This window comes from Lepisosteus platostomus, chromosome 4 (genome assembly GCF_059453375.1).
Source record: "Lepisosteus platostomus isolate fLepPlt1 chromosome 4, fLepPlt1.hap1, whole genome shotgun sequence".
In the NCBI taxonomy this organism is placed as follows: domain Eukaryota; kingdom Metazoa; phylum Chordata; class Actinopteri; order Semionotiformes; family Lepisosteidae; genus Lepisosteus; species Lepisosteus platostomus.
In genome coordinates this window covers 25,559,079-25,703,257 of record NC_142614.1, presented here as the reverse complement: position 1 = coordinate 25,703,257, position 144,179 = coordinate 25,559,079, and the positions used below count along the sequence as shown (strand labels likewise).

Below are 144,179 nucleotides of genomic sequence, written 5' to 3'. Positions count from 1 at the left end.
TGTCCACCTTGGTAATCAAAACATAACCTGTGCAACATATTAATCGTAAGGTCCAAGAAGAAGTGCCATAAACAGGAGACATAGCAGAACTAACTTTTCAGACAAAGACGTATGAAGGGCAGACTTAGTGTCATGACTGTAATCCCTCCTCATAAGGCCGCTCCAGCTCTTTCCCATTTTAGTTGATTTTGTGCACCTGCCTCCTAACCGGCCCTCCTTTTAAGCCAGACGCTCACTCTTTTCCGGGCTCTGCATTAGAAGACGGATGCCTGGAAGCCCGCCTACTACCAAGTTGCCCTACGTCCGCGACTTGAGGGCATAGGCCTCCTCTCGGCGTCCTGACCCAGCTGAGTCCGGGGCTCAGAGCACCTGGTCCCGTTATTCCCAATTTTATTCCCTCTCCCTGCACCGGATCCTGTTCCGGTTTTTAACTGTGTCTTGTTTTTGTCTTATCTGGATTTCCCGGTTTTGGACTCTTGGACTTCACCCCGGATTTCCCCCATGGACTCCCTCGGACTTGTTTGCCATGGTTATGCCCCCAGAGCACCAGTTCACCGTCGTCACGCCCCCCTGTACGTCAACCAGCCCAGTTCCTAGTCATCTCTTCCCTGTGTCTGTTTCACTCCCTCCTGGATTCTGTCATCTACAGATAGATAGATAAGACTTTATTGATACCGAAGGGAAATTGATGTAAACAGCATTGATCCCTGCCCTGTGTGAGGAGGGATATGGTCCTGATCTAAGCGTCGTAACACTTATGGCAATTTGTTGCAGCATGACAATGTGAGATCATATAGAGCCTGGTGTGACAATTCACATCTCACTGCACTGCACTCTGCACCTCTACCACACTGGTGCACCATTCCAATCCTGGGAGGTCTGAAGATTTCAGGCTGTCCTGCGCCCTTAATCACGTATTAATTAAACCTAATTGGCAACTCTGTCTGTCCCCTGCTCCCACCTCCCGCTCTTCCTGCTTTTGTTCTCCTGCTACTTTACCTTTGCTTACTGCCCTGTCTTTCTCACACCTGAAGAGGGCTCCATGGCCGAAACATTTTTTCTTTCTTCTCTTTCAGCATGGAATAAACCTATTATTTGTTCCATTGCAACCTACGCATGCTGACGCGGTTACCCACCTGTACTAATTAAACAATTATATGCTTGATTGAGCAGGTTTGAAACCTTGTTCTTAAGAAGCTAGATATTTCAGGAGACATACTGTATAAAACCTGCACGAGAGCAGCCCTTGAGGAATCCCCTTCTCTATCATATTGCCCCCTAGAGATACTACAATCTAGACCTTACCCCCGTCTAATTCACATTTTTTGTACCTCCAAAAAGTGATCTACAGAAGGTTCAGCCGTAAGCACGGTTGATATCAACCATCAAAGTTTTATAAAGAAGGCTCCATAGCCGAAATATTGTGTTTCTTTTCTTCTCTTTTCAGCATTGTTTAAACTTTTACTTGTTCCTTTGCAAAATTTTATTAAGACTAATTTTAATGAGGGGGATATACTGATTAGTGATGCAGTTCCATAAATCATTATGGGTCACTTACTACTATTTGTAATGAATTACATTTACATTTCAATGCCCTGCAATGTACAGTACTGTACTTGCATGCCTTCCAGGGTATATCCCACCTTGTGCCTGTTGCTTGCTGTTATAGGTTCCCATGTGACCCTGTAGTGCATAAAATGGGTTTGAAAATGGATTGATGGACATTTTAGCAAAGTGCTCCGATTTCAATATAAAAATAGCAGTTTTATTTTCATTTCCACAAAAAATAAATAGAATTTCATCTTTATACAACCATTTTGGAAAGAGTACAGGAGTCTTTTTCTGACACAAAATTAAATATGAGAAGTTTCAAAACACAAAGACACTTATGTGCTGTGTTGTTGACATATTTGATGGTAATGCAACTGTGAACCACTATTAACCTTTATTTTCAGCTCTGGTCTTTTCTGGTCATGCTTCTGGTTTATTCTCTGAGTTCTGGGATTGTTGAAAGTTTTGGTAATAAAGAGTAACAGTGTTGCAGTGGGTCATGAGATATGCAGCAGATACAGGAGCGTCATTAGTACTGGTGATGTAAGGAAGTGAATAAGAAGCTTCCTGTCTGCAAGTACTCAAAAGATGGATGCAGGTAAATTTGATGAGAGACAAGGAAGTTGATGCTAATTTATTGCACAGCCTTCACTTCCAATGTGGCTTTTATTTAGGGAACTGAACAACTCATTTTGTAGCCTTTCATCAAATATGCACCATGTCTTGTATAAACATAACATATTTTATTCAAGCATCGTACACCAAATATAACAAGCTTGGTACAATAGGTGTACTGTACTTACAGGAGAAAATGCATGTTAGAAATACTAGAGTTCAGTACCAGAAGCAAACAACTCATAGCTGCAGGTCGAACTTTCTGTACATCTGGAGCTAACAGGTCAGACACGTTCAGTTTTCCCTGAGCTTCAAAGGTTTTATGGAAATAGAGTAGACCGCACCAGTCGCTATTTTCAAAACAGTCCCCCTAAGGCAATTTTAAGGGCAATTATCTCACAAATGCAGCTGTACCATTCCCCTTCCGTATTCTCTGCCAAAACAAAGAAGAAACTGATGTCTGCTCGTTTTCCATGACCTGACCTCAGGCTGCCATTTTTTTTTATTTGTGTGTCAGAGAAAGCCGGCAGAAAAAAAGAATGGAAGAATAAAAAAGGAAAAAAAACGAGAAGGGGCTTTGAAAAGACCCTGCAACCCCCACATACTCCACCCCCCAATCCCCACCCCACAACACACTTTGCAGGCTGTGAGGTGATTTGCAGTCATCGCAGAGGGGTGTACAAAGGCAGCCGAACACAGAACAAAGCATTCAAGCAAGAGAGACAGGAAGAAAATTAAGGGCTGTCTCAATGCAAAAAGGCTAGGTCAGTCCTAAAATTCTGCAAGCTGCAAGCTGTAAGAGCTGAAGTGCTGGCTTTATAACAGAACAAGCAAATGCACAGCATACAAGTATACAGTATAATAGGCATGCTATTTGTCTGTTTTAGTTAAGGTATGTTGAGTTTCTAAACATAATGGAATGGAATGGCTTGTAAAATTAAACTTTTTTCTCTTGCTTTCATTGTTATTAAGAGACACATGGTTCAGTGAGAGATGTTTATAGCTGCTTCAGGCTTTCATACAGAATTAAATGAGTTCATTTTTTTTTAAAAACATACTTTTATTGAACATGAAATGCTAACTAACTAGAACAGTCTGCTCAGACAGCTTTATTCCTTTATTTGTAAAAATAAAATACACAAAGGTTGAAAATAAATTATGTAATTCTGGATATCCGAATGGGTATCATTTTTTTATTAGAATGAAAATAGTATTTGTTTAAATAATAATGCATGCCTACTGACCTTTTCTTTTATTCAGTAGACTCGCTGAAATACAGTATACTGTATACTTTTTGAATACACGAAGATTTTGAAGAATGGTGTATATACACTGTATATTAGTGTATATACAGTATTAGTATATATTTTACACTTAATGTATCTTTGCAAAGTCTTAACTCAGAAGAGCAATGTTTTAAAATCTGATTTCTGATCATGTAAAGGAATAATATCTGCTATTGACATTTAGAATATGTACTTATAAATGTCATATATCTTATATAGCACAGTTGAATATCTGCTTTAAAGATTTATACATTTTGAGAAACAAACTGTATTATTTCATATTTCATTAATGTAAACCAAAATCAGTTTTACATGTCAAAGACTTATTCTTTAAGCTTGCACAGTAGAAAAAAACATCTGTAAAAGTTTGTTTAAATTCACTTTAAAATAAAAACAAGCAGTTATTTGAAAGGAAAGTTTTATAACGATGTTCTGGATGTTTTTTTCTGTGTTCTCTCATTGCACCCCAAACCATTGCCCACTTGGTAGGTTATTTGTGAACAGAACAATCTCTCATCATCAGATTTGTATTGTTTCCTTGTCAACCACTGCCATCCACAAATGGCCTACTGGCCTGGAAGGAAGCCAGAGTAAACAAGCAAACCAAAAAAGTTTCTCTGCAAACATCCAGGATTTGTGCACAGCCTAAGTTGTACGATATGCCAGTTGCTCTGAGGAGACCTCTACCCAGTATTGAAGTCTAACATAATTGGTTCCTGATAAATCCTACATAAATCCAATTAAATGAAAGCAAAATGGACTGACCCTAATGAAACAGACTACAGAGTTTTAAAAATATCCACTTTCTAGTGTCAATCACTTTAGTTAGAGCTGTCAAAAAAGCCACATATAGACCCCTTCATCAGCAAATTCTTAAAATGAAATTATTCAATCCTTCATTTTCTATAAATGTACAATCCTCACAAAAAATTACAGTTAACCTGTTAGTACAGTATGAATGTCTGGATGGATTATCTCTTAGGAGAGATAGTAGTAAATGCAACAATAGCAGTAGCAGATTTTATTAGATGTTTTCACCAGAGGAGTTTTTTTATCATTATTCCCAATGAAACCTACTTCTCCAATGACATCTGGCCAGGCAGGAATATGATAACAGATTGTACTGTAGTTCACTTAATTGTCATTAAAGCTCTTTTCTGTGAATTGATTTCTGTACCTCAACACCCCACCAGGTATTGGAAATAACTACACAATTAAAAACTCTACACAGTCTACAAAGATCACAAACATTTAAATATCTTTTACCATCTAAGTCTCTACCATTTCTTATTTACAAACAGCAAAATAGATAGCACGCTTTAGTTTCTCTCTATATTCTTTTTTTAAACCAGATGTCAACTCATGTAATTAGCTTGTAATAGGCAATTGTGATTGGAAATTTTACTCTTTGGTGGAGAGAGAATTGATCAGAGGATCAGAGGTAGGAAATCAGGAGGCTAGGAACATGGTCTAAAATAAGTGAGTCAGAGAAACTGATAGGTTAAAGGAACTGACTTGGTCACTAACAATTTAGGAAAAGTTCGTGTCTCACTCTAATCAGTTCAAAGTCCTTGTGATGATCTGTATTCTGAATAGCCTTGTTGAAATTGATTGGAATTCTATAAAACAAATAGTTGAATAAAAGTTGTTTACTTTTACACAACATCTATGTTTACATGATGCAAACATGCTGCAAAACTATTAAAATGAAAATAAAAATATGACTGTGGGACAGAAGAGAATTTTTGCAAAGCCAAATCCATTGGACTCCATATCTGACCACTAGATCTTTTGCAATCTGCTTTCCTTGGGAAAGTTACAGAAGTTAAGAAAACCTTTTTAAAATATAACCTTTTAACACCAAAATATTTTGTTTTTTAAGTGTTGTTGGCTTATTTGCTACAAAACATAGAGCCAACAAAAACTTCATACAATTTACATCTATTTTTTTGTTTCTCCTTTCAACCTTTCAGTATAAATACATACAGTACACTGGTGGCAAGCTTTGCAGCTGGACAAATAAAGGCTCTTTTGTATTGTGTGGGAACCTGAGTTTTTCAATTATTCATCAACATCCCATAAAATGAAGCCAGGTGTTGCGTTTCAGGCTGAAAGATTTTTTATTTTTGCAATGAAGGCCGTGTATGAGCAACATGTCCGTCTTGTAACAGCAATGTTATTTCTGTTCCATCTTAAATGAAGTATATAAACTCTTTTAAAAAACCCTGGGAATTAGCAGGTGATAACAGCTATTAAAGGTGTGTATTATAGTCTTCTGTCAAAATTAATGTCAAACTGATTTTGATACCATGGTGCTTATTGTTGTTAGCAATGTGCTATTTGTACATTTTTCCAGATTACCAGCAAAAATCTGCCACTTTCAAGAAAGAAAAGTTTCAATCCAGTAACAATATTTTACACTATATTAACATTGCTGTCTGTATGTACATGTATATGACTATTGTGATACCATGTAGGGATGTGCCTTGTGAGGCATGAATTTCCTTCTGGTTTCAATCTTTTGTGAAGCTTCCCCCTGCCTAAGATGGCGGCACTCAGATCACAGGCAATTTGACAGGTCCAACAATCATTGGAGCAGGATCAGTTGAGTATCCTGCAACAGACAAGATAAATAGAGCACAGAGCAGAAAAGAAGATGGTGATGACCAGAAACAGAAGCTTTGGACAAACTTTGCTGGATTGCTCCACCCATTTGCCCTGGAGAAGTTAAATTTATCACCTGGGTGAAGGCTGCCTGTGTTTTCTAGTGTGAGAGTTGGAAAACCACTTCTCCTGTTGCAGCAGCAACAGCATCTTATTCCCCAGTTAGACAGCTGGAAGAGCCCTAATCTGTCATGGTGAAAGGCTTTTTTTTCCCCAAGTGGGGTTCATTATTATTTCCCCCAGTGTTGAGTGTTTCCCGGCTAGAACCTGGAAGGGCTTTTCCTGCCACAGTTGAGGGCTGTTTATTTTTTCCTCAGTTTCTAGCCAGAAGAGCCCTTTTTCTGCCATAATGCAGTGCTGTTTGTTTACTTTTCTCCCCAGTATCCTGCTGGAAGAGCCCCATTTTTCACAGCATAAGGCTGTTTATTTTTTCCATTGATTGGCTGAAAGAAACTGATTTTGGCTACAGTAAATTATTGAATAAAAAGCCTTATTTCTTTCCTTTAAAGAGATGTGTGAGATGTGTCGGTGCTTGAGGACCACCTTGACTTTGTCTCTATTGTGGGCTGCTCCATGCAGCATTGCACTATATAGTCTACAAGTAAATTGCATGATGTGCTTCTACTTAAACAACTTTTTTTAAATCATGGCACTTGTATGATGATTTCCATCCCAAAGGATTGCAGAGATCTTTACAGTACATCTGGGAACCAACCCCCTTCAACCATTCTAAACCAACAGCCCTATTACTATGATAGAGCATATCAGATGGAGAAGTGAAAGAATTGCCTTACTTATGGAGTTAATGTGAAAATGTATGGATATCAGAATGAGCAGGTCTGAAGAGGAAATTAACCAGGACACGTGAGTAAACCTCTTTCCTCATATACACAGTGCCATAGGATTTCTAATGTCTAAGACGTAGGACCTTATTTCAACATCTTATCTGAAGGATCCTCACACAGCATGTTTTTCCCAGTCACAATACTTTGACATTGGTTGACAAATTCTGGTCTTGAAGGAAGAGTTCTACCCTGTAGTACACCAAAACTACTTTACTATACAAGCAAGTCCTAAACTTTCCTTAGGTCTTCTATACTAGTACTGAATAGAGCAAACTTTACGTACTCTGAGATCTAACAAGGTCAGGCTAGATGGTAATGAAGCTGGTACAGAATCCATACTGGAACACTTCCTTTGCATGGATTGAAGGACTCACATTTCATGTGCATACCATGTGCACTTAGGGTTCCACTACAGTGTGCAAACGTTCTTGTTTATAGTTGCTTATTGGTGTGTGTGCTGTGAAGTTTTAGAGTGATTTTTAGAGTGTTAGTAGATAGCATTGTTGCTTTGCAGCACTGGGGGCCTGTGTTCAATTCCCCTTCCCAGGATACTATCTGTGTGGAGTTTGTATGTTCTTCCTGTGCTTGTGTATATGTCTGTGATTGTGTGTGTATGTTCCCTGTAATGTATGTATTCCATCTTGTGCCTATTGCATGCCAGGTTAGGCTCCTGCATTTACAGAAAGTCACCGTGTACTGATTGAGTGATTGGAACAGCCAGTTCAGCTCCTTGAATAAATTCTGCTGTTTTCTAGGAAAGTGTTTTAGGTTGTTCTCACTAAGAAGGTGCTCAAAAACACCTTCAATTCAATTCAGAACCTTGACACATTCTGAGTTGTAGTCAAGTATTTAGTCATGTATTTGAACCAAGACTGCACATTAGAGAATAATAGCTCTTTATGGTAATATTAAGTGGAATTATTTTATTATTTAGAATCATTTGTACTGTCCCTCACCCTTTCCCACAAATTAACAAATACTGCGTTTCCGGCACTCAAAGCAAAAATCAACAGGTAAAGGCTGGTTAGGTTAGAAAGGAAAAACAGAAGAAGTGGCTCGAACTAAATATTTTTCTTGTCATTCGCTGGAGGTTGTTGTTGTTCTTTTTAAACTGGTTATCTGGTTATCAAAGGATGTAGTATTAAACATAAGCTTATGGACAGCGGGTTTCCAGTCTTTCCACAGATTCCCAATGGGATTCACATCAGGAGCAACTCAAGTGTAGTCACTTTCTTATTCTACTCTAGCAGAGTTTTTGCCCAGTGCTGTGGATCACCGTACTGCTGAAAGGTGAATTTCACCATGGTTTTATGTCTGAAGCAGGTTTTCTGTAAGATTTACAGTACCTGTATGTTGCTTTACTTGTGCTCAGATCAATCTGGACAAGCTTCCAAGTCCCAGCCGATGAGAAGTAAAACTATAATATAATGCTACCATCATCACACCTAACAGAAGGGATGGTATTGACTGAGTGATGTGCTATGTTTGATTTGTGTCAGTTGTAAAGCTTTGCTTTTAGACCATAAAGTTCCCACAATAGTATCTATTGCCACATTTACAGTATCACTTGGGCGCTTTATCTCACAAACTCCATGTGGAATATGGTATACACTTCAAAATAAGGAGCTGGCCTACAGTGCGTAGACATCTTACCCGGAAACAGACCTGTTGCTGAGCTATGTTCCTTCTGGTTCTGTCAAATAAAAAAAAAATCACAATCTTGCACGATTTTCACTTGAACAGTGTTAGTTTTTGGGTGTCCTCTGTCTCGCGTATAGACACCACACATGCGGCAGACACTTGGTTATTCCATAATACTTAAATGTATATATACTGTGCACAGTATCAAATTTATTTTTTTCTCTCCTAAATGCCACGGCAGTGAGAAGTGCTACAGTCAGTAGTATAGATCTAGACTTTCACTGGTCATTAAGGTAAAGGTGCTTTATTAAAGTTAATCAAATGAAACAATGGGTACTGATTTTTTTTCAAATAATAAAATGCAGTGCAGTTCAAGAGCATGTTAAATGTCAGCACTTTGAAAAGCTAACTGATTCATATAAATGAACCTCCTGGAATTAAAATAAGGTTTATTAAACAGGCAGAGTTCAAGCAAAGTTGATTTTGTTAAGCAAACTCTGCCAGCAAAGTTAATTTGGATTTGATATATATTGTGGCTGTAATCCCACTAAATTATAGTATAGTGAATATGATCAGAAAATTGTCAGAATCCATGGCAATCCAATGTCAGGATTTTACATACAGTAGCTGTAAAATGTTAGCGTTGCAATTTCTGCTTTAATTGCACTTGTTGTCCTACTGCAGTCTGTCTGCCTTTCCTTGTGCATGCACTTGTGTCCTCAGTTAGACACAAATCATGATATATGTGATATTAACAGTTTGTTTTGTGACTGTGTACATTGATTAAATTAAATGGGTTGATTTGTTGTAGAAACTGTAAGACTTGAATATGTACATGAACTATACCGGTTAGAATTAAGATACTGTACAGTTAAGATGATCTTGAGTTTGTAATATGATGGCTTCCTATGAAAAGTAATATTATTCAGAATTAGACTTTATTTCAATTTTCTTGGTAAATCAGATTTGAAATATAATTGTTATTTTAGTGCAGTACATTTTGTACAATAAACGTATTTTTCTTCTCAAGCTGAAGTACACTTTGATCTCCTTTGTACTTACATCTAATTGAGAAAAAAAAATAATTGGGGTGATATTTCCTTTACATCTGTTAACATGTTGCAATTTTTTCTGGAGAACAGAAAAAGTTCTCAGCCATCTTCCAATAAACCTCAGCAGTAAACTAAAAAATGAAGATCCAAGCTGATGATTCAACACTGGAAAAGGAAGTTATTAAAAGCTGGGGAGGAGACAAGCTCAGTAACCAATATAAAAAACCAACACACAAATTCAAACGTTACCCTCCAAAGCCTGATGTTTATTGCTGGAAAGAGCAACTTGAACAGGCTTTTTCTCCTTTCAGCTTGCCATAGCAATGCAAGCATGCAGCTGAATTTCCTCCCAGACAAATATCAGAGCTGGAGTTTTCCTTCCCTAGAGGGCTTTGTTTATGTTTCAATTTCAATATGGTACACCCAAGAATCTCACATTAAGTCTAGAAAAATAACCTTTCCCACAAAATACAGTTTGTGCAACCCATAAATTTGGACCCATAAAATGTCCGATATTGGTAATCCTTGTGGTATGTCAATTTAAAAAAATGTATGAAATGAACAATGAATGGTGTCATTTCAAAGAGCATGTTGGTCTGTTTTATGCAACAATAGTGCCTCTGCAACAGCTCCTCTGTGCTGCAAGCTGTCTGTAATATTCTAGAGTCACCCTTTCCCCATAAAATGGAAAAGAAATACTCAACAGTTTGAAAACTGAAGTTGAGTATTTTCCAAGACGTAAATTATCACATGGCTTCATGATGTATATAGCCTTCCTAGGGTAACTCGAAAGTGTTGGCACAGCAAACTATGGAAAAGTCCCAATGAAAGTGTGGAAAATTTAATAAATTAACCTTCATAAAATGACTGTCTACTAGACATTAATAGCTCGACCTCTCCTCGGCTTTCTTCCTGATTCCTGGCACATTGATGGGTTATTCCTTAAGAGAACAGAAAGGAGGGATTCCCCAGTCTCTAGAGATGACAATTCTTCTCCCAGACAAAATAATTTGGTTTTGTGAGGAGGGCAAAGAAAAACACAGACATTTGTGTGAGACTATTAAGTACATACGGCTTTGTGACCCTGTAAAGTGCTGTAACATTTCTTATTCTTTTCTTGGCACCCTATGTAACAGAGCAAACATATGCAGGAACATAAAAAGGAGTTTTCCTGAATATTTTCTAACTCCCATGGTGACGGGAGATTTTAATGAGTTTTGTCTTTGTCTTGTGAAACCTAACTTCCATGATCAAATCTGCAGCATGGCGATGTAAAAAGGTTTTAAAAGAGGTCAGAAAATGTTCAACTCTTTATCCATTTTCATGTGTAAAAAACTTCTAAAAACATTTTCTACATGGCAGGAAATAAAATTAGTATGGAGTATTACATTATTTAACGGATGTGATTGTGTTAGAAACGTACAGTGCTTTGCACACGTATTCATCCACTTCCAATGATTTTGTTCAATTACAAGTATACCCATTTTTTAAAGTGAATGTTTTTCATCAAATCTTGAATGCTCCAATTAAAATGTTTGGGAAAAATATAACATCAGCAAGATTGCCAAGTAGAACCAAACCTAAAATAGGTTGATAAGTGTTCCCCATCTGAGTCAAAACTTGCTTGAAGCATTTTTGTTCATTACAGCTGTTTTGTCTTTAAGTCTTTTTTTTCATTAGTTTGTATCAACTGTACATGCAAGGGTGGTGCAATTTTGTTATTTTTGTTACATTTTGGTTTTTTGGGTGCAATTATTTTATGGTGCCACATGTTTCAAGTCCTGCACCTGATAAACTAATTGATTCAAGTCAGGACTTTGACTAGGGCCCACAAGGACATACAATTTCTTATTCTCCACTCCAGTGTAGCTATGGGCTTTACTCCAGTTTTCATTCCTGGTGAAAACTGAATTTGTGTCCCAGTTTTAAGTCCTTAGCAGAGTGAAGCCAGTTTTCCTGTAAGAGTTTCTTGTAGTTTTGGTAGTTTACTCCAACCATTTTGCCTTTAATCCTGACAAGCATCACAGTATCTCCTACTGAGAAGTCGCCACAGAACAGAACAGAACAGAACAGAACAGAACAGAACAGAACAGAACAGAACAGAACAGAACAGAACAGAACAGAACAGAACAGAACAGAACAGAACAGAACAGAACAGAACAGAACAGAACAGAACAGAACAGAACCTGCTACCACTATGCTTCACAATTGGGAGGTGGATGACTTTGTGCCAGATGTAACACTCTACATTTACACCAAAATATTCTGGTTCTGTCTTGTCTGACCCCTAAACATTTTACATATTTGCAGTGTCATTACAATGTTTGATTGATGGCTCACTTTACGATTTCAGATTTTAACTATGTACAAGCCAGCTTTGGACAGAATCAGAGATATTGCAGACTATGGACTATTTTCTCCCATCTCCCACCTTGTGTTTTGGTTGCTTAAACACCGTGAGAAATATTTGCTGCGAATTATCTAACACATATTAGCTCATGTTTGCAATGCCAGACATTCTAAATTCCAGAAATAGCTGAACTTATGAATAAGCTGTGATGAAAATCTAATTTTGTTCACAAGCATTTACTTCAAAAATTCTTATTATTTTCATAACTGCTGAACTTTTAACAGTAACATCGATTCTTGTGCTACTACCAAAATTTAGAATGTCCAGGACTGGAATGGCTGAATTATGATGCCCTACTGCATAAACAAAAACAATGCAGGTCTCAAAAGTGAGTTTTTATTGTGCTAAAATGAATTATTACATTTACCAGTGAGCCTTAAAATAGAAATTGAAGGGGATTAAGGTTGACGTACATCTGTAAGTCACTTCATAACTTTTCAGTTTCTTCCTATGTTTATGAGCAGTATCATGTGAAACTGCGAGCAACAAATGTTATTCATGAAAATGCAAAACCACCGAAAGCTCAAATAGAACCCACATCCTTAGAGGTGTGACACAGCAATGCTAACTTTCACATTATATTGACTTGATTATTATATCCAATATACTTTAAGCTGAAAATATTTCATACGAATATGCATGTATACAGGCTGGAAGGAAACGGTAGCATGATGGTTGTTAGCATTGCTGCTTTGCAACTCTGAGGGTCCTGTTTTTCTAGGCCTGAGAAGCTTCCTGCATAGAGTTTGTATGTTCTCTCTGTGTTCGATTGTGTTTCCTCTGGAGGCTCTGGTTTCTTCCCACAGTCCAAAGGCATACTGGTTGGTTAATTGGCCACTGGGTGATTGTCCCTTGTGTGATTGTGTGCATGTCCATGTTTGCATGAATGCTTCAGTTGACCTCTGGTGCCAGTGCAATGAACAGTGCTCCCTGACCATCAATAATATATTCAGGCTTCTTCCTCTTATATCCATGTCTCTCCTGCTCCTCCATGCCTGGCTCACTGACCTGGCTCTGAGCATGCTACAAATTACTGCAAAGTGGATGAAATAGGGAAGATGTTGTATCTAATGACTACCACTGCTTGGTACAGTTAAGAGGAACTCTTTTTGTTTCTAGGAAAGCCTCCACAAGCCTCCAAGTCAACATGAACTGCTTTACTGAGGCCATTGTGAACCTGCTGCCTGTAGGGAAAATAGTCACCTCCATGCTAACACTTGTAATAAGATTTTGATTTGTATTATTGTATCTTAGCTCTGTTGTATTGTTTTTATTTTCCCTACAAGAGGACATAGAAATATTTTACATGGTCTTACAGCTCTCTTTACTTATTTTGCCTTTTTAAAACAAATAATTTTGTTTAAAAGAGGAAGTCAAAGACCTGTGTAGTTCTGATACTCCACACAACCTTATATGAGTGAAAGCAAGTATTTACAAATAGTGACAATATAATTTAAGTAACTTTAAATGAAAATTTGCACTGCCGGCAAATATACTATAACTGTGGGATACCGCAATTTAACAATAAGATAGCATTCTGCTGTGGGATATTACAATGCTTCTAACTTAAAATGTATGTAATTGTATGATTAATACCTTAAAATGGAAAACTAAAACAATATTTTTTACCTTGTATCAGTTGTATCAAACAACATTTAATAACTTGTATCTCTGGAAGTAGATGAAAACCTGTAGTTCTGCTCTGTCGGTTATAATGTCACACATCCCACTGGAATGAATATGTGGTTGCTGCTTGCCGTTGTTGGTCCTACTTTAAAATAACTGTTTATTTATGGCTAACTCTTTTTAAATAAGGAAAATAAGCACCTGATCATAGTATGTGTTTTCAATGGAAATTTTAGTTCCAGTTAGAGATACATTAGACTTTACAAGATATGTTATGAACAGGCATGATCCCATTGTTAATGTTTCAGGAGATTTTTTCAATCTCCAGGTTAGCTGCTGTTAGATGAATAAAAAGCCCCTGAATGGCTCAAGTGGTAAAGGTGTTTTCTTTATGATCCAGACATTATGAATCAGGAGATGCGTCAGCAGCCAGCTGCCACCAGTATCCCTCATGCAGTGTCGTACATTTGGGATTTGCCAAACTAGCACGAGCTGTCTCCACGCCCAAATTCCCACACTCCAAATTCACAGGTGCTGGCAGACTTGCAGTGATGTCTGAGAAGGATGCACCTTTGCCCCAATCAGGGCCGAAACTTGTTGTTTTAAATATAAATGGCGGGATAGATGGACAGGTCTGTGCCCATCTGCACTTCCTCAGCCTCCACATAACTGCCCTCCTGCAGACTGGGGAGACTCAGCTAGGAGGAGATGAAATGGAAGATTTCTAATACTAATTACTTTCTGAATCGGTCTTCTAGGGCACCAGCTTTTCGAAGCTGAAATGGTTAATTTAATTTAGTCTTTGCAAACAATCAGGATGAAAGTGATCATCATATAGCATGCCTTGTATGCTTTGTTAGGTGTGTTTTGGAAACAAATGCATAGAGTCCACAGGTAAGTTGTAGAATATCAAGAGAGTTGGCAATAAAGGAATAAGACATACATAATGGGTTAAAACACAGTATTCCTCATTAACAGTATTTGCTCCTCTCTTTGCATCCATGATGCTAAAAGGGTTCTTTAATATATATAATATATAATGAATTTATAACATAGCGGCTAGAGGTTTAGCAGAAGATCATCATAGACAGGAAAAACTGGGAGTGTAAAGAGTGTTATCAAATACGAAAATATTTTATGTGAATATTTTTAACCAAAACTAGAATCTAGAAGTCAAAAGTTAAATATCAGCAAAAACTGCAAAGAATAATTCAAATCTAAAATATGACGATTGCTTAAGTATTTACCCTCTTTGCAGTAGCAAACTTACTTTAGATGCACAAATTTAGTTTGACACAATTAGTTGAAGGGCCTCTGTCAATGCGCATTAATTATAATTAGTAATTAATGATTACATCATCTGTAATTCTGCAAAATGGGACATCATTGAAAGAAGGTGAATACTTTTATGAGAAGCATTTATAATCTACACACCTAAAAATGTTTTATTGTTTTTATAATATGGAAGTGGCTATTTTTCCTCTGGACCAAAATATCCAAAACAAGCAGTGCCCCAGTATGGTGACTAGGGACACTACACTACAGTAACAGCCATCCTTCAGAGGTGTAAAACCAAGGTCCTGGTTATCAAATGGGTCTAGCCTGTGCCTTGATAAACTCCAGTTTGCGAATGTTTGCATAATCTGGCCTCTCTTAAGTTTCCTTTTAATTCAAATCAGTGAAACAATGTCTTATTTCTCTACTTGATCTTCTGTGTAAAGGAACTGCTGGAGCAGGACGACCGCCCACTCAGGTGGATGAAGTGGTTGTCCGCCAGTATATAAAGCACTTTGGAATGAAAACCACTACATAAATGCAATTGATTATTAGCAGGTCTTATTTTGTTTTTTTATTTTTTTAGTAAGAACATGATTGAGCAATGAATCTGCAGTACTTTTTGAAAGTATTTCTGTAGCTTAGCTTTAGACTAATTTAATGAAAAACAATACGACTGCTTCTTCTGCTCAGGATAATGGTTGTGATGGTGTTATGGCTGAAGAAATTTGTTGATCTTGGCTGCACAAATCCAGATAAAAGGCTGGATTCCACCCTCTTCCCTCTTGTGTGGGTGGAAAGAGAAAATGAAAATAACAAATTAGATATCCTAAATCCTTGGAAAATATCTTATTGAAGTGGATTCCCTCCTACACGTAAAGTACTTTGGGATCATTTGGGAAGAAAAGTGTAATATTAATGTAATTGATTATTATTTAACATTATTCACTTTGTATGATGTTGGGAAGTGTTTTGTTGTATTTTCTTTTCACGTGTATAGGAAATATCTTCAGAGCTGGAAAACCTTCACTTGTAAGACGTCTTGTTTTGAGCCTTATTTGGCTTCAGGTACTGTATATTGTATGAGCCAATGTTCAACATTTAATTTCCCACAGGTTAAGTTACTGTGCAACTACCCCGCTCTACAAAATATATTCTGCATTATACATTATTGGAGTCAATTATTTTTATAATACAGGAAATTCTGAAATTGTTTATTCTTTTAATACTACATGTATGGGTGGTAGTGTGGCAGTTAAAGCTATTACCTTACAGTTCTTGCGTTCTGGGAGTGATCCTAGACTGGGGCACCTTTCACGTGGGGTTGATACAAGTTCCTTATGTTTCACCTTCCCCATTCCGGATGATATAATGGGAGTCTGCGAGCTGTGTGCGTATTTGTGTGCCCAGGGCACAATCACTCCTTGTGGCCTCTGTTTCCAGGATAAGTTCTAGGTTGCCATCATCCTGATAATGTGCATGACGTTTATGGGTCCACAGGTATTTTATAATTTTTTCCTGAAGAAATGAAAATCTCAATGTAAACTCAATGAATGTGATATTTTTATTGAATTTTCCACAGCATTGTCTACCGGCTGCGTAGAAATAAAAATGGACTTTTTAACAGTTTAGTATTGGGAAGTGAATAAAATGTATTAAGCCTAAGACATCGGACATCGGATTGAAGAGTGCATGACAGGCGTGAAACATCTGTACTGTATATGTGCAGACCTGCCCTTGAAGTCCTGTATACATGTAGATGTTCCATCATAGCTCCTTTTAGTTCAAGTAGGTAGCTGTGTCAGCATGCGTAGGCTGCAAAGGAACAAGTAAAGGTTTATTCCATGCTGAAAAAAAACGCAGTGGAGCCTTCTTCAGGTGTGAGGGAGAGAGGAAAACCGGCAATTAATGAAGCATGGGAAGACAAAAGCTGGGAATGGAAAGGAGGTGGGAGCAGGAGAGAAACAGAGTGGGCACTCAGATGATGTGAAGTCGAGAGAGGTGAAGAAAGGAGTGAAGTGGAAACCTACAAATGAATAGAGAGGGTTAGAAGGATTAGAGCGTTAGAAGGAAATCTAGAAATCATTAGAAATTGAGAGAAGGGGGAAGGTGTGATCCTAGTTTCTGGATAATTTTGGTTTCGGATGTCTTTCTATTTGGTTTCTTGTCTTTCTTTTGTTATATTATATGCAAAGCTGCTTCTGCCATGTGAAAGACGTGGTTTTCTGAGCTCTTGTCAAATTGTCGCAATTGTACAGTAAGTGTATTGATAAACTCGCGTCTTTAGAACTTCCAATTTGAATATTGGAGAAATTTCATTTGAACAAGCTCCAGCCCCACACACAGCGATGTCTTAAAGGAACACTCAGAGAGCAGTAAAGTCAAACCACTTTTGCAGAAGGTGTCTTTAAACCTTATAAACATTTTTCTGCACTTAACGTCTGACTCATTTGTCATGAGATTATGACTCTTAAAAGAAGCACAATCCTTAAATACATTTGGCAAAAAGGCTTTTTGCTGAGGTTTATTTAATTGTTTTGGCTCCAAGGTCAGTTATCTTTAACCTGTGTATTTTAGACATGTTAACCTTTTAAACTAGTGTTTTCACTTGTTTGAATAAAGAAACAATCTTTGAGTAGGAAAAGATTGTCTGTGCCATCTGATTTTTTCATCTCTAATCTTTAATCAAAGACTGATCTATTGATATCTTTTACTTTGGAAAATACAGAAATTTCATTTTACATCCTTGAATAAGGCTCACTTTAAGGAAATAGACATAACCATTAACATTACTTCTTTTTTCTGTATCCAAAGATGGCAGGATTCTATTTCACTGTTTGTTTGAGTACGTTCTGGTCTATTTCTATGCTAGGTAACAGTACATAAAGGAGCCACAATGTACAAGACCTAAAGGATAGCGTGAAGCTCTGAATGAGATGAAATAAGAAAATTGATGGTATAACACAGAAGGGAAAAAATCTGGGTGAGGGGTATATAACTGACTCTATAGGCAACTTGGTCTTCACATCACTAAAGGTCCAGATCACCTGGTAAGATCCAGCTGCTCCATTCATCCAGACCATCTGGAAATGTGCCACGAGTATAGACATAGATCACGAGTTCCAGTACCTCTGACAAATTGTACTGGTGTTTCTGGTGCTTGCTTTTGCTACTTTGAAAAGGTTGAAATCTGAAATATTATATGCAAGTTGAAACATGCTGCTGAAGGTCTTTTCCAGGGCAATAGTCCAAGTGCGAGAGAGTGTAACAAGTTTCTTAACTTTGCTTACAGCACTGTTCTTCCTTGGCCTGGCCTTCATAATCACCAGACTGTGAGCACCCCAAAGAGTACTGTTCAGGAGACTGGCAGCCAGTGGTCACAGTCTGCCATGGTCGCAAGCAGAGCAACGAAGCAGAGAAAGACATGGTTCTAGGAATCCTACCAGTAACTTCTTTTGTTTGTACAAACTGCACACTGTGAATTCAGAAAGCCATTTATTTTGCTTTTTCAAGCAAGGACTTATAAGCCAATAAATAAATATACAGGAGAATACCAAATAATTATCTCCAGCATCTGAGCCCTTTCCCTCAGTTTAGGATGTCTCATTTGATATTTCCATTTTCTCTGTCCACCCACACAAGGGGGAAGAGGGTGGGATCTGGCCTGCTTATCTGGGTACGTGCAGCCAAGATCAACAAATCTCTTCAGCCTGAACACCATCACAGCTATTATCCTGAGTAGAAGCAGTCTTACTTTACTTCAACGAATGGATATAAATCCCAGCACTAGAAATGCCTTAAAAATCATGATTCTGTCATTATTTTATTTAGCAATTATTTCATAATAATTCATTGCATTTATGTAGTGCTTTCCATCCCAAAGTACTTGGTACATGTACAGTAGGAGGGGACCGCCTCACTTCTCCACTGAAATGTAGCACCCACCTGGGTGACAAAAGCCGTTATACACCAGTAGTATGACTGCAAAGCACATCGGGCAGACAAGTGAAAGACTGCCTCACTGACTGAATTAAAGGAATACATTAATGAATTTAGGTGGTATGGTGGCACAGTGGTTAGCATTTCTGCCTCATAGCACTGGCACCTAGGTTCAATTCTGGACCGAGGGTGCTATCTGCATCACAACATACTGGTAGATTAATTGACTTTTGAGAAAATTGGCACAGGCATGACTGTTTGTGTCTGTGTGCCCCTGGTGATGGACTGGTATCCCATCCAGGTTGTACCCTGTCTTGTGTGTGTGTGCCATGCAAAGGACTGCCATCTTGTCCAGGGTGTACCACTCCTTGCACCTGTTGCTTACCGGGAGCCTCAACCCTGAATTGGAAGAAGTGGTTAGAAAATGGATGGATTAGGGAGACCAGATTGAGCAAGACGAAGCCTAATTTAACCAGTACTGCATTATAAACGTTTCCACTGTTGCAAACAGTGCCATGGGATCTTTAATGGCCACATCGTCAGGAAGTCAGCTTAACATCTCCTACAGTGGCCCCAGTCACCCTACAGGAGCTTTGATTTGGATATTTCAGTGGGAAGAGTTTGGGTTTTTTTTTTAAAAAAGAAACAGAGTTGTATTGTAAGTTAGTAAGATGTCCCCGTCCTATATTACAAAACTGAAGAAGTGCCATATCAGTGTTCTGAACTGACACAGCAAAAGCTAACCCCGCTCTTAGAAAAATATTTTTAGGAGAGTGAGTCCTTTAAATAACTGACTGTAATTTTTGTCCAATATTTTTTTCACATTGTCACATATAACTTGCAATTGTGAGGAACCTATATAACACTTGGTTTTAAGATGGCATTCATCATCTTTACCCCCTTTTTTAATCTGTGTGTTATTTTCCTTACCAAAAACATCAATGTGTCAAGGGCAGCATGGGGGCACAGTGGTTAGCATTGTTGCTTGCTAGCGCTGATGCCCTGCATTCAGTTCCAGACCTGGGGTGCTATCTGTGTGGAGTTTTTGTGTTCTCCACGTGTTTGTGTGGATTCCAGCTGAATGCCCCAGTTTCCTCCTACAGTCCAGACATCCTGGTAGGCTAAGTGGCTTCTGGGAAAATTGGCACTGGTGTAAGCGTGTGTTCGTATCCGTGTCTACGTGTACCCTGTGATAGAGTGGCGTACTGTCCAGGGTGTATCCTACCTTGCACCAGTTTAGGCTCCAGCTCCCACTGTACTGACTCTGACCCTGTACTGGATAAGCAGATTAAAAAACGGATAGATGTGTTTCATAGCCTTCTGCCAACTATTTTGTTTAACTTACTGTCACATAACCTCACCTATATCAAACAAGAAAAAAAGCAACTCCATTCTACAGAGGTATAACAGTAGCAACCTTAAGACAGATGTTACATCCGATTCTGTGAAGACACTTGTTTAACACACCCCTGAAGTGTAACCTCTCTGGCTGAAATTGAGAGGTGAGTGGTTCTTACAATTATGTGTCCAATAGATAACAATATTTAAAGTGGTATCTACTAAACCAAAACGTTTACAGGGGGAAATATCTTTAACATTCCTTTTACCCCATCTTACTAGGCAATGGTTACGTTTAGGGTAAGGGATAAAGGTAGGGTTAGTGCTTGTGAGTAAAGGTGTGCTAATATGATACACACTGAAAAAGGCACTATATAAGATACAATCTGATTGGACCCTCTCCACTCCTTCAATGTCTAAGGAAATAAGGGCAAAAATACACTACCAGCTCTACTGGTAGTGTAATGATTGTCTGTTTGGACAAAATTGTGTCTTGTTCTCTTCTTGTTTTAATAAGGTAGCCTAATACTCGGTAGCCTAAACAACCAGAGGGGAACACACTTGAAATTCCCTTTCAGCTTCCACACAACCTCATTTATCAGCCACGAGTCATCCCAGCGAAGTGGAAAGCAAATTAAACTTGCAGACAGTTTTCCAGTTCCACTAGAAACTGCCACACATGTAACTTGGAAGACGTCACAGTCAGTCAGCATGAGCAGAACTGAAAGCCAGGCTTGAGTGCTGACAGAGGAGTCAAGGAGAGGTCTTTCATCCACTTTAGTGCAGCAGACCCACATGGTCTCATCCACCAACCCGTGTTAAAACCTATTTGTCCGGCAGGCAGCACGGATGTCAACACAATCTCATACAGAACTCCCAGCAGGGAGGAATTGTCCTCAATCTGACTCTATGAAGCATCTGAACAAATACTTTTACTGTACTTTACCTCTCCTAACAATCTCTACTTAGAACAGAGTTGTAATAATTAGAAGACATGTGTCCTTATTACACAGCTGGTTTTAAGCAATAGCGTCAGATTTCTGTTTTCATTTTTCCAGTTGCTTATGCACTGTGACCGAAAGCACACACAGAGCGATCTGATCTCAATACAAAATACAGAACTGAACACACATTCTACTTGTTTCAAGTCAAATTGCTATTCAGGTTTACTCACGTTGCAAAACACTTCATACAATCCTCAATGTATAAGCACAATAGTCATTGTAAGAACACTTGGGCCATTACTACTAATACGTGAATCACCTGGTAACACTCAAAGTGACAATGAACTACAACAGTCTTCACCTGAATAAACAGTCAGTCAAATATTTTCACTCAGTTCTCCAACATAAAAAGGTTGCAGAAGTGGTCAGTACAGAAAACAATGGAGAAACAAAGAGCACAAAGAGCAAGAGGTAAGGGAAGACAACAAATTTCAAATGAAATAAGAGCCATTCTAATTGATAATGTAATCAACCATGGAATGAGTATGCAGGAAGCAGGACGGAGAGTGAAGTCCAATCTGAGCCGGTTCACTGTAGCTTGAATAATTCGAACCCTTAGGACTGAGAACAGGTGAGTGGGTAAAAATTGAAAGTAACTTGCAGGATATTTGTCTCTCATAGCAGCAAGATGACAGCATGTTTGAGCATGACTTAGCGTAGTTTGTATGCAGAATTCAGAGAAGACCAGTGGCTGGTGGGCGAAACAGACTGCTCACCCCAAAACAAGAGGCTGAAATAGTGAACATGGTGTTGGCAAATTAATGCCCTATGACTCGAAGAAATCCAATGCCATATACTAGAGGACAGTGGAATGTTTCACAACATAGACCATATATCCATATCCATCATTGATCGCGTGCTGAGAAGGCACAGGATGTCTATGAAGAAAATATATTGTGTGCCATTTGAGACAAACAGTGATCGTGTGAAAGAGATGCGCTACTGTACATATACGTGCAGGTAAGGTATGAATCTCCATACAGTTGTACAGCAGTGTGCACTTGTCTTGCACAAAGGTGTAGGGCAGCAGTGTTACAGTATACAGTACTGTAAGAGAAATGCACAATATCTTCATCAACTGTAGCTACATGATTATGTCTTTATTCAGAGAATCTTGGAGCTTGAAGCAAATGTTCCCCCGATCTACAGTATGTTGATGAGGCAGGATTCAATCTGTCTACAAGGTGACAACGAGGAAGAAACATCACAGGACAGAGAGCAATGGTGGAGGTCCCAGGCCAAATCCTATTCCTTGCTGCACTGCATGACCAATTGATCCAACGCGGGGCCCATGACAACACTTACATGTATTTTGTCATTTCGGACAATGTAAGCTTTCACCGTGCAGTGGTTGTCAGGGAATGGTTCAACCACCCTCAAATCCTGGTTGTCTTCCTTACACTATATTCTCCATTCCTCAGTCCAATTGAGGAATTTTGTTCTGCATGGCGATGGAAGGTTTATGGGCAAGTCAGTCTACTCCAGGCAATGGAAGAGACCTGTGGTGATGTTCGCGCAGATGCTTGCCAAGCATGGATTCATCATGCCAGGAGGTTTTTTCCCTGCTGCTTGGCCAGGGAAAACATCAACTGTGATGTACTGTAGATGAAAGCCTGTGGCCAAATCCTGAAGACAGACAGGACAGTTTCTGAGTACAGCATCTTTTATTGCTTTCATACAGTAGTTGTGTTTGGCAGTTTATGACCCACCAAATGACCCACTTGAATGTTCATTACAGTGAGTTTTTTCCAGATGGTTTTGTTCAATTTATTGCGTTCCTACTGAACATGAATTTCCCATTTTGATCAGAGAATTTACTTTTTTGACACACTGTGGTTTATTGTTGCTTTGTGAGATTACACATATGACATACATGTGTGGCATTCAGACCTGATAGTTTGGTTTCGAGGGCTGTGTATTAAGTTTTTCAGCCATTATGTGTTTTTTCCCTGTGTGTGTTAGATTTTGCAGATGTGGTATTTTGTATTGGAGAATGATGTGTAAGCAATTGAAAAAAACTGTAATGTAAGATAATTGTTAGCATAGTAGGTCTTAACTGGACACCAATGATTGTGCTTTCAATTATTTAAGATTTCGTTATATTGTAAAGATCACAAGGGTCACCGAATTATAGAATTGTTCTTTCAGATTCATACATGTAGCTTCTAAACCACCAAATGAGCAAAATGTGCTGAATGGCGTCCCATTGTTTTTCTTACGCTCTAGTGTATCCCTGCTTAAACCCTTGTTTTAAAAGATCTGGGATCTTTTAAAAACAAATTGTGGGATGTCCACTTAAGATTTTCCAGTGAATCTGTTTTTGCCTTCTCAGCCGAATAAATGCTGAACTTCTTCCATACCAAACAAAAGCAAAAGGTTAAATCTATCCCACAGATGCATATTGACATTTAAAGTTCTAACTGTATTTTTGTAACTTTTCTTAAGATATTTTACCCAACTTTGTAAAATGGAAAAACAACTTCAGATTTTGTTTTATCCACAGTTTTAAAGAAGGTTCTTATATACTGTACTATAAATATGGAAAATACCATACAAATGTTAAATACTGTAGATTAATAGAGCTTGTTACGTGGATTTCTGATTAAAAACAGTACTTTAGCATTCCAGAATCTTTGTACTTTAGTATTCTAGAACCTAAGTACTTAAGTATTCTAGCATTCATAATGACAGCTGCAGACTGACATGTTTAACATTACATACAAAGTCTTAAATGAGTTAACACCTGATGCAAATTGAAATCACTTTATGCTCTGAAAAGAAAAACTCTAAACTTACAAAGCTGTCTGTATTTTTTAAAATTTCATCTTTCTCTGTTCTTTCAGGTATAGTACATGGAAGTGTTCATGACACTTTTTAAATACAAAATTATTCACTATTCTTTTTTACACTTTTAAGTGCTTTTATTTTCTAACAAACAAGAAAGGTCTGTGAGGTGGAACTCCAATAGGTAAGAATGACTCACTGTTTCAAAAAGAGGCCTATATATCACTGTAATGTACAGCAGCAAGAGATGTTTTTCAAGATTTGGTGGGAGAAACTTCTTGAAACATTTCAGTGCTAATATACTAAATCACCAACATTCCAAAGGCACAGCTATATGTTGGAATGCCCATTACTATATTCTAAATGTAACAATGTTATTTTAACAAGGTTTCATTTATCCTGTTATCTTAAAATCGCATGGCAGATGGTAAATCCAGCTTACTAGAGGGTTTATGATTGAAGTTTGTATTAGCTATAATCAGGCACCCAACCGACAACCTCTGCCAGACTATTTCTTCTGAGTCGTTCACCAAAGAGTGGACATAATAAGATTAATTCAGCTGAAAAAATGACAGATTCTACCAACAGGATAAACAAGGAAAAGCAGTAGAGAGTTACAGCTGGCAAGTTCATAAGTTCGAACAGTGTGGCCTTGGACTGAACTATTTAATGGCATCTACTAGCTACAGACTTCAGAGGAAGTTGAGAATTGTAATTATGTGATCTACCATGGCATGTTTTCTTTTAAGAATTATTTTTTTCTGGGGCTTTTCCATATATTAACGTTCATGTAAAGTTTGATAATACTGCCTTTTTTGTGCTGCTTTTTGGTTTGCCTCTTTTTTTATAAGGAAACAAGATTTAAGATGAGCTGGCTGATAATAAAATTGAACTACTGACTTTTATGTCTTATTCTATTCTTAGAAGGCAGCTCTTTTGAAACTGGAAATAATGGCTGAAAGTGATCAATGGTCACAAAACCTCAACACCCAGAGAACTGTGGGAATATAGAACAGGAAAATTGTGCTCCTTGTATACTATTCCCTGTACTGTTCTGACAAAGACTCGGAATGACTGACGCAAGTGTTTTTCTTGGTCTTTTTTGTGGCAAAAGAAAACCATCTTTCAGTACTTGCAACAAAGGTCAAATACTGGATCTTACATGAAACAAAGTATTCATTAATAGATGAGCAAAGAATACAATGTTGCTCAGAAAGGTTATTCTTGCATGGTGTACTGCTTACACTAGCAATGGTGAAAAACAAATTGGAATCTTTGAATGGAAGTGACAAAACTGATTAATATATGGTTTCTCTAAGATCACTCATTTTAAATGCACTCCTACCCAGAACTTTCAAAAATCATATGTAACTAAGCAACAGCTTAGAGGTTTTCTAAACTTTTCATTATACACCTTGTAATTTTCAGCTGTTGTGCTCCATACAGGAAAGGGTCACCTCTGCAGAACATTGCAGTTGCTCTTTCCAGTAGTGGGGTTAGATCCTAATGAAGGAGCAAGTAAAGGTTTATTCCTCTTGTCAGGGACAAGGAAACTGTCAGGGATGAAGATCAAAGATTTCTGGATTCCACTCAAAGCACTTTACAGGTAATGGGGACTCCCCTCCACCACCACCAATATGTAGCACCCACCTGGATGATGAGATGGCAGCCAATGTGTGCCAGTACACTCATCACCCATCAGCTATCAGTGAGGAGGAGAAGAAAGTGATGAAGCCAATTCATAGAATGGGATTATTAAGAGGACAGGCCAGAGGAGGAAATTTGGCCAGGACACTGGAGTTAACACCCGTACACATCACCCTGGGATTTTTAATCAGTATACTTTTTTACAGTAATAGTGTCTCCATCACTGTAGTGGGAGACCACAGGGTGAGCGCTCCCAACTGGTACTACTAAAACTTCTTCTAGCGGCAGCCTTAGCTTTCCCAGTAAGTACAGGCCAGGCTCGCATCTGCTCAGCTTCACTGGTTGCCAGTTGTAAGTTACAGGATAATATAGCTGATGGTTATTCCATATGGTCGTCTGAACAAACAAAACATAATAAATAATTACACAAATTATGTTACACAAATAAAAAGTTTTATTTTGCACATCAAAATATAAAACAAAAGTATCAAATGTAGGGCAAGATCTGTTTGAAATAATAAGTAAAATGATCAAGCAGAATACCTTTCTGTGAAAGCAATTTTGTGTGCTAGTCAATTTGATAGCTTTCAAAGTTACATTAGGTACTATATAATTTTATATATATATATTATAAGCCTTGTGCATGGAAAGTTACATGCTGCATTGTATATGTCACAGACTATATGGACAGAGGAAATTGAGTTCAAACCCTGAAAAAAGTCAAAATAACTGTGTTGGTGTAATTAGAGTTAAACCTTAGCATATTTGTTTGTTTTTTTTAATGACAGTGTTCACATATTTCTTTCCTAAAATAATTGGGAGTGCTTTAGATTTGAAGACTGAGTGTAACTGTCTCCCAGGTACGAATCAGATCCTACGCACAGCTTTAGACAGAGTCCTAACAGCTCAGGCTCATGGAAAGTGAGTGAGGGAACAGGTGCCCTTGTTCAAGGCTGCTGGAACAATGAAACAACGCAATCGATACCATCTGAGGAAAAAAAGTGCTGACCCTTTTACACAGATCACGGAACACGGGTCTCTTATCTCATGTCAGGGAGAAAAACATATCCTCCATTCCCAGGGTTTTATGCTGCAGGGATTTTCATTCTTGATTTTCTAGTGGAAATTTCTTTACTCCTCAAATGTCAAGCTGTTTTCCATGAACAGTGACTTCCTATTGATAACAAATTGTAGAGAGTACAGGAAGGAAGAAATTATTTAAATTTCCTTTATTTTAAAAGCTTCAGTTGGTCCAACATATAGGATACTCTAGAGCAGGGCTTCTCTGTGCGCATAATCAGATTGTATTGGACACAGAATTTCATACCATGACATTTTAAATGTTTTCTGCTTCCTTCTGCTCAATTTTGTCCCGTTTAGTACAACTAGTCTGTAAGCATCTGGCTTCATCCACATTTGCAGACGGACTCTGCAGTGTGGTGGGAAAGGTCTTCAGGCCTGAGCAATGGCACTTAAGTAATGTCAAATTTGATGAACTTGTGATGGTCAAGTGTAACAGAATTGATTGACTGTTGACAATCTTTATGCCTTTCTTTCTGAGGCATCACATACAGTATAACTTTGTTTTATTTTCTTTTTTACTTATTGTACGTGGACCTGCATGTAATGTAAAATCTCATTAATACAAACAATAGATGTCTCATCAATGACTTTTAATTCAATATGATAAAATATGATTCATGGACTAAAGGCGGATTTTCACATGACAAAATAAAAGGAACCAGAATATATCCATGGGTTGAACTGGAAAACTAATTGATCTAATAGAAATGGAATTGCCAACTAAAAGAAGTGAATTGGAGATAAATTGGTAGAATCTATCCCCAAACTGGGTGATGCTATGATCTGTGTCATATCGTCACTGTATTCGGTGCTGACTGAGACGAACAGGAAACACATAAATAGAGTGTCTCCATGGACCACGTGAAGCAGAACTCTGCAACCATTGTTAATCCTCTGAGAGTTTAAACTTGATTTCTTGACAACAGTAGTTTGTTTCTTACTGTTTCTGATTTTTATCACCTGGAAACACCCAGTGATTATTGCATTACTGCATAAACCCCTGAGACTCATATTTGCATAAATGCAATTGCGCTGCACATAGAAACAAGGCATTCACTTTTTCTGTCTTTATCTGTAACTAGTTGGCCAGACACTAACGTTATAGACAGCAGACACTAAAGTTATTGACAACATCCCTTTGTTATTACAAGCACAAATATTGACTGTTTCACCCACTTAAATTGTATGCAAACTCTCATAGGAATGATCCCTTTCTTTCTGGTCCTTTTGTTAAGAGGGCCTATGAAGCCACAGAGGCTGAATAGCAGCAAAATAATAGCAAGTAAGAGAGATGAAGATTCCACACACGCCCATGGTAATGTTCACTTGTCAGGCCATCTGGCAGTGCAAGAACTGGAACAACACAGGGAGATCAGATGCAACAGCTCACAGAGTTAACTCACAGGTGCCAGACAAGACACATCGAGTGCTGTGGTGAGGCAAGCTGAGGATATTCTGGGCTGCTCAAATCCCTCCATCCCTACTAGCATTCAGACAATTGTGCATCACATGAAGGATCTCAGTCACAGTGGGCTAATGCAGAGCCTAGATTCAAAATGCATAGAGCTCAACCCACACTCTGAATGCATGCTTTTACTGGAGCTTCTGAACAGATTATTAACTCATTTTAGAAAGTCGTTAAAACCAAGAGGATTAGCAGAGGGTTGGCCTGGTGAAGCAGCAGTTAGCATTGCTGCCTTACAGCAGTGGGGCCCTGGCTTCAATTCCCAACCTGAGACACTATCTGTGTGGAGTCGGCATGTTCTCCCCACACTACTGTGGGTTTCCTCTCACAGTCCAAAACAAAAATGCTGGTACATTGACTGGTTTCTTTGAGAACTTGCCCTGGTATGAATGTGTGCTTCTCTGTGTGCTCCCAGTGATGGACAGGCGTCCCATCCAGGGGGTACCCTGGATTACAGAATCAGTGCTATAATTACCACTACTCAACTTGCTTTTACTGTATATCTCATGTTTAAAGATTTTCTAAAGTAGTTTTTCACCAAAACACTTCTTTTTGTCTATTGTGCACATACAGTACATAAATACTTGTATTATTCTACCAAAAGTCTACGTATACTGTATATCTATTCCTATTATTAATGTCATTCTCAGCTGTAACTATAGCAAATGAAATTTCTTCTTGGCCAACAGATTTCTTTTCCAATCTTCTTGTCCTCACCAAAATGGTAACCCTGGAATTCAACTCTTATGTTTGACTTTCCCCCGACAAATAACTAGTATAAAGCCAAGCTGGGGTTATCACAACAGTTTACTCCATCCTTGCCTTTTTAAAAAGAAAGGTAAACTGCACTGTATACAGCTGGCTAATCGTTGAGACTACCAGGTTCATGTAAATTTTTATAAATGTAAATGTAGATATAAATACACTTTATTTTATGCAGCATGTTTAAAAGGGGCTTCTCAAAGGGCTTTAAAGAACAAATAAAATTACAGTGAGAGGAGATACTAGATAGGGGTTTGGAATACAGCACACAGGAAAAGTAGGAAAGCAAGGATCAGATATGTACAGTATACTGTATATTCTTTCTAAAAAATAAAGTTTCTGAGTTTAGTTTTTAAAAAACTCAGGGAAGGTGACTCTTTGACATCCTTAGAGATGGAAATCTTGATCTTCGGGGTACAGCAGGAGAAGGCCCTGTCACCCATAGAGTGTAGACGGGCTTGGGGGACAGATAGGAGACCAGAATTAGAAGAGGGAATATTGTGAGCTGGGGAGTAGGATGATAGTACCTCAGACAAGTACTTAGGTGCCAAGCCATGTAGAGCCTTATAGGTGAGCATAAGGATTTTGAAGTTGACATGAAACCTGACAGGAAGCCAGTGCTACATTGGCTTTACATAGTTGAGTGGGGTGTGCCAAAAGGCATGACTCAAGTCTTGTCACAGTTTAAATGAAATAAATTTGGAATTTTATGTCAAAGATTCAATTTGAGAGCAGAGATGGCAACATCAGTGTCAGATTTAGTATGGGTGCAGAATTTTAGTATCATCAGCGTAGAAATGATAATATAGACCATATGATCTTAATTACTGACCAAGTGGGAATTTGTACTATAAACGCTGAAAAGTAAGGGGCCCAGAATTGAGCACCAGACTCAACAAGTCTGATTTTGGACCTAAAACGGCCAAGAAAGACAGTGACCGGGATCGGTAAGGTAAGACTTGAACCATTTAAAAGCAGTGTCAGAAACTCCAAACAACAGTTAACAGTAAAAGCAGCCCTGAGGTCAAGAACAATAGAAATAGAAAGAGAACCAGAATCAGAAGCCATTAGAAGATAATTTGCAAAGAGATGTTTATTTAACTGAATTGCACGTTCCAAAATGTTTTCAAGAAAGGGTAGGTTGGATATAGGGCGAAAATTGTTTAGGTTATTCTAAGTTCTCCTCTTAGCTGACATTCCACTATGTATATTTTCTGTTTTCCCTGTTATTTTTAATAAATATCATTATTGCTTTAAGATTTTTATTGCATTTCATCCTCATTCAGTAATTTTGGTTGAACAGGACTTCATTTACTGGTTCAGGCTTGGATTAAATAAAATGTTTTACTCACTAACAAACTGCAAATTGCAGGTATAACAATTGACAGTGACTTAACATTGGCAGAAGCAGGAAATATATGTAGCATTTTTCAACAGACCATTTAATCGACACTTTAGTGATGACATTTACAAATCCTGAACCATCTATTATATTTTTGTTTAACCTTGGATCATAATTACTTTTCTATAATCTGAATCTCTTCTGTATGATTGACAACACATCATCTTTCCTAAGTAACCCTTTCTTGCTCTTTGCTGACATAATGAAACATATCATTGGTGTCAGTGTACTCATACCCAAGTATTAATTTAAAGGTATTATCTTTTGCAGAGACTAACTTTAACGGTTTTTCTGAGACTCAGAAACTCTTATCAGATGCACATTTCTTTGTACTGCAAGCAGAATCGTGGGCATGTTTCTCGGATTTACGCAAGTTTTAAGGTCTTTACCATAGGTTTTGTTTACCAAGCTCTGTTCTCAAACCTTATTTTCTTGTAGTGGAATAAGAAGGGGAGTGAAACTGTTTTATTCATGACTTTTGTAATGTGGCCATTGGGCACTGTCCTACAGCAGGAGAAATCCAGTCCTGGCTCCTCAGAACTTGGCACACACACCACTGATATTCCAAAAGTGATGATCCACTACAGGGCTCTGTGAGTACATGTGTTAAACGCATTCACTACAGTATTTCTAAGCAAAGTGACTGCAACTATTTGGTGAAGACATGCAAATGTTTTGTTGTAATACAGATACTGTAAACAGCTGCAACCTAAATTAAAGAGAGTAAGCTACAGAAAGCTCAGTTCCCTTGTTGAACTGGATGTCAGATCTAACATATTAATCCACTGACTAATGTTGCTGTACATTATACCTTATGTTGTTCTGTTTATTACAGTTTTTTTATCTGCTGAGATAAAAAAAACAACTAAAGGATTTTGTAAAGATTTGCACAAATTTCAAAATGTAGTTAAACCATAAAGCTTCTGTAAAACCATTTTACTTGGAGACCATATCATCGGCTATATTAACTATTCTCACTATTCTTTAATATTATATCCTCTTCTTCTGTCCCTCATTGGGCATACCGTTTGCAGCTTCCAACATTGCATTTTGTTATACTAGACAGCTGTTTGAACTAAGATTATGACATTAAACCAATTGAAAATAATTTCCAAAGCATTAATATACTGTACTCCAACTTTCTACTAGAGAGGCTTTGAAGAATTTCAAATCACAGTCTTGATCACTGTTTCAAACAAATACATTAATGAATGATTTAGCTTTGAACATTGACAGTTGGTTTTTCACAGCTGCTCAGTAATGTATGTACTATAACTCCCAACTTTCTTCATATCAACCTAGTAGAAACTTTCTGGTTACTATAAATTCAACACTTGCACCCTGTAAACAATAGGAAATTCCGAACCTCACAAACCATCTTTCCAAAAAACAAAATCGGACAAAAAATAATATCTGGACTATAGGAATGATTGTGTGGAACAGATAATCACCAGGTAAGGAGAAGAGAACTCCAGGAGGATGAGTGGTTTTTGTTCAGTTGAGCTCTGTTTCCAATTCAGAGTTATTTAATTAGAGTAATTGCATAACTGTAACTCATCTAACCAGCCCCATTTATTGGTAACCTGGTAACCGTTAATTGTATTAAAATGAAATGATTTGTGAAAAACCCTAAGAAAAATCCTATTCATGTTTAAGAATATTAATTCGATTAATTGCTTAATTGACTTCTGGGGTTGGATCAAAAACCAGAAGAGACAAGACTCTCTGGGAACTGAGTGAGACCTGTGTAGTGCTGCATTGTTTAGTTGTAGAAAACCTTGCAATTCAAAATAAAAACACACAGAGGAATGCAAATGACTAATTATATATCTTTTCTGACAAAAAATGAAAAAACAACACTTGTAGTTCTACTGTCACATACTCATTGTCATCTCTAGGTCTGAGTTCACTCAGTAATTCTTGTATTAGAGTACAATACATAATTTCTAATTGGATAATATATTTATTGAACGTTTTTTCTTTCTTTTTTCCTACCTGGAGATTACTTTTTTCATCCTGTCCTGCATGCATCGTTAAGGAATTGGAGCATAAAAATCATGAATCAAGGCTTTGTTTGGAGCAGAGAAATGTGTTATTGTATTTCCAAATTACTATAAAAGATTAGTTGATGGGTGGTCTAATTAAAAACAATAACAAAACATGTCTTTCATGGAAAAAGTCCTGACAAGCATTATTTCATACCAAAACAAAAACCCTTATGTTATGTAAAAAATCATGGATGTGGTTAATGAATCGGAGAGTAACTTAGTTAACTTTCTTCTTCTTAACATTGTTTGCTCAAGGTTCCAGTAAAGAGCTACAGTAGTTTCTCCTGACCCTACTAATTCTCAACACTATTGTTTAAACACTTTATGTCGGTACTGGATTAGGGCAGAAGTAGTTAATTATTTTCCAGACTAATAACTGAACTCCATTAACAGAACGACATGATGTCTGTCTACGTGCATATGCATCGAGTACAGAACTGAATTTTACATGGAAAAACATTAAACACTATTCATTTTCTTGCTGTGATTTGATCTTAGTTCTGTTAGTGAAACGGAAAGCTTCAAGGTCAGCCGATACAAACATCCGATGCTAAAAGAAATTGGCTCTATTTCTCAAGCGTCCACAATGTCCGCACCTCCTTACAAGAGAAAATGTTTCAATTTTCAACAGTTTGTTACCAGAGGATATGGGTAGACTGCACCTCTAGCATGAAGTACAATTCCTTTGATCTGAATAAAGAGAGGTACAAACAAGGAAAACAAATATTCCTTCCAATTAGGCTTCATACTATTTTAAGGTGTAAGGGATCAAAAACACAAACATAAGGAGAAATGAAAAAAAAATATGTTAATTTAAGCCATTGGCATTTATTTGTCAGATAATACATCTTTTACCTTGCAATTAAAAGAAAAACAACATTTTGTATTTTACAAATTTTTCTAAGTTTAATCAGAATCTATGATTTGTAAGAAGAATCTTTTATACAACAACTATGGATTTTCAAGAAAGCTTTGGAACACTGATGTTATGATTTATTTATTATTTTACCTAAAGATGCTATATACTGAGTGATTAAGTAAGGTACCTATTGAATCACTGGCTCAGTTCAGAAAAGGTACAACAAAATGTCATCCATATTGCAATAACAGGTGCATTTACTGTACATTAATTCCAAAACTAGGTGAATCTCTATCTCTGTAAGTTCCCTCAGTCAGGTACTGAATCTCAAGCAAAGATTCAATCTCAGGGCTAAATTTATATAAAGACACAGATCAGGAGGCGGCTAGCACGCTGGACCGAAAGGAGCCACCAGAGATCACAGCTGTGCTTCACGCCTAGGGTTCACTGGGAGGAGGGTCCTCACTGAAACCAGCGAGGCAAGGAACCCCTCACTTGGGGTCAAGTCGGAGGGCGCAGGACCCGGTGATTCAAGGCACACTCCCTATTGGTGTGTCTCTTCAGAAGCCAGTCCAGGCATGCACTGTCAGCTCAGACTCCCGGGTTCATCACTCTGATGGAAGCACCAGGTGCCCTTTGGACCAATCCAGGGGAGACACCCGCAAGGGTTACAATGTTTGAGCAGAGCTCCAAGCTGGAGCCCCAGAACACAGGAATTCTTAGGGAGCTCAGGCTAATAGCGTCAGAGCGCATTCCTACCGCTTGGTTCCCTAGGAAGGAAGGGGTAGGCTCCACTGGAGCTGGAGATTGGCTTAAAAGGAGAAAAAGAAAAAGAATGGAAAAGCAGCCCAAGAATGAGAGTGAAAAAAGAAGAGAAGAGCCCTGAAGTACTGGACAATGAAGACTACTCGGAAGAGAAGCCAGAAAGGTGGCAGGGATGGGGGCTGTCAGAGAAAATGCCTGTTTTTAGGACAAGGCCCAAGCAGGAATACGGGCTGCTTTGCCTGGGGGAAAAATGCAGCACACACAGAGGCTTGGGGTCATGAACGAAGGATGCTGCCCCTGGAATGAATGTGACAGAGAAGGCAGGGCCAGCGGAGTGGTATCCATGGTTCCAGGATGGGGGCCAGGAGCTTCCGTGCGGAGTGAAGAATCAGCTGGAGTGCCGTGCAGACTGAAGACTTGATGGAAGCAGGCTGATTAGCTGAAGGGACGCACTCAGCAGATTGAAGCAATCCGAAGTGAGCGGTGCAGGCTGCTTCAGTGCAGAAAAGCCCAGGTGTTCCAGACAGCGGACGCTGCCCCCGGAATGAAGTCGGACAATCCATGGAAGATGGGGCCTGGCTGAGTGTAGTCCAGTTTGCAGGGAGGAAGAGCAGCCCGGGAAAGCCTCTGAAGTTTCAGACCGCAGCAACAGAGGAGCATGGGGTGTGTGAGAGCAGTACTGCCGGGTAGTCAGTGACGGAAAGTGTAATAATGTCAAAGCACTGCAACAGAGGTGCCTCAGCATTATATAGGGTTAAGAGGAAATTGAATTATTGGGATCATGATTATTAATTAGAACTAAGTGGCAAGCCCTGGAAAACCAGGAGAATACTCCAGTTTCCCAGGGCAACCGTGGGCCGAGAGATGCCGTAGGACAGCGGTCAGTTCAAGTCACACTGCAAACATATGGCAAATGTTTTTTTGTGGTCAGACAAGACAAAGCTGTAACCTTTTGATCTAAGTGCAAAGCGTTACACCTGATGTACTGTACTTCTCTGCTAATACCATTCCTACTGTCAAGCTTGGTGGTGGCAGCATTACATTGTACTTCAAGTAGGTAGCTGCGTCAGCATGTGTAAGCCGCAAAGGAACAGGTAATGGGTTGATTCTATGCTGAAAAGAAAAGAAAGGAAACACAATGTTTCAGCCGTGGAGCCTTCTTCAGGTGTGAGGGCCTTTTCAGCATGTTCCTTTGCATTACATTATAGTTGTGCTTCTCATCAGAACTTTGAAGCTTATCAAAACTGAGGGAACATACCGGAAGAGTAATGTACTGGCAGCTCTTAATCTGAAACCTTAAAAAAAATAACCTTTCAGGCAGCCAAAATTACACTGGAGTGGTTTAAGAGTACAAAAGTCTTGACTTGAATACAATTGAGAATTTGTTGAAAGATTTGAAAACGTCTTTCCAAATGCAAATATGAGAGAGCTTATCAATATTTGTGGTTTATTTGCAAATTTACTGGTATTTATCTTAACCTTAATGATCCTCAATCTGAGCATTCAGGTTTTGAAGAAAAATATGAAGTTTAAATTTATATGCACCACTTTGTAATTTTCACAAAATAGAACACCATAGAAAAGGTTTGAATACTTTTATCATTTATTCACTATATGTTTTTCTTTTAATAATGTGGTGGTGGATAGTTATGTGCAACAATTCAAAGACTATGATGAACAGTGTTTGCAACACATGAACAAATGCAGTATCTTAGAACATCAAGATATTCTGTTTTAGAACACCTAGATATTCTGACTTAGAACATCTTGGACCTGTGTCTTTATATGCAAGCTGATGACCTTTGAGATCATTCTTCAGTTTCACACTGTGCCTAATAGTACATAGACTGCTTTCTCTCAGATGTGTGAAGAATGACAGTTTCAGTTTTGTTCCATTGTATTTGCAAACAATTGATAAATCTCGTCTACGTTAGTCTTATAATTGAGAATGTGCCAAGTTCTGAAAAAAGGCCAAAGAATTTGACCTTTATTTCTGACAAAGTTTTTCCCTAATTCGTATATATACTATACACATACAGAGTCTGTTTTGTACATTTATATAAACTTTATAAAAAATCTTCAAAAATGTAGAAATCCCTTTGAGGTACAATATGTTTGACTTTTTTATTAGTTTTATTGGTTTTATAAAAGTTCACATTTTTAAATAGTACAGGATTTCCAGGGACATGATAAGTTATCAATAAAAAGGCTTTCTCATGGTAAAATTGAATCTTGTTTTATGTCTGATTATTTGGACATTAGGGGGATTTGTTTTAATAATCTACAAGACAAATATTGTTCATGGAACTACTTTATCCTAATCATGGGGAAATGTTCGCTGCTGGATTCTTCCAAACTCTTCTCTGCACTTCATTAACTTTTCATGATTTATCATAGGTCTGACAGCAAGCACAGCCAAACATAGACCAACAACATCATTTTAAATTTTAAATTAAGATTAACAAGCATAATTTAAGGACATATTCTTCTCATTTATTGTATGGCCTTTTAAACACTATTCTTAGTGAACTGAAAGTCAAATTTGTCAAAATTTAGCAGAAATGGAAAGTTCAAGAAGTCCATCATAGTGTAAGAGATAGATTTATAAACTTCAGAAACTTCAGAAGAGTATTTTGTAATCATTTAAAACATTTTTGGTACATTTCTAAAATACAATTTTAGTTTACATTTTGCTGTACTTCTTACCACAAATTACTTTTTTTATAATTCAGCATCAGTGGCAGTTGTGCTTTGAAGGAATTTTAGCCTGTGATGTAGTTCCCACACACACACAAAAAATACAACCACATTTTAATGTTGGGTGGGTTGTGTTTGCCTATTGACCTTCAAACTTAAAATACCCAACTTCAATTTCAAACTTGAATTTATCTGTGGGCCCATTGTTTTTGCAGAGTTTAAAATGACACCCAGTGTTTTGTACAGTATGTACTCTGTCAAGAAAGATTTTTCACAATATGGATACTACAACTATTATTTCAAACTTAACTTTCCATTGTTTTAGACTAAAACAACAAGAGCTTTTACCCTTTTTTTAATTGATACCATTAATATTTAAACTATATGCAGCAGGATTTCAAAGCTTTCGTGTGTTGTAAAATGTTAAAAACTTAATTGATCCCATGGAGAAATATTTAAGATCTCATTATTCTGAAGACTGAAGCAGCAGATGTTACTCTAAATAAAACATTAGCACCTGATGCTCTTTAGTTTAGCCTTCAGTACATTGCCTTCGGTGTGTACACCACAACAATGAGTACTGTTTAATAAGGTTGAGAACTGTGAAAAGGGAAGAGAGTTTTTAGTGTGGTTGGGGTGAAATGAGCTGTACAGGAGGTAGCTGTGTGAATCCGTGGGTTTGTAATAAACTGTAGTTAATAGAGAAGTTGATGTCTAGAAACGGAAGAGTAGTGGAAACCACTACTCCTACTACTACTACTTCCACTACTCTTCCATTTCTAGACATCAACTTCTCTATCAACTACCCCCGACTGTCCACTTCAGTTTATTACAAACCCACGGGTTTACACAGCTACCTCCTGTACAGCTCATTTCACCCCAACCACACTAAAAACTCTCTTCCCTTTTCACAGTTCCTTAGGTTACGACGATTATGCAGCGACGACATCAACTTCGAGAACCAAGCCCTCGAAATGTACTCATTTTTCATCAACAGAGGATACCCCAGCAGTGTGATTGACAGGGCCCTTGCCCAAGCCAAAAACACCCCCCGGACCATCAACCCGATCAGGAACTCCCACCGTAACAACCACATTCCTTTGGTGCTTCCTTACCACCCTAACAGGACCATTAACCACAACTTTTCCATCCTACAGGATGATCCCTCCATTGGGGCCCTCTTTTCTGATCGCCCTATCATCTCATATCGCTGACCACCTAATCTGCGTAACCTCCTTGTTCACAGCTCCCTTGACTGCCCTCAACAACCATCCACACCAGGCACTTTCCCTTGCAACAGAGCTCGCTGTATCTCCTGCAAGTACACAGCCACCACCACACTCATTCAAGGCCCCTCAGGACAATTCCGGATCACCCAGACAGCATCTTGTACCTCCAGCAACCTTATTTACTGTATCTCTTGCAGTAAATGCCCAGCCATCTACATTGGAGAAACAGGAAGGAGACTCAGAGACCGCTTCAGAGAACACGTCAGGGCTGTGAAGATTAAAGATCTCTCCAAGCCCATTGTTTCTCATTTCACCTCTGACGGCCACGACCACTCTAATCTCTCCGTCTGTGTTCTCAAAGACGGTTTTCCTAACTCATACATCAGAAAAACCACCGAAACTAAAAATATACTGCAGCTAGGATCATGCATTCTCCCTTCCCTTAACGACAGACTACTGTTCTTTTAAATTTTCTCCATTCATTGGAAGTTTCATTTCACACCTCTCTGCACCCATTCTGACTTCACAACTCTTGATTGGCCTCTCTTTCTGTCCCCTGCTCCCGCCTCTCACTCCACCTCCCTCCCAACCTTTGTTCTCCCGCTACTTTACCTTTGCCTACTGCCCTGTCTCTCTCACACCTGAAGAAGGCTCCACAGCCGAAACGTTGTGTTCTCTTTCTTCTTTTTTTCAGCATGGAATAAACCTATTACTTGTTCCTTTGCAGCCTATGCTTGCTGACGCAGCTACCCACCTGAACTAAAGTATAGTAATATATCTAGGATATAGATATACATATTTATGTCTAATATTTCTAGTAAGGAAATAATATATCTAGTAAGGACATAATTATAGTTTTTTTTCTTCAGGGGAAATTTACTAACACCAGAGTTGAAGCTAGGAGTGAAAAGTACATCAAGCATTACAAAGTATTATTCCTCTCCTCTTTGCTGGGCTTTTTTCTTTTTGCTGATAGATGTAAGATTCATATGAAAGGAACAAAGGGATCATTTTGTCGTAAACAGCAGGCCAGGTTTTGGATTCAGCCCCACAGTCGGGTCAGACAGTTGGTTTACAGACAGTGCTTTTGTAGAATGCAAAACCACGCTGTTGTAGAGCAGAAGGCCTTGGCGTTCAGCCAAGGGGAAGGCAAAAGTTATCTCTCCAGTCAAGATGTTTCTTAGCTGTGTTTCACTGGACTCACTCTAAAGAGAAAAATATGCTAAAATCTTCCTGTTTTGAACACTGCAGGAAAAACTGGTCACAACCATCACCTAAGCTGAGCAATCTACTGGCAATGTTCCCTGTGCCTGAGCAAACCTGGGATAAGAGACACTGCATCTTGTCCCTTTCATCAAAGGTTCAGTGGCTGTGGAGAGCAGCTCAATCTAGGAGTCAGTCTTCCCCAACACGGTGAGTAGATGTGGTTGCAGAATCTACAATCAGAGTTAGTAAAAATTTATTTTGTAATTGAAACTGTCAATTGTTATTGGTTGGATATGTACCCACCCGATTAAAAATGGCCAGTTTGTTAAAACATAGCTTTACAACTTTGCCCCCCCCCCGCCCCTTCTCCATGGAGAGACTGAAGACTTGAGGATGTGCTTCTCCAGCACAAGCCGTTAGATGTATTCATCTTTTCAAACACTCTAAACTCAACAGTGGCCTGCAGGCAAGCAGGTACAGGTCTGAGGGAGCTGTCTATCTCACATTAGTGCAAACGTGCAGGCTGTTTCACCAAAAGCTAAGAGGGACAGGGCCCTGCCCTCCCTGACAATGCTTTGCCAACAGTCAGAAACCACTTGGGGAATCCTGATAGTCATTTTAAGTATTTTGGCAACTTGCTTTAACATGCACTGCAATTCGCCAAGGACCATAGAGGTTTGGAGGAGAAAAGGCCTACCTCCATCATCTGTCTCCTTCTACTTCATAACAGACAAATCTGACACCTTCTTAAAACCTCACTGTTTATTTCTGCCCATCCAGTGAAAATTGTGTAGTTCACCTTATGAACTGCTCATCATCATAACTTCACAACCGCTGCCCAAAAAAGGTCAAGCTCTAACAGTATTGTTTCATTGAAGGAATATCTTCTAAAATTCAGTAAAAAACTAGGTCACATATCAATTTGCTCATAAAACACACATAGCAGCAAGAGCTGACTGATGTCAGATACTTCACGGTGTTTGACGATGTTACAAAGCAAACCAACAATGCTCTGCTCATAGCCTTGGATAAAGGCAATTATTAAAGTAGAGTCTGAAGCTGGTAAGGATCAAGTTAATTTGATTGATATTTAAACAGACTGACCAATTCAAAAATAAATTGCAAATTAAAAAGTGTTTTAAATAACATCATAGTACACCCTTCCCTTTGGAAATGACTTATGTTCAGGGACATTATATAATGTGAAGGGACAGCATCATATAATGTGGTGAAATATAACGTATGTCAAACACTACAAAAAGCTTGAATAAATAGCTAAATATCGTAATATATTTGAAAGCTATTATCAGTTCATACTCAGTTTACCTACATAAATTGTAAAATACACATTTTTGTATTTTGTAGTATGTTTATAGATTTACTGTCAGTTCCATATTGCACTACAACTTCACTAAATCAACTGAGAGAACAGCAAACAAAGCAATTCTCTTTCTGTCTGCATCTGATATAACAACTGCATAACAGGTGTCAGTATCTTCTGATCTTTTGCAATGTGACTAATGTGTAATTAATTTCCCTGTGTTTATAGTGCAGCAAAAACAAAACAAGAATGTCAAGAAAATACTTATTTTATTTACAGTAGTATGTAACCTGTCTTCTTTAGCACAAAATAGTAGATGTTTTGCAAACAACACAGGCCATTGCCACCTTATAAAGTTTCATTTGACAGTTTATATGGTCTAAGCAAAACATTTGCCATTCCAGCAGTATCAAACCTGCATTTGTTCAAGCTTCTCAGTGAATGTGATCAAGGTAAATAAAATCAGGTCTTCCCTTGTATTTAATAGTTTAAATAGGAGTTTAAAAATGAACAATTGGAATATTAAATACTAAATACTAAAAAAGTCTAATACTTACGTTTAACATTTCTGTTTTACTTGAAAAAGTCTTGCTTTAAAAGACACAACATGTGTCCAGATACGCACCCTGTAAAAACTGTGCCCTAAATAGCAACAAGAAACAAAATAGCGCTGGAGCAGACAGTACTGCTGGACAGTAATGGAGGACACTTTCCAGAAAAACAGCCATGCAAGTGGAGAGCTGGCACACCTGGTGTGCATCCACTGCTACTGAGCCCATCCAAGATAAAGGACAGTAAAAGGAAGAGGGAAAATGTCAGTATGTTCTACATTTAGGGCCACAGTAAGTCTTCAAAAAAGTTCCTAATTATAACAACCTTATCTTGGAATGGGAATCACTGGATCATGCAGGTTTCCAGATCAATTAGCTACTCTTCCCTGTGAAATCCCAAGCAACACTTCCACATGTTGGGCTCTATGAGACTTAGTCCCTCATGCCCCAACTAATATGACACAAATGATGAAAGAAATGTCCATGATCAAAAATTCCTAAAATACAATCCAAATCTTAATGTAATTTATGAAATCATTTAGGAGATGTGTAATTTAGGTCTGAACTGAAGGGGTTTTAAATCTTGTCCTTTGACTTAAACATTGCATTTCACCTGTTTGATGCTAAGATGGTGTAATTACTGACAACACTCAAACTTTATTTATTTTAAGGTTTAAACATCTGAAACCTTGCCAAGTATGCGGGTAAGCAATGCAGAAGCTGAAGAAAAGCAACTTTGTTTAACTGAAATAGTTCATCGTAAGAGTTTTGTTTGTTTCTTCAGTATTCAAAGAAACCGGAACTGTGGGATCCCCTTGGTTTAGTACTTCTGTATGAAAGGTAAACTCCCATTTTTATTGAGTAACAGTGCAGGAAGTTGAAAGGCCTTACTATGTACTGGAACATCCTTAATTACAGTATACAGTATGAAAAATAGATGAGGCTTGTAATTTATTGTGTAGCTGCATTATGATTTTTTAAATATGGTACTACTATGAGGGTGATTTATTTTGTAAAAAGTGCCACTATAGTGATCATCCAGCTGCAAGAATACACCTTTGTTCTGGAATTTGTGCACACTTGTCCTTTCTCTGCAAGCCGTAGCGTCTTGGAGAAACCATTATGCTCGGCAAGCCAGAGCTTGTTCCCTGGAAAACAGAAGCTGCAAACAGAAGTACAAAGAAACCAGAGCTACCCGACTTCCACAGACCTGCTCAACAATAGGAGGAATCACACTAATGAAGAAATGGGTAAAAGCTGGATTGTACCAGTGTAGACTAGGCAGGATGTGAATATTTGCCCCCAGGAGAAAAGGAATTCAAAGAATAAAATGTGGCAAAATTATTCTTGTCCTTTCATGATAGGGACAAGACACATAACAAAACCTGCAGCAGTTCAATGGCCCAACCAAAGAAAAAAAACTTTCAAGCAGTGGGGTAAATGAATCATATCTCACAAGATATGCTGATAAGCAAGAGGAGCAAAGTCATTTGAAACAGTGGGTTGTAACCATGTGACATTTGGTCATTTAAACCATGTGATCATGAAACCAGGTTATTTGAACTATTTTTTTTCAAATAAGATTGTACTTAAGCAAATATTTAGACAAGCTTTGGTATAAAAACTATGGGGATTTTATTGTAACCCAATAGTAGCATCACTATTGGCTCTGCTGAATTTTACCAAGACCTGTAGAGAGAATGACATGACCTTCACTACCAAATAGACTGTAGTCCATAGCAGTTCAGGCATTCATGTCCCTGGTATTAACTTTTTAATAATTTGAATGTTCCATATAGCACTGAAATTAATTTCTAACTTGTCTGCAGCAATGGTGTTTGTATACAGGCCACAATATCAGAAATCTGTTTTATTGGTTCCTCCAAAGTTATTTTGTTATTGTTTCTGCCTCATTTTTCAGGAATCTTAATTTTCAAATGCAAAAGACAAATGCATACAAGGACACATATTGGACTTGTTCGGATCAACAAGAGCTGGCTTAACTTTGTTAACGTTTGCAACAACAGGTGAATATATTGAGATTTGCTTTCCTAATCCATTTTATTTTCTTCTATGAGTGGCCCTGATCCATTTTTTGAGGACTCAGTTACACTTTGTAGTTCCACCCATTTTAGGTTGTTTAGTTTCAAGTACAAATGGAGAAGTCTCATCAAAACATTGCTCTTGGTAAATCAGTCAGCTTTGACCCACCTGGACATAAACTTGAATGTAAATGAAAGGATATTTGTCTTCAACCAGTACCAGCAATCTAAAATAATGCACTGACAGTCACAAGGTCAATGTTCTTCAGGAAATTTAGTGAAGAAAGTAAAATTTATCCTAGAGCACTGTTTTCTACAATTTATTACAGCTGTTTAAATTCAATATCAGTACATGAAAAATGTAAACCAAGCTACATTATAATTTACTGTGCTGCTGCATTATAGGCTCCCTTGCATAATTAGTCACATCTTGTTTCCCACAAGGTTCTGTTCTTGGTCTTGTTTATTTATTTGGTATGGTATATGTTATCATTGGGTCACATGCTTCATAGGTGTGACAGCTGTTATATGGTGATGATGGCCGAATGTATGTCACTTTATGCATAGTCACGTGTATAAAATATGGACACAACAGAACATTTTGCATCTGAATCTGAAAATGTGTCAAACATTTGTTTGATAAGTAATGATCCTGGAATTTGGATAAGCATTCAAGTCAGGATTCATATGTCAATGAGCACTGCTATTTTCCTTTGGGAACAGCAACCTGTTCTATGCATTTAAAACACTGCAGCTCTACATTTCTCCACGTCTCTTCAACCTTTCAATATTCCTTATTTTTCTTTCCTCCAATAAGAATTACATGACCACAGGACTGTGCTCAAAAACACCCTTTTAAGGTGGGGTAAACATGCTAAGCACTGAACTAGAAGTGGTGGTTCGGTTACTGAGGTTCTCCAGAAGGAGGAGTTAGAGGAAGAGACTGCATAGATCCCACAGCATCAGTTAATTTCTTACCTGATTTCATGCAAAGACATGCCCCTGTCAAACTGGATCTGCGATAACAGCAAACAGGGGCACTCTGATTAGCTAGAGGCAGAGAACCACAGGGCGTGTTAGGGTCGCCTGCTTGGTGTGTGGGCTAAGCAGGCTCAGACAAGAAGCACACTGAATCCAGGCTGAGGCTCTGACTGTGCCCGCCACACAGGCTGAGTGAAGGAGTTTGGGTGGTTGGGCCTGGACCACAGCCCAAACGTATGACTGCCCCGGCGATCCTGACAGGCAGTCAGTTCTTTCTAATCCTTTCTTAAAACTCACTTTTACAGTCATACAGCTTTCTTCAATCCATCCATTTTCTCACTGCTTTACCCAATACAGTACCAGAAACTATCCCGGAGAACAACAGGCACAAGGCAGGGTACACCCTGAACAATATGCCAGTCCATCGGAGGGAAGACACGCACACAATCACACCTGGGCCCATTTTCACTAAAGCCAATTAACCTATCACTGTGTCTGTAGACTGTGGGAGGAAAATGGAGCACCCGGTGGTGCACTCACACTATCATGGATTGAACATGCAAACGTCACGCAGATAGCACCTCAGGAGTTGAACCCAGGGCCCCAGCACTACAAGGCTGACCACTGCATAACCATGCCACCCATATGGAATTTAGTTCAGTGTAATGTAATGTAACAATTGGTATATGTCTGTCAATAGTATTTTATTATTTACTATGTTATTGTACAATGCCTTTAGATGATGTAACATGGAAGACACTCTATGAAATATAGTATTTATAATATTATAGTAAACCGCACACAGACTTTTATCTTCTTGTTTCTCCTTTCATTGCTTTCCTCCATCCCAGATTCCTCCATCGCACCACAGGAAGCATCACCAGTCCTCTGAAAATGTATTGAACTGTACTGTACAACTGAAACAAAGATACAGAATTATTTTGAACTGAAAAGGTTTTCCTTTGGTCCCTGTTGGTCTCTTTGTGCATTTTCTTAGCTAAGTTAATCTCTTAGGTTTACTGGAAAAGTGCATTTGTTTTGCAGCTTTGTCTATAGAATGTATTTTAAAATAAGATCACCTAGAACAGTTCTTGATTTCCAGTAAAAACAACACAATAGGAAGCACAATGCAGTTTAAGGGTCTATGAGTAATTCACAGTTGCTTTGTTTTTACAGAGAGATCTAAAATCCCTGGTGCATTGTTTTTCAATACATGTTTGACAAGATGTATGCTTTATTTAAAGCTTTTACTTCCTAAGTGCCATTCTCCTGAATGTCAAGCATTCACACTGAATTTTGAATTTGAGAACTTTCAGGTCTTAGGCCATGTGAACCTAAATGCATGTTATCTGACAATTACAGTAGCTGTACAACTACTGACCTTTAACCTTCAAAATCATCAAATGATTGATTGACTACATCCACAGCCATCACTCCATCACACTGGTATATGGTGAGCTTAAATTAGCAAGTGTGCTTTTCAGCTCAGCCAGGATCACATCCTTAGCAGATACTGTATGTGCTTGCAGGGTTCTGAAAAGGTTCACAGCTGCACAGTGTTAAACTAATAAGATAAGCAATTTGACATCTGCGGTGATTTGAGTGCATTATTTGTTTTGATTTCAGAACTGTCTTGAGTTCATTTTTCTCCTCTGTAAATCTTCTTAGTGCTTAAGATCTGGACTGCTGCCCAAATAACCATAATGATTAAAAAGCAAATGGAAGAAGATATAGAAGGAGGTGAGGGAGAAGCAGAAAAAATGGAGTCAACATATTTTTAGTGAATTGTTTGGCCTCAGAGAGAGAGAGTGCTGAAAAAACTTGGAAGGGCAGGATTTTTTTGGCAAAGTATGCTATGTTGCACGATGTTATTTTAGCTGTAAAGAAACCTCCTTCTTTAGCAAGCATCTCCCAAGAACTGGGTGGGATTTACTATTACTCATGGAACAATTCATCTACATCTAAAAACAAATTCAGCAATAACATGACTTCTCTTCCCACCAAAGCCTAGCAGTGTTAAAGGCATACACTGAAGGCTTTCCTTATCCAATACAGAAACAGTGTGTGTATGAGAGTTCTGGGTGAAGATGTACAAAGATTGATGTTTAGTTACTACATGATGAGAAAGATATAGCTAGCTAGACGGACAGGTCAAAGCCACACTAATTCTAAATCTACAGCCACAAACTGGCGATTCAAGGGAACTAATGAACTTGTAGAGAACCAAGGGAGCAAGAGGCAAATCGCCAGTGGAACCTTTGTACAGCTCAGAGGAAATCTGTTGACATGGTGATCATCGTGAAGAGCATGTGAAAGCATCCACAAGAACCACCAGTCATTCTACAGCACTGTTAACCAAAAAGTACAAAATCAGAAACCTCTTCTTACATCTCACTTTATCAGCAACAGCAGGCTACAATGAGCAAAACACCCTGATGTAACTGTCTTTTGTCTCAGTCCAGGCTTTCTATGATCCTCAGATAGTTATTATTGGTCAACATGATGGCTACAGCAAAAGCTTCAGTCTAGTAGTGTGTGGCCAGCTGAAGCACTACAAGCTGCAAATCTGCAACGTACAGATGCAGTCTTGTGGAATTCTGTCCTATTCATTTTGTAGAGCCTGGACAAGTGTGGGCTTCTTCACTAGTCTCTGAGACTCAGATGCGACATGTTGTCCCAGTTCATCCTACAAATGTTCAGTAGTGCTCAAGTCTGGAGAATAGGAAATCTACAGTATAAATGTCACACCTGGCTGTTCCAGGAGCAGCATGAAGATGAGCATTGTCCTGCTGGAATGTTGCCATATCAGGATGAGACTGGAGAAAGAGTAGCAGGTGTGGTTTGAAGAATTGAACAATGTAGCCCTTAGTAAGGTTGTCATCAATTACTAAGTGGATTTTTATAACAACTACACATTCTTGCCCAGACCTTCACACTTGGCCTCCCTGTGGTCTGCAATTAGCAATTATTGCTGATTGCAGCAATTATTATATGATCCATCTCATCTCTTCCACATTTGCTCGTGTCCATCAGGGAGATCAACTCCATACCACAAACAATCACTAACGAGTCATGCTGAGGCTGAACCACCTGTGAAACATGTTTAATTTGCGTTAACATATTCGGTATTTTGTATTTTTTGTTTTTACTTGGGTTCTATTTTTACTGTGGTAATTTATTCAGTGTGAGAGAAGTTTCTTTTGATCTGTGACCCAGGGGAAAGTGTGGTGTGGACAGCTGAGGAGAGCATGCAGAGTTGCACAATATCTGTTCTTCTTCTTCTTCTTCTTCTTTTTCTTCTAATCTCTTCTTTATTTTGGTTCCCAATAAAGTTTGATAATCGGAAAGTGAAAGCTCTGTTTTCCTTCATATGAATGCCTAAACCCTAAAGCAACTATTATCCAATGAAGAGATGCACTAGTGAAAATACCTCTAACCTCTGCACCGGCAAGCAAATCAATTGGCTTGTTTGCCCTGTTCTGCTTCCCCTATGAGGTATTTTCCATGTTCAACTGAAGTACACTTCAGAGATCCACAACAATCTTTGGTCAGAAGAAAAATGCTTGAGTAGAACACTGAGTTAATGAATTTAACTAAATTTTGAATTTCTCTCAGGTCCTAAAGCAATCCTGCTTGAGGATTACAACATGTGAGAAAAAAAAAGAACATTTTTGATCGGACTAAAAGAGTCAAAAATCAGAAAAATGCAATTATGTTATTTATGTAGATCTACTGTAGTTCCAAAACCACTACCTGGGTACTTTGAAGCTTTGAAAGGGTTCGTGGCGTAACCACTTTTGAAACTGTTTCAATATTTTGTTATGACTACTATTGCATGAGTGTAACTTGCACCATAGGCTTTTTTGAGGATTTGAGGCCAAATTTTTTATGTGAGGCTGAAAATACAATCATTTTATTTTGAACATTTCATAAGAGTGTTTATTACTTACTGATAGGTTTATGAACAGTATTCTAAGAGATGGACGTTTTTTTGTTTTGCTGAAGCAGACAGTGAGGGGGAAATCAGTCAGAGGTAGACCGGCTTGTCGGATGTTACAGAAACTGTAAAGTGTGTCGCATATTTACATTTCATCGCGATCATTTTTTGAAGAAAGCTAATGTAGCATTAAAGCTAATCATGTTTCTGAACCTCTCTGTTTTCGTCTGGAACTGAACTGCTATTAGCTTCTCAAAGTTAGAAACCAGAACAGCCTAGTTCCCAGCAGGGCTAACCGGCATCACTTGGGCAGTCCAGAGAGAAAGAACAGGGCCCTGCTCAAGGACCAGGGGCTGTAGCTAGATCAGCCAGTTGCACCAGGGAATCCCCGTCTCGCCTCGCTCCTTGGGCCACCATCTTTCAAACCCAGCTGCCTGTCTCACACACTCATCTCTGTATGCTGGGAGTTGGGGGAGGTGGCTATCACCCCACAAAACATCACTGACAAAAGGTTATTAATGGGTTTTAAAAACTATGTTTCATTTTCGAGCCAGTTCCAAACTATCTGAAATTAAGATTAAGGGACATGATTGTTGTTGAACTACCCAGAAGAGTTGCCGAAAGCAATCACTGACGCAATCTACAGCATCTCCATTCATAAATAATAGGCAGCGCTGCTCAGATATGTTGTCCAAACCCTTAAATGTAAACCAGTGAACTAGTATTTATCATGAGTGTGTACACCTATGTTATGTTTTATTTGGATTGCATGGTGACTTTATGCCCTAGAAAATAAAAGCAAGAAGTAACATTTTTACTATAAGGTTTCAATAAAAACTCATATCTTCTTTCTTTTCACTAATGTTCAGTTTTACCCTTTTGCAAATGATTATACAAAAATAACAGCTAGTTAGGTTTTGAAATGCCTGATTTTATAGTAAGCTCGAATTTCATTCGGGACCTGTGGTTTGTGTCTGTAGATAATACATGCCTTTAGGGAAATATTAGGGGTCATCATTCAGACTGGAATGTGTCCATAGAAATGTCTGTTGAGGAAGTGGCATAGAGCCACAGGAGGCAGTTCAGGGTCAAAGGTCAAGGCTGAAGCACATTTACCAGTTTTAGAACTGTCAACATTATAAAGTTTATCACCCTCCCACTGCTATACACTGGAAAATATCTAGTCCATATCATTCAGAAAACATATTTGTTCATTTGATAGGTAGTTCTGTGTTCATCAATGATTTATCGTCAGAGCATGCACAACACAGAATTGTATTTTATTTTCTTTCTTTTTTCATAAAAATACAGGAGCTTTTGTCCTTTTCCAGAAACCAAGAAAAGTGAGAAATTTTGCAACTCAAAATAATATGCATTTTTACAGCAGAATAGAGGAATACCTCAGCAAAATAATGTTGTACTATACAGTAGTTACAGTACAGTAATACAGTATATATAGTATATACTATATACAGTATATTTGAAATTTGTTCTAAAATAGATTTCACACAATTTCTTGTGATATGGTGTGGCCTCCTTTGGCAAATAATAAACAAAAGTACATTTTTTCTGTAGTTGTGTTTTATTAGCATCTTTCCTGTTATTCTTTTTTCATTTTGATATGCTGTTAAGACATTTTTTGACATTTCATTTGGTTTGGGGACATATAATCTTGATGTCCAATCAAATATTTTAATTATTTTTCACCCTGTTGACCTGTTTGTGTCATTCATATTGCTATGTTGAAATCTGAAACTACTTCTGATTGACATGCGAACTCTATGCATTGTTTCTGATGGTGGTATTTATTGGTACTTTGCTGTCCTTCTAAAGGCAGTTCTTTCTCTTGTTAAGAGCTAAATTAAGCCTATAAAATGATGAATGATAGAATTTCCACTATGCTCAATACTCGATATCAGGTTCAGTAAACATTTCAGTGTAAAACTTGGAACAAGGACTAGGAACAGTTCAGTTTTTCACACATCAAAACACAGGATCCTGTCAAACAGCACATCAGTCTAGTCTGTGTCAATCTTCCTTCCTGTGTGAAGCTAGTTTACTATGTTGCTATAAGAAAAGGCATGTACCTTGGCATATGTCCATTGCTGTGTCGCCTGTACTGGTTTAGTTGCACCAATTACTGATTATGAACTATTTCTGTCAAATTATTCTATTGGTCCTTGGTCGTCTGTTTATGTGCTTGGTGTTTCTGTTTTTATAGATATATTACATGTTCTTCCTGAATTCTGGTGGGGTCGTGTGCATGCCTGTTCCCTTCAACTTCCTTTTAAACGAGCTCCTTGGACTTTCTGGTCCCTTTGTATAGAATATTCCTTTTTATATAACTTTGACCTTTGTATAGTACTCGTTGGTCTTTGCCAACTTTGAAACTCAAAAGCATGCTGTTGACAGATTCTTCTTGGCTTGGAAACAAATTTGTTGAGAGCTTGTCAGTATTTAAATGACGACGATCATGATATGCTGTGATTTGCCTACCTTTTCTATAATAATTGTTTATAGAAATAACCCATGTCATTGGGGTTGTTATGTTTGTCAGTGCAACATATAACTTATATTATAAGGCTCTGTTCACTCTGTGCTCAACTCAAACTATCACAATTTGGTTTGTTTACTTTTCTGCAATGTATTGGTGGGCTATTTGTGCTTGCACAGAAACATACCCAATTAAGTTTGAAGGGAAACTGAGCTAGTATTATTGTTTCACTTCCGTGTTTTATGTGGATTGAATTCCTTGTGTTCAACAATATGTGTTGTTTTCATGATTTATCACAACAAAATATAGTTTTATGCATTGACTGAAGTTCTGCACTAATTTTCTAAATGGATTTTGTTGCCTTTTTCTGTACTGTGTCCAAACAAAGTTCCTCTTCTTTCACACTTGAGTTCATAAAGTGAACTGAACTTGACTCATTTCTCAAACAGACTGAATCATCTCCTCAAAATTTCAAAACATAGTTTTCTTTCTTTAAAAAAACTATTAAAACATTAAGTAAGTGACAGGGCTAATTAATCTACTACCTTTATTTTTTCTGGTTATGAAATATCAATAGTTAAATTTTAGGAAGAAGTTGTGTATTTAGTGTTAGTACAAAGAGTTTTGTTCCTTCCAGTACATTTGTTTTACATGCTTTTAAATGTTAAAACCAATAATGGTTAATTTGAGTGTTGCTGCATAATGGCTTCATAATCCATTCATACTGTAACTGCAACACAAGATGTTACAATCACATGCATAATGTTTTATAGATACATATGTAAATTACATAATGTGTGTATAAGCCATCATGACATATATTGAAACTTTTTTTTTTAAGTGGTTGGTATGATGCCATGCAAAAACAAATGTAATGATCTCTTATACATACAGCATGCGTCCCTGTGAAGCATTATACATGTGATTATAACATCCTGTGTAGTTGTTATGAAGGGATTATGAAAAAATTTATTCAACAAAATTCAAATAAAGTGTTACATACAACCCCTGAGTGTTCTAAGACGCATTAGCAAATACGAGAAAAGTCATCCTCACTCACCATGTTCACAAATAGGCTCAATTTGCAGTCATTTTATCATTTGTGAGTAAAGCATGAATGCCTCAGTTTTGAGCAATGTACCATTACAATAACTGATATAAAGTAAATGATTGTGGAAATTGGCTTGGCTTCTTTAAAGAAACCCCAAGCTGAGACCAGTTGACCTTCTCTCATTTGTAACCTTCCTTCTGTTCACCCATGAGTAATTTGCTTAAGAAAAAAGTCATTTGCGTTTTTACTTTGAAAGCAATCCACAAGTGGAATAGGTTGATTCAAGTTTGAAACTAATAAGCAATAGAATATTTTAAACATGCACATAAATAGGAAAACAACCTTTAGCATAATTCATTTTGTGCAAACTATTACCACAGTTACCAAGAGTATCTTTACAATCTGCCATTTCTTCAATGTCTATTTTGCATGTGTGTTTCTCAGATGAATAACAGAAATAACAGAAGAAAACAAATCTAACCCTTCCTATAACAGGGCAATAGATAAAAAAAATCTTCACTAAATAATAGATGAACCATGTTCATAAAGTGTCACAAAGGATCTCTTTTATCTCTCACCCTCTGGAATGCTAAAATCAAACCAATTAAAATCTGCCACTAAACCAGAAATTCAACTGTACATGTACAACTGTACTAAAACAGAAATATACTGTACATTTATATGGATGTACCCATTTTCATTAGTTCTGTAAAATGTAGTTTCTGTAAAAAATAGGTTAGCTAGACAGAACAGAGAATAATTGTAGTATGGGAAGGTTATATACTTTCTTACTGGGAAATTATGACATTTCTGCAACTACATTTTTTTTACTTCCTTTACATGCCACATGTTGTTTACCAGATTATTTCCAGACTGTAAAGTTGATAAGTTAATTATTGAGTGACTCTCACTTAATGTCAATCAAGTACATCAAAAGATGCTCTATGATATGTAGAGATTGTCACACGTGTTGACTAAACTATTTTATGCATCTTTCTAATGCGGCCAACCTTAACCATTTAACAAGTCCAACTGTGTAAATACTCTAAAGGTCATTTCTGGACCGGGCATTGTACTCTGAGGGTTAACACTGCTTTCTGCCATCTGCACTTTTTTTTCTTAGACTGTTTATAGAAACAAAGACCCCACCCTTTGAACCAAGAAAGCTGTTTCCTGTAGAAACAAAGTTGCTGGGGCTGCCCTATTGCTTCCCTTCTGTGTGCTGGAGTAGGTGTGGGGGGGAATTTGGAGCTCTTTTATTTTATTTTTTCTTCATTCCTCAAGTATACTCAGTCTTAGGAGGCTTAATACAGGCTTGAGGTCCAAAATCAATTTGGTGTGGGAAAACCATTGAAGTTTGCTGAATAAAAATTAGCTACTTCTTTTCTTTTGAGCACACAAAGCTTTTCCAGGAAGGTAAGAGGGTACTTAAAACTCCCTACCCAGAATAACTTTCAGAGGGGGTTTTCCTTGTTGACACCCTGTAAGGCTTGCGAGTGACCAGAATGTAAAAGTAAAGATGCCGAAGGTGAAACGTGCATGTTGACACTAGGGTTCAAACGCGTTGCTTTTTAAGGTGCTTTGCAGTATGAAAAGAAACCAGAGAGAACCAAATTCCATGTTTAAGTTGGGCAGGAAACAGCTTAGTGGAAAGATTTCATTGTTTGCTTTCAATGAAAGGAAAAGTCTGACTAGGAGTGTACTCAGATTTAATCTCTCTGTGGATCAAATGGAGTTATTGTATTCATGCAAAGCTTTCTCCAAAGGTGAATTCCTGCCCTTGGTGAGTTCTGTGTGCAGTCTATGTTTTCACATTTATTAAAAAAAAGAGAGAGAAAGGCCGAGAGAACAGTGTAATTAACAATCAATGCTCCAATCATATGGATACTTTGTACAGGGAGGATATTGAAATACCTGTTGAAATATAAGGGATAAGCTAAAAAGAAGGCACTTTGGGAAGTGAAAAAGAGGTCATTAATATCTGTTGTATTCAAACTCCTCTAATTACAGTAGGTCTTCTTTCCAAAGTGCCAGACCATATAATATTCATTAATACTGAAATTAGAAGAATGAATGGAATTTCAACATTATCACAGTACTGAAGACCAGGTTTAATATCTGAACTACCAATTTATGACACTTGATTATAATTTAATTACACACAAATTCCAGGTACATAAATTTAAAGAAGAAACTGGTTGAATGAATATGAATATTTTCGTTTGAGGGTCTTGCACTTTGACCTCTCAGGCCTAGAGATGGCAGTGGTATTTCCCTTCACTCCAGCAGATAAGCCATCTGAAAAACATGGGTTTCCTAGCAAAGCCACTAATTGGTCAGAGAGGGAAGCAGAGTTCAGGAAGGAACATGGAAATTTTTCTGACGTACAAACACAGAGAATTTGCTGATTCAGAATATTTTTTCCTGAATAGCTAGCCGCATTGCACCTAAGCTGAGGTCTCTGCGTATTTAACCACTGCAGCAGTATAACCAGCCCCTCACACCTGCCCCTATAAGCTTAATGCAGATGCTGCCATGATTCCTTTCTCAATTTCACACAGAGCTGAGAGACATCTGAAAATGGTCAATCTTATCTTCTTAATTAAACATGACATATGGTCTGCGCCTTATGAAACAAGCAAAAGACAACTTGCAGAGTCCAGTCATTCAAGCACACAACCGTGAAAAGACTGTGTAACTTCACAGGATATACAGAAACAGCTCACTCTTGAAGCCATAAATGTTAATAATTTTATGTACAAAAAATGTAGTTTGGGGGACTTGATAGCAATTACAACCATGTCCACCAGAGGGTACTGTAAGCATATTGGGCTGTTAATGGTACATATGCTAATTATTAAATATAATGGAAAAAGAATATTGATATTCCTACGACACCTCTGTTGAAAAGCATTGTTATTTAATTGCCAAGCTTATGGCTTGACTAAAATGTGAATTCTTTATTAAAAAGGCCTTTACATGAAATCATCTGCATTGGTGTTTCCATGTGTCCAGATTTTCTAAAGTGTATTATATTGCATAATGTTTAGGAAAATAAATGTTTTCAAAGTCCTTGTAGTACAGTTGTATACTCACAGGAAATCCCTGCAATGTTAGGGTGTGTTTTAAGAACATACGCATGCAAAGGATTATGGGTATAAACGCCAATTAATTATCACAATACTAAGTAAGGTAGACGGAACTGTCTGCCATATGACTCCCCATTCTGCCTTTTTGGAAGCATGAACCAACTTTTCCTTCTTCCTTTTACTCTTCTGATTGACTGTATAAGCACAAAAAGAAGGACTGAGAAGACAAATGAGTTCTCTCTCACATTCTGTTTCTATGATTTGATAAGTGTTAACTATAATTTACAAGTGTAACTCAATATATAACCAACTAGATTGTTATTTGATGGTTTGTAGCAACACTTCATCATCATTAGAGAAACAGAACCATCTAACCAAAGACCTCTTTGGGGGAATCATAGACACTTTTGCATAAAGCTAGCTCATGTGATTTAAGATTCTATGCTATTAAGGTTTTTGCATTTAGAAGCTCAAGTATAAGTGATTCATAAAAATGCAGACAATCACTTGAAGAGTGCTTAAGACATGCGCTATCCACATTGCAGCATCATTGATTTCCAGCTATGACTCTGTCTAGCTGCAAATGACACATCAAAGTCCACTCAACCCCTAAAAATCAATATAACGTGAAGGGTGAGTTATCAGATGACTGTACAACTGAAGTGAGAAAAATAATTTTATTAACATAAATACTGATCTCCAACTCATTTAGGTAGCCTATGCATTACTCTGCTCCAGTGTTGCTTTTTGTATATTTTACAGTTACAGCTACCGAGTCTACAACAGTGTATTATAATTTCAAAATAGTAATTATTAATTTTGCTGTGCTACTCTTCAGTAAGGGGAGTGCTAGTGACTTGCTAGGGTAATGGCTATAGATCTCAGTGAAGTATTGTGGACAGAGCATGTCTGAAACGTATTGGCAGAAAGACCTACAGTATGCTGGAGCATTTATAAATCAGCCAAAACGGAACGACAGAATCTACAAACACCGACAGGAACATACAGTATCATGCTTATCTAATGAGTCGCTTGATTCATCAGGAATAAATTTCAAAGACTCTTGGGAAAGTGAGCACTATTCTTTAAACACGTCAGAGGAAAAAAAACAACTACAAAAGAACCAAGAACAGTTGAACAGTTCAAGACATTTTCTCCTCGGTGCGGTGGTCATTAGTGGCACACCAGCTGGGGGATAATTACACATGCAGCAGGGGGTCAATGGAAACATGGGTGGTCATCTGCTGAGAGTAAGGGGAAACTTCACCCAGCTGACAGAGGAGGCCTAAATGGCACATACTGTACACTGCTGACCAGGTCAGGTGTTTCTGCAAGGCCGTTTCTGGAATCATGAGATTCATTGGCGCGGCAATGGTAAGAATCACTTTAGCTTGTCACTGTGATGATAAAAAGTCAGATGATCTCTCGTAGAGCTCTTAAGACAGGCACTGTTCACATTGCAGCATAGTCCAATTTAAGTGTTTTGCAATATATAACGGCTTCCAATTTACTGAATGATGGGCAAGCTGGTCGTTTGCATGTGACATGCTATATACTTGGCAGTTAAATAGAATGCAGTTCTGCATTTATGATTTTAGTTTCATATTTATAAGAAAGAAAATTACTTATTTTACTTAACTACTTTGTCACACCTCCCTATGTAACACTGGTTGACTTATTTTAACTACATGTTGCATTAAGTGTCCTCACACTGGTTTTAGCTATTATTGTCTTGAAGAACTCCTTTTTGTGGGAGACTACAAATTAGTGCCAGTAACTAAAAGGGTTAATGTTTAGAAGTGCACGCTTTGGACCCTTTGTGGAATATTTCATATGAATAGAGACCCTCATTGCCTTTTTAGCTCATGGATATTATAGTAGTACCATTGTGTTAGCCTTGTCATCTGTTGGTTTCCTGTTACAGACGGCTTTTCTTTCCTCTGTTGTCTGAAATTTAAATGTACCTCCAGGTGATTCGTACATTTTCAAGGTCAGGCTTGTCTTGCCAGGGAAAGAGAGACCAAGAGAAAGATGTTTGTGATAGTCAGCTTAAATCCTTTAATTGTCACTCAGGCTTTCTTATTAATAAAGGAGTCAGCTTCAGGTTATCTCAGTTGCAAAATCCATCTCTGTTACCAACGAGTTTTCATATCTGATTCTTCAGGGAACCTTTATGTTAACTATTTGATTATCAATGAATCCTAGAGTTCACTTTCCATCCAGGACCATAACAACCAGTACTGATACTTTCAGAATTACAATTGTGCATATGATGAACAGTAAGCATAGCAACATCCAGAGAAAAAATCAAAATATTCCAGGACAGGTCAAGTAACAAAACTGAAAACATTCTATTTTTGTGGTGTAGGCTTACCTGTATGTATTACACACACTTTCTGGAATGAGATGCATACCCTGATCTTTTTTAAAATAGAAAAAATATCAAAATGTTAAGTGACAACTTGTATATTAGAATATGGTTAATATTATTAAAGATTAAATTGCTCTGCATCTTTAGGCATATACTGTTGTACCTTCCATGTATCTGGAATGAAGGCATAAAACATTCATATGATTTGAAAAAGGAAAAGTAAGATTGCATTTTAAATTAAATAAAAACTCCTGGCTAACTGTGTGAAAATGCAGAGAAACAGGTTATTCAGCCAAACAATAAAAGCCTTTTCAGTTTTAAGTTCCCTAGTCCCATTTGTATTAAGGAACAAGGAGAAACAGTAATTGGCTTTTGGCAGTGACTGAGTGCTCCCACAGCAGCTGTAAAAGAATAAACTCATCCAACCTCCAGAAAAGCTAGTAAAAAAATAATCTTCTACTTATTGGTCTTTTTGGAATTGCAACCTCTAGGGTGGGATGTGAATATTTCCTAGTGTTCTATGAAAACGAGGATCTCATGGCATTACCAGTAGAGAAAATCAGCAAACCTTTGAAATACACTAGTGACAAAAAATTAAAAAATAAAATATGTGTCCAGACAATATGGGATGCTTAAGTGAGTGATGAGATAACAATTATGTCTTTGGTAGTTGGCATTACTGCTGTACACAACAACCACCTAAAGAAGATAGACATATCGAAGATTCCCTTCATTGCCATTAACAATACAGTACCAGTGCTGTAACTTGACATCAATGTGGCTGATCAAGTGCAGCTTGCTTGATCATGCTTATAACATTCCAAAGTCAAAATACTGTAACCCAGGCTCAGGGTCCTCAAGCAGTAAATTCTAACAATTCAGCAAACACCTTTGTGCTTTGTTTCTGCAGTCTCCATGCAGGACCCAGCTGTACACATGCAGGAAAAAAATGATCTTGTGGCCACAATACAAAAGAGGGTGTGCAGTTCAAATATATGCCATTGCAATGTATCATGGCCATTGCATTATAAGTAGTGTGGACAAAATAAAAATATTTTCTCCCATTTCTCCTCCTGCATTGCGTACAGTCCAATAAGCTGCTGCTTTTAAGAACTTAATTTTAAAACAAATTCACACCCCAAATACTACAATTTTAGAATAATTATCCAGAATCTATCCCAGCAAGCATCAGGGGCAGGCAGGATACACCCTGGACGGGACGCCAGTCCATCTCAGGCCAGACAGACACACACACTCACACTAGGTCCACTTTTTCCAGAAGCCAGGTAACGTACCAGCATGCCTTAGGACTGTGAGAGGAAACTGGTGCATTTGGAACAAACCCATGCAAATGTGCAAACTTCATGCAGATAGCACCCCAGAAATCAAACCAAGGCAGCAATGTTAACCAGTGTGCCAGAGATAACCATCATGCTGCCCATTTCAGAACATTTAATACCAAATTTAATGCAGTACATTATATAGTAATTATATTGCAAAATCTAATGCAACATACAGTAGCTAAAAAATTACATTTTAATAAATGAGGAGTGAATAAGCACTTCTCAGGTTGTGAGCTGTTTCTACTTTATTTGAAAGGCCTCCATTTATACAGACTTCATTTCAGTGATCATGTCAATGTAGACCCATGGAATAAAACGTTACATGTGCAGCTTACGGTACTTTTTGACATAAAAAAAAGTGCTGTTGATGCCTAAAATAATCCAGCACTCCATATTTAACCTATTTTGTTTTAATTAAAATGAGCATGGACAGTCAAAGAGGATAATGCATGGTCTTTCATTTCATTCCAGAGAAAACCAGAACAAAACCATTCAGACTCTTGAACTCTAAAAAACCTTTGCTGCTTTCAATGACTAAGACCTCCTCAACTGCACTTTTGCATTGCTGCTCTTGACTGTAAAAGCAACAGCTTGCTTACGTGCAGGTATTTCGTTTTAGGCCTTCAAGTGAGAGTTTAGTTGGCTGTCGTCTGTCTTTTTCTATACTTAATTTTAAGAACTAGTTCCAGCATTTAAATGTCATTACCATACAGCAGATAATAAAACTGGTTTATCCATTGTGTCATGTTTGTTTTTTAAATTCTGTGGTTAGAAACAAGCCGATAATTTTCCTAAAGATTTTCAGACAATAAGAAATATGGAAAGCTTAAACCCAAAGGAAAAGTACACAAACCCATAGAGCTGGCACTGAATGAAAGCTTTGCATCTTTCACCACATTATGAAAATATTTTTCGACCAAAGTGCATATAAGAAGCTCTGTTTTTCAATATCTAACCCATTGGCGAGCCTGTCAGCTAAGTTCTTACACCTGCTTCAGTCTTCACTTTTCAAGAGCACTTTTCGATTCGCCTTTTCTTTTGTACATGACAATACACTGCTTTACCAGTCCGGAAAACAAAATCACTTATGTCAGCTTTAAAATCAAAAGGGTTCATACACAGAATGAGGAAACTCTCAGTGACTGAATATCCCTGAAATGAACTGTATCATCATGAATGCCCTTTAAACACATACAAGCAAACTTTTAATTTTGTAACTTAAATAAATGTGCAGAATTTACATTCATTCACCAAGTTTCCTTGTTTCCTCCAAATATAGATCGTGAGAGATCCACAGATGTGAATGAAAGTGGATGAAAGTGGCTATGTCATATGCTGTCAACTAGGATGACACTATAAAACTGTCTGAAACCCAGAATGAAAGTCAGCTGAGACCTGATGGTAAACATAATGTAAAATATTAATGCTACCTAATTTAAAATACATATACAAAAAAGCTATGAATGATAAATGATATACCAGGTGTGTTTGTATAAAAATATATGGAAACCTGAAAGATCATTTTAATGGCATGTACAGTATGGCCAGAAGAAATCAGATCTTGTACTCATCCACCAACTTGCAAAAGCACTCTGTGATGTCTGCTTTCATAAGTCCACAGGAAAGGTTCTTAAAAACAGGTTGCCCACGTTGGACATCAGTAGTCACAGCAAGTTCTAGCAAAGGAAGAGTTGGCTTCAACTATCTTCCATTGAGTTGACACAAGAAAATGCTTCACAATTTGTGAATGTCAGGTGCATGAAAGTTTTGACTTAATGGCAGGAGCAGCAAATCCCATAGTAGTAAAAGTAATACAAGCAATTCCATTTGCAAGTTCATTATTACGGTGATCAGATAATCACGTTAATTTCTAGAAGCAGCAGTATTTGTTTCTCAACCATAAATATAGTAACTACAACTTAAAATATAGGAAAGATAGGGCACAGTAACTACTTTTTAATAAAAAACCATATACTATATATAGAAATGTAACACAGAAAAGCATAAATCCCCAAGAATCATCAGAAACTTATCAAAATAAATAAAAGAAAAGAAACAGCACAGGCATTAGAAGAGAATGAAACTTTAAAATTGCAAAGCCAGTCTCAGTGACAAATTATTGAACCCAACAAAGAGGCTTAACAGCTGTTCACATTTCCTGCTATTAGATGTGTACTGTAGGAAACAAGGAACTACTCACATCTTGTAAGGCATATTTACAAGAATGGTATGTATTTTACTATGTTTTTCTTTCAGCCCAAGACCTGCTAGCTATATTTTGCATGACTGCCTCCATTGTTTCATAATTAGGGAGTCTTGCCAAATTAGGTATGATTGTACACAGTAGTAAGGGCTGCAATTACCAAGACCTTGATAAATTAATGGTTTGTTCCAACTGATAAGTCTGGTAACATTGTGCAGAAAGAGAACATAAATGAGTTTGTCATTTTAAATATGTGCTAATATTACTCAGCAAAGAATTCCGTGATTATGTCAGTATTAGGGTAGTTTGGGTAAAAAAACTGAAGACTGACCTATATAAAAAAGCATGGATTAAGAAAGGTTTGTAGCAGAAGCTTCAACTTATAAGTCTGCATTTTAGCATCTGTGTGTCGCTAATTTGTTTACTGTGTGAAGGAGATTAGCTTTTTATTAATTGTGTAATATTTTTAGTTTAGATATATCTTATTATTATTCTCAATGGAATTTCATGGTATTTTATTATTTACTATAATAAAATACTCACAGCCATTATTTTATTTGTATATTTTTTATGGGCTTCAGAAAAAAGTGGGAATTTACAGTCCACAAAAAAAAAAAGATTCTCTCAGGAAGAATGAACCCACTTCAGTGAGAAGCTTACTGAACGGGACATTGATGGTTAAGATGTTAGAAATGAGTTCAAAGGTATCGTTGTGACAAAGCTCTCTATCCAATTTTCTACCAATGCATTCAGTATTGACGCTGTTTATAAAGTTGCCAGGCATGGATTTGGAAGTGAAATCTGATCTCATCCGTTTTTTCTTGTATTGACTAATCTTGACTTTTTTTTTATCAGGGTGGCATTTTGTAAATTGGCATTCAGGATGAAATTAGTCAATTTCTCATTGAAAGATGAGTGGCACAGCTGGCTTATTTTGCAATGTCTATAAACTGTCAGTTCCAACTGCTAATTCCAAATGCTAATTTTGTAGCCTATTGACTACAGCAGTTTACTAGGCAAAAGTCAAGCAACATTATTTTGGCTTGTATTGGGCTTAGGTCTTCCTAACCGGTGGTGATGTCCGTTTGTAATGGTCTAGATTAGTTGTGCTGGATACACCTTCATTTTCAGTTTGACTTGGGAGAGATGTCAAACATCATTTTGTAAAATGGAAAATCAGAAAACTAAAAACTAACACATTTCAAATATAGTATACACGTATAATGCCAAAGTACTGGCAATGTCTAGTCCTTTTCCATAGTACACAACTGCATAATGTGTTTTGCTGGTATGCAAGCCCTTAATGCACTTTAAAGGCGCTATATAAAATAAAGTTTATTATTATTATTATGTATTTTAGTGTTATTTGTGCAAATCAAATAAATTCCCAAGACATTTTCTCATTGCTCACTAAAACTTTGTAATATTGTTTGTATGACTGAATAGAGTAGGCTTTTATTTTGAATCCAGTAGATTAAGAATTCAAAAACAAACATGCAGCACAATTTGTCTCTTGTAAACACAAGGCTGCACCAAAATTCCATAATAAAGGTGACCTTTGGAGCTTAATCAATAAGGGTTTCTGAAATGTAGTTTCATAATCAATTACTCCCAAAAACAGTAATGATTATGTGGGCATACAGTAAATCGCTCTTACACAACATAAAGTGCAACTGTTGAATGTTGGTATGTTTTAAGTAAAAATGTACAATAGACAGGGGCTCAAATGACACAGGTACAGTCTTGTGTGTGAAAATAAACGGATATTTCTAAAGTAGCTTAGTCTATTATGCTTATGTTGCTGCATGAATGGCTTTATTTCTTAATCCCCATCATGTGCTAGTTCTTGAGATGAAATTGTTTTCTCATCACTAACTGCTTTGGCTAATTTGCAGCTGACTTCGGTGATTCTTACATTTTGTTTTCAAGAAAACTCAGGCTATGTCTGGCAACAAAGGTGACAAAGAGTAAAATGACCGGTAAAACAGGAATTTTGACTTAATCCTGTCTTAACAAAGATAGAACATCCAATCATTCTGCCTTTCTGTTTTTTTATTGTGTCAGCATTTCTACAATTATTTTAACTCCAGTTGCACTGCGCGTTGCAATAAAATTATGAAATTGTGGCAATAGCTGCAGAAATAAAGCAGGTCATAACCTTCTCCACACACACACCCACTCAGCAGTCGATATCAAATAGTTTTGGTGGGAAAACCCAGACCTTTCAACTCTCCCTCCCATACTCAAAGCAAGCTGTATATTTTCCTTCATTTTAAAGTATTTGTTTAGCAGGAATCAAACAGAAAACACAATAAGACACCAGTCAGGAAACAACTGCCTTGTAAATAAGGATTCTTTTCAGTAACAGGGTTTCAACAATTCAATCTTTGTAATAGTAGCCTATAATGACATGTATTTTATACAGCACATTAATGTTAAATTTGTATCAACTAGCTACAGTCATGAAATGTCATAATGTACTGAGGCCTCTTATCTATCAGCAATCTTCTCAAATACCATATGCCATTATGGCATCTTAGTAATGATATGACATTTGTCAGTTGTGTGATATACATCTATAACTGATATAAAAATAACAAACTAGAACTCTCTGTACTTACATAAAATTGAATAAAAAGTGACAGTTCATGGTAGATCAGCACTTTAAATGCTGAAGTAAAATTAATAAGAATCCCCAGTCTATGGAACATACTGTAAAGGTTTTACAGTTCTTAAAAAAGATAAGACTTGTTAAAATGTTAATATTATATTTTGTGGTAGCTAAAATCACAATGGAAACATTTTACTGTTATTGTAAATTACTAAAAAAATGTGTTGAAGTACAGTATATGGCACGATAGTTACTGCTGCTGCTTCCCAGATCTTGAGATGTGGTGTCAATTTGAGACTTGAGAACCTTCTGTGTGGAGTTTGCACGGTCTAGTTATTTTTGTGTACGTTTTCTATGGGTTTCCTACAAAGACATCATGGCTTAGGCTAATTGTTTTGTCTAAATTGTCCCTGGGATGGATTGGTGTCCTAACTTAAGTCTGGGACTCATAATCATGCTCTGCTTGGCCTTTAAACCTATAGTAAACAGCTATTTAAGTTAGAATTGATTCCATGCTGGAGTACCTTCAGGAACTTTCCATGTTTTTGATGACTTTGGTCTGATATTTAGCAGTCTTGTACATTATATTAACCCATGTTCTGACAAGATAAAAAAATGAATTCTGCAATAAAGAATGAAGAGGTTAATAATTTAAAGTGCATTTTAATTTAATATAGGCAAAGACTAACACTATACCTCATCTACAGAACTGTTTGGAAAAAAAGCTGTTTCAATTAGTTGAAATACTGGAAAGCAAAAGCCAGGAAGAGAAAACAAAAAGAAACTTCTGTGATTGCTAGTACTCTTAAATTCAGATTACATATCATAATCCTGTTAATATCACAAATCATGTTGAACATTTACTGTCAATAATACTCTGCAGTTACTTTCAAAAGGAATTCTAATTCAGTGGAGCAAACATTACTCAGACAATCTGGCCCCAAGGGGCAAAGTCCTTCTGAATGTTTCAAATGACAGGAGTTCTCTCAGAGAACTTGAAGCCGGCTTTGGTATCAGCTGAACATTACCTGTAGTGCTGCAAAAAGCCTCAATGACTGGCCCTTAACCTAACATCTCCCTTGTGTAAATTACACTAGTCATGGATGAGACAGGCAGTGACTGCCTCAATAAAGTGTAGTTTTAATTATCAGTTTAATATTTTTTGAGCTTGCTATGGGATTTTCTATTACAAGAATTACTAAAAATACTAAATAGGAAATATGATCATCAAACCCTCTTGTGGCACAGAGATGGATCTGTCCCCTGAATGCAGTGGGTAAATCATGGCTCTATACAGAGTATTAAGGTAATGTATACAGTATTTTGTGAATATAGGTATCAGCACAGCCTTGGAGTCTACACAGAGGAAAAACTTCATACTCTCCATCCACTAGAATTCATTGTGCATAATATACGATTTATATTATTCATTTTTAGTCCTAATCAAGTCCTAGTCAAGGACAGGCACAGAGAACAGAAACAAATGCTATTATAAGCATCTTGAAATATCAAATTTTCATTCCTGTCATCAAAAGACAGTTCATTTCAGGGGGGAAAGTGATAAAAACTTAAAACCATAGAAAGAATAAAAAATTGTTAAGGCTTTCTTTCCACGGTGAATACGAAATAATTTACAAAAACAAAGTAACTGTCTAAATGCATGGTACAAATGTAATTTCCTGTTTTGCATGACTCACCTTTCAAAGAATGCTTTACTTTCAACTGCAAATGCTGACTGGGCCATCCATCAACATGTGTAATTCATTCTTATTGTGGACAGAGATATATTCTACAACTCTGCTAAAATGGAAACTTGATGAATATCTTCTCTTTGGTCCTATGACACACCCTGGGTATTCTGGCCATTCTCAGTGATCTTTTTCAATGTCTATGTGACAAGGCAATAGTTTTCAGACTCTACAGAGTTGTAGAACCCCGGCGTCCTGGCCAAATATCCCATTGGCCCTTACCTATCATGGCCTCTTAATAATCCCCATCTATGAATCGGCTTCATTACTCTGCTCTCCTCCCCACTGATAACTGATGTGTGGTGAGCATTCTGGCGCACTATGGCTGCCGTCGCATCATCCAGGTGGATGCTGCAAATTGGTGGTGGTGGAGGGGAGTCCCCATTACCTGTAAAGCGCTTTGAGTGGAGTGTCCAGAAAAGCGCTATATAAATGTAAGCAATTATTATTATTATAATAAGATGGAGATCCTGTTCTGAACCACATTCCCCAGAATGCTGTGAGAAAGGAGCTGCTGTCCTAAGTCACCTGACCAGCTGATGCAAGACAATTGGTTGGGACGACTGTTTAAGAACCAGGGAGGCTTTTTGTATCAATTAACATTTGTTGCATGAAGATAAAGGTAAGTTCTCTGTCATGGAAGTTGCACTAGAGGTAGAGAACATTTTGTGATTATTTTTAATGTATTTTCCTCAAAACACGAGAAGACTTTGTTTGGAGCCAGTCAGCAGCTTAGCCACCTGGCTACTATTAGAAAGGGACCTGTTAAAGTCTAGTACGAAGTTCAAAGAATAGCTTAGACATTTGTTTTTGTGTATTTTTAAAGGATTTCCTTGCACAGTACATAAAAGAGCACTCCTCTCTTTACCTTTCGGCTGCTTTGTGGGTTTCACTTACAACTACCTATCTACTCCTATATACAGCAGCCTAGTCCAAACCGTATCCAGTCTCTTATGTTTTTTCTTTCTATTTTAATTTAAATATAAAAATGTTATCAAAGGTAAGACCCCAATAAAGCAAAATAATAGACTGAATATTGTGATAAAACAACAATCAGGCTGTTTCTGTAACTTATTAAAATGGAGCAGAACACAAACCAGGAGAAGACATTTAAAACAAGAGAATAGGTGTTACTGTCACCTTGAACAAGGCAAGTAATTGTGTCTGAATCAGAAAAAAGGTGGTCCAAATGCTAAAACCACAGCCGAACTAGCTGCGTGGGTGGAAACAAAATAGTCTTGAGAACATGAAAACCCTGAGGTTTTGGAATGCTGTAATTGGAGATATTCACCTACAGTATCTAATAAAGGCAGTTCACTGGGCAGAAGCTGGCCACTAAACTGTTTGACTAATTCTGGGCAGGAGTCCCAAACAATTCTGACAGATGCCCAAGTCCACATCATGCAAGAGATTAATGTTCACAGTATGAGTTGGTGTTAGGACTGGAGAACTGGGAATTCAATTTTATGGGGAATTAATGTGTGGTTAAGCAAGATCGTAAAGCACTCATCAAGTAGCCATTACAGCAATGCAACATATTACAAAGGCTGTGATTTGCACTAACACAATCACATTCTAATACTACTCTGAAAGTGATACAAACCTCAACAGAAATTAATGCTTGCCTTTAAGAACTTGCTTAAGTAGAACATTTGAAATAGGTCATGAAGCGCAAATTGTAAGTTAAAGCTATTCTGTCTATGCTTTCTGGCATCAATTCATCTTAACTGTATAAAGTGTTTTTCTTACACAATCTGTAAGAGGAAATTGGATTCCTCTTTTTCACAAAATGGAGATTTACTTTATCTCTTTGGAAAACTGAACTCCTGATTTGAAATGCTGTTGAAAGGAGCAAAATGACTGGAATTAGTTAGAAAATCAAGAATAAAGTGTCTCATTAAAATATTTTGGTGATAGTCACTTTGTAATCACACACAGGAATAGAAAGTGGAGATAAAAGAAATCAAATATGAGCACACAGTGCCCCTTATCAGAGAAAGCACAGGCCATTGATTACCTTTAACATTTCAGTCAAATGATAAAAACTGTGGTACAAAAGTTATAGATTCGTTCAGTGTGTACTTTTTTCTGCCACTTGTCTGACACTTTAAAACTAAAACAGCACATACTGTATTTGTAGCCATTTATACAGCCACTTATGAAACAATTTGAGTGAAAAAAGCTCAGCTGTACAACTGCAGTATCCCATGTGATAAAGACATACACTATTGATGTAAAAAAAATCTAATTAATTATCTGTATACAGCACCTTGAAAAAGCATTCAGATTCTTTATTTGGTGTGCTATTATCTATCATTATAAAAGGATACGTACATATTTTTAAACTTAGTATATTATTCAAAATACAGCATGAATGCTCAGTCTGAAGATATCTAAGGGTAAGATATGTTAAAGTAAATTTCAGCATGGACTTAAGAGTTTAGTGGAAGCACTTTTGGTAGCAGTTGAAGCCAGCTGTAATATTTTGTAATTATATCAAAAGGTTCCAATTTTCTCTCAGCTGATCACAAAACTTTTTGTCACAACTTTGCAGTTTCACAAAAATGCTTTGTTGCAAACTACATGTGATATTTGAGATGGGTTTGCCTTACACCCCAGCTTTCTGGAGTGACAGTTATATTGTTGACTCATGGACATTTTCTCCTGTCTCTGCCATTGAACTCTGTAGCTGTTTCAAAGTGGCCTGACAGTGGCATCCCTAACCAATTTCCTCCTTACTCATCTACACAGTTTGGACAGAGAGCCTGATATGGGCAGTGTCTGCTTATTAATAGTTGAGTAGACTTTGCTCGCAGGGATATTCATAGACTTTGATATTTTTGTACCGTTCTCCTGATCTGTGGTTTTCAGTGACATTATTACTGACTTGCATTGAAAGCTCTTCATTGTTGAGTCATTGCTTAAAATCCACTACCTAACCAAAGAACCTCTCAGCAACAGTAGTTTTTATTCTGAAGTCATGAGAACCGCTATTAATGCACACAGAGAAAGGACAGATAACTAATTCTGTGACTCATTAAGGTAACTTTGTGCACCTAAATGAATTTAGGCTTGATACAGGAAAGTTTGAATGCTTATTCAATTATATTTTTTCCTTTTCTTTTTCATAGTAATTATCCAATTCTTTCTTTCTTTTGGATTTTTTCTATTTGAATATGTGAAGTGGGTTGTGGTTATAACAAATATTCATTGCGTATTAATTATTAAGAACAAATATTAATTAACTGTGCATGGCACAGAATACATTTGAAAGTTAATGTAGATTCTTGTTGTAATTAATGTGTTTTGCCTGTGGGGCCTAGAAGAAACCAAATCTAAATGAAGAGGAAAAGTCTGTTGTTAAAATCCTACCTGCTGATGGGACAGGGTTAAGACCATAAATCCCTCCCTTCCTGCAATGGTTTCTTTGGGAGTAATTTTCCATTTCACCAGAAGTTAATCACCTACAGTAGTTTTTTTCAATTGATCTTCTATGGCTCATGTTAAGGTGATATGAGTTTCTGGACCTACATATAGAGCCTCAAAAATATAAAAGATGTTTGATAACACAGTTTCTGAAAGTGCACATGTATTCTCATGAAAATGTTTCACAGACATTTTCCTTCTCACATTATTCGACAATCCAAATGATTATAACAAACCTAACTGTGATATATGCAGTAGCTGCATAGGTTTATGTGCCGTCAGAAGATAACCATATGACTTTCTCACATTTCCAGTTCAAAACACATGATGTGGATGATTCTTTCAACATGCTTTATCCTTATAAGGTTTAGCAGTTCTCAGCAGACAGCAAAACTGCAAACAGCCAACTAAAATATGGAACTGAAACTTAATTGCTTATTTTTGTAGGGTTCTTATGAAACTTACTACTAATTTTCTATATTAATAAAACAAAGTTTAAGAGTCCCTCAATGCAGATTTAACAAATTGAAGAATAATTTTAATGCCATACTCAGTCAAACTACTTAATAAAATAGTTCCTGATTAAGGAGTAATGATTTATGGGTAAGTGCTATCAATGGACTATGTGCAAAAGTAACGGGGTATTGTGTAATTATATGGGTCTAGTGTAATTTTGGGGGGAGGAAATACCTGATAATCTGATGTGTGTATTTTTGACCAGGCCTTTTTTGCTCCAAATACTCATCAGTATTAATATGATACATATGCAGTTTAAATTATATACAGTATAATAACATTTGGAAGAACATTGTACAGAGAGACCTGAGGAAACACAACATTCTTCTTCAGGTTTTGAGGTCCTAAATAGCCTTCTCAGATCCACTGGTTGTTGTTTGCATTGAGACAAATAACATTGGCTGTAGAAACAGAACAATAAGATAAATGAGGACTAAGCAGAGAATACAAGGCAGAATTTTAAAGCTATTCCAATTGAAACACAGAACAAATCCATCCTAAAAGTAATATATCAAGGTCTAGAAATCTATGGTCCAAACACTTTCATAAATCAATAACAAAATGAAGAAAAAAGCACTTTATAGAAAGTACAAAAAGACCAGCATTTAGTAAAATAAAAAATAATTCACAGTCATAAGTCAAAAACATGAATGTTAGAGAGGCCACAGAGAAGACAGAAAAGGCAATTTCAATTAAAACTTTAAAAGATAAAGATGGAAAAGTGGTAAATATACAAATAAATATTTCACACAGGTGTTTACCAAGGAGGAACTCTGCAACAGGCTAAGGAAGTACAAAAGTTCCATATTACATAATATTAACATACAAGAGGATAAATGTTCCATAAATGAACAAACAATTCCCCAGGGCCTTCTAACAAGTATTCTAATACTTACTGTATATTAAAAGAAATCTGGGATGTTATTCATAGACTTAACAAGAGTTTTGATATACAGTAATGAAACACTTTCATTAAACATTCCAACATATTGCTCAAGAAGTAATATCCAGTGCTTATTAATTGCTAAAGCGTTATCCTTTCATTAAAAGAAAGCATAATAAAACTTAGCCAAGTAATTATAGACCAAGAAGTCTATCACATGGAAGGAGATAATAACAGAATTCAAGGGGGTAGAATGCATGGGAAACAGTAGAAAAGGTAGTTGTTACTCAGATAACATATTAGATTTTAATAACACTTAATCTGAGGGCCACAGACATCCAAGGTAATATATCCAGAGTAAAACATGGAGTAACGGAAATCCTTACACTTGGGTGACGCGATTACTAGAGTATCAAAGGGATATCTTTGGTATAATCCGGATTTTTGTGTAGGTTTTATACTACTCAAGTTCACTGAAGATTTCAAAACAGGAGCATCAGAAAATGCTGCAGAAGTAATAAGGGCAATTAAAAAGAAATTCAACAAAAATTGAATACCGGGCATTCACCTGGGGGGTGACATTTAATGTAGACAGATGCTGAATGTTAGGTGCAGGTAGCAGAAAGTTAATCTAGAAAAGTAAGAGGGGGGATTGCTGGGCCTGTAGAAGCTACTCATAAAAAGGACTAGAGTGTTAATGTTGACACATCACTTTCCTCCTCAGGTCTGCTGTTCTTCAACCTTTTTCATACCTTGACCTGCCTTCCTAAACTGCTGTGGATCTCATAGCGCTTTTACTTGGGCTATTTTTAATTAGATTTGTTTATATACCCTTTTAACCACAAGGCCTAGATAAAGATGGAAGTAAAGTGTATAGACTGGGGATTCATGAAAAAGATGAACTGTCTAAAACTCGTGAGTTTGTTTACACTGTGCATTACAAGCTAACAACAGTTTTTATTTACTGAACATTTACAGACTATTAGATGACTCTATCATAGACTCACTGGGCACTGTGTTGCTCTGCATTTGAAAATTTCACATGAAAAATATACAGTATTACAGTTCTGACATTTACTTGAATAAAAAGAGTAGACAGACAGTCATGAACTGTGTATAGACTGGAATGTTGAATGCAATGGACATTACTAACATATAGGCTACCTGAATGAAAATAAAAATAGATGTACTGTAAATCATCTGTGTGCTCCATGTTGCATGTGGGCCAGAACAAATCACACATACCTAAAACTTTATAACATATACCCTGATAATGCTTACAATTTGTGTACTGAAATTTGACCAACCAAACAACATAAGTAATTGTTGAGTAATATCCTTTTTAACATTTTTATTTTATTTGACCTTCAACAAGATTCAGCACAGACAATGCTTTAATGTGATTTAAGCAACAATTAACACTACATACAGTACCTGGATAGACTAGATTTACCCAAACTTTAGCAAGGATGCTGGTTGTTGACACCACTGATCTAAATAAAAAAGTCAAAAATAACATTAGGCTGTAGTTAAAAGTGTAATACGTAAATCAAGAGATGTTATTTGTAAAACTTTGGTCATATATTGCTACATTCTTGGGCTTAAAGGAATGTGCCTCATGTAACATCTGTAACAGTCATCTGATCTGAACAGTCTACCGATTCAAGTAGTCAAAATCTTTAAACGTACTGACAAAGTCAAGCCAATGGACTTTGTCAGAATCAACAACAAACTAAATGGCACACATGGAAACTACAAATAAGTGCGTTTAAAACAGGAGGCAATTTTTGCACAAGGATTCTGGGAATCTGGAACAAGTTTCCCACCCCCCATAATGTCAAATGGAGGCTTCTTTCAAAAAATGGCTGGACAAGATTCTCAAATCAATAAGCTCCTAGCAACCAAATGAGCTAAAAGGCCCAGATGACTTTTTCTAATTTGTAACCTTTCTTATGATCAGGAAGGAAATTGCACAAGTGTGATGACAGCCCAAAATATCCCCAATTTACTTGGTAAGATGTTGAACTGGGAAAGATTTATGTTCTCAAACAAATATTTTTGTACTTATAATCATTTCCCATTAAACACGGTTACTTTTTTCTATTGCAAAAAAATAAAAATATTATTATAAAACATACATATTAGAAATAATTGAAGCCCTGAAAAGCTGGGTGAAGTATCATTTGTGGATATGTATTACCCCATGATAAACCATGTTAGGGTACGTTTCTACTGCTGCTTAAAAATTGGGAAAGATGTCAAAGAGATTAAAAAAATGTTACTATAACACATATATTGTAAAGAGTTTCATTTTTATTGTGGTTTGTGGCTTGCCAGTGTGCATTCTTAATTATAACTGGGTTCTTATCCTGGCAGAGGCAGGGAGACCGACACTCCTTCTAATATGAGGTATGACCTTCCTAAGCATTAACACAATCCCGGCGGCAACATTGATGCACAGACCTGATCAGACCCTGGACAGACTGCTGTGGGATGTTTTACTTATCTTTCTGTGCATTTGCAGCCAGCTGGTAAAGGTTGGTAGGTCACAATTCTTTCCTGCTGGTGGCTTTGGTCAACCTGTCCCATAGTGCTTCTGTTTGAACTCAGGTCAGGAGAAAAAAGCTGGCCAAGACGAGACATCAGCTTTGCTTTCCTGAAACAATACCATTGTAATCCTAGTACTGTGTGGTTTAGCATTGGCCTGCTGGAAAATCAGCACTTCTGCACTGACTTACAAGAATAGAAGAACTGTTGTCTGGAGGTTTTTATCAATGTAAGCAGGAAGGTTACCCTCAATCTTTACCAAAGGATTTTTTGTGTTGAAGCTGATTCCTCCCCACCTCATTAAAGTCTCACTGCCCTAGCACTTGACTTCAACAACACAGCAAATAGCATTGCACTCACCCTTGCGTCTCCACATCCACTGTCTTCCATCGGGTCTATCAAAGACTAATAACATTCTTCATGAAAATGGAGGAATTAAGCCCTTTTTCTGGTGTCTCTGGCCCGACAAAGATAGCAAATTCATCCCTAAGCTGTTATTGTGTTACCACTGGACGACCTCTAGGCGTGCATATAATTTTCACGCAGATGGAAAGCTACAGTCATTTTGCTGATGTGGAAATTATGTCTTCCTGGAATTTCTTGCGCTGTATCCACTGCAGTCGAAAAAGGATTACCCACATGGATCAGACAAGTATGATGGTCTTGGGTGAGGGTACTGACTTTCTGTCATCTATCCCTCACAGAGCCCATTTCCTGGCTTCCCATGGTTAGTCTGCTAATTGTAGTATCACAGTACTTACAGACTTCAACACAGTACTTTTGCTTCAATTATAGGAAAAAATGCCATATTGTACCCTCTGCTGATCTTGTATTAATTAAAATGGACTTTTTGCATGCTGTGTATTATCCTACTCAATTGTTTTTAGCTATTTTACATCAGCTTTAATACCAAACACTGAGCACAAGATGTTTTTTTATAATATGTCATGACTCGAGCTCAGGATTGCTACCTCAAAGAAAAACACATAAATAATCTGCAAACCTGTTTGCTCACTATTTAAGATTTCAGTATCATTATTTCCCCAAAGGGCCATTGATGAAAACATAAACAGTTGCATTTTCATTATGTATATCAGTATACAGTATATATAGTTTGCATACTATGGTGAGGTTTGACTATCAATCATATTTTCATATGGTTACTCAAAACCAGAGCATTTATATATCAGATACAAGTTTTGAGTTGTTCTCACAATGCAAATTTGATTGAATGGGGATAATCTTGCTTAATTATTTTAATTAGATTTTAAGATTACCTTAAAATTATTTTGATTTGATTGTTTTGTATTGCAGTCAGCTTTAATTAGCATAGTTTTAATTGTAAAGCATCAGTGGAGTTTTTTCCCCCTCACACAGAGATGCTCCTGCTACTTTCACTATGAAGTGGGTAGTATTCTGACAACAGAATTTAAGTTGCCAGGCAGTGATTCAAGGAGACTCTTGAATCCTCCAAGAGTAAATCTGGAAATCTCAAGATGAATTAAAAACTTGTACATGAAATTAAGTGCATATAAAATGTCCTTCTGCATTTGATATACTTGCGATAAAGCTGTAAAATCATAAGAGTTAGTAGTTGTTCCTGACTAGTAGTCACACTGGCTGGCTCAGTGCTTGAGAAGAAGGTGAGGACACTCAAAGGGCAATATGCTACCAATAATAACATTTCCTCTGGCATGGTGAGAATCTGCATCAAGAGGATAAGCTGAAAAGGAGAGAAGCAGCTTTAGGAATGTTAAAAATAGATTCTGTTTATGTCTATGAGCTACGAGCTGAAAACCATTACTTATACAGTGTTTTTCAAGCAGATTCCTTCAGGAATGGTAAAATGTGCTCAGTTGTTCTTGTAGTATTTAACAGATAAAACTTTGTGCCGAATGTTTTTGAGCCCTGTGACTGCTATGATAGTCTCCAGGTCAAGAAATTCCTCCTAAGGATAAGGCAGTTATTGAAAATGCTGAGAGACTAGTGATATTATTCCATTGTCCAGTGTTACATTTAGAAAAATAGCTTGTGAGTGAAAAATTTGTTTTTTTGCTAAGTTAGTCAGGAAACAAAATGCTGCTAGATAAAATGATAAAAAGGAAGTAAGTGAAAGTAAGTTTTAGATTGATCTTTGAGTCTCAAAGGACCAAAAAGACAGACAGAAAAATGTGATTGTAACCAACACAAATATGCATTGAAAGCATAGGATGCCATAGACTACTTCACCTGTTTTCTAGAGAAAAGCCTGCAGAAAACGTTTACTAGAGGGCATAACATAGTCACAGACATAACCACTGGCACCTTCCTCAGACATACACAAAGCTGCCAAACTAAATATGCACACCCTACTGTATGTCTTAAAGAAGTTAGTTCCCTAGAAGTATTCAATTCCACTTGTGAGGATGAAGCGTTCAATAGACCTAATGTCAAATCAATGTAGTTTAATCAACAGATAAATTAGAAAAACACATTGTTGGAGATGGAGAATGCAAATACTTGTGTCTCTCACTGAACATACATACGGTATATGTAATTTATAGTTAGTTAATTTACAGGTCCCCAACATCCTAGATTATCCCTGTTATCCATCAAGCCAGTGATTCTTTCACAGAAGAGTAACCATTAATAACAGGCCATCCGATAGGAAGTGAGCCTTGAGGTTCTGGAATGTCAGCATTCCTGAATGCTCTGTTTCTGCAGTTGTCGTCTCTGTTTATAAATTATTCCAATGTGGTGAAGCCAGCACCTGCCATCATCTGCTCATGCTCCCAAACTGGTAGTGCGAGTGCATTGTGATGTTGTTCACTTGTTTCAATTCTCAGGAGTAACAGCTTAAGGATTAACACCTCATGTTTATTTATCAAAGACATTTTAATCACTGAACCATTTTAAAGCATGTATATTATATATTTCAGTTCAATTCTTTATCAATCAAGAATTGACTTGGTAAGCAAGTTTTTGAACATTAGAATATTTCATTTTAAACAGTCCAACACTTGAATTCAAATGCAAAACACCATAAGTGCCTAAAGCTCCAGAAGATATAAAAAGCTGGACCTTTTGTGAGGCTGTAATGCACAGGAGACTTTTCAGCACAGAGAAGTTATGTTACAAAATATTTTCTGCATTTAGCACAATTTCTTTGAATGGGGCTTATTGTGTGCTACTGTAATCAGCTCTCTGAGCATGGATAAATGTCTTGTTTGTTGAGCGTAATACTGAGAATACTGAATAAAAATCTGCAGATTGTAATATTAAGTATTAATAAATATATTTGACAAAAGTAATGCATGTCAGTCATTTTGCTGTTGTTATTGGTTTTAAAATGCTAAATGTACAAGATCATAAACATTTTATCTGAACAGCATGTCACTGAAACTGTGCTGCATGTGTGTTTGGCTGGTAGACAACATGGCACCAGTCGTGAATTCAATTTAAAAAATGCACAGTCCTGGTATGCATGTAAATATGTGCTCACAGGAATGGATGATTGGGTCAAATGAGAGCACTGGCAGGACCATGTCTGAAATGTTGAAGTACCATACATACTGTATGTACATTGAGCTCCTATTCAACAACACTGTCAGCCTCATGAATTCCTTTCTATCTATAAGAAACCAAACTAATTGTCATTGACCAAAAGTTACATTTTTCTTCAATGCAAAATGCTTGAATTGGACAATGCAAATCTGTTCCATATGTGAGGATTTGAAGGATTCAGCACTCTCTAATCGACTCATTTTTGTTTCTGCTAGGAATGTAGCTTATGCAGGATGCTTCAATGGAACAAACACTGCTTTTTTGTGTGTTCTCTTAAAATGTTGCTTCAGCTTATCTAACAAGGATGGGAAAGCTGATGGAAGTTATTTTGTCACAGCTGACCCTAATGGTCTTGCCCCTTCATAACACAGCCTAATGGTCCTGCTCTGATTTAATTGTGTATTCTGAGACCAACAATTTAGAGTATTTCACAACCTGCACATTTTACACATTTATAAATTAAGAAACAATGGAAATGACTTAAATCTGTATGCCATTTGTGCTACAATAATAATATATCTATTAAATAACTGGCATAATTTTAAATATATTTAATTTTTGCAAATATGCCAAAGCTGTGTTGTAATTGGTAAGTGTTATATTAAATTGCTATTTGATATCACATTTCCTTGGGTAAAGTAATATATTATTTTCCTCACAGGACAACTGGACAAGCCCTTCATCTCTTTGAAATAAATTGGAATGGCTTGAGAGACATGCACAGCATGTCGACAGTTCCATGTGTATTTAAAGAACTAGAGAAAGAAGGAAGTGCAGAAGCTACAGGAAGCCTGAACTGGATAAGAATAGTGCTTAGTGATAAACCGAATACACATTGACAGGAAATTGAATTTAGTGGCCAGGCCGCTCTCATTCACATGGCTGTTTTAGTATTCAACAACTGAAGTAAATGAAGTGCCTGTTCCACTGTCTGTTTCATCTGTCCTTAATTACTTACAGGGTGCAGCCTGTGTGTCCAGGGATTCCGATAACCTACTTCATTACATTTTAGCAGTCTTTAATTGAGAATAAGGGCATAAATAAGTAGAACTATGGTGTAGAATATAAACATTTCCAAGTTCCACAGTCAATTTACTTTCAAATTGAATTTACCAAAGAAAGGAGAAAAGGAATCGGCTGAAAATAGTTTTGCTAACATTCGCTGAAAAGATACTGTAAGTGTTGATATTTCTACCATTTCATTTGCCTTGTTTCTTGTTATAGAAACTCATGGGATAAGTATACACACAAAGTGAAACAAATACAGTATTCATAGGGTTTCACAAAAAGCCTAATTCTTTTTAAGCAAATAATCTAATAGTAGGGCTACCCTTGCATATAAAGTCTTCAATATGCAATATCATTCTTTAATTTGTTTAAAAAACTCCAGGCTTCTTAAATTATACATTTCTTTATACATTAACCTGCCTCACACTTCATTGTTGTTGCACATTTTCAGCACAACGATTGTTAAATAAGAGTAAAATGGAAAGGTAAAGAGTGCTTCTTGTGAATCAAAAAAATCCTTCAAAAGGTTTGCTTTTGATGAGGAACATGCAGTTGACTATTTGTATATGAAAAGCAGATCAGACAGGAGATAATCAAACCACATTGAGTGAAACCATGATTATTTTGGTCTACTAAAATATGACTTGTCAAATCATAATCTATGAATTAATTGTATATTTTATCAACTGAAAGCAAAAGCACCTTAGTGTTTATGGATGTATCCTTGAGTGTTTTCATTTCTGTATTTCATAATATGGGGCACAGCAAGTTACAGCTAGTTAGCATTAACAAAATGTTGTTGTTGTTGTTGTTGTTGTTGTTGTTGTTGTATCTAACTCAGTTCTCCGTTTCCAGAAATGTTGAGAACAGCTCATTGACTGTAACTCTGTTAGATAGAAATGTTGAAATAGGTTTTTGAATGGGTTTAAAACTAAAATGAGCCTGACTGTTTTATATGAACAACTGTAATTATATTTTGGATTTCATAATTTGATGCTTATACAAAAGGTAACATTTTAGTTTAAATGGAGGTAAAAGATTTCTAAAATAAAAAAAATCACTTTCACAATAAATGTGAAGATAACCTTGTGTCTAAGAGTTCATTAATTGGAGTTCCAGCTCAGGGAGGTTGCCAGGCTGTGCCTGGGACACATGGGGAAGCTCTGCGTTAATTTAGCTCTTCTAATGTCTTCAAAGAAAAACTTTACAACCACGAGGCCCACTGAGGAAAGGCAGAGATCACCTGAGAGCTGAAATGTCTTCTACTGTGTAAAAAAGATAAAGTTCATAAGGTGTGAAGAAGATCTGATATCTGACAGCACTCATTGATCTTCGACCTTCTTTGCTTCTCTGTACTGTACATGCCAATTACAGGGCAAGATAGTTAACTGTCTCTTCCAAGCTAATACAAAAGGCATCTGATTATGTTGCAGCTTGTTATAGTGGTTTCTAAACACTGTGGCGGAGTTCTAATGAATTAGGCTAGAATGTTTATTTTCCTGACATTAATATCTGTATTTGAGTAGTGAATGATGCTACCTGTACTCCTGGCAAAATAATTCTATCATGATTAATTGTCAAGGTTAGCAAGGTGGCCGGTCATTAGCATTGCAGCTTTGGTTCAATTCCAGACCTGGGATGTGTTTTCGCCAGGTGCTCTGGTTTCCTTCCACAGTCCAAAGAAATACTGGTAGGTTAATTTGCTTCTAGGAAAACTGGCTACAGTGTGAATGAGTTTGTGTCCATATGCCCTGGTATGGACAGGTGTCCTGAACAGGTTATACTCTGCTTTGTGCTCATTGCTTGCTGGGATGGGCTCTGGCTCCCCCACAACCCTGTTTTGGATAAAGTAGTTAGAAAATGGATGGATGAGTAATTTTCTTCTATTTATGCAACTAAAGCTGCCAGAAATATTTCCAATGTAAATTCCCATGGTGCATCAAAACAAATTAAAACAAAATGCAGTTATAACCGAAATGACATTGATATTGGTAATATCTATATGGGATGCCATTTGGTATTGTGGTAGATTTACAGACAACGTACATTTATTGAAAACTTATAGTATAAATTAACAAAATGTTTCTGTACATTGGCTGCAGAAATTGTGTTACCCATAGAGAATTGCTAAGTAAAGAAAGATGATGTGTCAAAATAATTAACACTTGCATCACTGTACATTAGTAACATAGGATGGCTACAGGTACAGGACCTGGTTACTGCCCTGTACCTTGTTGTTTTATTCTAAATTAATTTTAGTGGCAAAGAAAGATCAAATACTTTACTCTGTTTTATGTGGCAAGCCAAATAATCATGTAACAATATGTCTTAATCATTTTTAGATATATTCATAAATTTAAAGACATTTATAACTATGTGTACGTATCTATGAATATTTACAATAGATCTTAAAATGATTAAGAAGTATCTCAAAATCTATAAAAATATTAAAGATATCTATTAATGAGTTATAAATATCTTCAAATATTGTGGTATAATATGATATTGCTGAATATAATAATAGATTTACACATTTTTGATTTTACCTAGCAATAATTTCATTTATCATGCAATGCTGCTTACAGTATGTCTTACTGCTGTCACCCTACTTATCTGAAGAGAAGAACAATGATATGTAATTGTATAGGGTGTATGGAGATTGTAAACCAATGCCACTGATTAGAAGATTATAAGTCTGTTCTGATGTACCTTATTTTTTTTCATGTGTTGGTATTAATAATTTCCAACATTTTTAGGCAATCCGTCCAACCCTTACCCTAATGAAGTCAAGACCGGTAGTGCATGCTTTTCCAATGTAAAATTTGCATTGTTCTGCACTGCCTAAAAGGGGGAGTGTTTATGTCTGTAGAGTCTATACGCTACTGTTTGCATAAGAACCCATGACAAACCTCTCTAAACTAGAAGAAGCTATTTTAAGGGTTTATGAGGACCTTTTAAAAGTGCTGTTGTTTACTTAGCAGGTACATGATAGGAATGTCCTCAGTTAAAACCCATCAATTTTAACTTGCTTTTGAGTTATTTTTCTTGTCCAGTCAGTAACACTGTAACATTCTAGTCACTTTTTAAAATAAAAGTGAAAATGTTTTTTTACACTGACATGCATTCTCATTTTCACAATTTTAAGCTATTTTAAAAGATGTAACTACTTATAACTAACACTTTGGAATACAATTTTTTCTCACACTTAATCTTCTTTGTTCCAAAGGTATAAAGGTATTTTTGTTGCTGGCCATGAAAGAACATTGCTATATCAGAAGGATAAATGTTTCTTTTTCAAATTACTACCCAGGTTGTTTTCATAGCCTACGGACGAATGAACTTTTAAAAGGTAAAAATATCTAAATTTTTTGCCTTGGGTATGAAACCATATCTCCTGCCAGTGTTCACTCAGCATATATATTTCAAAGTCTTGAAACTTCACTCCTGTTCACTGAAGTTCAGAACAGAAATATCACTAATAAGAATGTCAGTCCTGCTTTTCTGTTGAAATAAGGCTCTTTTCTTCAGACTGTGCTTACAGCGTCTTTAAGGTGCAGTATTAGGAAGAGACAGGCGGTGACAGTGAGAGAATTCTCGAGTCTTTTTGAGCTTTTTACCTCTAGTAGTCTGCGTTTAGAACAGCAGCCCCAGGGTATGCTGGTCTCCAATACAAAAACAAGTACACAAGAGATTTGCACAGTATTCTACTACTTAGGTTTCTATGTCTGCATTTGATTTTCCTTGTACATTCTTGCTTTTATCCTATTCTGGTCTCTTTTCTTAGATGAACAATACACTGCGGTCCTGTGCTGGCCTTCAAAAGTTGAAAATTGATGAAACTCAGTCACTCAAAGAGCTTCAATGTCTCAGAAATCACATTACTGAGTTGTTTTGGTCAATACTTTTGACACTTGAAGGAAATAACAGGTAATATATAGTGTGTTTTTACTTAGGACTTCACCATAAAAACCTAACACTGAGGAGGGAGAAAAGTAATGTATAGCTTAACTGGAATAAGGACGTTATTATTAATTGATGGTACATACAACAGTAATCTCTCCTGGCCATAGCTTTTCTTTGTCCATCTGGAGTGGATTACTTGGATTAACTTCCAGATATATTCATCTATCCAATTTCGCCTTTCCGTGAGAGTATGTCTACCAGAAGACTGATTACCCTTTTCACATGTGCAAGGCTTTAAATAAAATAAAAAAATTGAACAAAAAAGGAAACGCCATACCACTCACTCATGGTTAAGTAAAGTGATGTTTCAAAAACAAATGTACATTTATATAAATTAAATATTTATACATTTATATTTATAAACACGATTTAAAAATGAATTTTGAAACTAAACAAACCCATTTTTACAGCTCAAAAATAAAAACATAACTGTAGCATTTGATTTCCCGAAGTTAGTTGTCCACCACCAGGTGTACTGGGTTTACCAAGTATAAGGGTTTTGTTGTGTAAAGCAGAGAACATCCCATGCTCAACAAACAAAAAGTCATTGTTTATCCACAAGTTGTTAGGCTCTTTACAACCCCTAGGCAGTTTTATCTTTACTATATAATATATAAATTACTAATACAATACATTTTGTTGTGGATATTTTGGCTGGATATCCTATCATCATGCAGGCTTGGGTGGCAATATACGGTACCTCCTAAGAGTATCGGTGCATTTCCCCATACAGTCCTTTTCCGATATCAGTGACACTATATACTGTATAAAATGTAATAGTGGTTAGTGTGGACAAAAGGGGCATGCAGCTGTTACCACAGGCTAAAGGAGAAAGGTAGTTTGGTCAGACAACAAAGATCTTTGCGCGCAACCTTCCGTCAATAACTATTTCTATCTGTGGTACTTCCACGTACTGACCAAGTCTGCCTTTTCTGTTTGTAAGTTTGTTAATCTAAATGGGAAAGATGGTGGGTATTTTATCCTGAATACAATGTACCAGCTGTCAGGAACAACAGGTGTAATTCGTTTGGTAAGCGTTTGAGTTTTAAAATTGGAATGGATTATTATATCACGACTTGAAAAATGACTAATCTTCAAATCTTCAAACATTGGCCTTTTGAATTCTAAAAATCAGAAAATGTTCACTCTCCGTGCCACTCTATGATATCAGGTGATTTACAGTGACTGCATATTCTTCAGAGACTAAACGACAGGTGAAATCGAAAATGACACAGGTAACTAACAGTATACCAATGAAATTCTTAGTACAGGTGTAAAAACATTAAGCCTCATAAAAATACGAAAATAAAATGAATAAATCTGTTTTTATTTGAATACGGTCTCAAACTAGATACTCATCACATTTGTAACACCAATCCACAAACATTAAAATGTAACCTACTAACGAATTTGTATTACTCTTATAACTGCAATTATTTTTTACATTTTAACTAAGCTTTAGAACTGGTGAACGTGAGCATGTCCTCGATTTAGTAAATAATTTAGCTTCACGGAATAAAGGCAAACAGAACGAATGGCAAGGAGAAAACCCAATACGGTAAGCATATCAGATTGTAACTTTTTTTGGCTATTTATAACATTACTCCAGCCTTAGTAACTCGGGTGTCCCACTTTTTAAAGCCCATAAGCAGCAATCTTTAGCTACGCAAAGCACGCTGCCCCAGCTGCGCCGTTTGCGGTAGTGTGTAAACACCAGCAGCTCTCTCGCTCCTCCTCTCCACCTCTCCTCCCCCAGTTCCCTCCACTCCCTCTCCCAAAGAGCCTGAATGATAAACTCCGGGACAGAAAATGGCGGCGGCGGGGAGCCGGACCTCGTCGTCGGGAATAGCAGAGTTAAATAACGGCAGTGGCGTCGGCAGTCCTTCTCAGGGCACCTCCAGCACGGCTGGTCTTCCGAGCAGCCTCGGGCCGGCGAAGAGCGGCTGCGGCGGGGAAAACCCTCAGTGGAGACGCAGGGAGCTGCGGAAAGTGAGGAGTGTAGATCTGGACAAGCCCGAGTCGCTGCTGCTGTCTCCCGAGACCGGGACTGCTCCGATATCGGCGCAGCTGCACTTCTTGTCGATTTCTACTCCCGGTGGGATCCAGGCGACCCTCCTGCAACCCAGCCAGCCGGCTCCGCAGAGCAACTCGCTGCACAGCCGCCCCGTGTCGGACAGCTCGGGTCACGCTGGCGGCTTGTGCGCTGCCGCCGCTCTGGAATTGCTGAGCATCTCCACTCGTGGGAGCTGCGGCAACCACAATGCAGACTGTGGTGCCACGGGGGCTTCACTGGACATGATCTCTTCACCACATAGGTAGGAGATTAAGCCTTACTCCCCTCCTCCTCCCCCCGGAGTCTCGAATTTAACGGGCTTTGCTTTTCGTGTTGTGGGTGTTGTGATCTGCTTTACGGGTGAGGTGGATGTTTGCCACGGCAGAAGTGCAAGAAGCGCTTCAACTTTTCCCGGCGGATGTGATTTCCGAAACTTTTGTGAGTGTCACTACAGTGTTGTCTTTAAAGAAGAGTTGATTGTGTGAAAAGCGCCGGGAAGTGAATTGCGATCCGTTTAAATTCTTAGTGGGGGAACGTTAGGAAATTTACGGATTTTTTTGTGTTTTATATCTTGGAAATCGCAATCTCAAAGGCGCAGGCGGCGAAAGAGTTGGTCTCTTTTAGATTGGGAAATGCGCTTTCGGGATGCAATTAATTGTGGAAGAGACCCCGGGATTGAAACACCATTGCCTGGTTTTAAAAATAACCCCGTTTTCCTCCTGGTTTCTAATGTCAAGAGCTCAAACTGAAATCTTCTGCCTAACGAAGCCACACGGATACCTAGATACCTCTCCCGCAGCTGAAGGTGGGAATTCAACATTTTACACCGAAGATCAACGAAACAGCGATTGTTTACTTTTAAGGTTAACGGTCCCACCAAACGTTTTTTTTTATTATTTCTCAGGTTTGGCACGTCAACCTTTTCCTCGTTAGCCCAAAATACGTGCGTAATGGCTGTTTCCTATCATTTCTTGAGTCCACGTCCGCATCCTGCTACCTCAGTGACAGAGGTCATGATCGCCTCTACTTTTGAAAATGTGTAACGTGTGGTTTCCAGCCTATCAGCTGGAGCTGTTGAAAGACATTGTTCCGGCTGTTTCTATAGCCAAGCCGGATTTTGTAGTACGTTTCAAGGTATACATGGGGTGTAAAGTCTTTTTTTATTAACATTCCGAGGAAAGTAACGTCTTCTGTTACTGAATCGATTAAATCAAGACGTGGAAATGCAAGATGAGCTATCGGTGATTTATGATGGCTTGCATGGGATTGATAGTAATGTGGTATATTCATACAGTTTAAAAGAGGTCCCGTCAGTGCTTTATTTGTAACTCTCCTCCTCCGGTCTTGCGCCTCAAGCCTGCAAGGTTTCGAGCACGTGAGCGGAGACGCCAGTTTCTGCTGGTGTGCAGCTGTGGGGAAACTCGCAGGAGCGCAGGGCTGTGATTGCCTTTGAGAGAAGGGGGGGAAAGCAGCCAGTTTCTTTTGAAATATGTACCTTTTTATGTCGTGTAGAACAACAGTGGAGTTAAACAGTGGTACAGGGGGCAGCAATTAATTTCGGACTGCAGAGGTGTGCTAGATATCTTTTAATTCTAATCGCTTATAAACGCAGTAGACGTGCATAGAGCGAAACATCTTTTTGTTTTGGTGGAGTTAAACTTTTCTTGCTGTGAAAGTTAAAAATTAATGGGGAAGTCCTTTACTCAGACGAATGAATCAATGTTATGGCGTGAGGTGAAGCAGCGAAGCGGTTAGAATGAAGGACTGCGTTTTTGTTGTCAGTGCGGTGAAGGCTTTTTGTAAATCGGGGTGTAGAATTGGATAATATACGGTGAATACAATGCGTCAAGATAAAATGGTGAAAGAGCGGTATTCCAATGTGTTATATCACCTTTGCCTCTGAAAATGTACAACTGAAAACGCACGGGTCCAGTTTCTGCATATAGTTCTAGTTTAGTGTATTGAATAGGGACAGATGGAAAGTGAGATAAAAAGCTACTTTACATATCTCGGTGCAGAACACACCAACCAGATACAAGATGTAGACATAAAAACCATATCAACACATCCCATGGTAAATAGAAATAACAGATGTAATTGCGCAACAATAATGGCATGTTAATAAATTATTAATATAATTTTAACTATTGCTGAATAGCAGAACAGTGAGTAAGCACTTAAAACTATCTGGCATAATGGTTCCCCTTCTGATTATAAGACTTTCTTTAGCCTCACAGGAAGATCATTAAGCTGGTAGAATTAAGTACAGAGCAGCATCCAGAAATGTTAGTTTTGCACAGATATGTTTTTTGTTGGGAGTCTTTCACCATAATTACCTAAACATTTTGCCGTTTTAAAGAGTGGATGGTTTAAGTACATGCTTTCTTTAAAATTCAGATAAGGTGGGTCGGAAACCATCTTTGTCAAAGTTTAGACCAGTCCTCCTGGAGCCATTTCCTGCAGTGGGAATGTACTGTATTGTGAACCAATACTATTGTTTTGAGCCAGGTTTCTTTGGGAATGTGGTTTCATCTGTGTTTATAAGAGTCCTTTTTGAAGTTAAAAGTTCTCAAGAGTGTTTAGTGATAGAGATTTGACATGGGAACTTAATTTAAATGTGCCTTCAAGGCACAAACTCTTTCTTCCTATTTTTAAGACAGTTTAAAAAGCAACCAGTATAGTAAATAACGCAGTTCCATGTTTTGTACATGTTCCACTTTGCCCATTTACATACAAACGTGTATGCTTTTACTCTAATTTTTATATAACTATGGCTAAAATATAACAGGTGATATTTTTCCCATTAACATTTCAAAAGTAAAAGGTTTCACTAGACATGCATGATACATTTTTCACTAACAACCATGCTTTGTGACATTTGGTTGAAACTCTTGGGTTAAATGATCAAAAATTGTGTGTTTAATGAGTATTTTCATTACTGAAGCAGAAAGCATTTCTAATGCTTGTGCATGAGAACTGGAATGCGATGTGTACCTTACTTATTAACAGTTTAATGTGCACATTTGCTTTTAAAGGTGCCTTAGTTGCATGGCCTGTAAAACTATTTTGTTGTGAAGTTGAAGCCTAAAAAACCTTTTTGTAAAGTCTCTAAAGACTTGTTTACATGTGCAGTACAGTTTTATGTTCATGCGGTCTATGGGATCTGTAGGTAACTTCACTCAAAAGATATTTCCTTCTAAAAAATATGCTCCTTCGGGGGTTGCATTTTGGACTGTAAGTCCATTTGCAGTGTCTGAAATGAACACTAAAGTTGTTCTGTTGCTGCACATGTATGTCTATCTTCACACGTGTCATGTTGGTATATTAATAAGACAGAAATTATGTGAAGGTTTTACAGAATTTGGATGAAAATATCTTCAGAAATCCACATTTTTTGGTCACCCACCCTAAGTTAGTCTCTTATGCCATTCTGAGCTCCATTTACTCTGGCAGTAAGCAATAGATGACTCAGTGCTCTTTGTGGGGGTATTTCTCTGTTCGTTGGTGATGAGATATAGGTTCAGAATTAAAAATAAAGCGCCGTATTCAGCTGTGTTTCTTCTGTGGGTGTTTGTTGCTTTCCATGCTTTGTGACCTATAGGGTATCATGTGATAGTCTACCCCTGCCCCCACTCTTCAGCCTGAAGTAAAGTCTGGTAGTAAACCCCTTGTCCAAATCTGCATGGTTAAAGTCATACGGTTGTCTGTTTTGCCTTACTGGGGCAAATGTTAAGGCAGCCACAGCCCTGTGGTGCCATTTCGCAGTTTTGTGTACACTTCCCCTTAGCACGCAGGCCTTTCAGGGCAGGTAGGCTAGAATTCTCGTGAACTGTTTTGTCGGCCTCTTGAGAAATTCCTTGTTCTATAACAGCAGCGTGGGAAGGCTTATATAGCCAGCAGGGGTGCCCCTGAAACGCAGAACCTCATACCCTTTGCACAGGAAACCATCCCGGTTTATTTTGAAGATATACTGCTGCCAGGTGTCTGATCATTAACTGGAAAGATTCATTTATGAGCAGTGTTTTTAATCAGGGTTCAGTTTTCTGCTCTAGCTTTGATAGGGTTAAGTGAATCTCGTGTTAGGAAAAGGGTAATTGAGTATGAGTACAGTGAAGTAGCTTTTTATTTGGGAAGGTTCCCTTCCCAGTCTTCAGGGGCAGTTATAGAGCTAGGTCATGGTTTCCTCTGAGCTCTGTGACTATCTAGAGAGTTTGAGATGGCAAATTGTTTTTCAGGATGTCTGAAGGGGAACTTCAGAAATTTATTTTGTACATAACGTAAGCAGTAAATTAGGACCAGTTGTAAACAAACATTTCATTATAGTGGTTTGAATCCCATTGTAATGAACTAGAAAGTAGTTAATGTTTTTTTTTAGTTTTGATACTGTTGTAAGCCGTGTGGTGTGACATTTGGTTTGGCAAACCCTTGTTTTTTTTAGTTTAAAAAACCGTTATGTAGACCCTTGCTCAACAAGCCTTATATTTAAACGGGTTCCAGTGTTTGATGATGACTTTGGGAAAAGATGACTGTGGGCCTGAGTAAAATTAAAATGTGAATTAATTGTTCATTGATTTTTATATCAATTGTATTCAGAACTTTGGTAGATTTCCTAGACCTATAATTTCCTTAATGTTTTCTCATTGGATTGGGAAGTAAATTCATGATTATGATTAGAATTCTTGTTTAAATCTGAATGCTACACTTACAGGAACTTTGGGTGTAAAAGTGTGACTAGGAAGCATTTTTCACTTTTCATCTTAATTCCTTGATTTTTTTTTAATCTAAAAAAGGGAAATGTCTAACAAATTTTGGGGGACACATCTTAAAACCTGGCCTTTTTTAGAAAAGAATCTGAAGGTAGGCCTAATTTTGAATGCATGGGTTTGAACAATTAAATGTAAAAAATGCCACCGTTCAGAAATTTTACTTGTGCAAATGCAACCAATTTCAGATAATTTATCTGTTGCATGTCATAAAGCGATAATTTGTAATGTACTGTAGTAGCTAAAACTAAAAGCCTCTTTTTTATGAACTGCAGCCATTGCTTCAGGAATTGGGAGTTCTTTTCTGAGACAGGGAAGTGGTTATTACTGGCTTTGCCTTGGGCAATAGACTGTTCTTTAAAAATCTCTTCAGATCAGGGATTCTGGTGTATCCACTTTAGAAATGGGTTTTAAATAATCTGGTTGTGTAGTGCAGCTTTATGTTTTTCCTTAGCAATATTGTTACATTTAATATATTTTAATTTTTAAACAAAGTGGTTTTAAAGTTGCATTAAATCTAATAAAGACTTTTACAACTGAATTTGAATGTATAGGTTTATTTCAATATTTAAAGTTTCTTTGAAAAGTGGAAAAGAACTGTTGGGGAATTCCTTCTGAAACTGAACGTTCTTCAACTGGGGCTGTAAGAGAAAGATTCATTGCACTGTATTATCATCTTATCATACTACATAAAGTCTTCTATATCTGTGAAAGATGAACCAAATAGAATGAGAATAGAATGGAAAATCACAAGTATCAGAATAAGGAGACATTGTCTTATATTTTTAGTGTCTTATCGGCCTTGAGTTCAATTTGTTGTTTTTTTCCCACAAATTACGCTGCGCAAGGTTAGGCCTCCATCAGAATGTTTTGTATGTGCCACGCAGGAACTGTGCTCTCTTTTCCTGAAATTCTGAAGTCCGTTACACAAAGTCTTATTGTAAGTCACAGAATTTATTTTTGCTGCTTTTAAACTGTGAAGGTCATGCTTAAAAGACCCAAGTAGTAAACAAGCTGTTGCCATTTGTTTACTAAGTCCTCATTTTGCAATACTTTTCCATAAAGTCCGATGCAGGGCTGGGCTTTAAAATTAATAACCCCATTTCCTGTGCAGCAGGGGGCTGCAGAAATCCAGTTGTGAGCTGTGTCCTTTTTTCTAATCGGAGGCTCCACGAAGTCTGACGAAAGTCATCCCTTAACGGATTGTTGTGCTTTACGCTTGAATCGTCTGCGGTGTCCCTGCTCTTCTGCCCATTTCTTGGTGCAGTTTTCCATCAGATGAATCGTGCTGCTGTTGCTGTCTTAACTGTGGGAGGACCTAGTGGCTCATGATAAGAGGATGGAGAGAAAATGCGATGGAGAAATAGATTTGTGTTGCAGACGCTCCTAAGTTTGGGATGTCTGCACTTACAGGAGCTAATTTGTTTAATTAAAAAGTTCTCTTATGTGGGCAAAGTAAAAAAAAAAACCAACATGAAACGCCTTTAATGAGACAGGACAACGGAAATGGGGAAATCCAGATGGTCAAATTGGTTTGATGAGGATGGCAACTAAGTACACATTTATTATTGCTTGATTAAAGCTGCCAAAACTTCCGCCCTTGCATGTTTATTTGAACGAACCATGAAACTGATAAATCAGGTTATGTCAACATGCTGTGTTGAGAATTGACTTATGAGAAAGTTAGGAAGCACTGCATTTTTCTTTTTTTTTTGTCTTAAAATGCACAGAGAATTAGTTCCTCCTCAAAGATAGGTGGTTTGACAAATTAATGTAAAGGAAAACAATCATTATTTGGTGTAACAGTTAACAGTTGTTTCTATTGCAAGGCCCATGACGTGCTTTATACCAGCGACAGTCTTGTTTGCCAGGGTGCTGGTTTCTGGTTGCAGAGGGTACACTTGGTTAACCTTGAGCATGAGGGCAAACTTGGTTAAGTCAGGGCAGCATTCTGGAGCATTGGTAAGTGTTCTGGACTCATCTCTGAAAGGTTTTGTGTTCAAATCCCAGGTGAGACACTGCACCTGAGGGCCTGTCAACATGGTATTTCACAGGAATTGTACCAGTTAAATACCCAGCTGAATAAATAAGTGCAAATGTAACTTGGTTTGGGTGAAAATGTCAGGTAAATAATATAACCTGTAGCTCACCTGGTGCTTCAGGGCTCGGTTGTGTGTTGTAAACTGCCTGGGTGGCAGTAAAGTGTCGAGAAAAGTTTTCCTCTGGAAGAGGGAAAGCTGGAAACACCCATCTGAACCTGGGATGTCTCAGATAGGCGTTTCCTGCTTTCGGGATTACAGTTAATTTGTGTTATTTCCATCGGATGTGGCAGGAGTTCTGACATTCTGGTTTGTGCAGTGCAGTAGCTCGTTGGTTGTTTGTGATGATCCCATTCTTCCGTTTGAAAAGTCTTTGTGACCATGAGGCTGTCTTTGTTCTAAGACATCAATCCTCCTCTTCTTTGTACCCAGTTGATTATAATGTTAAAACACAAATTCTAAGTAATTATGGCCTTTAGTGCATTTTAGTTTTTCCAGTTGGTAACCAGACATTTTAACTTTAGGCAACCCTAAAGTTCGGACTTATTTCTTAACTTAATGCAGCACATAATTTATTGGGTATTTATGTAGGTGTTGCTACATTCACTTTTTCAATCGTGTTGTCCTAAATCCTAAATATCCACAGCCTCTAGGTACTGCCACCCTACCACCCTCGAGCATTATTTCACCGTTTTGTGCAGAAAAACACGTAGTCATGGATTGTCAACATCTATTCCATCACATTTGGATTTTATATTTCTTTCTCTTGGGAATATTTCACTGAGCTTCTCCTTCAAAATTGTTTTCTGTGATGGGTTTTTTTACAGCTTAAAAGCTGTCAAAAGAAAGGCCCAATCAGAATCTTGAAATCATGCGTTTGTTTCTTTGCTGTCAGTCTTTATTCCTGCAATTTTGTGGGAGCAGCCAAAGGATCGGTATTAAAAATCGGAAGCCATTTCCCTTTTAAAATGTGAAGAGAGGAGGTGGAGGAAATTCAGGCAGAAAAAAAAACTGTGCTTGTCAAGAAACAAGCCACCACTAGATCTGGAGAAGCAAAAACAAACGCTTCTGAGGATTCACCGATATCCCAGGGGTGTGGAGCTTTTTTTTCCTCTGGGAACTGGTGAGAGGATTTCAATGGTAGATCTGCTAGGTTTGGGTCTGTGACTCACTGTGCTGTGATCTTGCTGATTGTGCATTTCTACAGGTATGTGATGGGTGAAGTGATTTTTTTCAAATAAAAACCGTGCAGCTTTTATACACCTTATAGCTGCGTAAGAAACCAAGTCAGTTTTTTTTAATGAAATAACTCCTCTAATTTTACTATAATTGTAACATGTTACAAGTTCTAACTGGTTTGAGGCATGTATGGTGGTGTCCATGTCTTTGTGAGATATATTGTATTTTAGTTATTTTAAGCCTTTAAGAGTTCTGCATGCTTTGGTCTCAATGTGTGGTATCATAAATCTATAGATTATGTCTATGAAGTTGTATTTCAGTCCACATAAACCTTTTGTAATTATCTTATGCCAGTTGGATGGTTATGTACTGTTGTTAATTGTATTTGCAATATCTGGATTGCACACATCTTTATGATTTATATTCTCTTATTTATCTTATTTAATATCTTTGTGTTTGTGAACCTCCTGTTTGGTCAAAGATTGGGATTGCTTGGTACTGCTCTATATATATCTGGTTGTATTGGATTGAAACTCTATTTAAAAATTTGAACTTCAGGGTGTAGAAGACAGCAGTATTCATGGGGTATTTGTGGTTTCAATTTGCTTTCACACTGCTTAATGGTTTATGACTACCTTTAAGCCTTGTTTAACAACAGCAACATCTACAGTGTGTTTCAATTACTTAAACATTTTGAAGTCAGTCCCATTCAAAGCTTGGAAATGATGGGGCTCCTGTTTATATCTACTCAGAAAGTAGGTCTGCCTACTTAGAGGAATCCAAATAAATAAGTCCAACCGTCTCATTTTTTCTGGAATGGGGCCTTTCATGAAAATAACCACCTCAAAGGTACTGAACATGAAAATAAAGACGTGTATATATAAGGAGATACTAAAAAAGACACACTGTCTTGTCTGTAGCTAAGCTATAGCTAACAAAACAAACCTGCCCTTCTTAGAACTGAATGGGGAATTTCCTTCCCATGTTAATCACATGAGTGAGGCAGCACTCCTGAAATGAAAGACATTAAGTGTTATTATTCCTAAGTGAGTGGCATTAACAAGGACATCTAAAGGTGGTGTTAGCAGACTGGAATATCAATATATTTACATGCCTGTATTTGTGAATAATCATTATGTCATTATTTAACTTGTTATATTTTCAGACTCATGATATTGGAAACCTTGTCATCTGAATAGGTTATATCTAGAAAATGTAAATCTCTTTACTAGCCTGTACATATTAGCCCAGATTTTCTTGTCCAATGAAACAAATGCATCTAAAAACAAATCCTCATCATCTCTACTATAGTGAATGGATGGCTGATAATTTGTAGTTTGTCTTTTATATGAAGATAACTTCAGTTTGGAGCTTTTAGTAAAGAATGTGTGGTTTAGTTATTTGGCTTAAATATTAAAAGTACCTTGGCCCTGCATTATAAGACCAGGGTTTAGATGAAATGTGTGCACACAGAGTTTGAGTTATATATTAATGACACCTAATACCGTTAGATGCTGGAAAAGCTGAGCACCTTGATTTCAGTTGTTGTTGAGCTGTGCTGTTAACTCTTTAGGTCTTTTAAAGAATGTAGACATCGATCTGCCTTGTGTTGATGGGTTGTTTTTTCCTTTTTTTATATCTCCTGAGTGGGTTTAATGGAGAGAGAAGTTTTGATGCGTGGTATGCTTATCTCCTTTATTCCCCTCCTTTCTGTGATCTCATTTTTTCTAAACACTGAGCAGGATACACCCAGCCCTCCTTATTTGCGGGAGATGGAACGTTCCTGAACTGCAAGTGGATAACGAAAAATCGAATAACTGGGAAAGAGGTCTCCTATACCATATATATAGCATGACTGTACCTAATACACCATGCAAATCAGCATAAATGACAACAAAATAACATGACTGAAAATAAGTACTGCACAGTTTCCATTCCTATAAATGAACATCAAGCACATAGTTTCACAGGTAACAAGTGCAGTAGTCTTCGTCGAAGGTGTGATGAAAGTTAAGGGAGAGGTGTGGTGTTTCATGTGGAGGAACACGTGTGTGCAAACTCTGAATTGAGCCTTCAAGACGGCCTGAGACGTTTCAGGCCTCTGAGAGTGTTCAAGAAAACTTTGAGAGTGCCTGTCGCACCAGGCTTGGCTTGACGCCGCGAGGACACAAACCATGGAGGAAGAAACTGCGGAATAGAAGGAATGGGTTTGGGATCTGTTTATAGTTACAGGCCTAATTTCGAGTCTCAGAAGAAAAGGTCTTATTGTAAGGGGAAAGATTGATTTGTAGTTGTTAGCACGAAACTGTTGAAACCTTGCAGAGAGAGAGTGTTCTTTCAAGCGCAATTAACGTATTTGACAAGACATTTCAGCTGTTGAAATACAGGAGTGGCCTTTGTTGATAAATATTGTCCATCAATTTGTTTTTTGACTGTGGGGTCTTTGTTTTGAGGCAACAGCATTACTATAAATTGCTATAGTTAACAAGATTAACAGTACTAGTAAAAAGCTAGAAGGTCAGAAACACATGTTAAATCATTTATATAATTCTTATATTGCCTCCTGGCAATTTTAATTAATTCAGTAACGTTAATTAATTTGAAAGAAATTATGTTGCTGTAAATTCCACAGGAAAATTAAGTCACAGCTTTCAAACTTTGTATCCGTCACACCAGAATATGTCTTATTTGGAGTTTGTTGTTGATGATTATGCATGCAGTAGCATCTTGAAAAAAGTAGTGAATGTGTGTTAAGTTTCAATCCTGTAAATGACTGTCAGTCTTGGTATAACTGTACCGTTGGCGATGAAGTCATCATGTCTCTCAATAGAAACAGATTAGTAGACGGATCAAGAACGTACTGAAATACTGCCAGTTATGTTATTTATTTCTCTTCAGATCAGTGATTTGTGAATTTGTTGTGTGTGGCAAATAATATTACTTATTTAATTACTTAAAAAACAATGGAGAAATATCCAGAATTGCAAATTTTGAATTTTGGTGAGTGACATAAATCAAACTGGTTAGCTGCTTGTTTGAGTGTTAGGAGGTCTGGAGAATTAACCACCGCACTGCAATGCTGAGAGAAATGTGTGTTGGGTGAGTGTGAAATGTGACACTTAAGCTTTCAGTATCGGGACTTGAAATGGATCTTTGGGTGTAGGCAAGGTGGTGTGAGGTGCTTCTCTGTAATCAGCTGAACTGTGATTAATCGCACTACGGGAAATGGGAGGGAAAGAATTTAACAAAGTGTCTTACTTTTATGTTATCTAACTCTTCAGTAATGCACCAGAACATTCTTCATAATAACTAATAAGACTTATCTGGTACCAGGTATGTTATGGTCAACTTGTGTTACATGTCAGTTAAGCTGGGTTGTTTCTTGTTTGCCTATTTCTTGCAGTCAAAGAACAAGTATAAACTTGCCTTAAAACAATGTAGAACAATGTAACTGAAGCAATTCAATCCCTATGAGAGCACTGTTAACTTTCAAAAGATTTATGACGTTTGTTTTTACTTTTCATTATTTTAGTTCAGTCTATAAAAATGTAAGGAAAAAAAACTGGACCTGTTTTAAACAACGAGTAAGCAAAAGTTATTTTTAGATTTTTGCGCAAAAGTTATTTTTGCTTTGGGAAAGATCAGCAAGATAGGTGCCCTAAATACAATTCTGACCTTATGTCTCCATTAGGTTCATAATAAAGTTGTTTTCAGTTAATACACCAGAGGGGTATAGCAGCTTTTCTTCTGTAAAAATAATCTGCACTGTCCTATATTCAGTTGTTTGAGGTCATCTCAAGGAACATCATTCTTTACTTATCAGACTCTACATACTCTGCATGAATCCCTGCATTGCTGTTACTAATTTTTAAGTGCAATTTTCTCCAAAAGGTGTTTTTATGCTTGGATTTCATTTTGCTACTGTTTTCATAAATCCCCTTCCCCATTAATACCAATTTTTGTTTCTAGGGGGGATAAAAAGTGCAAATAAGCATATAAAATTGGCTAAGATTTTTAAATGGAAATGTGGTATAAGCTGAATCCTTTCAATCTTTATTAGATCAGTAGACTTAAGAGCTCTTAAATTTAACATCCCAGTGTGTGATTGTCCAGCTTTGTGCTGCAACAACACTAAAGATCCTTGGCAGCAACTGTGACTTCAGTAATGAAATTCTATACAATCCCTCAGGTGAAACCTGCCCAAACAGTGTAGGCACTGTCCTCTGTTTCTCCTTTTCTTTTGTTTGTCTCCTCTGTTTTTTGCTTCTTTGTAGCAGCTGTTCTGAAATCATACAGTTGTTGAAGGACCAACTCCTGAATTTTGAAAAGGTGATTGGTTTTGTCAGGTTGTGATTGTTTAGTTTCTGAATCTGAATTAGGGTTTCACTGTCCTCAGCACTGAATCCATTATTGCAGTTAATTCCGAAGGAATGGTTCCTTCCTCCGCCAGCAGCCATATCACTCTGCAACTCACAACTGGCAACTCACTGAAGCTAAGCAGGTGTGAGTCTGGTCAATACCTGGATGGGAGACCTGGGAAAAACTAAGGTTGCTGCTGGAAGAGGTGTTAGTGGGGCCAGCAGGGGGCGCTCACCGTGCGGCCCATGTGGGTCCTAATGCCCCAGTATAGTGACGGGGACACTATTCTGTAAACAGGCGCTGTCCTTCGGATGAGACGTAAAACCGAGGTCCTGACTCTCTGTGGTCATTAAAAAATCCCAGGGCGTTTCTCGAAAAGAGTAGGGGTGTAACCCCGGCCTGGCCAAATTTCCCATTGGCCCATACCAATCATGGCCTCCTAATAATCCCCACTATGAATTGGCTTCATTACTCTGATCTCCTCCCCACTGATAGCTGGTGTGTGGTGAGTGTTCTGGCGCACTATGGCTGCTGTCGCATCATCCAGGTGGTGCTGCACATTGGTGGTGACGGAGGGGAGTCCCCATTACCTGTAAAGCGCTTTGAGTGGAGTGTCCAGAAAAGCGCTATATAAGTGTGAACAATTATTATTATTAGACAATTGTTTGACATGTATAAATATTAGAAAAGGGCAAAGGAAAAAGGTTGGGGTTGTTTTGACCTTTTGAGGTAATAGGCATTAAACAGGTTTTCGTTTTCCTTTGTAGTTTGTATTAGGTAAGTCTGCCCTTACCTCCTTTATGTTTCATGCCTGAATTGTTTCTATGCAGTATTAGAAATGAAATAATGTGCTTCAGCATTGCATAGAATAGTTAGATTGAGACCAAAGGCATATCAGCCAAGAAAATAGCTTATTGTACAACCAACCGTTTGAGAAAAAAATTAAAGGTTAAAAAATTAGCTGTTAATACTGTATCTGATATAATATAATAAGTAAGGCTTTTCCTTAATGCTTTTAAATTTAATGGCATCCAACTTTGTTCATATTCCTTGTTTAATTGGTGGAAGTGCTAATTAATCTAGCTGAAAAATCTAGCTTTAAAAATGTGATGCATAACATTAAGCTTTCCTCCAGATTATTTTGATTATTTTGTGTATTTAATTATTCCTGTGGTGAAAGAAGTCATTATCTCGTTATTTCAAAGGGTTGTCTCTTTTAACCAACAGTACATTTCTAATGCTGAATTGAAGTTTTCTTTAAAGTGGTACAGCAGTCTTTAAGTCAATTATTTTTCTTTAGTTTTGCAGCTTTTTGAAACTTGCTCTCTTTTACCATTCTCCATGCAAAGATTTACCTCAAACAAAATTGAAGCTTTGTTTTTTTTGGCTCAGAGTTGTCTTTCCTAAGGACTCATAGTTTTTAGTTTTTGCAGATTTCATCATGTCAGGACCCAGTGGTAATGCAAGAGGCAGATTTCTTTTTCTCAAGCAGACTATAGCAGTGACTGCTGAGATTGAAAAAGATAATACAGTTATTTAAAATATTTAGGATGCTGCCAGAATGTCTTGCAGTTCATGAGCCAAGTGGACTGGGGCAGCCTGAGATGCATTCGATTCTAACAGTCCTGTACCAAACTTCCACAGACACTCCTTAAAGCTCACTGGGAGGAAAGTCAAGGAGAAACTGGCCTTTTCACAGTGGAATTTTCCAGTATAGGCACTGAAATAAGCTCATAGGTTGAAGCACTGGGAAAAGGTGTTTCACAGTATAAGGAAGTGATTGTACCACAGTGCTGAGTCTAGGACGGCACCTTCAGTAGCTTGCAGTGGTCACCGTGCTGCAGAGGATGTCTGTACACGAGGTTGAGGAGGGGATAGGCTTGCAGTTTTGCATTAACCAAAAGAACTGAAGAGCAGGTGCTGGTGTTAATCACGCTGGGAGTGATAAGGATTGAGTGGGTACAGTGGATAATATGCAACTCAGTGCTATGGTGAACAGAAGTGTGTTGTTGTCTCTGCTACATGCTGTGGGGGATGAGATTGCGTTTGTATGGGTTTTTCCAGCCAAGATTGTATTGTAGAACTAGTCCTGTTATCATAATTTAAATATAATTTCTTGTCTTTTTGTGGATAAATATCATAGCTTTTAATTAATTTCACACCATCTTTCTCCTTAGCGTGTTGCTAAGCTTGTGCTTCCTGCACTCTTGCCCTGACAAATCTTTAAATGTCTGATGGTGGAGTCTTGTGTCTAAATCAACCTGCTACTTACTACTGTAAGTAGTACTGCTGGTGCTGGTATTCTAATCAAGCCTGATACCATATTTTCATGTTTTTACTTTTGTTTTAACTCCTGTACTGTTTCAGATCCACTCTTTAGTGATCTGTAAACATTACTTATCTTACTGTAATACACAGGTCTTAATTCTAACCACCAGTTGGTGCTCCTTTATTTCAGAACATTGTTTTCCTAGCTTATGTGCCTTTGATAAAAGTTTTGAAGCCGGTGTGCAGAGCAGCTAAGCACAGTGCAAAAAACGAGGTCTATTTTGTTCAAGAGACAGAGCTAATTAAAAATAGGTATAAGACCAAAGCATTCACTTAAAGGTTTGCATTTGTGTAATTTATTTGTAAACGGGTGTATGTTTACACTGAGCTAAGATGACCCAGGGAAGTTTCAGAAGTGTTGGAGACCACAGTTGACTGAGTTACTTTTAGAAAGTAATCCACTACAGTTACTCTAATATGTAATGGATTACTTTTTAGAAATAGCAAGCAGTATTGGGGACAAGTCATCTTTTATTGTTCTGTGTAGTGTGTATAGCTGAATGCATTACTTGTAACTGTAATGGATTACTTTTAAAAAAGTACTTTCCTCAGTGCTGTTCATAGTATTATTCATTTCTGGCTATACATTGAATACATAGTAAACTGAGATGTCACAAAATGAATGATATGTTGATGGGACAGAAATGATTCAAGGATATACACGTGAATACGGAATATGATTAAGGAGTACAGCTGATTTAAATTAAATATAGCCATATTTGCACATAGAATGTGTAGAAAGATCACATTGAAAGAATTAGAAGTGTTAATTATTGGGGATTTCCTAAATTATTTTTACATTCCTGATCTCTTAAATGTATCAACATCTTTGTTGTCCTGCTGCATTTGGAGGTAACTGGGAGCATATCGCAATTAAATTTTCCCACTTCAGCATTGTGGCTGTAATTCTGCTACATTAAATTAATACCAAGTGATGGATTTAAGTTACCTTTGAACAGGTACAATGTCTATCACACCACTGTGCAATTTTGCCGTGTAGTGCACCAAATTAAACTTAAAACATCTGTGACTGTATTATTTGCAGTTGTTTCATTGGCTATTATGTTGAGATACAATCAATCAGCATATGCAGTTTCTACACAGGATAGGTATACATTCTGAATCCATATTTCACAGTATGGCAGACCACTAAAATTCATGGCAGTTTGAACTATTATTTAATTTAGGCTTTAAAACGAATGACTAATTTTTAATCACTGTTTTATTTTAAAACATTGACAAATACAGTCATTATGAGACTTTTTTTCAAAATTATTTGTCTTATTGCCTTATCCCCCTACATTCTGGTAAGGAATGTCTTAGTGTCGCAAAATCTGAGAATTCAAAAAAATGAAAACTGCATGCCATTATTTATAATAAATTTCTAGTAACATTGCATTCACATTCTTCGTTTCACAAGTACACAATGATTTAAAGCCTCGGTCGTTATTATAAGGAGATTGTAGTCTAGTTCTGATTAAAACTGAATTTACAGGCATCTTTACCTTTCTATGTTGCTCTTGTGGAGTAGCAACTGTACAGTGCAGACCAGTATATTTTAATGGAAAGCAGTAAATCAATTTTGAAAAGTAAATACAGACAAGTACAGCGAAACATTCTCAATTGTGTTGTAAAAGAAAGATTAAAATAGCAGAAGCACTTATTTGATAAAAAAGTGCCCTTTAATAACTGCTCTACATTTTTTAGGCATTATATCAATATGCATTTCTCAGTATCCCTAATTTAGTGAATTCCACCTCTTCATTAGGTATTCAGTCAATTAAGCTGATTGAGAACAGTCTCCTTTCCAGGACCTAATTTTACAGCAGGGCATTTACTCCGATCAGTAACAAGTGAAGTGCTGTGATTAAGTGTACGAGCAGCCTCCAGCTGAGGTTTTAACCGAAGACCCCTCTGGTCCAAAGTTCAGCGCCTTCACCGCTATACCAAGCTGCTATCCCAAAATAAGCTATGAAGAAGCAGGTGTTCAAACAACATGGCTAGTTAGCTGGGTGTTAGAACAGTGTTTCTTCATTTTTTAGATGTACAGCCCAACTTTAAAAGAATCCAGTTGTCTTTAACCTTCAGAGACCCATTGTGTGCAACAGCTGTTGGGCTGATATGAAACCATGGACTTCAGAGTGGGTAGCTGCTGCTTAAGTATTTTGGCACTATAAAAACAACGTTACAAAGTATGTATAGACGTGCCCTGAAGAGTCCATCCAGGACATGAGATACTGCTTAACCGTGAGCGGCACTGTTTATGGACCTTTCACCTAGACATTTAAGTGAGTGTTTTAAGTGTGCTGATATTTCTGGGATGTTTTTTTTTTAGAAAAATCACAAAGCTCTCAGTGTTCATTTCTCTTTTCACTAGAAAGGTAAAATACAAATTAAAGTATAATTGGGATTGTAAGTGGATAATATATAATGAGCAGTTGCTAAGAGCAAGTGGAGCTGGAGGCATTTCAAAATCTTTGGTTGCTAGGCAGTTGGAGAAAGAAATGTGCTCCAGTTGAGTTCTTCACACAGAGGTCAAAAGTCGCCGCCTTTGTCACTCAGCACTCTCCATTTAGTAGGGGAAAAGCTGAAGGCTGTTATGACATTTAGTTTATGATTTAAGGGGTGGAATTTGCACTGCATTAAGAGCTTTCATTGTTTCCAGAAAACACCCAATATTTAATAATTTGTACACTTTTGTGTGTGATGATTATATGAATGCATATAGGCCTAGGCCTAGAATAAACAGACTTGGAGATACGAGTACTTTTCACCAGCTTTTGGAAACTGTGTTTTTTTTTTTAAAACTCTTAAAGTAATAGAGAACAAAATTTCTGTGTTACTGTGCACTAAAGGGGTATTTTTCAAACGTATCTAACCATCATTTCAAAAGTTTCTCTAAATAGTAATGAGTAGCATCAAAATGGGGAAAAAAGATCCTTGTTTTGTGGCAAAAATTTCCTTAGTATTTAATATTTTTATTCAGAACAGTAAATATATATTCGTTTTTTCGAAGACCTTTTTAGGTTTTTTGAGAGGTAGGCTAAAAATAACCCATGGGAGGAGTCCCAGTGTCTGAGGTTAGAGGAAGGGGCAGCGTGTTTTGTCTCGTTAGCTAGGCTGGGCCTCCTTCAGTCAGCAAAGCCCTGTGCTATGCCATTGCTCATCACTGGCCATCCCCAACAAAGGCCCGGATATTTCTCTACCCCCTAAATGTGGGCGGCAGGCGTGAGAGCCATTTTTTTCAGCCTCTGTTTAGTTAGCAGAAGAACAGGGCAAGCTCCAGATTACATGTGAAAAGTCAACAAGGGAGACCATCAGATTATCAGTTTAAACAATGTTTCTTGTGGAGTCTTTTGTCAAACAAGCATAGAAAAAATAGTATGAAAAATACTCTGAGCAAACAGTTCACACATTCTGATTACCTTTCCCCCCTTTTGTGTTCCTGTAAGGAAAAAAAAACTTTTAACTTTTAGGCTGAATTGAGGTACTATAAGTTAATATTTGGTCTAATTGCATCAACCGAATTATTTGCCCTAATGGGATTGTATTGTACTGAGAACATTTTTGACTCATCCAATATCATTAACAGCTTCTGCAAAGCTGAAAATGAAGGAGGTGTTAGGGGGAAAATGTCTGCTTCCTGAATGTAAGGTGAAGCAACCCTAAGCTTGTTAAATTATATATCAGTACCTGTTAATAGGCCAGGGTTCACCTTTTATATAATTAAACAGTAGGCTTGATATTTTGGTTAGCTGGATTTATGTAAATTGCAGTACTCAATGTGTGCAAAGCAGACTTTCTGAATAAACTTAAGAAGAAAAGGATATGACCCGCAGTCCCTCTGTCACATTGGAGAGGTCTGACCAGGATACCTGATTCATACCGATCGTGTTGCTGTTTGTCCAGTCAGACAACATTACTGCGGTTTCCCTGGGCAGTTAGTAACAGAAAAAATAAGTGGCTTCTGTCATTTGACAGATGGATTTTCCATTATTTCTCAGCAAGGGCTGTGCTGTTCTTCTATTGTGTAAAGTTGGATGGGTGACCAGACAGCTCCAGAGACAATGCCTACTACTGCTGCAGGGTTGGGGTGAGATTGTAAGGGGTACCTTATTCTCGTTTATGTTTCTGCATTTGGGAGTCCAAAAGGGTAAATGCTGTCACGTGCAGTAGGTCGCTGCATCAGCATGCAAAGGCTACAAAGGATACTGAAAGGAAAAGAAAAGAGACACAATGTTTCAGCTGTGGAGGCTTCTTCGGGTCAAAACACTTCATCTCTTTCTTTTCCCTTCAGCATGGAATAAACCTTAACCTGTTCCAGTGCTGTCATGTGGTCAACTCAAGGGACCTATCACTGAAACGGTCACAGCCTGCCCCAGAAGTACCTCTTGCTGTCCATCACCCTGGCATTAAGTATAGGTCTGCAGGCAGCAGGCTGCAGTGGATTTCAGCAGGTCGGAATATGTGGAACTTTTCAGACCACAGATAAATAATTATTCAAATACCGATTCTCAGTTTGACAGATTATTTTGTACTAAACTGTGGCCTTGTCTTTGTCTTTAGTCTTTCTCCTTGGACATCGATTCACCTATTTCACTAACATCTATGTTAACATACATTGCAACATTTTATTAATTTTACACATTTCTTAATTTCTCAGCTCGATAAGCTATTCCTTAAAATATGTGCAAAATAGTGTCTTGTGTTTTCTATCTTAATGTCATGGAATAACACTTAAAATGGGTTCATGGTTATAATAGCTCCCGCAAATGTAGTGCAGCATTTTTCATTTTTTCTGATCTAACAAAAGAGGCAGATCTTAGTGACCGAGACCGATGGGAAAAATACTCCCAGGTCGCTGAAAGATGTTTCTGCAAAATTTCTTTGAAATCCTAAAAAATGCTTTTTTACCCACCATGTCCTTGCCAAGTGTTGTTTTCTTGTGTTTAATTTTTTGTTTTGTTTCTGAGGTTCACAAGAACCCTACTTTCCAAATTGTGTATTCTGTTTTCAGATATTTTCTTTTTTCTGTTTTTGGATTCCTTTAGATTTCTTTCTTTCCTTATTACAATGGGTTTAGGATTATGCTAATTTTGTGTGATACCAGTAAAATAGTCATTTTAAAGTCAGTAAGATTAATAATGGAGTCTCTGACCTGCTGCATTAAAAAAAATAATGGTTTGTTAAACATTCAAACGTTCAAGCATGGAGTTATTTCTTCTCTAGGACGGTGCTCTCTAGAATAGTCTGGGAAGTCTTATTTCTGTTCTTTGAATGAAAAACAGTTGCTACATATAACCAAGTACTAAATTCTTTCTTTGTCTTCTGTTTGTAGTGCAGGCTTTGTTTTTAAAACTGAGGTTTAATAATTGCAGACAGAAGAAGTACAATAATGAAAGGCTCCGAACTCTTTAGAAATGATGTTGGACTGCTTTTTTTTTGGATCACGAAGCAGCATTAGGAGAGATTAAAGATCATCATAGCTTCCTGCCAAAGCTGTCTCGGAAAAGAGGAAGTGCATATAGCAGAACAAAGGCGCGCTGTCTCATTTCTTACTGGACAGCACTGTAAATGCTAACATTAAATTGTTGTTGCAGTGTCATGTTGAGTAGGTCCCCTGATAGTGTTCTAGCAAGGAACAATACCAAACAATGTAAATCATGAAAGACTGTTCAGACTGTTGTTTGTGTCCTGGTGTTATTAGCTACAGTATATTCCCTTTTGGAGAGCACTGAAATGTTTATTTTACCGAGCCTATCTCAACAGTGGGATCATCCGGGCAGCTGGTTTGGACACTGTTTATTCTACAGCCCCTGGGATCATTTTTCTGTAGTTGTTTTTTTGTGTGCTTTGAGTTTAATTTGGTCTTGAAAGACCTTGTTTTCTTAAGCAATGTTTGATGAGTATACTCAGGCTGCACAGACTGCTTTAAACCCCTCTTCAGTTGTTGTTAAACGTAGCAGTACATACGGCTTTCTAAATGGCTCCCTGAGTTTGCAGTGGACAGAGAAAATGAAAATGCTTTTGAAGCAGTACCTTGTTGAGCTACTAGACTAGTTGTGTTTGCACCACACACCAGGAAGTGAAATCTGCAGTTGAAAAGAACAGTGATTGTTACTCCATGTGATGGGTAACAGACATATAAGGAGATGCTGTTTCTAAGCAGACCAAGGGCCATGTACAGGCATGTCCCACATAAAGTTAATGTAAAAAACCTGAAGGGATTTAAATTTATACCAACATGGACACCTTGCAGTTTTATGTACTTGTGGAGCCTCTTTTCAACTTCATAACTTAGAAATATTTCCGATCTAATAAGTTACATTATCCACTCTTTACGCCTTTTGTTTATTTTATCAATGATTTTCATTCATTTGTTTTTCTTTATTTGTAAAAATGTATAATGCTTTACAAAGGTCATTTGGTCATATGGTAGAGAGATTAGTTAGGGTTTGAAAGGAAATTAATTTCAATTTATAATGTCTCCTAATTCCTTAAGTTATCAAAAGTGAAAACTATAGTTCTTGATAATGACACTTTGGGCGCAGTTGAAACATCTCGGGGTAGGCTTGTTGCAGGTTACATTCAGGAACAAGTGGGCCGGTTCCATTTCCTGTGGGGAAATCATTCTGTGAGATCCCAAGGAAGTGCTGTTCATAATTATAATCTTGTGGCTTTTGTAACTATGTTTGTATTTAATCATAATTAAGATCCAAAAGAGGCTAAATACGTGTAGTAGTCAGCCTTAATTTGCTCCATTAACTCAGTTATGAACACTTATTAAAAGCCTTCTGGAAATCCAAATATGCCACATCACAGCTCTGAGCTGTGAGCTGTATCCCTCACTACTGTACATTCCCCAGACCTACCTTTCTAAGCCAGTGTCGATATCCCTGTCTGATATCCTAAGTCTTAATTGTTTCTGATTTATCCCTGCACATTTATAATTTAAGGGCTTAGAAAGCCTTTATCTAGAACAGAGAAATTGTCGGGTCCAACTGATGTTTTCCAACAGTCTCGACTTCACTGGAACTGGATTTCACGTGGGGGCTCATCTCCCCCAGAATCTGGATTTCAGATCTCGTGCCAAGGTTTTTTTGCTGTATAAAAGTTTCGGAGGAAACCAGACATTATAATGTAGACATCAGCTTGCTATAAAAACAGGCCGGTTTTGTTAATTTTAACCTAAGTAGCATTTGTTTAATCAGGGACTTGAGTAATGGGGTTTCTCCTCCAAGTTTATTTTTCAGCTGAAAGATGTGTACTGCCAGCACGTGATTGTCTGCTCTGGCCCACTTTTGTGCTGTGCTCCAGCTGCGTCTTCCGCACTTGTGACTTGCGAAGGCTGGGATACCCGGTGGGTGTTGTCACTACAAGTGGCAGTGGAGGAGGGGGTTGGGCGCTCCGAAAATCACTTTGAGGAAGAGAACCGTCCTGGGTAACTGAGGGGTCACTTGTGGGAAAGCAACTGCTAAGGAGTGGAGTGCCGGAAGATTGAGGGGGTATTTTTTCGGTTTTGAGGATTGTCTCCTGCGACATGCAGGAGGGGTGCCATGCCTTTTCTGCACGTTGCCCGCGGCCTGCAAGCAGAGTGCCTTTCCCCCCTGTCGGCTCACATCAGCGAAGAGGGGGATGATGTGACCACTGAGGGCACTGTCAAATGACATTTTTGCTCTCCGGCGGGCAGCGATATCTGCAGTTTTCACTCCAGTAAGAATCGAAATGACAGCTGATATTTTCTGCTGCAGTAAAGTAGGAGCTACAGCGTGCTTGTATGGCCTCTGTGCGTCTAAACTGTGCTCGTCCAACTCCTGCATGTCAGGAGTTTTCTTCTTTTAATCTTAGACAACCAGTTTTACAACCCGTCACAGTGGATTAAAGATGTACCTACATAGTGACAAGAGTGTGACGGTCAATTTCACCAAGGCAAGCCCTTTTATTTAGAACGGTTTTTTAACAGCAAAATGTTAAAAGTTGTAGAATGAAAGGATTATGCAATGTTTAAGAACCTATTAGACATTTGCAAGGAAAGCCTTTATTAAAGTTTCTGATTTGTTGAAAGTAGTGATTTGGTAAGTAGTGTAGGCCGTCGTGCTCCATTAACATGAATATTATTACATGGGATGGTTATTAAAAAAAAAGTCAGTCTTATGGTTGTATGTCTTGGAATAAATTTGTATCAGCTGTTGTATCATAACTAATATTCTGCACTGTGTTTTCACCACTAAAATGAGTTTTTTTCATTGATGCATTCTGCTTAACTCATGATAGTCAATAGTAAGTAATAAACATTCCATTTATATACAGATACTTATCTGTATACTTTATATTTGATATGCTTTATAAAAGCTTACATTGTGCTTCCCAGAAAACTGTTGGAATCTATGGTCATTGAATAAGAGAATCACATGATGTACATAATTTAATTTTATTCGTGCAGAAAGGGGGGGAGAGACCTTTTCTCCTGGCAGATTATAGATACCAGAATTTTACAGCATTATCAAAAAACTTCATAACTTAGCCTATATTGTTGTTTGCAAAATATAAAGCTAAGCTATAATTGAACTGTGGAAAAGTAGATACAGTACATAGGTCACAGTTTGATTTTTCTCTAAAATTCTTATAGAGCTCGAGCACGTGATTTGTAGAAAGTGCGATTTCCTTTTTTGTTAATTATAGAATTTGTCCCATATTTTCTGTTTGGACCTGTTCATAAGGCGCACAAAGTAATTGGAGGAAAAAGGAAGCAAAATGAACATTAACAATTAATCCTGCTTGTCTCCTGCAATAACCTCATTTGTCATTTACTTTGTCACCTATTACATAGGTTAATTTACAGAATTAACAGAATGTGAATGAGGGAACATCCTGTAGCTAAGTTACGTAAAAGGAATAAAAATGGGGAAAAAAGGCTGATTTATTGAACGACTTGTGTGTCATTGGGAGACTACTTCAGCCTCGTTCTGCCGAAGATCTGCTTGATCAAACTACGGACATTTAGAAATGTCGACCTGTTTTGATGAAAACTCCTTCCAGGCAATTCTGTTTACTTCATTGTGGCCAGCGGCCCTGCCAGATGAGTCTTGTTTTTCAGAGCCTTGCCTGCAGGTCAAGCACCGAATGTACAGCGCTGACCAGGCAGCTGTTTATTGCCTGCACACTGTAATTCTCGAAACACAGTTGTACTGGCACATTTCAGAAGTCTGTGTAAAGGGAGCTTGGTGAGTGTCATTAGGAAAGTGCTTGTTTCTTTTGATTTAAGTGTCCACAATTTGTTATTTGGATTCTTAAACAGAAACCTTGCAAACTGGATTGATTTCCCACCCTTCCTTATTGAGACAAAAGTTGCATTAACTTTATATAAACCATAGGGATGGGAGAGCGCTGTGGGGTTGGAGTAAATATTTCCCTTCCCAGGGGTTTACTGTCGGAATTTAGGTAAGGTGGTGTAATTTGGAAAGCTTTTGGAAACAGGAGATTAAAAAATGCCTTATTAGTTCCAAGCATTGAAAGGGAGTTCAATATTCACACAGAGCTCTTTGTTAATAGGTTATTTGGTATAGTAGATTATCATTCCTTCTCAATGTCAAAGTGCTAGGAAAAATGAAAGTCAGGACATGCCCAGGTCTCCAGCGGTCCATTACTGCAACGCTTCATTATCTCCTGTGTGGGCTGTGCGTTATGATAGTGTGAGTGGGAGGAATTTCGCTGCATTCCGGCCACATTCCTGAGCAAGGCACTGGGCTGGAAACTCAGTGAAAGGCAAAGTCTTTTGGAAAAAGCCACGTGCTGCTTGGAACTGTGTGACCTTCAGTGTAGCAACAGGTTGTTTGTGTTGGTAATTGTGTGTGCTTGCTTAGTGTTGGCGTGATTAGAAAACCGCTGAGAGGCATTTGGCTAGTTAAGAGTGAAATTATATATTTGCATAAGGATTTGTCAGTTTTGGCCAGTTGGATGATAAAAAATTGTTTTTTTTTTCTTGCACTTGAATGTCTGGCTAAAAGACGACAGAACAAGGTTGAAATCTGTACCTTTCAAATGTTTAATTAAATTGAACAAGCGTGGTGGATGTGGTTGAGCCTTCACTGATTACACTTGGTATAATCCCACACTTCCTGGAAAGTTAATTTAGAGTTATGTGAATAAGAGCACCATAACTGAACACATCATTTTGGGCAGAGAAAACAGTGCTTTTAGCTGCAGAGTGAGTACATCTGGTTTTGACCACAGTTTAATATGAAAATGATTATTGTAGCCACTAAAAGTCTTCCCAGCTCATTTTGAAGTACCTGGGGTCTAATCTAAGAAGATTTGAAGTATCCTGTCTGCTTTCCTCTTCATTATAGTGTTAATATATGTATATATGTATTTTGGGATAATTGTACATCTGTGCATTTGCTTAAAAGTACATATGCATGATTTGTTTGTATAATTGAAATATATATTTAATTAAAAGAGCCAAAATGTTCAAAGCCATGAATGAATAAATATTAATATATTTGTTGGAAACATAGAAATATGGGAGTTGGTATAGATTATACTGTTTCCTGAACATCGTGCTTTAATAATGATTTGACAAGACATTGAAAATTGAAAGAGAAAGGATTAGGCTTTACTCGTACAAGATAAGCCCACAATGTAGGGCACTGAGTTTTAGCCAATACTAAAATAAGAAGTTATTAGTAGTAACACTAGTTTCTAATTACACTGGTCAATCCCAAAATAAGGATACTGTATGTTGACCTTTAATATGACAGAGAAATAAGTGAGTCAAATTCCTGTGTGTCAGTATTGACCAGTTCACTTGGGGGATTGCAAACCCAACAGAAACCACAAAACATTCCTGACAACTTCAACAAGTTTGAAGTTAGTATTTCAGGGCAAATAATAATATAGAGACTGTACTTGGAGGGTTTATAATTCCTTCCAGGTTTTCTATTAGAATTAACTATACAATGGAACTCTTGCATGCTCCAGAATGCAGTTTCAAAGTCGTGTATTGAAGTCTCTTCTTGCTGTTAAGTGTTCTCATTACTCATTGTTTATGTATAATATGTGAATGTATGTAGAATACAAAAGGGCTGAACTATAGGCTATAGGAAAGCATTTGGACAATCCTCCATTTTTACTAAGAGTATCAGTGATATCATTTAATAAATGAAGACCTGAAGTAATATTCAATATTTTGCAGTTGTATGCTCCTGCTAGTCAGTAAAGGTAACATTCATTTGAAATGATCATTTTAAATGTAAAAAATAGAGCAGCATTAGTTTAAACATTTGTAGCCTTTTATGTCTGTAGGGTTACTGTGTATTGAGATAGTCTTCTGTTCTTCAGTAGAAAGGACTGTTAGATTTTTTCATTTGGATAAAGATTTAGTTTTTTTCAGTTAGTTATAATTTATTGTAGTACAGAGAAATGGATGTCATACTGCATCTCGTTAAATACTGGTTACAGGGTACCCAGCATAGAGAAAATACTATAGTTTGCACTCTTAACAAATCAAGCAATTTCAGTTCTTGTGTGCAGTTCTCTTTGCAGTAGTTGTATACCTCCACTATTACATTGAGGTAGTGTATTTATTCTTAGTGTTCTTATGTAAGTTACAGTTTAATGTAACCTGTTGTCTGCTTCCAGTTTTTTTGTAATATGGGATGCTACATAACAGAGTGTAGAGATAAAATGGTGAATGCTAAAATTGGAGTGAAATAATTAGTGGAGTACGACAGCTATTTGTATTTGGACCATGGCTCTTCCCAGATTATATCAGAGGTCTAGGTGCTGAACTAGTAAATCACTGATTACTGATATAAGCTAAAGTAGGAGGATTAGCAAACTGCACTGAAAATTGTAGAAAACATAAAGGATAATACAAATCAAACACTTGCCAGGTGACATTGTGATTTCAGGCAAGTGTAGGTATTAAAAAGTGTTAGGATTCATAGAATCAATTGATTTAAATTCTGTTTTCAACTGTTGAAATTGCACAATGGACTGGTAAGATCTCATTAAGTAAATTGTACCCTTGAACAGAGGACAGTATGAGGGGATCTGATTCACGTAGTGAAATTTTACCTTGTGAACTTCTTCAGATTGAACAGTGAACCGTGAACCAGAGGAAGTGAAAATGATGCAACAGTGCTATTAAACATGAAATCGGGAGGCAGTATTGTGGTTATTGTGAAAAACACAGGTCAGCCATGTTGCTGAAGTCAATACCATCACTTCTTTCAGGAAGTTGCTGGATGAGGTCCCTGCATCACTTAACTACAAAGCAATGAAACAAGTTAGTAAGGGCTGAGTTTGTTGGGCTTCTCATTTATAACCGCTCTTTATGGCCTTTTTCTTATTACTGGAAAAGATAAGCTGTTTTTTGTGTATGCAGTCGGAGATGTGAAACAGTTCTTTCAGTGGTTAATTTGACTCTATTCACAGAACACAAATGTGCTATAGAGTTACTATTAGCATTTTAAAGACAATATCCATCAATATGATTGTTGATGTAAGCTGAGTAGTACATAAAACATGAAACAAGTAATCGATTCTCAAATTAAGTACAAAGTCATGTAATTTTCTCCATGTCACTGACTGAAACCTCATGTTGTCAAAATCTTTTTCTATCCCTAATAAAGTGTAGTAACCTCCTTAAAAAGGCTTGAATGCTCATGCAGTTCTCTGACCATTCACTGCTTTCAAAGGCATCACATAAGATCCGCATGATTCAAGTAGGCATTAAAGTGTTATTTTGAAATAGTTTTATTTTTCTCAGTGTTATTTAGTAACTTGACGCACTTCAGTGAAATTCATTCGTTCTGAGACTGAGCCCATATCCTCACGGGTTGAACACTATGAAACTGGAGTCTCACGACAGTGCCTGCTGTCGATTTGTTCACAGAGGTGCGATGCAATCTCCCCATAAAGCCTGGTTTTCATCGGGTCATGAATGCTGAAGTGAGAACTGAAGCCCATTGTGGAAGCAGTTGAGCTTGAAAACACCTCTAAGTTCATCATGTGTTGCATCTAGATTGCTAGGAGATACTGCTATGTGGCTTCACATTAAACGTTTTGAGCCATTATTGCATCGTAAGGTTGCCTTTCCTCGGTGACGGTTTTCAAGCAACCCCTTCAAAAAAACTATGGAAATCCAATAAATGACTCATGTTTGAGAAATAGCTTGAGGGTCTGGAGGATCTAAATACAAAAACCTTGATCTAAAACATGGGAATACTCCATTATTCCAAATGTCTCCAGTTTTATTGTGAAATTCAAAACCATGCATTAATTGTAGTTCCAAGTGAATCGCAGTTTAATACACTAACTGCAGATCACAGGACGCTTCAGGCTCACTACAGGCCTTATGAAGGGCATGCAAAAGTAACTCAGAAATGCACTGCACAGCCTTAGGGAGCGCGATGTGTGTATGGTGTCAACAGTAGTAGTAGTAACTACTGCTGTTAATACTTTAACTCCTTTTAAGTTAGGTTTTTGTTCCTGTAGTCCTCTGTACCTTAACAAAGTGAAAACCAAAATATGTGCGACCATCATTAACTGCCAGACTTCCTGTGATCTTGTTGCAAGCAGCTATAAACTTGAAATTCTTTCTTTGCAGGGTTTTGCTTGAAGAAGCACAATAGCTTCTTTGAATAGCTAAAGTTGCTTTGAGCTTGGTGTTAAAACACCAAGGTCATGAAGCATTTGAAGTCCTGCATTGTAAGTCAGCGTACAATCCATGGTCGGCCAGTGAGCGTTTCATTATTTTAGTATCCATTCCTGCAGGGATTGATTCATACCATAGTATTCGTCTAGGTTACTATGTACATTTATACACAGTACACCAGTACTTTTTTAGAAAGTCTTGATATTGCAAAAAATGTTTTTCCAGGCTTTTTTAAATATTAAGATGGGAAGGAATTAATGCATAATGTGAATCTGTATTTCAGACTAATAGCTTTGTTTCAATTTCTCCACAAACCATATATTTTGAACAGGCAGTTGATGTGATCCAAACTTCCACTTTACACAGAGAGCATATCTTGAGGTACAGCCAACTACTTAATTTACTTTATATCTGAAGAGTGGGGTGTATTGACATACATTACTTTGTGATGGGCTGTGGTATCTCAAGCACCATTTACAGATTACTTTTGTGAAGATTTCTTTTTCTTAGAACTTTCTTTGCAACAACAAGACTTGCTGCAGATATACAGGCTCTGTTGAATAAACAGGAAGGCTGCAATTGCATCTTCATTTCCTGTCAAAACTGAGGTTTTAATTTTAGATTCACAGATGTTTAAGCACATTAAAAAAGGAAGCTACCGATGGCTCAATTCAGTCGTGTTTCACAGCATGTAGATATGAATTGTAAGTAGTTTATTAGGGAAGTACTGTACAGTCTCGAAGAATTAGGTTTAGTGTTTGGAAGTCTTCATGTTCTTTCTTATCATTTGGATTTAGTGCTGCTCCGTGTTGTCGGTTCTTGTATTTCCACTGAGAAATTGCTTGCCAGTGAAAGCAAATTCCTTCAAGTATCTAGTTTCACTTGACAAACACATGGAAAAGTAAAATTTCTCCAGTTACCTGATGCGGAAGATAACATTCACAACCTCTTCCTTCACAATTCAGACTGCATTCCACCTTTTCAGTCTGGTGATATGACAGCACACACGATCTCCCTCCTTTGACAGACAACACTATGATATTAATGACAAAACTGAAAATGTTCAGCTTTACCTCATAAAATAAAGGCATTTTGCAGTAAAGTAGTAATATGTTGATGTTAAGTAACTTCATGAAGATCAGAATGTTGGTTTAGGCCTGTGAGAACTGCAGTGCAGCTGGGTGAAGAAAATGGCACTCATGTTGTTTTTTTTGCTTGGGCCTATATTTCTGTATTGGGAATAATAATTTAGCACACTAATGGCTTGCTGTCTCATTGCTCTGGTAATGTGCTTTCAGTGTTTATGATGCACTCTAGCAGGCTCATAAACCTGTAGGTCCATAGGCTCTTACAGAAATGCCAACAGGGCAAGCTTTTTAATGCACTTTATCACTGCTGTTCAGCAAGGTTATGGTGCGTGAATGATGGTATGGAAATTCTTAAGCAGCTAGCCCAGACTTTCAAAATCTGGTCATTTTTGTTTGTCCACTCCAACATTGTGAACTTTGAAGCAAATTAAACAATAGTTTTTCTGCTTTTCCATTTTCCATCACATCTAAATGTTTAACATAAATCCCGTTCACTAATAATTGCAGCTGCATTTTCTTCTCATTAGTCATCCCTTCTTAACTGCATTGCAGTTTCTCGTTGTTTAGCTTGATTTCTTTTCCCGTTTGGAAGTATGAAGAATACAATTGAAAGCGTACAGTCCTTTTTACACGTGTCACCCATTTCCCTGTTTCGTGGAAGTTGGAGACAGATTTTTACTTTAGCAACTAATCGGTCTGGCCGATTCTGAATAGGTGACCCGTTGTTTATGGGGGCTGGACCATTCCATGAGATGGGGTACATGATGGTTATTGTACAGTAGGTCTTGGTCTTTTAAGAACATGGCAGGCTGGTGTAGCTTGCAGTTTTCTGATGCAATACGGCTGTAATCACTTTGTACAGTCTAAACTGAAGCCAAGCAGTCACGGCTGTAACTAGACTCCTCGACTGGTCATCAGATGCTTTGCATAAGGGTAGATTTTAGACCTGTCAGGGCAGATGTTCTCAACCTCACGTCTTGTAATTTGTTCTACTTGTTTTTGTTTGAAAGCAAAACAGGGAAAATTGGTCCTTTGCTGTATCCCTCTCTCTTTTTCTTTCACTCTTCCAACAGCCAAAGCTGCCGCACGTCGAGGCAGAAAAAGTATTTTTATTCCCCTTGTAGTGTTGCCCTTTTTTTCTCCACTGACAGTCATTAAACTGTGTTTTAAGTGGCATCATTGTTTCCTTTTCCATCCTGACATGACGGTTGTATCTTTACTGCCTGCGTGTGTTAGTTTGACGCTGTGTGTCCCCCACATGTAGAGACACTGTCCGCTCAATCCCACCAGGATTTGGAGAAGGGGCATCTTTTTTTAGGGGACCTGCGGTCCATGAGAGAGGATGTGAGAAGAGAGACCTGGAAGTTTGAGTTTCGGTTTACGTGGCCGAATTGTATTCTTAGCCAGCAGGGGCTTCTGTGTCCCACCTGCACGAGCTGCACAAAGAGCCTTTGTTGTGGGATTGCAGGGAACTGGGGTGGCTGTCATGTGAGAGGCAAGGGCCCAGCCTCTGCTGCCTTTTATTCGGAGTCAGTCAAGACTGCGAGCTTTAGTTTATTGTTCCCGGGTCCAAGTCCAGGAAGATTTGCGTCTTTATCGTTTCATACACTCATGAAGGGTGAATGAAGGATTAAGGGGTTTTGCTTTAGGGGGAACTGAAAGCAGTGCTCATTGATGGTACGCGACAAACACAGTCTTATTAATTTTAGTTTGAAGTGGAAGTCTTCGGCTGTCCTGTCTTGCTTGGTTTTTGTGGAGTTCTGTTACGGCTTACTGCCAAGTGAAAAACCAGTGTGTACGTGCTTAGTGATAAGATACCTTTTTTACTGATACCTATCCTTCCTTTTTTTTTGCTTTTTTGTGTGTATCTGATGTTTAATTGTCCACTTGTCATAATCCAGTAGTATCTGAATCACACACCATGCTTTTTGTCAAGCTTCTTGAAATAATTAGGTTGTGGACTATATCAAAATAGTCAGTTTTTAAACAGGATTTGTTGCATTAAAGTAAAAACACTGTGCATTGCAGGCACCCATCTTACAGTGTGCTGGTAGTTTCTTGAACTTTTCATATTTCCTGGTTAAAAAGCCCTGGACACCTGCTCAATATTATTCTGCATTTAACAGGAAGCCACCATTTCCTTTTCTATATGGTGTTTCCTTTGACAGTATTTCAAAAAAGAAGAAGTGTTTTGGCTGTGCTGTAAATTAAAAAGAACTTAAGCAGAGGCTATTCTAACACTGCCCTAAAATGTCTCTTTTACCAATGACTCTCTGTTATTGCTCGCGTTGTTCTTTACATAATGTTGATTCCACCTCCGTTTACAGTGGTATGGACTTTATTTGGTGAGTTCTTATTTTCTTTTCAACTTCGATGGGATCAGTCTCCTAGAGTTTTAGCCTCCCTCTGTTTTTAAATTATCTAAGAGGACCATGACAAGGACAGTGTTTTTATTACCGTACTCTAGAAAGAATTTTCCTGGGTGAGATCTCAGTGTGTGTTAAGTAAACTGTGTATTTCCTAAGGTATATATTTGTTAGGCCATTGTAAAGGTTTTATGAAGTTTAGTCCAAACAGCTGCTTTGGAATGAGGTAGTGATTAACAAGAGGATATTTTTTACACAAATAAATATCGTAATATTCTTTCATAATAAAGTGCACAATGAGGATAACTTCACATGGAAGTAAAGCAAGTATTTCATAATATTAAAATAAACTTGATATTATCATGTTTTTGCCATAACAGGAAAAGTCAAATAAAAGATAATTAGCACACTTAGCTGCCACTCATAGTTACGAATCAGTTATCAAATGATGTTCAGAAACTGCTTGAATATTAAAGTCAGCAGTATTAAACAGTCTGCACCCATTCATGGTTGAGGCACCTGGCAAATTCCATACACTTCTAAAGAAAATACCAGCAGCAAAACAGTTTGTATTCACTATTCTCCCAAAGTAATACAATCTGTCATGAAACGAGCTCACTTAATGCCTGTCAGCCACACTTCGGCTCGTGACTTGTCTCTGCAACCTCTCAAGTGGTAAATAAAACAAAATGTTAAATGACCATTGAGACGCTGATTGACTACAACTCCCGTTAGACAACGATCTTAAAAATAATGGTACTTTTTTGCAGAAAAGCTAAGGCGATCTGTTTTTTTTTTTTCTGTGAACTTTGTGCAAAATGGCACATTTTCTTAATCTCCTGTCTGCTGCACTGGGTGATCGAGACATCTTCTCCATGGGATGCCAAGGTATCGAAAGGGGAAACCTGGCAGTTTACCTAATGAATGCCAAAAGCTGGAGGCACAGTGTACCAGGGATATGCTGTTTGCAGGATTAAAAAAAAAGGGCCAGAATGCTGAGTAATTATGCTTTGTTGAATTTAATTTGTAACTAGAGGAGTTGCGAATTAATTAAGTTTTAGGTTCTCAGCTGCTATTTCTAAATGTTTTGGCTTTCTTAGGATCCCGATGCGGAACCTTGGTTTTGCTCAATACAGATCTGTAGGAATGAATCACGATGTTCCGAGTGTTCAAGGGCTATCTTTTACTGTTTTTTACCACTTTCCATCGACCATATGTGTTCAAGCAAGATGCTTGAAAACAAGAGGTGCTCAGTGTTGTAGTCTTAGTCCTTGCCATTTACCAGTGGTCTCTTCTTTACCAAAGCTGAAATGAAACGTGCAGGAGAGCACTTTTATCGCTGAGCTCTTTGTAATAATTCAGTAGCCACCAACAAAAGCTCAGATAAAGCTCTTAGAATATCAGAGCATTTAGAATGTCAGAGCACAGACTGCAGTGCACTTTACCATTTCAATTTTTTTACCATTGTGTAACCCTTTGCAATATAGAAATTCCTTGCATGAGTGCCAGTACACATCATTTTTAAAAGTTGCTGAATTACATATTTTTGAGCTTCTGTGTGATGTTGAATGTTCCTGTAAACGGTAGTCAACGCTGGACAGATGATGCAAGCAGTATCTGGGATTTAGTGGACATATTTGTTTGTCCTGCAAGGGCTGCTTATATTAAGAAAATGAAAATGTAGAGCACAATGCTGACAGCACATTAATATGATGTACAGTAACTCTAACATGTTCAGACTGCTGTTATCTGTCATAACATCCTTTTGCAAGAGTGCTTGTTCCAGGAAAATTCAAAAAAAGTACTGAATTATCTGTTTTTTTAAGTGTACAAAACCTGAGCATACTTTTTTTTTTTTACTTTTCATGTGGTAACAGTAGCTACACTAGAGTAGTCAGTAATTAGTTCTAAATTGAGTAATGTTGGTGATTTGCTTTTCTGCATTTGCAGTCAATACATTCATGATATCTTTTCTTCTCACAAGTTATTTTAAAAAAATGTGCCTCATGAGGGACATTCTTATATATCTTTTTAATAAGAGAAACATGCAAGTCTCTGTCTCAGACGTTTCCCAGTCTGATACATACTCAGGGGTCTATTTACAAAAGTATGTGTGAAGACGTAGCTCAGGTGGGTAGCTGTGTCAGCATGCGTAGGTGTATTTTCATCAGCCAAATGTGCTCTGTCTTTGCTGCACTTCAGATTGAAGGCTACTGACCATACAGAACCAATTTATGATTGAAACGCCTACAGAATCTATGCAGATTTACCAAATCTTAGCAACTGTCACCCATCTTCACAGATGAACAAGTAAAAGGTTTATTCCATGCTGAAAAGAGAAGAAAGGAAACAACATTTCGGCTGTGGGGCCTGTGGATCCTCCCTCCCAAAGAAGGCTCCATAGCGGAAACGTTGTTTCCTTTCTTCTCTTTTCAGCATGGAATAAACCTTTTACTTGTTCATATGTGAAGCTGGGTGACAGTTGCTAAGATCTGGTAAATCTGCATAGATTCTGTAGGCATTTAAATCATAAATTGGTTCTGTATGGTCAGTAGCCTTCAATCTGAAGTACAGCAAAGACAGAGCACATTTGGCTGATGAAAATACATTAAACACAGCAGTCCATTTATTTGAAACATTTTTGGAGACAGAAAACATTCTGTATTTTGTTTGTTGTCGGTTGTGATCTCACTTAAACATTATCCCCTTTGAAATAAAAGAAGTTATTTTTTCCTGCTTCCCAAAGAGGGGGAGGCAGTTGAGGGGGGTGTTTTTTTCTCACCTGCTGCATTCTCACAGCATTTTTCCTTTCCCTCTGGCAACAAACACACCAACTTTAACAAGGTTTCCAGTCCATAAAGGCCTTTTTCTGTCCTTTCCCCAGTACCCAGCACAACTAAGGGAGCAGTCAGGTGGCTGTTAGCTTAGACTTTGACCTTGGAAGATGTTCAGCAATGTAATTCAAGTAAAATCCAGGCTGAATCTCAGGACCAATCTAAGAACCATGCTAATGATGGTGAACCACTAATTCTTTCGTTTGATTAAAACAGGGTGAGGTTTTGCAGTCCTGGAGCTGGATGGCCAGTATGTCTGTAGGTTGTTAAGGTGTCTTCCAAGTAGCACCACCTGAAAAAGCTGTTACAATGGTTCAGTTAATCCAGCAACCAGCTGGTTTAGCTCATTAAGAACTGAACTGGAATTGAAACATCGGTGCTCCAGTTCCAGTATTGAACACCCCCTGGTATAAAACATTCCGCCACAGATCACCACTGAGGCTTAAAGACGCGCTCCAGCTGGCCTTTGTGTATCTCACTTCTTGTTAAAATCTGTGGCTAAACTCCAGTCATGCATCCCCATTTTGATGCATCAATAGCCATTAACCCTTTACCAGTCAAGCCCCTCAAGCTGTGAATTGTGTGGTCTTGACATTTCGCTTGTGAAGGTGCAGTAAATTAGCGATGCCAGTAGCCAAGCACGTCTCCTCCTTCTCATTTGACCCTGTAATTACATGGTAGTCTACAAATTGGGCTCGTTACCGTGCAAAGGTGCACCTTTGTTGCCAATTGGAATGGAGCTCAGACCACAAATATAAATTTAGAAAAATAACCCAAAATACAAAAAGCAGCAGGGAAGCCAGACAACAGGATGGTTGAGGCCTTTTTTTGTGGCCTTGATTTTCTAGCTCGCGGTTCTAATTAGTCTTCTCTTTCCTCTCCTCTCCACAGCCGTGACATGGAGAATAAGGATACCCCCAGGGGCCTGCAGAAGATGGACGACCGCCCAGAAGAGCGGATGATCCGGGAGAAGCTGAAGGCCACGTGCATGCCGGCCTGGAAGCACGAGTGGCTGGAGAGGCGAAGCAGGAGAGGGCCAGTGGTGAGTGGAGGCGTGATGTGAATCGACCCCCCATATCCTCTCCCTCCTGTGCTCTCCTTGCACTGTTCTCCTTCATGTGGTTTCATGTTATTTTGGAGAAAAGATCGCTTCGGGACTTAGTCTCTTCAGGATTTAGTCTCTGAGCCTGTTGCAGGAAGTGATATCACACTCTTGAAAGCTAGATATAATTGATAGCAGGAGACCTGATCTTCTAGCACAGAGGGATTCGCTGCTGCCTGGTGACTCACGCTGTTTGGCTCTGAAGCCGGAATTGCCTGCAATCGTCCGTAATCGAATTCTGACGTGAGCAGAGCTACACTCAGCACATTAACGGCGTTGAAGCTTCATATCTGCCAGTACAGCTGTTGCCAGTTCCTTCGGTTGTTGTATCATAACTTAATACCTGATGGTTTTCCGTTTGCAAACCATTTACAAATCGGTGAGGACTTCCTGCCATCTTAACTCATCGGCTTGCTTTTTCTAGCAGCCTTCTGTACAGGTTATTGGTGTAATAGGCAGGTTTTATAGACATTTAGTCAATAGGCTGTTTACCAGAGGAAAGCAGAATTGTAGGGAAAATGGACAGAGTGTCCTCCTAAACAGAATCTGCCATCCATGGACGTCTTGTGGGACTGTGGGATAGAGAAATTTAAAAGACAATAAGGGAGAATAAAAAGCAGCTGTGGGAGCGATAACCTGACAGTATGTGGAATTCCATCCATTTGGAACAACATTTTTAAGCAGAAGGGACTTCTTTAAAAGGAAGAAATGTTTAGAGTGATGGTTTGGAAATATAATGGAGAAATCCTTTTCCATGTCTTCTGAGAATATGTGCTTAAAAGTAAATGCAATATGCCGGTCTTGAAAATAAATATTTTTGCTGTAAATCTGGTATATACTGTCACATACTGGTTTCTCAAAATGTTGGGCTTCCGAGTGATGAGAGCTATATCTTAATAATTTTCTTTATTCCTTTTAACTTTGGAAATACCAGACAGGAGCAAGATAATGTATTTGCAAGGGGGCATATTTTTTCTCTTCATCCATCAATAAATATGGTCAGTTCAATTCAGAGAAGCATTGCCTTGATTTTTTTTTCCCTTAGGGTCAGACTGCTGAATCCATGTGTATTCATTTACTTAGTTTGTCAAAGCAAATAAGAGGTTTGTTAGTTGCTTACTCAGAGACTGACTTCACACTTCAGTTAGACTGCTGTGCTCAAGGAGATGTGCAAAATTGTGCCGTCTTGTGACTATTAGTGCAGTGCCAAACTATTGTTGCTATGCATAAGCCTTTTGTTTTGTGTATATCCTGGCAACAAAAAACAGGAAATATATAAGTCTGACGCCAATATAGTGTTAAAATTCACATTTTGAATTTCACACTGTGAAAGGAGAAGTGTGCAGAGAGCAACACATAGCACCTCTGCTCACCGCCACTTCAGGAGAACCCACAGCCTGTTCTCGCTCACAGGTCGTAAAACCCGTTCCGCTGAGGCCGGACGGCAGTGAGGCTGGCAAGCAGGGCTCAGACGTCCTGAGCGAGTCGCAGGCCGCCGCGTCCCTGCAGGCCAGGGGCAGACGAAGCCCCTCTCCCAGCTCCTCCTCCTCTTCCTCCTCCTGCAAGACCGGCTTCAAGTCGGAGTCTCCTGGCGTGCGCAGGAAGAGGGTGTCTCCGGTACCTGTAAGTCCCTCCACCCGCAGGCGGTCTGTTCATTTCCTCCCAGAGGTGCTTGTCAGTCAGGCAGCGGTGCAGATAGACATGATCTCCGAGTTCAAGTACAGTGGAGGTTCTGCATGTGGTTTTCTAAAGTTATCAATTGTTTTTAGGTTTTATTGTTTTTATTTTCCCGGAAAACTTAAAACACTGTGGTTTATATTGATGAAGTCCAAAGATATTTGCTGAACTGTTTTTATTGAAAGTCAGCTGTCAATATTAAAGGTTCATCCACCCAATTAAAAAATTTTTTCCCAAAAATGCGGTTTAAATTTTTAATCATTGGGTCTTTTTTATAGTCAGGTTTATGCTTGTTAGACCTTATAACTTATTACTTAAAATATATTGTTGGTTTTTAAATATAGATACAAATATTGCTTAGTGTGAAAATATTTTCTTTTAATCTCCAGTTTATTTAACTCTTTTCAACCTTTAACGGAGCAGTGGACGCTAAATAACTACGTGTTTGTGGATGAAAATGCAGCTTATGCTGTATTCTTCCTCTGGTCTCAGAGTTAATGACCTGATCTTAGTTTACTTTGAATAATTGGCGACTGAAACCAACCGACATGATTTGCATCTTATCTGAGAAAGTAAACTGTGATCCTGATAGGCTTTCGTTATAGAGAAAAGCAATGTGCAATTATTGAAAATGGCATAATTACTGCCATGCCAAAAGTTTTCCCATAGCCGTAGCTCTTCTCTTAACATGCCCTGTTCTGTGTGCAGTTCCAGAGTGGGCGCGTCACCCCACCCAGGAGGGCTCCCTCTCCAGACGGCTTCTCTCCCTACAGTCCCGAGGAGACAACCCGCAGAGTCAACAAAGTCATGAGGGCACGACTGTACCTGCTGCAGCAGATCGGACCCAACTCCTTCCTCATTGGCGGAGACAGCCCTGACAACAAATACAGGGTGTTTATTGGTCCTCAGGTAAGATCAGCCATTACACTGGAGATATTAGGAAAGGAAGGGAATTGGAATCACATGATTATTTTAACTCCTCATCATCTGTTCTAAATGATCATAATGTGTTGCGTGATCATTTGTTGTAGGTGGAACGGGTTAAAACATACATGCAGTCAGTGGCAGGTTAATCAGCAAGGAAACAAGCAACCAAAGAGAATGTTTTTTTAAATCCTTGATAGCAAAACCGAATTCAAATTATTGTGAAAAACAGTGTAAGTAATTCAGCACTTCCCTGAAACATTTCCAAGAGGGTTTCGTTAAAATCACATTTTCTTCACAAGAAAAAAAAACAGCTGTCTACAGGAAGTTTCTGGAACAAGTTAAGTGACTGTGAAGCTGTCTTCCTGGATTCAGTAAAATGTAATCAGTCTGGGAGTCTGGTTTGGAGAGGAAGCCACAGTTGAGAGTGTAAAATCCTTTCTTTGGAAACCTTTTCTTTGTACTAAAATATAAGCCATTTGAATGCATGTGAAAGTTAGGAAAGCACTTTAGGATTTTTTTAAACATAGAAACAGTTGAAACGTAATCTGGATCTCGGAAGACAATTCTGTTTGCAGCTGTAGTTTATTTTGCAACAACAGGAATGCTGTTTAAAGAGTCACCTGGCATCTTTTATCAAATGCAGTATTTTGACATGGACATGGGCGTCTCTGGTTAGGGTCCTGGACTGGTAACCGGATGTGTCTGGGGTGCAGTTGTACCCAAGGTGTCACCTGAACCGGTCCAGTTAATTCTTCCTAGTTGTAGAAACAGGTCATCTAACACTAAATCTAAATATCTGTTTCCTCAGCTTGTGCTATCTGAAATAAAAACTTAAAAGGTGCAGATATGATTCATTTTGGATAAAAGCATCAGCCAGATAGGTTTATAATATGTTCAGACCTGAAGAAGGCTCCATGGCCAAAACGTTGTTTTCTTTCTTCTTTTTTTCAGCATGGAATAAACCGATGACTTGTTCCTTATAATAATATGGTTAAGAATCTCTAATGTCATATTAGACTGAGTTGGTATCAATAACCATATCGGTATCATGTTTGCTTGCCTGCACTCTGGGTTAGAGAGCATTCCCTCTGGTTCGTGAGGGTGTTTTTGAATTAGTGGGGGAGTCGCCTTAAACTAAAACCATCTTCGAAGGCTGTTTCTGTGCACCGAGCACACTTCTCTGACACCACTGTGATGAACGCCGTCTTTGCAGACCTGCAGCTGTGGCCGAGGGACGTTCTGTATCCACGTCCTCTTCGTGATGCTGAGGGTGTTCCAGCTCGAGCCCTCCGACCCCATGCTGTGGAGAAAAACTCTGAAAAACTTTGAGGTAACCGCTTCATGCTGTACAGCCACCTGTCTTGTAAACCCCCCCGCCCCTGGGGAAGAGAGTTCATACTGCAGCATAACCACAAAGCACATTCTGACGGTCCATGAACCCTTTACGGCCTGCTGGGATTTGAAAGACTAGCCAGCAGTAAAAGTTTACAAACTGTGAATCGGGCTCTGGCCCGGCGGAACTGGACAATAACCATACATGGACGTTGACAGCAGTTCTGAAGCAGGACCCGTAAGTCTTGACGACTAGAAATATTGTACAAAAATAAGAAACTTTTTTTTGAATGAAGGAAGTATTGCTGCAGTTTATGAGCACCTCTTAATATTATACACAAACACAAAAATTAAAAATGTCTGCGGTGCTGTCCTTCTCCAAAGGTTGTATGATCATTTATTAAGTGAAACTTGTTGAGCATAAATATTGCCTGGTATTTACATATGTATACTTTTAGAAAATTAAAGTATAAGGGTTTGCAATAAAGAATAAATGTAGGATTGTTCAGTATTGCATTGAACCAGAATTGCATTGTTGAGTATTGAATTGAAGTCAAGCAGCTTTCAAACCAAGAATCTGAATACATTTGATTAATGTAGCATTCATAAATTTTATGTGTCAGCATGCATTAATTACATAAGTAGTTACTTATAGTAACTATAGTAAATAGTTTTATCAAAAATATAGTTTTAGCAGGGTACTGAAGTAATGTGCAGATACATTTATCTTATTTTTTTTGTCTCCCAAAAGATGAACGTTTGAGTGTGGAGGATTCAAAGTCTTTAACTCTGTTTGCTTTTCCAAGTCAACATTATCTGTATTATCCAGTATTCCTAAAGACACTTTGTGAAATGGGGCAGAAAAGAAAACCATCTGATTTTCTTATTGGAATGTGGGTTTTGTTAGCTTTTTACTTTTCACTTATGTGGTCCACCTTTGTCTGGAGATAAGATCCAATGTAATACAATTTTTTGCTAGATTGAAGTCACCCATCTAAATATCTGTTTCTTCAGCTTGTGCTATGTGAAATAAAAACTTAAAAAACCACAAGTGAACTTTTGTTTCCTATTTTGTTCCTGAACAGGTGGAGAGCTTATTTCAGAAGTATCACAATCGGCGTAGCTCACGAATCAAAGCTCCCTCTCGCAATACAATCCAGAAGTTTGTGTCCCGTATGTCCAATTCTCACACGTCTTCCTCGTCCAGTAATTCAACATCAAGCAATGAGAACAGGTGCGGAAGGTTATTTTTCCTTTGCTGTAGTCAAGTTAGTTAAGTTTTCGAAGCCAGAAAAATTAAAGAGCAAAAGATTACTCCTTTCTGTTTTTTCATCTGGCCTCTTAGTAATCCAACACCAACTGCAATTTCAAGGACAGCATTTTCATGAACTATTTTTTAAATACTTTTTATACTGTCAATTTTCATTTAATTGTAATTGCACATATGAAGACTATTGAATCCGTTTATCCTTTAAATGTCTAAAATTTCAGAACGATTATGACCAGACCTCAATAGAGAAAATGCTGTGGTCATTATCATCCCATTATGTTTGTTGTATTGCTGAATAATCATGGTTACAACTTTGTTTTTCAATTCTGGAATAACATAAGCCAGAAAATCCCAATCCTGGTCCTGCAGTTTTCTGTCCTTAACTGGTTTTTGTTGCAACTGAGCTCTTAAAGAATTAAAATCACTGAACTCTTAACTCCTGTTCCACCTTTCTGTTTAAAGAGTAGAAACTCTTAAAAAACAGAGACTTCAATTAAAAATTTAGTTATCTTAATTAAGAGCTTAGTTGGAATAAGAACCCAAAGAAATAAGAATTACAAGAGTGCCTCAGGACCATGACTAGAAACAGTGAGTAATCATTAATATTGCTATCAAAGGTGCTGTTTACACCCATTTAGAAACTTGAAGGGCTCACCCATGATGTGGTTAAGACAGTCCTCCGTATGTTCCTTGTGATGGCATTATTTTCCCTTTTCCATTCTTATTGCATCCAAGCAGCTAAGTCTTCCATTGACACTGCAGTAAGGAGCATTTTCGTTTTTCACCAACTTATTAAAGTCATCACTGCCTTAATTAAGGTCATGTGGACGACAGCCAAAGAGACTGAACTGTATTTTTGTTAAAATCTGTCTGCATTATAGACTTCTGTCCTTTGGTCCTTGGATTTGAAAGGTAATTTCAAGGTGTTATTGTTTTGGCTTTGCAGCATGAAGGATGAAGAAGAGCAAATGTGCCCTATATGTTTGCTGGACATGCTAGATGAAGAGAGTTTAACAGTCTGTGAAGAAGGCTGCAGGAACAAGCTTCATCATCACTGCATGTCTATCTGTAAGTCTGTTATAGGCCTTAAAATGGTGCATTTAGCAGTATCTTCAGAATGAACCTTCAGAAAGTAGCCGTCATCTGTTGCTCATCTTCATTGACCCATACGTTTTGTGCAGTCAAACGTTTTGCATGGTCACGTGTTTGTTAGCCCTAATGTCAGAGTGGATGCTCAGACATTGTGTAATGCAATGCAGTAACCTTTATAGCACCTCTATCTGCAGGCTTTCATTATTTTAATCTCTCTCTCTCATTTGACAGGTAGCCACAAATTGTCTTCTGTGCAAAACAAATTAATAATGTCTGTCGGTATTGATTTTCAGGGGCTGAAGAATGTAGACGGAACCGTGAAACATTGATCTGTCCCCTTTGCAGAGCCAAGTGGAAATCACACGATTTTTACAGGTAAAGGCAACACTTTCAGAAAACAAGGCTTCTGAATCTTGACACTTGTGGTGTGTTAAGATTCAACAGTTTCAAGTTTCTTGGCCATTAATTGCTGTCTCTAAGTCTCTGTAATTTCAGTTCAGAAACCCAATAGGCGAAGGGCATTTTTCATCATTGCTGACATTCTTCTCATATAAGGATAAAAATAACTTATGACCTTCAACTTCCAAAGCTTAATATTCTGTTTAATTAAAATATTTCCCAGTAGAAAAGAAGCATTGTACGCCAAATTTCATAAAGCTACAGCAACAAAGTGAACTGAATGAGTAGTGCAGAAGATCTCCAGGTTCTCTTCTGGTGTTAAACCTTTTGCATTGAACTTAACATGGGTTAACAGCTGAGACTAAAGTCCTGGGCTAAGAATGTGAGAGTCAACAGTACTAAATTAGACGTCCTCGATAAATCCTCCCTTTGATTACATCAAGAGGATGAATTTAATTGTGCTCCCGTTTAACCATTAGAGTCTAATTTAAAATGTGTCAGTGGTGGAAATTCTTAGCCTATTAATATTTTGTGGGTCTTATATTAGTGACCTAAGACTTTACAAGAGTACATCTGATATGTCAAGTTGCTCATGGTGCCATTTTACCACCCCAACAAATGTGTATAACAAAAATAACAGAATGTGGACTCTGAGTCTTCTGAAATAGAATGTTTTGCACTGTTTCTTTCAACATGTGATTCATTTAATGATGTGTATTCTGCATTTCCTAATAAGGTAGCTCCCCTTTTAATTAGGATCTATGTGGTTTATGGAAAGCTACTTTTTTTCTAAATCAAGACTTTTGTCTTGTCGAGCTGGCTTCTCTTCATATAGTCAGACTGCCAGGCACCAACACTTTGTGTCTGTCCTGACCAGCAGTGAGAGAGGGTAGCCAAAAATGATCTTTTCTTCATAAGCTGTCATTTGAAACCATGATTTCATTCCTTGTCTGCATTAGAGTTGTTCATGGTTTTCTTCAGCTATTCACTGTCTTCAAGGTCTAAATGAATGCTTGAATTAGAACTGAGAACTATAATAATAGTCACACACACATTTATACCTACTTATCAATAGGTATCAAACAGAATGTGTTGCAATGGGAAAATTTTACATTTCCACGTTTGCAGTGGAGATTTTTTTTTTGTCTTCGGTATTATTAAAAGTCAGTGGAGGTAGTTCTCCAGGTTCACGTTGTTTAACTGGAAAACTGTTTTTTTTAACAGCCATGATTCATCCAGCACTCTGGACAGTGCTGCACTTCGACAGGGTCACAATCAGTCTCTTCAACACCAGCACTCGCCTCACACTGATGCCCAGAGGAGAGTGCAGGAGAGTGACTTCAACTTGCCTCACTATGGCGTGCAGCAGATTCCCCTAACATACAAAGAGCTGGCAGAGCCCTGGATTAAGGTAAAACAGCAAAGGGCTGGGATCCCTCAGGGGAAAATGGATTGTATCTGGAAAAACGACAGAGAACCGAGATTTTAGCCCCAAACCTTGTGTGTTTCCCGGAACGCTGTGTTCTGCTTATTAGTCTTGCTCACAGTTTGCCTGTCAGCTGTTATTTTGTACGTCTTTTACAAAATTTACAAAGGCACAGAGGTTTTATTTCTTGTCTTTCTTCAGGCTAAATAACATAAAGCCGAAAAGACCCACTTTGGCCTTACAAAGTGTTGTTAACATCCTAATTATTGGAGTCCTCAACTGAGTAAACTGTCCCATAGTCTACTGTTTTGGGCCAAACATTTTAGTCACAAAGAAGTGCAGGTCCAGTAGGTTTAGCCGGTCATAGCTGATCCTTTTTGTTGGAAAAGATGGATCTGAAGAATTGAGCTGAACTCTAAATACCGATGTAGGTTTTGATTTAGTGCAATGTTCTACATTTCTAGAATTTCTAGAATTCTATGTTTTTCCTCACGATTAAAGCATTCTGGGCTGCAGCTGTAGGTTTAATTTGGCTCCTTCCCGTTTGTTGTACGTGTCCAGGTGTTTGGAATGGAGCTGGTCGGCTGCCTGTTCTCCAGGAACTGGAACATCCGGGAGATGGCCCTCCGGCGGCTATCCCACGACGTCAGCGGCGCGCTGCTGCTGGCCAACGGCGAGCGCACAGCCACCTCCTGCTCTGCCGCTGGGAGCGGCCAGGGGGCAGCCGCCGCCCACACAGCGGCCGGCGCCTCTCCGGGCGAAGTCTCCGGGGACGTAGTGGTGGAGTCATGCTGCTCGGTGCTCTCCATGGTGTGTGCCGACCCAGTCTACAAGGTCTACGTCGCTGCACTGGTACGTATCGATCTGCAGCTGCCGGATCAGGATCAGCGGAGTGTGACTGTATGTGTCTTTACCTCTGTCTCACCATGAGGCGCTTTGCTGGCTGATGACCAGTGCAGTCCGTGGTACCTCATAACAGGAAAATTGTACCAAGAACTTTACATTTTGCAAAATAGTCAGTTTTGGTATCTCTGATATCCCAGATGTGTCAGGCTATTCCACCCTGAGGTTTGTATCACCATATAGCTGACTTGAATACTGGGACGATGTGATTTATTACTCCTACTAGAACCCGAAAGAGTCTTGTCAGACTTCTGTGCCGATTCCATACAATATAGAACTGTCCTTCCACCGCGTGATAAATGTTGACTTCTTCCTTGGTGAAACCAGAAATACTTGTTTCCTATATCTCCCATTTCCCCTTCATTGTTTAGAATTTTACCATTTTTGTCCCAGATATATTTATTTTAGCCTCCATTGCAGTATCCCTTTGGTTTATTCATGGACACTCTGATATCATTTTTCTGCCTTTGTGATACAATGGTCTCAGGTTAAAAAATGTGTTAGAAGCACAAGCCATCACCATGTTACTGTTCATGTTACACCATGTTACATGTTGGTGCTCAAGTATAGCCATTCAAAGGCTTGTTTTGCAGATTACAAAACTAGTCATCATTGTGATAGAGTTTGAGATTTCATTTGATTCATCTGGACAGTATCATTTAAAAAGCAGGAAGTCAAGTGATCTGTGCAGATGCCCGAGTTAAACTGAAATACCACATTACCCACGTGTTTTTAAAATGGAACGTTTAGAGAAAGGTATTTATATATTAATCATGTCCTTGAAAGTTAAAAATCCATTTTTATAAATAGGGTTTAAAGTACAATTATGAGAACTCTCATGCTTTTCTGTCATTTTTTCAAGTAGCTGGGACTTCAAGGCAGACCAGAAGACGTTACTAACCTAATTACTTTCCTCTGTAGATCAACCCTCTATGGTATTCAGGCTTTTGGAGGGCTTGACATTTGCTTGCGGCATTTTGTTTCGGTGGCTGGCATTTCTGCACACAAAACAGTATTGTCTGTTTAGGTTCTTAGGCATGCGTTGGGCAGAGAGGCTGCAGTGTTATTCCTTTGCTGGAGTGAAGAAGGGAGGTAGCTTTTGCTGCAGATAACTAGCAAAAGGCTAGTGTTGACGGGAGAACGAGGACCAGAGCGCTTAATCACCGCTTTGTTTTAAAGCCTGTTTATGTAGGGCTGAGAGAGTATGGTGAAACGTAGGTGCATATTTAGCAACTTAGGCTGTAAAATAAAATAATTTCGTTATTATTGGCAAAATTGGTTAAAGTAGTTTACAATTTTAAATGTCACACTTATGTAGGGCAAAAAGGGACTCGCATGGGCAGGGAATATTTTGCTTTTAATTTCTCCAGTCTTTCCTATGGTGCATATTAGTCAGCATTTAGTCTAACTTTGAGTAATGGTTTTGGGTTTAGTATTGTCCTTTCTAAATACACTTCTGCAATTGTGATATTTATCTATATGACTGAACTCGATTTGCTCAGTGTGTACCATGGTATGCAATAATGCTGATTATTCCCCAGTATGAATGCAGCTGACATGGCCTTTCACTGTATGTCATGTGAAAATAAGACATTACACTCCCAAACATTACTTTCCTTCCCCGACTAATATAAGCCAAGCAACAGCCTGTCATATGGATAGGAGCAGCCTGTGAGACTGATGATTCTGAAGAGCTGGTTGTCCAAGAGACTGATCTGGAGCCGGCCAGTCATGCCAGTGTCTGCGCTGAGTGCGCGTGGCAAACGCTCCAGAAATAGCGAGGGCAGATTTGTGAAAGCAGATGGACCTCCCTATAGAGCCAAGAGCTGTTTACTGTTGAACCTGGGTACCATTCCCATTGGCAGCTCTCACTAATTCACTGCTCCCAGTGTGATTTTTGAATCTGAACAGCCAGAGCGTGCTGGCCATTGCATTGTGAGCATTCTTCTCCATTAACAGGGGGACAAAGTACTTTTTTTCCTGCAGTGAAATAGCTGCTTTTGGCCTGCAAGGAGCTGAGTTTTTGCCATATGTAGGCTTTTCTTTGTGTTAATTGCTCTTGCATTTATCATTGAATCTTCATAACAAAAATCTTTTTTTCTTTTGCCTTGCGGTTCTATGAAGACTACACATGTGCCCTTAGAATAAAGGCTGCAAAATTCACTTGCTTTTATCGCAACTCCAAAAGCAGCACTTAAAGGCGTAATAATCTTAAGCAGTGTTTGCCACGTTGGGCTTGTTTACAACTGAGGGACAGCCAGAGAAGTTTTTTTTCTATCGCAGTATTTGTTTAAAATGTTTTCCTCTACCAGCTGAAATTTGAATTGTATAATTTGACATTTTATGACAAAGGAAAACACAGTTTACTCTGTTCAGTGAAGCTGTTTGAATATGAATGTAAAGATTATGATGTTGTGCTGGAACATTCAGATCTTGACCTGAAACTCAATGATGAGATTCACAATGTTCCTCTGCATATTAGTCTATAATATATATTCTTAACATACTGCTAATGTGTTTACTTTTATTAATTATTTCTTTGTTGGCTCTGAATTTCAAGTTTCTAAGGTCTGCAGGTCAGTTTTCACTGAAATAATGTAAGTTGTGACAACAATAGTTTACAAAAGTATTGACCTTTGCATGAAAGTAATGTTAAAAAACTCAGCTTGCACTTGTTTCTAAATGTTTTACAATTTATTCTCCACCACATATTAAAGTGACCAAAAGTATTTTGTCCTTGTGAGAACAGGTTAGTTTTGTATTGCTATCCTGAGTTCTGATGAGAGTTCTGTTGTCTCTGCTGCAGAAAACGTTAAGAGCCATGCTGGTTTATACTCCCTGCCACACACTGTCAGAGAGAAGCCGACTGCAGCAGCTCCTCAGGCCTGTGGTGGAAACCATACTGGTGAAATGTGCAGATGCTAACAGGTAAATCAACAGCAAACAGATTCCTGTCTTGGCTGTGGGGGGCTGTAACTGAGTTGTTTCAATACATATGCATCATTAGCATTATTGACCCCCAGCAGGGATGAAAGCCTCTTTGAGATTGTTCCACAGGTCTCCTTTTCTAATTGTTTCCATTCAGCTTCCTGCTACAAACCTAGTACTTCTCCTTTGCTGTCTTGCAGGTGGTCTTGTTCTTGATTGTATTTGTGTCAGAGTTTCCTTGCTGTTCTTTCTACTGTGTTTCTGTGGAGCTTGTAACCATTTGGCTTTCAAATGTTTGACATCCTTCAATATAATCCTGTAAGAGTTAATTACGTAGTTGTGCTTATTTGAATATTTGTACTGTACAGAACAAACCTCTTGTTCTAAAGAACTGTTTGATAGTGGCGACATCTTGTGGTGTAACAGAGCAATGATACTGAACACACTGAATGGCTGGATCAGTGTTGAGTGAATATAGTGATTTAAGAAATTAACTTATAGATTTTCAGATTAATTAAGTTCCTGAATTACCTTGCACCTTTTGACTATTTTCAAAACAGACAAGTAATTTTAAAATTTCTTCTCCCAGTCGCACAAGTCAGCTGTCAGTTTCCACACTGTTGGAGCTGTGTAAAGGTCAGGTTGGAGAACTGGCAGTTGGCAGAGAAATCCTCAAAGCAGGTAAGATTTATTTGTTGAATACAGGAAAGCCATGAACCTGGGCTTTGTCACTGACTGCAGCTTGAGCACCTTTCCTCCGTGTTAGGATGTACTTTTACATGTGCTGTAGTCCACCTCATATAAAACTTGAACGTGGCCACATTGAATACCCACCATGATCAATACAGGAATCAACTGAACTGAATCTATCACCAAGGTCATACAGGAATGACCCGTCAGTCATATGTTGCTAGAGGCAAATTTCTGTGGGGAGGATGCCAACACAAAATATACCTTTTAAGAAAAACAAAATATTTTTTTACTCTGCAGTAATGCAAGTGTGGGGTGTTTAAGATCTGCAGTACAGTGCTTTTTGAGCTACTATCGGTTCTAGTGCTTTGCTTACTTCCTCAACTCTGTTATGGAAAGCGCGTGTCGTTTCTAAAACTTTAGAGGCCTGTTTTTATATATAAGTGGTTTTAGCTGTGTGTGCTGTGGTATATTTATATTCCCTCCCATGCTTTTCCCTTCTGGATTGAATTTGTTCATTTATGTAGCACTTGTAAGTAATTATATAAAACTGTGAATTTGTATCTTTTGTATAATGTCCAAAATAACATTTTATAACTGGATAAATTCAGCATCGCATAGAATTTTAGTTTAAGGCACAAGCTAGACCCTCGGTATGGTTGTATGTTTGTGCAGTTTAACAACAGAAACTGACCCACCTGTTCTGTAACTTGTGTTTTTGCAGGATCCATAGGTATTGGAGGCGTGGACTATGTCTTAAACTGTATCCTGGGGTCCCAGACTGAAGCAAACAATTGGCAGGCACTACTGGGACGCCTCTGCCTGATTGACAGGCTTTTACTGGAATTTCCTGCTGAATTTTATCCCCATATTGTTTCCAATGGGGAGAGTCAACAGTCAGAGACACTCGTGGAAAGGTAGGGTGTATCAGGATTTTGTTTCATTAAGAGCTTTCTTGTGTTCAGGAAAATTGTCTGTTGTAGCACCAAAAGTATTTTATGGGAATGTTTTTCTGTTGTGCTATCTGTTAGAAGTCCTAACAATAATAAAGCAGTGCAATGTCATAGTAATATATGATGTAATACCGCCATCCAGACTTGGGAATCCTTAGCATATAATGAATGCATTTTTGCTCTGGAAGTGATTCACGATAACTGAATGACTAAAGGCAACTTTAGATAGTGTTCCTCTGATACAGGGCTTTGTCTGCCACTCTTAGACCATTGAATACCAGAAAATGAAATCTGCACTTGGCTAGCTTCATCCACAGAAGTGGGTATTAACTTGACAGTCTTTCTGCTTATATCATTTTTAGTTTTTTTTTAAGACATTGGTTTTCCTTTTCGAAACAAAGTAACGATGGAAGGATAAAGAGCACAAAACAATTGGTCCATGACGACCTGTTTGCTGTTGAACACCAGAAGTTGTTTATTGACTTTTAATTTTTGGCTTCCCACAGATATCAGAAGTTGTTATCTCTCCTGAGTTTTGCACTGCAGTCCATTGACAATTCCCACTCTATGGTTGGCAAGCTGTCCCGGAGGGTTTTCCTGAGTGCGGCAAGAATGGTCGCCAGGGTGCCTCACGTGTTTGTGAAACTCTTGGACATGCTGAGTGTCACCAGCTCCACGCACTATGCGCGCATGAGGCGGCGCTTGATGGCCATAGCGGAAGAGATGGACATCATAGAAGCCATTCAGTTGGGCATGGAGGATGTTCCCACTGGAGAGGGACGACACGATGAATTTGTAGAGCCTGCAGCCCCCCAAAACTCACCAAATGTCACAGAAAACAATACCCCCGCCCACACAGTGCAGTTGTGTGGGAGGAGTGCCAGAGGCCTGGCCGACCTCAAACCTGGAATCAGTCCAGAGGACATCACAGAACGGCTGGCTGGGATTTCTGTGGGGCTTCCAGGGCCAAGTGCCACCGCTGAGCAGCCAAAGGCTCCAATTCAGGCAAAGACCAGGCCTCTAAGTCAGTGTCTGAACTCCCCCTCATCAAATCAGTCCCCAAGTCCATTCCCAACTCTTCCCTCTCCCTCTGCCTCTCACCCTCCACCTTTCCCTCTAAATGAGAACTGTAAGGTAAGACCTCAGGGCTTCGTCCAGGGCAAACTGGCCTCAGCGTCCCCCGGCTCCCAGCGCAAGTTTCTCCAAGTCCAGAAGGGCACACAAGCACACAGAGAACCTGAAAAACTGTCCCCCATTTTCACCCAGGCAAGGCCCCTGCCTACCAGCCAGATCCACAGACCAAAACCCTCCCGCCCCTCCCCAGGCGATGGAGGGAAGCAGCTCTGTGAAGCTGCGAAAAGCAGCCTGAAGCTAGACCTGAAAGACGCCTTGCACGGCGAGAGCAGCGGCGCACTGATCCCCAGCGAGGACACGGTCTTCACCCCCGTGGAGGACAAGTACCTCCGCCTGGACACCTCGGCAGAGCTCAACTCCAGTATGGAGGACCTGCTGGAGGCCTCCATCACCCCAAGTGACAGCACGGTCACCTTCAGGTCCGAGGTGGCAGTACTGTCCCCCGAGCGGGCCGGCACTGACGATGCCTACGCCGACGACATGGACCAGAACCAGAAGTGCAAGGAGAAGATGGAGGCAGAGGAAGAGGAGGCTCTGGCCATCGTTATGGCCATGTCGGCATCCCAGGACGCATTACCCACAATTCCACAGCTCCAGGTTGACAAAGGAGAGGATGTTATCATTATCCAGGTGGACGTAAGTCTTGCTCGTTTGCTGATCTAATAGAAATGTTTTGACAAAAAGGTGTACATTTGAAATGTTGTTGTAAGTAAAACAAGTTTCTCCTTCCTGCTATTGATGTCTGAAAACACCCTTTTATGTCTGTTTACATGACTTGTATTCAATTGGTTTTCATTATGTGTTTTAATGCATCAGTGATAAATGGTGAAAATAATGTTAAAAGTCTGTTTTGTAAACAGTTGTCTGTTGTGACAGAGCTGCCAAATCACTGTTTTGCCAGGATTGTTGCCTTTCCCAGCTTTGCAGCACCATAAAACTCTTCACAAAAGGTCTCCCTGGTTCTGACTAGTTTGAAATATTATTTCATGCAAGCCAGGAAGCATATGCTATGCCTAATATCCATTATATTATGATACAGTGGACAGCATTGTAAAATGCCTTATGACACTATGATTTGTTCCTGTATTTCAAATAGAGTAAATAACTCATAAATATGTAATTATAATTGCTCTAGAATTTAAAACTTGAGGTTTAATAAACACGTGACTTTTCACGCATTTGCAGACCCCAGAGACTCTGCCTGGACATACCAAAGCAAAGTACCCCTACAGAGAGGGGGTAGAATGGCTCAAAGGGCAGCAGATCGGCCTTGGAGCATTCTCATCTTGTTACCAGGCTCAAGATGTGGGGACTGGCACACTGATGGCCGTCAAACAGGTAACCTAGATTTCCATCTGAGAATAGTGATGGGACACCATTATATCAGTTTTGATCCCCCAGATTTGTTTTTGCTAAATTAATTCTATAAATCATGTGGGAAGATATGCTTATAAAATCAAGAACAGCCCAGCTCATACCTTTGTTGCTAGTTCCTCATATTTACAGTTCCTTGTGCTTGCATTAAGCCAGGACACCAATATCCTTGCTCTTACAGACAGTGCAATATAATGTTTAATGACCAAGGCAGACCTTGGTTTAGCATCTCCTCCAAAGGCTGGTGTCTCCTACAGTGCAGTGTCTCCAGTCACCATAAAGGGACAGTGCTGCTTTTGGAAATACTGAGGGCAGGTCAATCAACACTTCATTCAGCAGCAGCCTGTTCTTCATTACTGGTCTTAGAGCTTCTGAGGTCTGACAGTGTCAGGCTACAAGGTGGCTGAGCTGCTCTTCTGAATAATCAGCTTTCTAGGCATTTTATTACCTGTTTTTCACCCCCTGTATACTATGGGACCTGCGCATTATTAAAGTGATGACCTTTCTCTTGTTACCTGCCTGCCTCAGGTGACCTATGTCCGGAACACATCCTCTGAGCAGGAAGAGGTTGTAGAAGCTTTAAGAGAAGAGATCCGGATGATGAGCCACCTCGATCACCCCAACATCATTCGTATGCTTGGCGCCACCTGCGAGAAGAACAACTACAACCTGTTTGTGGAGTGGATGGCAGGTGGGACTCTTGCCCTGGGGCAGCTATACAGGAAGTAAACTGTGTTCTGGATTTGCTGTGTGTTCGCAGTCTAAATTTGCAATTTCTTTTCTCTTTATGGTGATGGTAATAAAACTTAGTCTTACAAGTGCTGGGGGAAAAAGGCTGTTTGAAAAGCAAGGGGAAGTTTAAGTTCTCGTAGAAGCCTTGCTTGATGAACAGAATGGCACCCGATGAACAGGGTGGCCTAATCAAGCAGTTTGTTAAAATTGAATTAAGTCTTTGTCCCTTCCTTTAAGGTGGCTCAGTTTCTCATTTACTGAACAAGTACGGTGCCTTCAAGGAACAGGTGATAATCAACTACACAGAGCAGCTGCTGCGTGGCCTCGCTTACCTGCACGAGAACCAGATTATTCACCGAGACATCAAAGGTGAGGGCAGCCTGAGCTCCGAGACAGCAGCTGAAGAGGTGCTGGTGCTTCCGGCTGAGAGAAGCAGCAGCTCGGGCTGGCAAGGGCCTATTCTGACTGTGACCTCTTGACCCCAGAGTGCGGCCGAGAGGCCTTGTCCAGCGGCACGCTCGGAGCAGCCCATCTCTCTGGGGGCGCTCTCGACGAGGGAGGGGTGTAGTGCTGGAATTTGGGGACTCCACTCCCTCACTGTGGCCTACGCTAACCACCAGCCCTTCTGTTGTGTTTATTTTAGGTGCCAACCTGCTGATTGACAGCACAGGGCAGAGGCTACGGATAGCTGACTTTGGAGCTGCTGCCAGGCTGGCATCAAAGGGCACTGGAGCGGGGGAGTTTCAGGGCCAGCTGCTAGGAACAATTGCCTTTATGGCTCCAGAGGTAAAAACACGTTTTTTTTTTCCCCCCCAAGATATTTTCATTATTTATATAAAAGCATATAGTCCTGGGTTGTTATTAGTTTTGGACATGAGTAGGTTTAGGTAAGGGAACTGTATAAATTAAATAGTCTTTTGATATGTAAATCAACTTGTCTTTATTCATAAAACAAAACAAGAGAATCAAAGAGGATATTTATACGGTTCTGTGAAAAAACAGTATTGTGGGGAGACAGTATTGTGCATTTAATTTTTCAAGTCTATTTGCAGTAGGCGTCTTGGAAGTTGAAGAGTGTACTTTTTAACCATGATTTTTTCAAATGTTAATAATCAAATCAAAGGTTTAGGAAATCCAGCTAATCATGTAGACTTGAGAATCACGTGCATTATAGAGAATTGGTCAAAGTGGATTGAGAATTCTCAGTAACTTGGGGAAAAAAGAAAATTGAAATCCCTGAGACGCCAGCAATAAATGGCCTTTTAATCCCTTGTTTTCATTGTCATCCAAAACATGTTTAATTAGCGGAGAAATCATTTGGCTGTGCCTGTTCTGAGAAAAGAACAGCCTGCTTTCTCTCTGAAAATAAAATGCTCAAGCAGTTTTTTCATCAGCTTTCACAAGCTTGGATTTAGTGATTGAATTTAATTAAATACAGATCTCTGCCAAAAGCAAGTCTTTGAATAGATTTTCATTATTTGTTATATATGTGTTCATAGATGAACACAAAGAAAACAAAAGTATTACTAAGAAAGGTTAGTAAGGACATTTGTGCCATATATCATATATCTTATATCTATAGTATCAGATAAATTCAAGCTTTTTTTTTTCCTGTAACACTGCATCTCACTTAAGCCACATGTATCCAATTTTTAAGATTAGTTTTACAGATCAACAAGAGGATGTCATTTTATTTCAGTGTTTTTTTTTTACATTAGTAAGTTTGCGGTCTTGGAACTGTTTAAATATGAATTTTCAAGGCAATCGGCGTGGACTGGCCGAGAAAATCCAACGAGAGTGATTCTCTGACCCTAATTCTCCTCCGAATGGTGCAGTCTCATTCCACTGAGGCGACATTCCCCTAAACATCCGCTCTCTGGTTTTGTCTTTCATCGATGTGTGGGCCCTCTGACGCTTGAGAAACTGTCAAAACAGCTCATCACAAAAAAATGTTTCACGTTTGCTGCAAGCTGTGCTTACTGCAACACTGTGTACCCTTGCTAGCCGTCAATTCTTGCGTGGTGAGCATGCAGGTCTTCACACCTGTGACCCGGGGCGTGCCCATCTGTGCCCGCGGCCCGTCTGACCGAGGTGTTTTCCAGGTGCTGCGGGGCCAGCAGTACGGCCGGAGCTGCGACGTGTGGAGCGTGGGCTGCGCCATCATAGAGATGTCCTGCGCGAAGCCTCCCTGGAACGCCGAGAAGCACTCAAACCACCTGGCCCTGATTTTCAAGGTAAGCGGCAGAAACAGAACCTCAGTGTAGCATCTTTTTATTCCTTGTCGTTTCTGGAGGCAGGAAGATTTACTTAATGCAAGATTTGGATGTAACTTCCAGTTTGCAACACAGTGTTGAATCCGTTTTTTAATTTTGTAAAGGAGTCCTATAGTGTAGCCCACTGGTTTGTATCTGGGTGTGTGGCCATGGATGGTGTGCCTTTTGCTTCATTTCGCTAGGGTTAGGTGGGTCGGAGTAATCCAGAGTGTCCTATGGCAAGTCCTTCGCTTGCCACATAGCGGAAATCCATTTGGCTTGTTGGGCTCCTCTGAGCCTGCAGTTATAGCCATGCTGCTTATGTCCCCCTCCCAGCTGATTAATGGCTTCCAGTTGGCACTGGCTTGGCACACGCAAGTCTCAGAAACCACGTGTATAAGTATCCACCTCTGCCGAATAAGAACAAAGGTTTCTGAGGAGATGAAGAACTGAGCCCATGAAGAAAAAACATAATTGCAGCTGTACTTCTTGTTAAACATGATAAAACTGCGATCGGGGGGACCGATGTGGGTAACCTAACTAATGGTGGAATGTGCTTCTTTATTATCTTTCTGTTGCGGCCAGATTGCCAGCGCCACGTGTGCGCCGACGATTCCAGCCCACCTGACCCCGGGGCTGCGGGACGTGACCCTGCGGTGTCTGGAGCTGCAGCCGGCAGACCGGCCTCCCTCGCGGGAGCTGCTCAAGCACCCCGTCTTCCGTCTCAGCTGGTAGAGGGACGGGCCCAGGCGAAGAGCAGCCTCCGCGCCAAAATACTACTGAAGGCAAGGAATGCCAGACTGTGGCCTTGGGGTGCTTCCAAGCGCCGTATGAGCCTTAAAATCAGCTATGGATGCGGGGCCCCCAACGGGCCCCTTGCGTGACGGCCAGAAACTGCTGTAACTTAGCTCGAACAAGCCGCGAGACCTGTTCGAGAGAGACTTATAGGAGGGCGACATTGGTCTTTGCTGACCAGCGTTTATCTTAGGCCGAAGCCTTTTTTGTAATCAAAAGAAAATACATTCTGTAAGGGCAATTCCTTGGCAAACCTTTTTAGTTTAGAGCACTTTTGCAGCCATATTAATAAATCTGAGGTCTAAATCTTTCAAATGTTGAACCCCGATCGAGAACGTTTGCATACATTTGACATTGGAATATAGTGCTTGTAGAACATTGTTCAGACGCGTAGGGTATAATGTTCTTTCGTACAGTTCAGAGTACATCACTGTCCATCCTTTTATGTGTTGCATTTTTAGGAAATAAGGCCTTAAATGGTTCTTTTTAGTGTTAAAATCATCTGGTTTTATGTATACCACTTATTTTAAAATGTGATCATATACATAGTCGAGTTGTGCGTTTTACTGTTTTGGCTATTACACCTGGTTTTGTAAATGGAATTTTTTCAGGGACGGGGTATTCTGAGATACGTGCTCTTTAAGAATGCTGAATGTGAAAGACAAAGTTTCAAAGATGTTCTTTACTGTCTGGAGGTTTATATAGAACAAATCCCTTTTTTTGTATGTATGAATACATAATATAAAAAATGCATTTATACTTTTGAGTGTTACTTGGATCCTGTTTATCAAAGCTAGCCTTTGAACTTGAGACCGTTTTATGTAATTTGGAGTTTGAGGCTAGGATTTTTAAGTCAGGTTGCAGTAATCATCCTGCTGTTTTTATAGATCTCACTGTTACATTTGAGCCTTGTCGAGTTAACAATTGACTTACTTAGACGTCATTTTAAACGTTTATGAAAGCAATCTTTAACATAATAGTTCAAATCAGATACTCTTCCTACTGTTAAAATACATGTCATTTTACTTTGGTGCTGTTTCTCCTGAGTATACTACTACTTTAGTTAAATGTTGACTGCTATTGACCATTTCACACCCTATAAGAAACATCAGCCCAATGTGTTTAGAAATAGTTCAGTATTTCACCTAAACATTGTTCATATAGTGTGGTTTCAGTGCTTCGCTGAAAACAATGCCACATTATTGGAAAAAAAACTTTTTGTCAAAGAAATTGCTGGGTACAGTATTTGAAGTAAATTACAATACTTTTTTTTTCATCTTTTCATTGACATTTTTTAGCATACATTGCTAGGATATAGAGCATGTTCCTAAATCATTTTGTCTAAAGTTTAACTCTTCAAGTATTGTTCTAATTGTAATCTGTTTAGGGAAAAAATCAAATGGTGCTTGATCGGTTTTCATTGAGAACACAAAAGTGAGTACTTCATTGGTTTTGTTTTTGGAACCTCTAGTGAAATTAAGGGGGCAATAATATATTTTATATAATTGAAAAGCAAAGTCACAATTTTCTATAGAAAATTGAAAGTTTTATGCAAATTTCTATTTCTGTATGTTGAGAACAAGCTGACAAAGCTTGAAGAGTTAAAATGTAAATGTGAAGTTTGGTAGCTAAACTTATTGTACTTGACCTGTTCTTTTGTACAACTATTTCAAAATACTGAAGTTTTGGGTTTTTTTTGCTTTGGGTAAGTGTTTTATCTTAAAATCTTTCTGTATGAGCTTTAAATTTATGCACTCTCGCCATTTTTATATACTGGAAAAATGTAATTTCTGGCAGATTCTTAAAACTGATGAACCTCAGCTAATCAGTATTACTTCATTTTTATGCCTGTGATTATTTTAAATCATGTTGCCTTTGACTTCTCTTTGTGTCTGCTTGTCTCCCTCAATTTGCTGGTCTATGTGATATTTTTTTTTATTTTCAATGAAGATGCGATGTGATCTTATTTGCTTTTTGGATCGGAGCTGGACTGAAATTTTCATGTATAATTATTATTATTTGTGCTGTTTCTGTATTACTTGGTACTTTCTTTATTTGTAAATAACGTCTATTGCTGTTTTATTCCAGTCTCTACTACCTCAGGTGTCCTATAGATTTTCTTCTACCAAAGTTCACTTTCACAATATATATGCTATGTGACTATTTTTCTGAAGATTTCCAGGGCTTAAGGGCTAACATCTATTAGCACCTTACTGTGCAAGCAAGAAATCTCTGGGTTAAGAAAAAAATTGGCTTAAATGTATCCTTATGTAATTTTAAGTATATCAAGATATTTTAATTATTATGAAGTTTTTACCCCATTTGAAGCATTTTATAGCATAATTTGAACTTTATTTTGGTGTATGTCTTTATAGTAAATAAAAGATTTTGGACAAACGTTTGTGTCATGCCTTTGTTTCCCAAGGATTGGTTCTGTACTTCAGTGTTAAACACCCTCGGGACTTTGATCTTTACTATCAGTAACCCATCAGTTCTGTGTAATGATTGGAGGCTATGATATCACAGGCCGGCACTGTGGTAGCTTGATACTTTCACGATATCCTGCACATTTAAGGAAAACTAGGGATGCTAATAGGACTCTTGTAAGTTGTGAGTAATATTGAAATATTCCTAATATTCAGCAAGCCTTTTAGGTTTTAATACACTACAGTTTAAGACCATTATCATGCTGATGTTTAAAGGCCATTTTTATTGTTTGATCACCAGAGATTATCAACAGTTAGAAGTTCAACAGTAGCTTGGCTTTGCTTGTTAATCTTAACAAAGGAGCCTATATTTTTGCAGCAACTAAAATTAGTACAGTATAATCTACATGTAAGAATCATTAAAAATTGCCTCTTGGCCTCTAAAAATGGCCTCTGACACTTGTGTGTTTGTTATTGTACATAATTGAAATCACAAATGCAATATCTGTATTTTTCAGAATTTGTTCTAAAAACAGCAAGCAGTTGTTCTGTGCTCTTAATTGTTGTGCTCAGACATAATGAAAAGCATTAAGGAGTCTTTGCAAGATCTTAGGCATGCTTGTCCACAAAGTAATTAATCTTAATTGGTATTTTGTTTGTTTAGTATTTTTCGAAAATGTAACGAGTCAAAAAGCAAACAACTTTTGCAGCATTTTTAAATTAAACAATGCTTTCTTTTCAAACTTGTATATCCATAATTTAAATATGCTTCCTTGCTGACATTTTTAATCTCTCGGTCCCTTGCTAGAGACATGGTATAGATCTATGTAGTTATTTTAGGTTGCATTTTAGTCCCATATAACTATAGCTTGGCATTTAGTGGAAAGATTCCAAAATCGCAGAGAACAAGGCATTGTGTTTTATTTTCCATATTCATAAGTTGTCATTCTTTTTGATATTGGGGAAAAAAAAGGGATCCAGTCTTGTAGATGTTTTTTTTTTAAAGAGGACAGACTTCCTACATTCCAGAACAATCACAGTACAAATTTCTGTGCCTCCTTTTATGTGCCTATTTTAAATCTCCATTCTGCAGCTATTGCCTACCCCCTGGGGGCTGAGGTTGTCAGTGCATGCTCTGTTTGACCTTCATGGTGAAGTAGAGGTACTGGCTTCCTGTGTCTTTTTTATTGAGGGCTTCATATTAACACTTAGCAATGGTTACTATGTACCAGAAGGAATTAAATGTTGTAGATGAAGGTATTTCTTGGTGCAATATTTTGGATAATATAAATTTTGCCCCCTAAAATCCTATTAAATGATCCAAATTTTGTAGTTAGCACCTCATGGGGTCTGTCTGAAGCGTACTGGGCGCACTTGTTTTCATGTTTTGGGAACATACTAAATACAGTGAGTCCTGACACACATGGTCCAATTAATCTATCCTTATCAAAATACTTGAGAATACCATTAGCAAAGGTTTGCTGCACCACTGAATGTGACTATAGAAGTAACAGGTTGCTAGGTGTTCCTAGTCTCCCTCTGCTTTAACAACTGTTTGCTGCCCTGAAGTACATTTCCTGTGGGGGGGTGTCTTCTCTTGCACTCATCCCGACTGTCGCAGCAGCAGTCATGCCTCTTGTCAACTGACTTGCACCAGCTTTTTTTCCCCATGATGCAGTGCACCAAGGTACGCCATCTAATGTGTGTGTGTGTAGGGGAGAACCACAAAAAAACTTTCACTTTTTACTGAAGGTAAGTTTTATATACAAACAATCTGTACTTGCACGTGGTAGTGAATTTACAATGACCTAGTCAATTATTCGAAGTCTAATTTGTGGGTAAGGGTAGGCGGATTTCTCGACGGATTTTTGGTCATTTCACTTCACTTTCACCAACGGCAGACCGTGAACAGGGAGCTGTTTTGGATCTTCTCATTTTCTGCTCTTTTTACCAGGAATGATGGCGCCATGATGTGGTAGTAAGTACCGCTGCCTCACAGTCCTGGTTTTAATTTGAAGCTAGTGATCCTTCTGTGTAGAGTAAGATAAGATCACTTTATTGGCTATATACGATTTAGTGTATTAGGAATTTGTCTTTTCACATACCCCCAACTTGCTCTCAATGAGACACACAGACAGGGAGAGAAGCTAGGGGTCAGAGTGCAGGGTCACCCCTGGAGCAGTTGGGGTTAAGGGCCTTGCTCAGGGATCTCCCTGTGTTTGCATGGGTTTTTGGCATGTGCTCCTGCTTCCTCCCACTGCCCAAAGATGTGTTGGCTGGATTTATTTGTGTTTCTAAATATTATCACACCCTGTGTTAGTCCAGGATGTAGTCCCGCATCATATTGTATGTGTCTGGGACTGCAAAAATCCTCAAGTGGCTTTCTGGTTATGGATGAACTGATGGATTGCCAGGCATTGATCAGTGCAAATAATGAGTGTTGGTGCCATATCGTTTTGACTAAAGGGTTACCAAATCCATGGCATTCTGTGGGACAAATGAGTGATAAACAGCTTGTACAGGAACACACTTCTACTTATCACTTGCATGGGGGTATTTATTAGACCTCAAAGCAAATATAGACAAGTACAACATATATCCACTGGAACAAAACAAACATCACTGGAGCTATAACATAATTAACTTACACATAGGATAGGAAAATAAAATATGTAAAATACTCAAATTTAATATATTAATATAATTGTTGTACTTTTAACATTTTAATTACAAATTACTTAGATAATGTATTTTTATTACGTTCTTATTTCACATACAAAATTAAGACTAAAGAAACAGATGTTTGTAAATTAATGGAATACAAAATATTTTGTACAGAGTCCTCAATGTACAAGTTTCTGCCTCTGCTAATCCATCAAATTGGTGAAGATACTGATGTCAGAGTCGATAACATAATTTTGCCATTTTTTATTTCAAGTGTTAATCAGTAACCACCTTTAAAATTTATTTACATTTTGGCTGTTGCACAATGTGTTTTTAATTAAATGTAAATTATCTGTAAGTTAGCTAACATTAATAAACTGTTGACAAAGGTACAGGTAGCAGAGAATGTGGTGGAAGTCTTAATCAATTGCATAAAGGGACAAAGTAGAAGTCCTCTATTAAATTGTATATTCAGTGTACAGTACTGTGAATTTCTGTGAATAATTTATTATTATTAGGTTTGGACATACAGTACATACTCTGTACTCCATTGTTTGTTTTCTTAATGTTGATTGTCTTTATTTTGAGGACTACTCCCCCTTGTGGCTGTTTA

The 144,179-nt window shown here is 38.1% G+C and overlaps 1 protein-coding gene and 1 pseudogene across 5 annotated transcripts; both read left to right on the top strand.

The window, feature by feature from the left end:
- The first annotated feature begins 21,626 nt into the window (after positions 1-21,626).
- Positions 21,627-34,751, top strand: LOC148673027 (uncharacterized; annotated as a pseudogene).
- A 47,744-nt stretch (positions 34,752-82,495) lies between these two features.
- map3k1 (mitogen-activated protein kinase kinase kinase 1, E3 ubiquitin protein ligase) lies at positions 82,496-140,873 on the top strand. Of its 5 annotated transcripts, none has more exons than XM_088629191.1 (20): positions 82,496-83,136; positions 118,382-118,532; positions 120,006-120,215; positions 120,978-121,178; positions 122,410-122,526; positions 123,614-123,762; positions 124,745-124,866; positions 125,184-125,265; positions 126,514-126,700; positions 127,277-127,567; positions 130,425-130,546; positions 131,136-131,227; positions 131,961-132,153; positions 132,696-133,959; positions 134,509-134,661; positions 135,226-135,388; positions 135,667-135,798; positions 136,073-136,215; positions 137,532-137,663; positions 138,267-140,873. In XM_088629191.1, the coding sequence occupies exons 1-20, from the start codon at positions 82,631-82,633 to the stop codon at positions 138,414-138,416; spliced, it is 4,560 nt and encodes a 1,519-aa protein (XP_088485317.1). In that variant the 5' UTR covers positions 82,496-82,630; the 3' UTR covers positions 138,417-140,873. The 5 variants fall into 5 exon arrangements, with proteins under 5 accessions (XP_088485317.1, XP_088485321.1, XP_088485319.1 ...); XM_088629195.1 differs by lacking the exon at positions 82,496-83,136 and adding an exon at positions 83,190-83,312; XM_088629193.1 differs by lacking the exon at positions 82,496-83,136 and adding an exon at positions 105,017-105,255.
- Positions 140,874-144,179: the final 3,306 nt, after the last annotated feature.

Coding starts and splice junctions, on each gene's coding strand:
- map3k1 (XM_088629191.1), top strand. CDS start 82,631: ATGGCGGCGGCGGGGAGCCGGACCTCGTCGTCGGGAATAGCAGAGTTA. Junction 122,527..123,613: donor AAACTCTGAAAAACTTTGAG/GTAACCGCTTCA, acceptor GTTCCTGAACAG/GTGGAGAGCTTATTTCAGAA. Junction 126,701..127,276: donor TGGCAGAGCCCTGGATTAAG/GTAAAACAGCAA, acceptor GTACGTGTCCAG/GTGTTTGGAATGGAGCTGGT.